Raw genomic sequence first — 144,179 nt, 5'->3', positions numbered from 1 at the left:
GATACCTTGCATGAACAGTCCTCTTCAGGACAGGCCACAGGATTTCAATTGAGCTAAAGTCTGGATTCTGACTTGGCCATTACAAAACACAAATTTTCTTCTTTTTAAACAACCGTGTTGTTGATTTACTTTTGCGTTTGGATCATGGTCTTGTTGCATCATCATTAAACTTTCAAGTGATGGTCCGCTACCCTGACAATCTCCTGTAAAATGCTTTGATAAAATTTTGAATTCATTGTTCCCTAACGATTGCAAGCTGTCCAGGCCCTGAGGCAGCAAAGCAGCCCCAAACCATGATGCTCCGTTCACCATGCTTCACAGTTGGTATGATGTTTTGGTGTTGGTGTGCATTTCTGCCATAACGTTCAACTTTTCTCTCATCTGTTCACAGAACATTGTCCCAGAGGCATTGTGGAACATTCAGGTGGTCTTTTGCAAACTTGAGACATGCAGCAATTTTTTTTTTTTTTTTTTTTTTTTTTTGAAGAGCAGTGGTTTCCTCCATGGTGTCCTTCACTGAACACCATTCTTATAGTGGACACACTAACAGAGACTTCAACAAGTTCTTGAGATTCCTACAGATCTTTTGCTGTTATCCTTGGGTTCTTTTTCACCTTCTTCAGCTTTTGGTGTGATGTTTGTGAGACATCCATTACTAGGGAGAGTAGTATCAGTACTGAATTTCCTCCGCTTGTAGACATTTTCTCTAACTGTGGACTGATGAGCACTCGGGTCTTTAGAAATGCTTTTGTAGCCTTTTCCAACTTAATGCATCTCTACAATTCTTCTTCTAAGGTCCTCTGAAAGTTTTGATTGAGGCATGGTGCACATACACAGATCTTTCTTGGGAAGAGCAGGCTCTGCCAGTAACCTGACTCTGTGCTTTTCTTATAGGGCATGGCACCTCTACGACCCACACCTCCAATCTCATCTCATGGATTGAAATACCTGACTCCAAATAACTTTTATAGAAGGCATTACCCTGGAGGTTCACATACTTTTTTGAACCTAGACTGTGATTGTTTAAATGGTATACTCAGTATTGATGAAAAGAAGTACAATTGCTTGTGTGATCTTAGTTTAGGCAGATTGTATGTCTGTTATTGTGACTTGGATGAAGATCAGATCACATTTTATGAGTAATTAATGCAGAAAGCCAGGTAATTGCAAAGGGTTCACGAGCTTTCTCTTGCAACTGTATGTAAAACAAAAATCTTTTTCTTTAAGATCAAAGTACAGATATGTCATCGTATACAACCCCAAGATTTGTTGTCTTGCTGGCATACTCAATACGTCAATAGAATTAATAACCATAACAGAATCAATCAACAATGGCACCAATTTGGGCGTTCCACCAGTATACAATAGAAATCAAACTGCAAATACAAAAATAAATAATAATAAATAAGCCATAAATATCGAGAACATGAGATGAGCTTTTGTCAAAGATGTAATTTTTAATGCTACACTTCTTGCATTTAAAAGATGGAAAAAAAAATGAAAACATCCCAATATTCTATGAACTTGCTTTTGAGGGAGAAGGCTGATGCACATCAGATAATTGAAAGAAATGGCTAAAATCTGATGTGATTTTATCAATTGTCATCATATTCTTTGATTTTTTTTTAATGTTTGGTGTTGTTCTTGCTGAAACTTCTAAATTGTATTAAATCATTTGATACTATGAGTCAAGGCTATTACAGCAATACAGTAAATTGGTGACAAGAATTGGTATAGAGTGTGGCGTCCACAGCAAAGATTAGTATATTATTTGAATAATCCTGTTAAACTTCCTATCTGCTCCTTTACCACTTTGAATGCATTTTTTTTAAATCCTATTTTTGTTTTGCTTTTGATGCAGATGTGCTTTTTGGATCACAGAGGATTGCGTAATAATAGTCCAAAAGTGCGAAGCAGGACAGCTTACCTGTTTTCCAGGTTCATTAAATCTCTAAGGTAGGTGATTCCTGCTTTATATCTCCCTTTTTGGATGCAGTGCTATTCATCCAGAGAATGTTCAGAAGTCAAGAATGAGGTCTGTATTTTGTAATTACTGCATTTTTATTAGGCTTTCATAACAATAAAAAGTAACTCACCAATTCACTCTGTAAGGGAGAGAGAAAGGAGGAGACTATAAGAAAAAAAATGAAGTCTTGATTATCTTATATACACTATAAACTAGCTCATTAGGGAGCTACAGTACCGTGCAAAAGTCTTGGGCACTTTTATATAGCTAGGGTGCACAAGACTTTTGCACAGTACTGTAGTCGTTTTATGTGTTGCACTGTATTGCTGCCACAAAAAGAAACAAATTTCATGGCATTTGTGAGTGATGATAAGCCTGATTCTGATATGGGTCTCTGTTGTGGTCTGAGAGGGGAGAGAGCAGGAAGCACCAGAGAGACGTTCTGTAAGTATCAGTAAGCCAATTGTTTGGAATCAAATGACCTTGCCTGGTGTCTCAGGGCTCGGTGTGCCTGCACCCAGGCCACCACCAACCCCCGGCCCAGCACTCCTCTGCCACCTGCACCACACTGCTCCCGTGGCGCTCCATCCTCACCATTCCCAACATCCTTTGCTCCTGCCAGATTTACAAACCTGCTCTCTGCTCCACATTGACAAATACAGTACTGTGTGAAAGTCTTAGATACCCTGGCTATATATGTGCTGAAGACCTTTGAACAGTACTGTAAAGTGGATTCCAGTGATAAGAGGGAGCCTATGAAATAGGTTCAGTAGCATGATAAGGGTTGCAGAGAAACCTCTATGGAATCAACTATACTACAATTACTGAAAATTCACTGGACTATTACACACATTAGGTGATTATATAAAATTATAAGCAAGCATGGGAAAGTTAAACTGCAAAAAACAAAAGTTTTGCACTCTAATCCAACACTTCATTTTTCTTCTGTTGTATTGATTGGAGAACATTTATTGAACAACTCACACAAGGTGCCAGAGGAACTCGGCAAGTCAGGTAGCATCTATAGAGGGGAATATACAGTTCGATGTTTTGGGTTGAGACCCTTCATCAGGACTTGTGCGACTTGACTGCTCCATCTCTCATATGTTCCCAGTACTCAGAAAGGCACAGAACTGATCTAGGATTATCTTGCTTCACTGGGTCTCAGGCTGAAATGTTCACTGTTTATTCCTCTCCATAGATGCTGCCTGACTTACTCCAGCATTTTGAGTGTTGTTCAAGATTTCCGGCATCTGCAGAATTGTTTGTGTTTGTATTTATTAAGCAAGTTAATTAAGAAGAATGCCCCTCTTTTTATTGTTCCTACTGTGTAGTAGTGCCTGGTTTGACACTAAATGCTGCTGCTTTTCATTATAACAAAAAGCTATTAAGTTATAAATTATCCTGCAAATGTGCAATTCATTGTTTCTTTTTCTTACAGCAAGCATATGAATCCTTATATCGAGGATATTCTGAACAGAATGCAAGATTTACTGGTACTTTCACCTTGTGTAAGTGTTGAATTTTCTTTGACTTAAAGTGGGTTAAGTCTCTTACTAGAACGAGAGTAGGTGTAGCCACTTTCACCAAATTACTGACTGGTGTCTAGAGATGTAAATTTGAATCCTATTGTGGCAGCTGGGAACTTAAATAAGAATCATAGAAACATGGAACATTACAAAACAGTACAGGTTCTTCAGCCCAAGATGTGTCGACCTTTTAACCTACACTAAGATCAACCTGACCCTTTCCTCCTACGTGGCCTTCCATTTTTTTCTATCATTCAGTGTCTTAAATGTCCCTAATGTATCTGCCTTTACCATCATGAAATTTCCTCTATACTTTCCTCAATTCACCTTAAAGTTTTGCCCACTTGTGGATTCATGTGGATTTTCATGTAAGTTTGTACAGATTTGGAATAGTACACTGTTAGTTTTATTGATGGTGATTGTGTCAGGGAAAGAAACAACAGCCTTAACTGGTTGGGAGAATTTTGTGGCTCCTCATTTGTAGTTTACTTTTAATGGTCTCAGTCTGAATGGACACAAAAAAGTGGCGTTAAGTACAGATCCTTAATAGCATTACAAATTGATATAATTTTGATTTTTTACTAAACAGGTGAGAAAATCTAGAGCTCAGAGTCTAGACCACAAAAATGTTGATGTCCAATGCAGAATGTTCTCAGAGCTGCAGTTCCATGCCACCAGGCTTATCCAGTTACCTATATTTGCCCCAAATCTCTGTAAATGCCTCCTATCTATGTACTTATTCAAATATCTTGGAAATGTTATGGTACATGCACAATGTAAAAATCATTGTAAGATGTAGTTTAATACAACAGTAGCGTAGTGATAAGCATAATGCTTTACAGTGCCAGCAATCTGGGCTCAATTTCCATTGTTCTCTCTAAGGAGTTTGTATGCTCTCCTCTGGACCACACGGGTTTTCTCCGGCTGCTCTGGTTTCCTCCCACATTCCAAATGTATACTGGTTAGGATTAGTGCGTTGGGTGTATGCTATGTTGGTAGTGGAAGCATGGAGACACTTGCAGACTGACACCAGCACATCCTCAGCCTGTGTTGGTCATCGGTGCAAACAACATTTCACTGTATGTTTCATTGCACACGTAACAAATAAAGCCAAACTTTTCTTTCTTTGAATCTGTGAAGCCCCTTGAGATTTTAACTTTGTTGAACAAGTAGTGAAAAAAGTTATTGTTTTAAGTTGTAAGTGTTTTGTGTACAATACAGAAAGTCAGAGGTAGCTTTTACACAGTTGTGGGTGGTTGGAAGAGGCAGATATATTCAGGACATGTAAGAGATTTTTGGGTAGGTACATGGATGATAGAAAAATGGAGGGGTATGTGGGTGGGTAGGGTTAGATTGAGCTTGGAGTAGGTTAAAAGGTCAGGACACACTGGGGACTGAAGGACCTGTGCTGTGTTGCACTGTTCTATGTTTTATGACTGCAAACTGACTCTCTCTCCCAACCCCCCTTTCCTTTCTGTACCAATAAAATGCCAACATTCATATTACAAGCATTTTCTGTAGGCAATTATTGTTATGTTAGATTGTAATGGCCTTCTTCGGTCCATTTCAGGAAAACGGATTCCAGACGTTGTTGAGCAGCGACGACCAATTGTTTATTTATGAAACAGCAGGCGTACTGATTGTGAATAGTGAATACCCAGCAGAGAGGAAGCAGACTTTGATGAGGGACTTGCTCACTCCACTGATGGAGAAATTCAAGGTATATTTAGAGAAACTCCTAACAGAGCAGGACGAAGAGAGACAAACTGTACTGGCAGACTGCCTAAATCACGCTGTGGGCTTTGCAAGGTTGGTACTCTTTTAAAAACAAGCTTGTGCCTTTATTAATGGCCTGTTTGTAGAGGCCTGTTATTTATTTTTTATTGATCCTGAACTGACTTCAATTTTGAAAGGGGCAACATGCTTGTAATACAATAGCTTTGCAAGTCTCCTTCAGCACTTTCCTCCAGGTAAAATTCAGTTTGATGACCACAAGTCATTTTGAAGAACTTGCCAAATGAGCGTGGTATTGGAAAAAGAATTTCAATGCAGATAAAGTAAAAGGCATTCAATATATTGATTAAGAATGTTATATATGTATGAGTTGGATGAAAAGAAATCTAAAAGGCCTGAAGATACAGTAATGTATAAATTACTATGTTCTTCAAAATTACAGGGCTTTGTGGTTTATTTTTAGAGAGATTGTATTGATAAGAAGAGGCAGTGGTAAACTTTTATTTAATCTGGTATTTGAAATAGTATATTATTTTTGGTTGTGTTTTTTTTTTTTTTTTTTTTTTTTAAAAGACATCCGTTAGTCTTGCGAGACCATGAATCCGTACCTGAAAAGTCTTCACTCTCCAGGGTGCAGGCCTGGGCAAAGTTGTATGGAAGACTGGCAGTTGTCCATGCTGCAAGTGTCTCCTCTCTATGACACCGATGTTGTCCAAGGGAAGGGCAAGGGGCGATACAGCTCGGAACCAGTGTCATCGCAGAGCACTGTGTGGTTAAGTGCCTTGCTCGAGGACACAATGTGCTGCCTTGGCTGGGGCTTGAACTCCCGTCCTTGAGGTCGCTAGTCGAATGCCTTAACCACTCGGCCACGTGGCCACACATTGCTATAAGCATAAAAATACATGAATGTAGAAAACATTTACAACAAAGTTGCTATCAGAAATTCAATGATTTCCTTATGGGAAAAGACATCGCCTCTCCCTTCATGTAATTTGATGATGAGAATCCTAATAGTCGTCTTCAAATTTGTGAAGTTGACGGAATAGAGGCATGGTGTATTTCCACTTGTCGGAAAGCATATGGGGACAACCAGTATGAGATTAACACAGGAAATTCCATGGGGAATGATAACAATCTACGGAGTATAAGCTTAAACTCTTACATCGGGAAGGATGTAAAAAGACTCGATTGTTGCTTTAACAGGGGTGGCAAACCTATGGCACGTAGCATGCACTGCCACCTCTTGTTTCTTTAAAACCCACCCATAGTAAGAAGGTACATAATGTTTACTGCTAAAAGAGGCAGTAAATGATTTTTTACAGCCTGAGAGTAGTGAGTTGTTTTCACAGGCACTATCTCACGCCAGCTTGACGTCAGCCAGACAGTTGCGAGAACATGTGACGTTTGAAATCCTCACGGAACTGGTGTACACATCAGTGTTTGGATAATAAACTGTTACAGTAACAACACTATTTAGAAGTGATGCTGTTTTCAATAGTCTTTTTAAAAGATTAACATAAATATTAAAACAATGAATGCACAAAAATAAGCAACAGGGTTCATCCTTTTTGCTTAAGTCCATAATTATTGTTACTAATTAAGTAATCAATGATCATCTCTGGTCAGAATTACCATGACACAAGAAAATTCTTTAGATCATTGCCAGTTTGGGCACAGGTTCTCAAAAAAGGTTTGCCACCCCTGACAATGGACTTTTAACTCATCATTCAGCCCGTCAAGCCCATGCAAGCTATCAGCAGATCAATACCAATCTCCTCCCCACACCCCCCCAGCTTCTTTATTAGCACTTCAACTCATTCTCCTGCTTGGGCCGCGTGTCCTGTTTCTGCACAGCACATGTAATTCTGTGAATTGAACTGTGGCCCCTTGGTCAGCATTAAGTCCACCTTTCTCATTTGGTTTTCAGCCGCACCAGTAAGGCCTTCAGCAACAAGCAGACTGTGAAGCAGTGTGGTTGTTCAGAAGTGTATCGCGACTGTCTGCAAACATTCCTGCCCTCTCTGAGTTGCCCTTTGCAGAAGGAGGTGCTACGGAGTGGAGTTCGGACATTTCTTCACAGAATGATCATCTGTTTAGAGGAAGAAGTTCTTCCGTTCATTCCTACTGCCTCGGAACACATGCTCAAGGACTGTGAGGCAAAGGACCTTCAAGAATTTATTCCACTTATTAATCAAATCACAGCTAAATTTAAGGTACTGATTTAACTTCTGTTTTTAAATAGTTTCAAAGTTCAGAGTAAATTTAATATAGAAGTATGTATGTGTTGCCATATACTCTACTGAAATTCATTTTCTTGCAGGCATTTATGGGGAGGGGAAACAAATGTAATAGAAAAACTATACATAGCAGGCAAAGATCCTATGTGCAAAAGTGGGAAAATAGCCTGTACAAATAAAAAATAGTCCTTGAAAGTGGTCTGTAGGTCGTAATATCAGTTTAAAGTAGTGGTGATTGAAGCTATCCACGCCAGTTCAGGGGCTTGATGGTTGAAGGGTAATAACTGTTCCTGAACCTGGTGGCGTGGGACCCAAGGCTCCTGTACCTCCTGCCTGATGGTAGTGATGAGAAGAGAGCATGGGCTGTATGGTGGAGGCTGGGGGTTTTTGATGATGGATGCATTTTGTGGTAGCAGTACATGTAAATGTGCTCAGAGGTAGGGAGGGCTTTGCCTGTCATGGACTGGCCTGTATCCACCACTTTCTTTAGCCTTTTGTTTTCCTTACTCTTGTTGCTTCCACACCAGTTCGTGATACAGCTAGTCAGGATGCTCTCCACAGTGCCTTTACAGAAACTCATCAGGGATTTTGGTGACATGCTGAATCTATGCAAACTTCTAAGAAAGTCTAGGAGCTGTTGTTCCTTCTTTGTGCTGACAATTGTGTGCTGGTCCCAGGACAGATCCTCTGATACGCTAACGCTAAGGAATTTAAAACCTATATAAGTTGGCTTTCTAACCAACCCAGTTGTCCTGGTTTAATTCTGTCCTTCAAGTGAGAAGTTTTGGTTCAAGAGGCTTGAGCACAAAGTCTAGGCAGATGCTCTCAAGAAGCAAACATGCCTTTCGTATTGGTGGAGCTGCTGCCTTTGTGGTCAGGCATTATATCACGGGTCCTGTGTAGCTGGATGCAAGGGATCGCAAAGGTCAGGCAGCTTCTCTGGAGGGGGAATCAACAGTTGACATTTCAGGCCACAACCCTTCATCAGGGCTGGGAAAGAAGGCAGGAGTCAGAATAAGAAGGTGGGGGAATGGGCCAGAGTACAAGCTTGGCAGATAATCAGTGACACCAAGTGAGGGGGAAGGTGGGGTGTGAGGGGGGGGCGGAATAAAGTAAGACACTGGGAAGTGATGGGTGAAAGAGATACAGTATTGTACAAAGGTCTTAGCACATTTGTATAGCAAGGGTATTTCTCTGAACTGATACCGCAAAACAAAGAACACATTTTATGGCATATTTGAGTGATGATAAACCTGATTCTGATATGGGTCTCTATTGTGGATTGAGAGTGAGAAGGAGGCAGGGGAATAGTGGTTGGAGAAAAAGAGAAGGGAGAGAGGAGGGAGTGGGAAGCACCCGAGACATTCTATAATGATCAATAAACCAGTTGTTTGGAGTCAAATGACCTTGCCTGGTGTCTCAGGACTGGCTGTGTCTGCACCCACACCACCCCCCATCCCGGCACTCCTCTGCCACCGGTCCCACGCCACTCTGTGGTACACCACCCTCACCATTCCCAACATCCTTTGCTCCTGCCAGATTTACAAACTCACTTTCTGCTTCACATTGACAAGTACAATACTGTGCAAAAGTCTTAGGCACCCTAGCTCTAATATAGAGAGACACACAAGTTTGTGTGTGTGTACATATGTGTATGTATATGTATATATACAGTAGCATTCAAAAATTTGGGCACCCCGGTCAAAATTTCTGTTACTGTGAATAGCTAAGCAAGTAAAAGATGAACTGAATTCCAAAAGGCATGAAGTTAAAGATGACACATTTCTTTAATACTTTAAGCAAGATTACTTTTTTTTCCATCTTTTACAGTTTCAAAATAATGAAAAAGGAAAAGGGCTTAAAGCAAAAGTTTGGGCACCCTGCATGGCAGTACTTAGTAACAACCCCTTTGGCAAGTATCACAGCTTGCAAAACGCTTTTTGCAGCCAGCTAAGAGTCTTTCAATTCTTGTTTGGGGGATTTTCGCCCAGTCTTCCTTGCAAAAGGCTTCTAGTTCTGTGAGACTCTTGGGCCATCTTGCATGCACTGCTCTTTTGAGGTCTATCCACAGATTTTCGATGATGTTTAGGTCAGGGGACTGTGAGGGCCATGGCAAAAGCTTCAGCTTGCGCCTCTTGAGGTAGTCCATTGTGGATTTTGAGGTGTGTTTAGGATCATTATCCTGTTGTAGAAGCCATCCTCTTTTCATCTTTGGCTTTTTTTTTTTACAGACAGTGTGATGTTTGCTTGGTATTTAATTGAATTCATTCTTCCCTCTACTAGTAAATGCTCCCCATGCCACTGGCTGCAACACAAGCCCAGAACATGATCGATCCACCCCTGTGCTTAACAGTTGGAGAGGGGTTCTTTTCATGAAATTCTGCAACCTTTTTTCTCCAAACGTACCTTTGCTCATTGTGGCCAAAAAGTTCGAGTTTAACCTCATCAGTCCACAGGACTTGTTTCCAAAATGCATCAGGCTCGTTTAGATGTTCCTTTGAACCTTTTGAATAGAACTTTTTGGCCGCAATGAGCAAAGGTATGTTTGGAGAAGAAAGGATGCAGAATTTCATAAAAAGAACCCCTCTCCAACTGCTCAGCACAGGGATGGATCGATCATATTTTGGGCTTGTGTTGCAGCCAGTGGCACGGGGAACATTTCACTGGTAGAGGGAAGAATGAATTCAATTAAATACCTGCAAATTCTGGAAGCAAACGTCACACCATTTGTAAAAAAAAAAAGCCGAAGATGAGAAGAGGATGGCTTCTACAAGATAATGAACCTAAGCACACCTTAAAATCCACAACAGACTACCTCAAGAGGCACAAGCTGAAGTTTTTGCCATGGCCCTCACAGTCCCCTCATCGAGAATCTGTGGATAGACCTCAAAAGAGCAGTGCATGCAAGACGGCCCAAGAATCTCACAGAACTAGAAGCCTTTTGCAAAGAAGAATGGGTGAAAATCCCACAAACAGGAATTGCAAGACTCTTAGCTGGCTACAAAAAGTATTTACAAGCTGTGATACTTGCCAAAGGGGGTGTTACTAAGTACTGTCATGCAGGGTGCCCAAACTTTTACTTCAGGCCCTTTTCCTTTTTTGTTATTTTGAAACTAAAAGATGGAAATAGAGAAGTTTTCTTGCTTAAAATATTAAATCTGTCATCTTTAACCTTATGCCTTTTGGAAATCAGTTCATCTTTTACTCGCTTAGCTATTCACAGTAACAGAAATTTTGACCAGGGGTACCCTGTGTGTGTGTGTGTGTTAAACCACTTTATCAGAACTTTATCTAGTTGTGAATATCTTCCATCTTTCATTGTTTTCCTTATGCACATCTGATTTTTTGATTCACTGTCAGCAACGGACTGCAGCTACTTTTCCTGTTGTTTCTTTATATCATGAACTGTAGAAGAGCCAGTGTTATACAAGTCACATAAACTTTTCACACCACTGTCAAGTTTTTTCAGAACTTCCACCTTGCCTTGTATAGATAACGTATGGTGTTTGCGCTTTACATCACAAGAAGCACTTCCTTTATTCAATGAAGACCTGACTGGGGCTAGATAATCACAGATTATAAAAATAAATGTAGAATAACACAGAGGAACAACTTGCTTCTTTTAAAGACTGTGTCAACAGCTATTTCTACTAATGGTGCCACCAAGATGGTGGCGACGGGTTGGCATGGCAATGCAGGAAATTTGAAATTAGGCTGGTGAAAATTATGTCCAAAGCAGCGGTGGAACCGGATTACTGATTGCTGAATGGTCAACCTGTAGTTGAAGAGAAAAACCTGTTCTTGAACTTGGTAATGTGGGACTTCAGCCTTCTATATTTCCTGCCCAATGGTAGCTGTGAGAAGATGGCATGAGGGATGTTGGTGACCTTTGGATGTGCCTCATGTAGATGCTACCACTGGTGGGCAGGATGTGCCCGTGGTGAGTGCATTACTCTGCAGTGTCTGGGCAGTTGAATTGCCGTACCAAACAATTGGTTGCAGTAAATTGCCCATATTGTGTAGGTGCGTGGGAGAATTGGACAGGAGTTGGTCAGAATGTGAAGGCAATAAGATAAGTGGCTAGTTTAGGGTTCATGTAAATGGGTGTTTGCTAGTTGGCATGGAGTGAGAGGGTCAAAGATCCTGTTGCAGTTCTGTGTATCTCTGTGAAGTGCTGACTTCACAACCAGCAGTCTTGTCAATGTTCGTGGAATTACTTTGGGCAAGCACTGTGATATTTGCCTGCATAACTCTACTGAAATCTATGCATGAAAGGGCATCAACCTTTAAGATTAATTGTTTCTGTCTCTACAAATGCTGCCTTCTCTCAGTATTTCTAGCATTTTGTTCGTTTCACTTCTTTAATTATGTCATATATTTTAGCCTACGTGGAAGGCCATTTGGGCTATCATTTTGGCTTTTTGAAATGGCTGTCCAATTAATTTCAGATCATTTTAATTAATAATTATTAGAGTTATTTGTCTCCTGTATGTCGAAATGTCCAGTTTGAGTCACTGATCAACACGGTCTGGGGATGTGTTTAGGGTGGCCCACAGCTTACTATCACGTATGTCTTTGGAAACTGGAGAGCCCAGAGGAAACCCACATGAGGAGAACATATTTGCAGATGGCATTGGGAATTGAACCCTGATCTTCTGATCGCTGGCACTGTAAAGCATTATGCAAATGTCTACACTGCAGTTTTGCTCTTGAGAGTTGATAGTATACATACTACCCTGACCCCTAGAATGTCAACAATCCTCTCTCTTCCCCCCGCTCCCCCCCCCCACACACAGATGCTGCTCGGCCCACTTGAGTTCCTATAGCAGATTTTATTGTTTTACCTGATTTATTTTTATGTTGCCCTTCAAGAACTCGGCTGTGTTTTATTACTGAACAAATGTCAAATGGGAGTACGTGTCAGACTCTGAGCTTGATATTTTGGTGTCTAGTCTAGAAGGAGTCTGTCACTCCTTGTGTAACAGTACTATTTGTACAGTTGCAAGAAAAAGTTTGGAACCCTTTGCAGTTACCTGGTTTTCTGCATTAATTACTCATAAAATGTGGTCTGATCTTTATCCAAGCCATGATAATACATTCTGCCTAAAATAATAACATGCAAACAATTGTACTTCTCATCAATACCATCAATACTGAGTACAACATAATCACAGTCTAGGTTCAAAAAAATGTGAACCTCTGGGTGTAATGCCTCATTCAAAAGCTATTTGAATGAGTTGAGATTGGAGGTGTGGGTTGCAGAGGAGCCCTGCCATATATACATATATTATAAAAAAAGACACACAAAGTCAGGTTACTGACAGAGCCTGCTCTTCTCAAGAAAGATCTGTTTATGTGCCCCATCCCTCGATCAAAACAAATTTCAGAGGACCTTAAAAAAAGAATTATAGAATGCATGAAGCTGGAAAAGGCTACAGAAGAATTTCTAAAGACCTGAGTGTTCATCAGTCCACAGTGAGAGAAATTGTCTACAAGTGGAGGAAATGCAGTACTGTTGATACTCTCCCTAGGAATGGTTGCTGAAGGAGGTATAAAAGAACCCAAGGGTAACAGAGAAAGATCTGCAGAAATCTCAGGAACTTGCTAAAGTTTCTGTTCATGTGTTCACTATAAGAAAAGCACTGAACAAGAATGGTGTTCATGCGAGGACACCACAGAGGAAACCACTGCTCTTCAAAAAAAACATTGCTGCATGTCTCAAGTTTTCAAAAGGCCACCTGGATCCCTAGAACAGAGAGATCTAGGAATAATGGTGCATCGTTCCGTGAAGGTGGAATCTCGTGTTGATAGGGTGGTGAAGAAACCTTTTGATATGCTGGCCTTTATAAATCAGAGCATTGAGTATAGGAATTGGGATGTAATGTTGAAATTGTACAAGGCATTGGTAAGGCCAAATTTGGAGTATTGTGTACAGTTCTGGTCATCCAATTATAGGAAAGATGTCAACAAAATTGAGAGAGTACAGGGAAGATTTACCAGAATGTTACCTGGGTTTCATCTAAGTTACAGAGAAAGGTTGAACAAATTGGGTCTTTATTCTTTGGAGCGTAGAAGGTTGAGGGGGGACTCGATAGAGGTATTTAAAATTATGAGGGGGATAGATAGAGTTGACGTGGATAGGCTTTTTCCATTGAGAGTGGGGGAGATTGAAACAGGACATGAGTTGAGAGTAAAAGGGCAAAAGTTTAGGGGTAACATGAGGGGGAACTTCTTTACTCAGAAAGTGGTAGCTGTGTGGAATGAGCTTTCAGCAGAAGTGGTTGATGTGTCTTTATCAATTCGTTATTCAGTCGGAGAAAACACTCAGAGGCTACGTTTTCGCTCGAGCAATTCTTTATTTAATTTGATCCGAGGAGAGGTAACCACCATACGCATCTACAGCGTCTGGCAATCAACTCTGCCTAGCACGAGTACAAGGTTACATTTATATCCAGGAAAAAAAGGTTTCAGTTAGCACCTGTTTCCCCTGTCCACGCTTGTGACGGTTTGTGGTTAGCAATTTCATCATGGTCACAATAGCTTCACGTGCAGAGGTACTGGTCAGTAAGCACCTCTGTTTTAAGAAATGAGCATGCAGTTGCAACATCCTAACCGTGCCCGGTTCTGTTGTCTAGTTCCTGCCCCTGCTATATTTTCCAGGTTACATACACCATTTAACCCTTCCTATCCCGTACTCTAATCCCCCTTTTCACTTACACAGATGCAGGTTCGATGTCATTTAAAGTTAAATTGGATAGCTCTATGGACAGGAAAGGAATGAAGGGTTATGGGCTGAATGCAGTTGGTGGGACTGGGTGAGAGTAAGAGTTTGGCATGAACTAGAAGGGCCGAGATGACTTTTTTCCATGCTGTAATTGTTATATGGGTCCACAATGCTTATGGGACAGGTTCTGTGGACAGAGAGACAAAAGTTGAACTTTCTGGCAGAAATGCACACCGTTATGAATGGGGGGGGGGGAAGGGCACTGCACACCAACACCAAAACCTTATCCCAACTGTGAAGAATGGTGGAAGAAGCATCATGATGTGGGGCCGCTTTGCTGCCTCAGGCCCTGGACACCGTGCAATCATTGAGGGGACAATGAATTCAAAATTGTATCAAGACACTTTACAGGGGAATGTCAAGGTAGCGATCTGTCACCTGAAGCTTAATAGAAGTTGGATAATGCAACAAGACAATGATCCAAAACATAAGAGTAAATCTACAACAGAATGGTTTAAAAAAAGAAGAAAATTTGTGTTTTGGAATGGCCAAGTCAGTCCATTCCAACCCTAACCCAATTGCGATACTGTGACATGTCCTGAAGAGGGCTGTTCGTGCAAAGTATCCCAGAAATAATGATGAACTGAAACAGTTTTGTATGGAGGAATGGTCAAAATTCCTCCTCACTGTTATTCAAGTGTGATCAGCAGCTACAGGAAACGTTTGGTGGAGATCATTGCTGCTAAAGGGCATTCTATCAGTTATTAAATACAAGGGTTTGCATACTTTTTCCAGCCTGGACTGTGATTGAATAAATGTGTTCAATAAAGACATGAAAAGAACAAGTGTTTGTGTGGTACAACTTGGATCTGGGCCGTACCCTCCAAATATCCGGACCCGCCTCTCGTTTTTTCTGCACTACCTTACTTTCCCTTTTCTATTTTCTATTTATGATGTATAATTTAAATTTTTACTATTTACTATTGATTTGTAATCCAGGGAGTGGGAAGCGCAGAATCAAATATCGCTGTGATGATTGTACGCTCTAGTATCAACTGTTTGGCGACAATAAAGTTAAAGTTATTAGTTTAGGCAGATTGTGTTTGTCTATTATTGTAACTTAGGTGAAGATCACATTTTATGAGTGATTAATGCAGAAGACCACATAATTGCAAGGTTCACAAAGTTTTTCTTGCAACTATATGTAGAATATCCAGCTCAGAACCAGCTGGCATCATCTTACAACAGACAGAGAAGATGTATGTGATTGTAAACATAAATGCCTTGTGTTCATAAACTCTTACAGCATTGAGATGTTGGTGTCACTAGTAAGGTCACAATTTATTGCCTGTGAAGCCATTTAAAATGTTGCAGTGCTCCGTGTGAAGAGATAGCAATATACAAACCCCATTTCCACAAAAGTTGGGAAATTTTCCAAAATGGAATAAAAACAAAAATCTATGATCTGTTAATTCACGTGAAACTTTATTTAACTGACAAAAGTACAAAGAAAAGATTTTCAATAGTTTTACTGACCAACTTAATTGTATTTTATAAATATACACAAATTTAGAATTTGATGGCTGTAACACACTCAACAAAAGTTGGGACAGAGTTAAAATAAGATTGAAAAGTGCTCAGAATATTCAAGTAACACCAGTTTGGAAGACTCCACATTAAGCAGACTAATTGGTAGCAGGTGAGGTATCATGACTGGGTATAAAAGTAGCGTCCATCAAAGGCTCAGTCTTTGCAAGCAAGGATGGGTCGTGGCTCACCCGTTTGTGCCAAAATTCGTGAGAGAATTGTTAGTCAGTTCAAAAGGAACATTTCTCAATGCAAGATTGCAGAGAATTTAGGTCTTTCAACATCTACAGTATATAATGTGAAAAGATGCAGAGAATTCAGAGGCATCTCAGTGTGTAAAGGGCAAGGTCGGAAACCACTGTTGAATGCGCGTGATCTTCGTGCCCTCAGGCGGCACTGCCTAAGAAACCGTCATGCTACTGTGACAATTATAGTCACCTGGGCTCAGGAGTACTTCGGAAAACCATCGTCACTCAACACAGTCCGTCGTTGCATCCAGAAATGCAACTTGAAACTGTATTACACAAGGAGGAAGCCATACATCAACTCTATGCAGAAACGCCGGCGAGTTCTCTGGGCCCGAGCTCATCTCAGATGGACCGAAAGACTGTGGAACCGTGTGCTGTGGTCAGATGAGTCCACATTTCAGCTAGTTTTTGGGAAAAACAAGCATTGAGTTCTCTGTGCCAAAGATGAAAAGGACCATCCAGATTGTTACCAGCGAAAGGTGCAAAAGCCAGCATCTGTGATGGTATGGGGGTGCATCAGTGCCCACGGCATGGGTGAGTTGCATGTATGTGAAGGTACCATTGACTCTGAGACATATATTAGGATTTTAGAGAGACATATCTTGCTATCAAGGTGACATCTCTTCCCAGGGCATCCATGCTTATTTCAGCAGGACAATGCCAGACCACATTCTGCACGGGCTACAACAGTGTGGCTTTGTAGACACAGAGTGCGTGTGCTTGACTGGCCTGCTGCCAGTCCAGATCTACCCCCTATTGAAAATGTATGGTGCATCATGAAGAGGAGAATCAGACAACGGAGACCACAGATTGTTGAGCAGCTGAAGTCTTATATCAAGCAAGAATGGACAAAATTTCTAATTGCAAGTCTACTACACTTAGTATCCTCAGTTCCAAAACGATTAAAAAGTGTAATTAAAAGGAAAGGTGATGTAACAAAATGGTAAACGTGCCTCTGTCCCAACTTTTGTTGAGTGTGTTGCAGCCATCAAATTCTAAATTTGTGTATATTTACAAAATACAATTATGTTGGTCAGTAAAACTATTAAAAATCTTTTCTTTGTACTTTTGTCAGTTAAATAAAGGTTCACATGAATTAACATATCACAGATTTTTGTTTTTATTGCATTTTGGAAAATATCCCAACTTTTCTGGAAATGGGGTTTGTATTTCCCTTGGAATGATGTCTGACCTGGAGGGACCTTGGAAGCTGCAGCAAGGCAAGGGTATGCTAACAGAATAGTGCAGACACTGCACAGCCTTCTCTGAGTGTGGAAGTTCAGTAAGGCAAGAGTCACAGACAGACAGTGTACAGACATAGTGCAGTCAAACAGGCTGAACACGTCCCTGGAAAGCCCCACTCTCCTTTGTACAGACTTTTGGCTTTTGAGATTATTTATTTCTTGGTGTCATTGAACTGCTGTATTTAACTGTATTTTGTGTTGAAAGGTTTTTTTCTTGTTTTGGCGAACTCTTGATAATCCTTTGGTTCTTACCATTCTCTCCACAGACACAGATTTCACCATTTTTACAGCAGGTATTTATGCCTTTGGTTCAAGCAATCTTTGAAGTATTAGCACGGCCTGCAGAAGAAAATGACCAGACTGCTGCTCTGGAAAACCAAATGCTACGCCGGAGTTACTTTGCATTCCTACAGACAGTTGCAGGCAGTGGAATGAGTGAGGTCATTGCTAATCAAGGTAAGTCAGCGTAATGTTAATCCAGGAAAGGAAGCCAACTGCTCTATTTTACAGGCCCTTTGAGATAGCCTTCCACATTGTTACCGCTGATCCTACTTTTACACTCTTACTTTACTATCTGACTGATGGATTACTATCCGTGATGCCTGCACGGATAGTAATCTTCATCAGTCATCAGAACTATAAAAAACAGTTTTTCCACTGCTCTCTATAGCCAGAAACCTTAAGTTATGTATTCTGTTGTTACCAACTCAATTTAACAGTGCATTATAAAGATAGGCTTTATTTGTCACATATCAAAACATACAAGTTCAAGTTTATTGTCATTCAGCCGTACACATCTATACCACTAAACAAAACGTTGTTCCTCTGGGGCCAATGTACAAAACACAATACATACAGTCACACACAGCACACATAGTTACAATTCATATGCAATCACAAAATAATATTAGTACAAAGCTCTGAGTGGTATGGACTGAAGATTGACAAGCTAACAAAATGCAAGGTGCAAATTTCAGTTAGTTTCATGTTACTGGCACTGTTGTAACAATAGCGAAATGTGTCAATTGTGTCAACAACCAACACAGTCTGAGGATGTCCTAGAGGCAGCCGGCAAGTGTCGCTGTGCTTCTGGTGCCAATATAGCATGTCCACAACTTGTTAACCTATATGCCTTTATGTGATAGGAAACGGGAGCAACTGGAGGAAACTCACGTGGTCACGAGGAGAACAAACTCCTTACAGACAGCGGTGGGAATTGATCACTGGCACTGTAAAGTGTTGCACCAGCCAATACGCTATCCTGCTACCCTTATTTGGATCTGGCTTATTTACTGTCACAATCCCTTCATGGTTTTGAATGCCTCCATGAAAGCTTCCTTTGCTCCCAAGTTTCTCAATAGGACTTGCAAGCATTAATGTTACCATGTGCTACCTGCGTCTGGATTATTGGGATGCTTTTGGGGTCTTGTTAACAGTCTAACCAAGTCCACTTTTAACAAGGCTTTGCAGTGCTACCCTCTTCCTTCAATAAATTTGATATATTTCATAATCTAATCAGCAGAATTATTTTCTACAGATCTTAATCTTTCTCCTAGGTGTACAGAATGTAGAACAAGTTCTGTTTACAGTCATTCAAGGGGCAGTGGAATTCCCAGATCCAATTGCCCAGAAAACTTGCTTTATTATCCTTTCAAAACTAGTAGAGCTTTGGGGTAAGAACCAATCATTTTTCATCTGGCGAGTCTAATTTTATATTAACAAACTGTTTGACTATGTTTGACTAAACATTTTTTTATTCTAGGGGGTAAAGATTGTCTGTTAGGATTTGAAGATTTCATCTACAAGCACATTGTGCCGGCTTGCTTTTTGGCACCCCTGAAACCAACTTTTGATCTGGCTGATGCTCAGACCATCTTGGTATGTGCAGTGTAGTTTAACAAAATTTTAATTTGCAAGTTATTTTCCATGGTTTTTCTTTTAATTGTCAATTGCTATCCAAATTAGAGGAAGTACATTACTGTTCAAAATTCTTAGGCACTAGTCTTGGGCACATATACAGCATCTATAAAAAGTATTCACCCACCCCCCCAGAAATTTTCATGTTCTACATAAATATTCACCCCTTCTCTCCCCCCCCCCCTTAACATAACACACCAAATCATCACTGGTGCAGCCAATTGGTTTTTGAAGTCACATAATTAGATAAATGGAGATCACCATATGCAGTCAAGGTGTTTCAATTGACTGTGGTAAAAATACATCTGTATCTGGAAGGTCCAGCTGCTGGTGAGTCAGTATCCTGGCAAAAACTACGCCATGAAGACAAAAGAACCCTCCAAGCAACTCTGCAAAAAAAGTTATTGAAAAGTGCAAGTTAGGAGATGGATGCAAGAAAGTTTTCAAGTCCCTGAGTATCCCTTGCAGTACAGTTAGTTCAATCAAGGGGACTAGTGAGCAAGGTCACCAAGAGACCTATAACAACTCTGGAGGAGTTACAAGTTTCAGTGGCTGAGGTGGGAGAGTCTGCACATACAACTGTTGCCCGGGTGCTTCACCAGTCGCAGTGGGAGAGTGGCAAAGAGAAAGCCACTGTTTGGGGGGTGGGGGGGGGAACTCATATGAAATCTCAGCTAGAGTCTACCAGAAGGCAAGTGGAAGATTCTGAAGTCAGCTGGAAGAAGGTTCTATAGTCTGAAGAAACCAAAATTGAGCTTTTTAGCCATCAGACTAAACGCTATGTTTGGCTTTTGTACACCAACCACCATACACCATCAAAAACATATCATCCCTATCATGAAGCATCATGCTGTGGGGATGCTTCATTGTAGCAGGCCCTAGAAGGCTTGTGAAGGTAGAGGGTAAAATGAATACAGCAAAATACAGGGAAATCCTGGAGTAGTCTGCAAGAGAACTATGACTTGGGAGAAGATTTGTTTTCCCTAGCATAAAACCAAAGCTACACAGGAATGGTTTAAAGACAACAAAGTTAGTGTCCTGGAGTGGCCAAGTCAGTGTCCAGACCTCAATCCAATTGAGAATTTGTGGCTGGACTTGAAAAGGGTTGTTCACTCATGATTCCCATGTAAAGAATGGGGAAAAATTGCAGTGTCCAGATGTGCAAAGCTGATAGAGACCTATCCACACAGACTCAAGGCTGTAATTGCTGCCTAATGTGCATCTACTAAATACTGACTTGAGTAATTATGCAATTAATTATTTTGTCTGTAATAATTGTAATAAATTTAGACTAATTCGTAGACATTTATTTTCACTTTGATGCAAAAGAATCTTTTCTGTTGATCAGGGTCAAATAAAGACAAATTGGGATAAAGACACTGGGATTCAATGTTGTAAAGCAATAAAACATGAATACTTCTGGGGGGGTGGGGTTAATAATTTTTATCAGCATTATGTATAGCTCGAGAGCCTAAGATTTTTGCACAGTACTGTAGTAATATTTTATGTATTGCATTGTACTGCCACCAAAAGAAAACATGATATGTGAGTGATGACAGACCTGATTCTGATATGGGTCTCTATTATGGACTGAGAGTGGGGAAAAGGGGCAGGGAGAGGGGAATCATGGCTGTGGAGAGGGGAGGGAGTGGGAAACGCCGGAGAGACATTCTGTAATGATCAATAAACCAATTGTTTGGAATCAAATGATCTTGCCTGGGGGCTGGGTGTGTCTGCACCCACGCCACCCCCACCCCTGGCACTCCTTGTCTGCCACCTGTCACACACCCCTCCCACGGGACACCACCGTCGCCATTCCCAACATCCTTCGCTCCTGCCAGATTTACAAACTGGCTTTCTGCTCCTCATTGACAAAACAGTACTGTGCAAAAATCTTAGGCACTCCTAGCTATATATATGTGCCAAAGACTTTTGCTCAGTCTCTAAAGGACTGAAGAAGAAGGAATCTGATCAGAGAGGAAACTGGACCATGGAAGAAAGGGAAGGCGGAGAGGCACCAGGAGGGGTGATAGGCAGTTGAGAAGCGAAAGAGTGAGATGGGAACCAGAAGAGACTGGATAATTGATTTAGTCAGAAGATGTACAAAAATTGCTCACTCAATTTAGTAACCAAATTAATCTCTAATAGTCCAAGTGAGGAAAGTTGTAGAAATGTCTAACCATTGCTGATGTAATTAATGGTAATTGAGTTATTGAAACCAATGGGATAATCAATTAACCTTTGATAATGTCTTGTAATGATTGGCATCAAAAACGCATTCAACAGGTTAGATGGCGACATGCTCAGATGCAGCGGCCACTCCAGATTCAATCGAGGGGAGGAGAGGGGGAAGTAAGAGAGAGACCAGTTGTGCCATTCATACAAATGTTTGTACTTAAGTTGTACTTTTGAATTTAATAATATGAAAGCTCACTATGTATGGGTGTCCTTAGGTTGGGTGTTCATAACCTAGAGAAGAATGGTAGGTCTTAATTTGCACGTAGTAATTATGCAATAGACCATAACTGAATTAAATAGTTGTGTACAACAGGCAGATTTAGGTACAGTTATTATTTCAATAGTTTAGTTACCATTAATTGTGTTTATAACACCTGCATTAGTTAAGATATTTGTGTAGCTATCAGCACTTGTGCTTCTTGAGAGTTTAGAATTTTTTTAGCATAGTACAGGCTCTTCGGCCCACAATATTGTGCCAACCCTCGCTCCAAGATCAATCTAACCCTTCCCACCCACGTATCCCTCCGTTTAAGAGTCTCTTAGTGTCTCTAACGTATCTACCTCTACCACTACCCCGGCAATGTGTTCCACGCACCTATCTCTCTGAGTAATAAATAACACCATTGACATTCCTCTATAATTTCCTCTGAACACCTTAAAGTTATGCCTCATAGTATCAGCCGTTTCTACACTCTGGCTATCCACTTTGATTTGACTTAGTCTAAGAACCAATTAAATAAAAACCTGTGGACACTGGGTTGGTTGGGGAAAAATGTGGAAGAAACTTAGGAAAGATATGATAGCTGGAGAATTCAGGGAGGGGAATGGTGATATACCAGAGCATGTTAGCATTAAGCAGGTGGATGCGCTGGGTGCCTTGAAGGACACAAAAGTGGTTAAATCGCCAGGACTGCCTTGCTGCTCCCAGGCTGCTCTGAGAGACAAGGGAGTGGATTGTTGGATCTCTGGCTGAGAGTTAAATCTTTGAGCACAAGTTGACTGGAAGACAGCAAATATGGTCACCCTTTCTCAAGAAGGCAGCAGGGAAATGCCTGGGTAAGGGTAGACATACAAGCCTAACATTCATTTTCATTTTTAAATCTTTTTTATTAATTATTATTGAAAATCAACAACAGAGAAAAATACATCAAAATAATCAAAACAACATATCCATATATAGAATAAGAGTTAAACTATCAATCAAACTGAACAGTATATCAATAATTAAAAAAAACAAAATGTTAATGCTATTTGTTTTTGGAAGAAAGGAAGAAAGAAAAAAGAGCCCCTACTAACTAAAACAAAAAAAAACCCTAATAACAAAAAAAAGGGGGGGAAACCCATTTGGAGCACAAACCCAGAGCTATACACCATACAAGCTTCCATTAAAAAAGACATCAATCCGCCAACCAAATCCATGTACCCAAGCATCAGAAAAGGACCATCTTAATTAACTCAAATCAAATGGTAATAATGGGCAAAAGGACCCCACCTTTTCTCAAAATCAAATCTAGGATCAAAAGTTCGACTTCTAATTTTTTCCCAACTAAGACATAACATCACCTGAGGGAATCATTGTATGAAAGTGGGAGCAGAGGCATCTTTCCATTTCAATAAAATAGCCCTTCTAGCCAATAATGTGACAAATGCAATTACGTGTTGGTCTGATATAGAAATACTGTGAATATATTGAGGAATTATATCAAACAAAACTGTCAATTTATTAGGTTGTAAATTGATTTTTAAAGCTTTAGAAATTGTAGAAAAAATAGATTTCCAAAACTGTTTCAATACAGAACACGACCAAAACATATGTGTCAATGTAGCTATCTCAGTTTTACATCTATCACACTGACTATTTACATTAGGAAATATTTTAGACAATTTCTCCTTTGTCAAATAATAACGATGTACAATTTTTAATTGAATTAGAGAATGACTGACACAAACTGAAGAAGAATTAACCAGCTTCAAAATTCTCTTATCAAGGTCATGTTAAGCTCTCTTTCCCAGTCTTGCTTAATCTTAAGTAAAGGATAGTTTTTCTGTTGCAATAGTAAATTATAAATTTTCCCAATGAAACCTTTCACTAAAGGGTTCATTTTTAAAATAACGTCTAACAGGTCAGAGTCTTGTGTATATGGAAAATATTCTTGTAAGAAATGTCTGACCTGAAGATATCTAACATTCATGGTAGACCACTAGAAAGGAAAAAAATTGAGGTAAAGGATTAATAACCTCTTAGAAAGGCGAGTACTAATCAGACAACCAACATGACCGAGAGCAGGTCTTTCTGACCAATCTGATTGAAGTAACAGAGTCCATCCCAACTTGAATTATATCCCTTGACACCACCTCCGTGCTTTAGTACAGACCTGTGGCAATAAGTTGTGAGGTGAGGCAGTATATCTGTGAGGTAAGTGACACTCACCTGACCCTAAATTCAGTCTTAGTTGTTGCCATCAAGACTCGAACAGTGACTTGTTGCTGTTGACATTTGCCATACAAGTGCCACCTGTGTCAGGAAAGGATGCTGACTGTTTGCCACCAATCACCTGTAAGCCCAAGAGGTGATTAGCATCGATGCATTTAAGATATAGGAGAGTCTTGGTTGGTGGGTGATGGGTAAATGAGCAGTATGGGGAAAGGAATGTATTTGGTGAGGGTAGGAGTTAATGCAGTGTAGGAGGAGATTAGTGAGATTAAACACTAGTATGAGATGTTTTAGCCAAAGGTCTGTTTCTGCCTTGTACGCAATATGTCATTACCAGGGACCAGTTACAGAGACCACGTTTTAAATATGTTGGGCAGTTTAGTAAGCATTTTCCCGTATTTCCCAATTTACAGTTCCATTGATTCATGAAAATTTATGTGTTCTACTTGTCTGCCTACAATTAAAATGTTTTTAATTGACTATGTAAATCTTTTGCTTTTATTATTCACCACGTATATTGGACAAATGTTCCCACAAGCAGCCTAGAGTGTAGGGACCAATTGTGGCAGGAATCGAAACAGCTTTTGTTAACTCTTAATGATTTAAATTTGTTTTATATGTAGGCATTATCAGAATGTGCTGTAACATTGAAAACAATTCATCTCAAAAGGGTAAGGATCTTTTGTTCTTCTAACTCCAAATTTATATTTTAAAATACACTCACTGGCCATTTTATTAGGTACAGAAGTGGAATCTCGTGTGGTTTTCTGTTGATTCCATCCACTTCAAGGTCCAACATGTGTGTTCAGAGATGCTCTCCTGCACACCACTGTTATAACACATGACTTACTGCCTTCTTCCTGTCAGCCTGAACCTGTGTGGCCATTCTCTCACTTCTCTCATTAACAAGGTGTTTCTGTCCACAGAACTGCTGCTCATTGATTCTATTTTTTTTGTTTTTCGTGCCATTCTGTGCAAACTCTAGAGACTTTTGTGCGTGAAAATCTCAGGAGGTCAGCAGTTTCTGAGATACTGTACTCAAACCAACAACTATTCTATGGTCAAAGTCACTTAGATCACATTTCTTCCCTATTCTGATGTTTGGTGTGAATAACTGAACCTCTTGACCATGTCTGCATGCTTCTACGCATTGAGTTTCTGCCACATGATTAGCTACTTAGATATTTGCATTAATCAGCCGTGTACAGGGGTACCTAATAAAGTGGCCACTGAGTGTAGAAACCATTCTTAAACATGAAAGTGAAAGCAAAATCTTGTGGGTACTGAAACTCTAAAAGGAGAAAAAAAAACAGGAAATGTTGTGAATGCTCCAGAGATGTGTGAAAGGCAGTTTTGCTTCTCATTGTTCTCTCAAGTCATCCAAGAGAATAGACTGTTTCTGTCCACAGATATTGACGAGTCTCCAGAGTATTCCCAGCATTTGTGATATTTTGTTCCATTTTTTATTTCGTTGCAAAATGAATGTCACCACGTGTTCTGTTACTCACTAAGCGTTTTGCATTTCAGGGGCCCGAATTCATTCAGTATCTTCAGCAAGAATACTTGCAGTCATTACAGGTAGCCCCCGAAATAAGTCAGGTTGGTGAGAATTTGAAATATTTTAACTTTGGAGCATCACTTTTCTTTTATCTGATTTATTGCAAATACAGATCGTCCCCAGTTTACATCACGGTTCTGTTCCATAACTGGAGCAGTTCACTAATGGAAATGCAATCACACACTAAGGTCCCAGGCTGCAGAAGATGCCTGGAGCAGCGGACAAATCTGTCCGCTGGTCTCACAAACACTGTAGGTACAGGCTATGCATAAATCAGCTGTTTGTAAGCTGGGGAGGACCTGTATGACTATCAGGTGCTGCAGTGCTTAGTGTTTTGGCTGTTTCAAAGTTCAAAGTAAATTTATTATCGAAGTCCATATATGTCACGTATGCTGACCAAGCAGCTCAATAAAGGAATTCCAAAGATGATAGGACACCATACACTACCCTGATATTCATTTTCTTGTGGGCATTCACAGTAAATACAAAGAAACACAAGAGAATCAATGTAATACTCCACACAACAAGAAAAAAAAAATGCAATAGACTGCAAATTTAAAAGAAAACAAATTAATAATTAAAATAAATAAGCAATAAATATAGAGAACATGAGTTGAAAGCAAGTGGAACTCTGAAGACACTGGGGCAGAAATTATCGGAGTAATAATTGTTAATCATGCCCTTTTGAATTTATTCTGGCCTTATATGGGCCAATTCCAGCTCCCCTCTAGTAGGGAGACCAGAACTGCTCATTGGTTTCTCAATATAAGGCTATCATTTAGAAGTTAAAATTGGGTTGTCTGACAAAAGAACAACAGAATTTGGATCAAAAGAAAAGCTGATCTAAATTCCACCTCCCCAGACTCCACACCTTACTTCCATGTGTGTAATATTTTGATGGATGCTTGACAGCCCTATTGTGGGGTAACTGAGGTTTGCTTTAACTGGGGCTCATACATTATGATGTGTGCAGGTAAGGGCCAGTCACAGAATAGCTGCACATTGAAAACTGGAATACAGGTTGTTCCTGGTTACAAGCGCCTGACTTGTGGACACTCCTACATGTACATGAGCTCCCATGATATCGAATTCAAAAGTCTGATGTATGTACTTTGTACATACATTCATCCCTATGGAACTATTTTGATGTAATTCTCCTCTTTTAGTACGAAGTTCAGAGTAAATTTATTGTTTCAGTTCATAATATCACCATATACGAATCTCATCTGTGAGGTTTATTTGCTTGCAGGCATACTCAATAAATCCATAATAGAATAATACCCTTAATAGAGTCAATGAAAGACCACGTTGGGCGTTCAAGCTGTGTGCAAAAGACACACTGTGCAAATACAAAAAGGAAGAAATAATAATAAATAAGCAATAAATGTTTAGCTCACGAGATGAAGAGTCCTTAAAAGTGAATCCATAGGTCGTGGGAACATTTCAATGATAGGGCAAGTGAAGTTCTACTCTTTCTTGTTGTAGAGTTATAGTTACACAGCACAGAAAGCAGGCCCTTCATTCCAACTTGTCTATGCTGACCAAGTTGCCTACCTCAGCTAATTCCATTTGATCCATATCCATCTAAACCTATCCTATCCGTGTACCTGTCTGAATGCTTTTTTAAACACAATTGTACCTGTTTCTACTGCCGCTTGTGCTTTTGATGCCATTCATTACAATACAGCTAAAGTTCAGAGTTCAATTGTGACGCCGTCTGTGAGAAGATTGTGGGCTTCCTCTGGTTAGTAGGTTAATTGGTCATTGTAAATTGTCCTGTGACTAGGCTAGGGTTAAATAGGTTGTTTGCTGCGAGGTGCAGCTCGATGGGCAGAATGGGCTATTCCCTGCTGTATCTGCAAATAAAAAATACAGTGGCGGTATTGCCACCGCGTTTTTAGTATTTTCCAAATTCTGGACAAAGTTGACCAAGAATACTTGTAAAAACAGAACCTGTTTTGTTATCTGGGGGCAGACAGCTGATATGGATAACATACAGTCACCATTTAGCAGCTTGGCAAATTGAGCACCTTCCAGGTGGCAACAATTGTTTTAGATGTTCAGCCCTTCATTAATACTCAGGAAATGTTGCCGTGGCTGTGGAAAAAGGGGAAAATCTCACACAAAAAAAAGTGAATAAAGTGAACTGTGACGTGTTTGAGGCAAATGATGAGACAAGGAAGAGGCTTAAAATTTGCAACTGGTTATAAGGGAAGCATGAAAAAAACTACAGAAGTCATGATTAGAAAGCAGGGGAACACTAAAACGGCTCAGGAGGAGTTACCCCCGCAATAGATTCTGCGGATGCTGGAAATCTTGAGCAACACACAAAGTGCAGGAGGAACTCAGCGGGTCAGGCAACACCTATGGAAGGACATTTCGGGGCTGGATCAGGGTTCATACCACTTGTCTACCCCAGCTCTCAATATGTTGCTGGTACATGGCAGTGCACAGGATTAATATTGGATTACTTTGCACCTTCACAGTTGCTCCCTGTTCCTTTATTTCCAAGCAGTGGGTGTGCAAAAGAGGGGTCTCCCTCACCCTGAGATTGGCTGCAAGGGGTCTTTTGCAACAACCTGGAAGTGTTGAAATCTGACAGATTTCCTGCCTGCACTCCCTTTTATTTGTAAAATAAGTTCTTTGCCTTCAAAGTTCAAACAAAAGCTTTTTTAAAAATTATCTAATGTTGGTGAAAGGCAAGAGAAATAATTCAAATGTGTTTATTTTTTTAACAGGAGTTTTGTCAAGCACTTCAACAACCTGATGGTAAAATCTTCAAAAATTATCTAAAGGTAAGTCAATGGGTGTGAGGGAGGTAAATATAAAAATTATATAATTTGGTAGCTGTAAATCTTCGTCAGCTATCTTACAACATCAGATTCTTATTCATGAGTACAACTGCTACCAGTTGCTTATCTTTCTCTGAAGCTTTTCACCAGTTACCCATTGGGATTGTTGGTATTTTTACTTCTTATCCCATTTGTAAGCCTTGGTCTTTCCCCATATTCTCCTATGTTTCTGCTCATGAAATCGATGCTGGTTCACAGTTCAATTCCCATTTCCCCCTTAATTCTCTCCCGGTAACCTAAAGATGAAAGAGGTTAGCATTTGTCACACGTACATCGAGCGTGCTGCAAAATATGTTGTTTTTGTCCACGACCAAAACAGTCCGAGGATAAGTAGCCATAAGTGTCACCATGTTTCCAACTCCAACAGAGCATGTCCACAACTTACTAACCCTAACCCGTACGTCTTTGGAATGTGGGAGGAAATCGGAGCACCCAGAGGAAACTTGCACACTTGCAGGGAGAACACAAACTCTTTACAGACAGTGACGGGCATTGAACCCCGCTGCTACTGCTGGTCATGTAAACCTGCCATGTTACCGTGCAGCCCTTATTTTCTGTATGTACTCACCAACTCTCCAGCTCAGTAGGGGCAATTGTGGGGACCGTGATTAAGGAAGGGATGTACTGACTCCTGGAGACGGTGCAGGGGATGTTCATCCCAGGAATGAAAGGCTTACCATATGAGGACTGTTTGATATGTCTGAACCTGTACTGAAGGAGTTCAGAAGGATAGGGAAGATGTCCTTGAAACTTACCAAATACTGAAGGACCCGGATAGAGTGGATGTATGGAGGATTTTTCCATCAACACGAGATTCTGGGATCTATATGGTCTCCAAACGAAGGGGTGTCCCTTTTAGAACTGAGAGGAGAAGGAATTTCTTAAACCAGATGGTGGTGAATCTATAGAATTTGATGCCACAGAGGACTATGGGTGCCAAATAATTGGATGTATTTAAGGCAGAGATTGATAGTTTCTTGATTGGTAGTGATTGGTTAAAAGTTACAGGGAAAACGGGGATGAAAAAGATCAGCCATGATTGAGGTCTTAGCTTTAGACAGTGGTAATTTTCCAGTTACCCTGATGGTGTCTATTTTCCCCCTCACTTCTACCAGGTCAACTGATCTAAAGGTCCATAATTCTCTTGTGTAGAATATCAGTTAAGCAGGAACCATTTTAACATTTAGATAACTTCGATGAAAACCAATACACCAAATATATCTGTAGCCTGCCTTTTTAAACGTTGAGTCCAAAGTATGAGATTTGTTATCTTTTAGTTTAACTTCTCTATTGCCCTTATTTTTTTTCTGCTTCCCTGAAAACTCTGGCAGAGTTTAATTTTTACATCATTTTTGTTTTGCACATAATTTTTCTTGTCTTTGCATTTTTAAGAATGAGGTTTTCTAAAGATAATAGCAGAAGTTAAAAATAAATTAAAACTCTTACAATCTGTTTTGTCCCTTGGGGTTTGCACTTGTATTGTGTTTTTCACTCCGATTTCCTGACCCACTTGTAATCATTTCTAAAGCCTTCCTGATCAGTAAAAAAGAGGTTTGGTGCTTTCCCGGTGTATATGGTGAATAAACTCTCATCTGGCTTCCTGCTGGGTAGCAGTATCAATTATAACCAATGTTTCGATGACAAACTCTGCCATCTTCATCCTGATGAAAATGGCAGAGTTTGTCATTGAAATGTCAGTTGTAATCCATACCTGTACCAGGTTGGAAGCCCAAGAAGAGTTTATCCTTCCTGATTAGGTTTGCCAGCATCGTTAAAATTCTTTCTTTAATACTATCTTCAACTGATTTCCCTCGGTTAAACTGCATTTCCTTGTAGGAGTCCGTATTTGTTGTGAATCAATTATCAATTGGATCACAGCTATGATATTCATTAAGTGGGTAAGTGGAGAAAAGGCTAGAGAAAGTGATAGATACAGCCCAGTGCAAAACTGCAAAATCCTCCTCACTATGTACATCTACAAGGAGAGGAGCAAGGATCTCCCATCACCATGATCAGAATCAGGTTTGATATCACCGGCTTATGCCGTTCACTTAGCAGCAGTACAATGCAATAGATGATAAATGGGGGGGGGGGGCAATTACAGTTAAACTAAGCAAAGTAGTGCAAAAACAGAATTTAAAAAGTAGTGAGGTAGTGTTCATGGGTTCAATGTCTATGTAGAAATCAGATGACGGGGAAAAAGCTGTTTTTGAATCGCTGAGTGTGTGCCTTCGGGCTCCTGTACCTACTTCCTGATGGTAACATTGAGAAGAGGGCATGACTTGGGTGGTGGGGGTCCTTGATGGAAGCCACACCTCTCCTTGAAGATGTCCTGGATACTACGGAGGCTAGTACCCATGATGGAGCCGACTAAGTTTACAATTCTCTGCAGCTTGCTTCAATTCCCCCCCCCCCGATACCAGATGGTGATGCCGCCAGACACAAAGTTCTCCACTGTACATCTATAGAAGTTTTTGCGTGTTTTAGGTGTCAAACCAGACCTCCTCAAATTCCTGATGAAGGCCACTGTCTTGCCTTCTTTATAGCTGCATTGATAAGTTGAGACCAGGGTTAGATCCTCAGATATTGTCACCCAGTAGCTTGAAATTGCTCACTCTTTCCACCTCTGACCCCTCTAAGGATTGGTTTGTGTTCCCTCGACTTGCCCTACCTGAAGTCCACAATCAGCTCTTTGATCTTACTGACATTGAGTGCCAGGTTGTTGCTGCGGCAACACTCAACTAACTGGTTTGTCTCACACATGTACAGCCTCTCGTCACCATCTGAGATTTTGCCAACAATTGTGGTATCATCAGCGGATTTATAGATGGATTTTGAGCTATGCCTAGCCAGATGGCCGTGCTCTCTTCTTGCTATTATCATTAAGTTGGAGGTACAGAAGCTTTAGGGCCCACACCACCAGATCGAGAACGCTATTTCTGTACAACCACCAGGCTCAACGACCTACAGACTCACTTTCAAGGACTTTATACTACTTATGTTCTCAGTATTTTTATTTGCAGTTTGTTTTCTTTTGCACGTTAGTTGTTTGTTGATCTTCATCATTGTGTGGTTTATCATAGATTCTACTGCATTTCTTTATCTTTCCAGTAACTGTCTGGAAAAATAAGGAAATGAATCTTTGAACACCTGACAATTTTCCTTTCATTTCTACCATATCAGAGACAGGAGTCCCTCATGAGTCGCAGACAGTAGGGCAGTGATGTCACAGATATTACTCATTGGAACAAGGAAAGAACAAGTAGTCCTCAAATTGTAACTTCTGTAGCTTGGCAAAAAAACTCTCCAATATTTATCAGGCAGTGGAATGTTTTTTGATCTTCAGTTTGCAGAAGCTTGCAAAATCATGCCTAATTATAAATTGATGCAGCTAGTAATTTCAAAACATCTCTTCAAAATATGTCTTAAAATAGAAAATTAATCAGCTGTTTCTGTTTTCTCTTGTAGGTATTCTTTCAGCGAGCAAAGCCCTGAGAATGAATCTGGATTTTTGATTTAGCATCCTAAGAATCTCTTCATTTTACTTAATTTATGCAGTTTGCTGGAATTGATTCTTGATGTTGGAAGAAGCCTTGTGCAATTCCCAGAAAGGCTTTGTGTTTTGTGTAGGCTGCATATTTTAGCTCATTATTTAAATTACATTGAAGTAATTTGTTAACCAATTACTTATATTTTGTCTTATTAGACATTTATTGAGAAAGTGTCAGTGCTATTGCCGAAACACTCTCATTCCTGTATAATAAACTGAATTGTGTCCTGCAATATGAGTGCAGAAGTTGGATGCCATATTACACAGTCTCATTTTCTTTTTGAAAAAAAGATATTCAGAACAGAAGAGTTCAATGTAAAATATGGAATTGTTCTTGTTAATAGTGATTAGCCATTACATTATATGTACATTTCTATGGCTTGATGAGAAAGCATTTGTTCAAGATGTCTAATAAGCTAAACATGAATTTCAGTCCCTAGCATATAATGAACTAAAATAAATTTCAGTCGGATGTCTTTGCCGAGTGTTTTTGTTTATTTTTGTGCAGTATTTTTACAATGCTGAGCTGTTCTACCTTAACCATTTAAACATTTTCCTTTTCATCTTTCTATCATCTGTGTGCCTATCTAAGAGTCTCTTAAACACAGCTAATGTATTTGCCTCTACCATTACCCCAGCAGCACATTCTATGCACTCACTGTGTTTTATATTTTTTTAAAAATCCACTGCTGGCATCTCCAAACACCTTAAAATGCCTGTTGAAGGGTCCTGGCCCAGTTATTCATTTCCATAGATTCTGCCTGACCTGAGTTCCTCCAGCATTTTGTGTGTGTTGCTTTGGATTTCCAGCATCTGCAGAATCTCTTGTGTTTAAGATTATGCCCCTTTGTATTAGCCATTTCTGCTCTGGCCATCCACTCTCTCTCTGCCTCTTGTTTACCTTGATCAAAACACTTCTCATCCTTCAAACAATGCCTGATTTCTTCAAACTGGTCTTTCATTTTGACATTTCCTGCAAACCCATGACTAGTGTCAACTACCCGTGCTTTAGTCCATCAACTGCAGGAAAGGATGAATCATCTGCCTGTTGTCCAGATTTAGAAAGAAACAATGAGAGGAAGTCATTTGCTCCACTGTTCTCTCTGGCAAAGACAGCTATCCACCCTAACTCCACTTCCCAGCTCCAGTGTCTTGTTTCTGCCACATTAGTGCTCAGGATGGAGCATGGTAGTGTAGAGGCTAGCGTAACACTCTACAGCCACGGCTGTAAGATCAGCCTTAAATTCCCATCGCTGTCTGTAAGGAGCTTGTCTGTTCTCTCATAACTGCATGGCTTTCCTCCCACACTCCAAAGACAACTACAAGGGGTGATTGATCAGTTCGTGGCCTAAGGTAGAAGGAGTCAATTTTAGAAAACCTAGCACATTTATTTTTCAACATAGTCCCCTCCTACATTTACACACTTAGTCCAGCAGTCGTGGAGCATACAGATCTTGGACCTCCAGAAAGTGTCCACAGCAGGGGTGATTGATAAGTAGAAGGAGATGACTTATGCAGGTCAACTCTGAGTGATTATGCAGAAAGTTTGAAGTTAATAACTCATCTCCTTCTACCTTAGGCCACGAACTTATCAATCACCCCTGATGCATTATTAACTTCAAACCTTCTACATAATTACCCAGAGCTGAACTGCATGTGCATGTAATGAGAGCTCCTTCAATCACCCCTGCTGTGGACACTTCCTGGAGGTTCAAGATCCACATGCTCCATGACCGCTGGACTAAGTGTGTAAATGTAGGAGAGGACTATGTTGAAAAATAAATGTGTTAGGTTTTCTAAAATTGACTCCTACCTTAGGCCATGAACTTATCAATCACCCCTTGTATAAATTTTTTGGTGGTACCTGTTTAATTGGATTCTCTATGTTTAGGACTTGCACGAAGATCTGATCACATTTTTGGTCATATTTATGCAAAAGTGAGAGAAAATTCTACAGGGTTCACAAACTTTCTAGTACCATTGTATCTCACTGTTTGTTTTTGCATACTTAATTTTTTATTTCTTACTGTAACTTGTATTTTATTATGGCACTGTACTGCTGCCACAAAACAACAAATTTCACAACATATGCCAGTGATAATAATTCTGATTCTGACAATTTCCCTAGTCTAATCCGAACTACTAAAAGAGTCCAACATGATCTGTGCACTACTTTTCATCATTGCAAGAAAGGCAAATACTCTTAACTAACTAGTGTTAGTTTATTATGGTCACGTAGTGTGATACGGCATTTGTTGTGTGTGCTACCCTGACAGGTCATAAGTATACTGAGGTATTGTGAAAGGGGAACATAACATAGGAAGTGCAAGTAGTGCTGATCTAGACAGGATTCAAGAGTTCATCTTTATAATATAAGGAGGCCTGTTCAAGTCTTACAACAGTTCCTACCTAGCCAAATATCTTCTAAAACATTGTACAGGTCCTCCCTGATGTTCAGCCTGTACTTTTGAATGTGCATTAGCTTTGCAGGCTGCTGTGTCTGCTGGGGGGAGAGAGGCCCATCACCTGCCGCACCACCCATGTGCAACACTTGGGGGCTGGGAGTGCCGAGCAGACAGACACACACACACACACACACACACACACACACACACACACACACACACACACACACACACACACACACACACACACACACACACACACACACACACACACACACACACACACACACACACACACACACACACACACGCACGCTTAGTGAGGCTGGCTGGCTGACTGCCGCTCTTCCGGCACCTGCCTGCTGTCCTCTCACAGCTATTCCAGTGATCCGGCTCACTTGTTCATTTCTGACTTACAAACAATTGAGGTTATGACTAGTTCTCAGGAACAGAACCCTGTCGTAACTTTGGTTGGACCTGTTCTAACTGCCCTTCGCGTGCAAAAACTTTCCCCTTAGATCCTTTTTAAATCCTTCCCCTCTCAAGTTCATATGTCAATGAGATATTGCATTCTTTAAAATTCTGGAGAAGGTAGGCCTGGTCAGCCAAAGCGTTGGTCACTGTAACAGTAACTGGTGGTTCTATCGTGCTTTACATACTCAGTTAGAACCATAGAAACTACACCACAGAAACAGGCCCTTTGGCCCTTCTTGGCTGTGCCGAACCATTTTCTGCCTAGTCCCACTGACCTGCACACGGACCATATCCCTCCATACACCTCCCATCCATGTATCTGTCCAATTTATTCTTAAATGTTAAAAAAGAACCCGCATTTACCACCTCGTCTGGCAGCTCATTCCATACTCCCACCACTATCTGTATGAAGAAGCCCCCCCTAATGTTCCCTTTAAACTTTTCCCCCCCTCACCCTTAACCCATGTCCTCTGGTTTTTTTCTCCCCTTGCCTCAGTGGAAAAAGCCTGCTTGCATTCACTCTATCTATACCCATCATAATTTTATATACCTCTATCAAATCTCCCCTCATTCTTCTACGCTCCAGAGAATAAAGTCCTAACCTATTCAACCTTTCTCTGTAACTGAGTTTCTCAAGTCCCGGCAACATCCTTGTAAACCTTCTCTGCACCCTTTCAACCTTATTTATATCCTTCCTGTAATTTGATGACCAAAACTGAACACAATACTCCAGATTCGGCCTCACCAATGCCTTATACAACCTCATCATAACATTCCAGCTCTTATACTCAATACTTTGATTAATAAAGGCCAATGTACCAAAAGCTCTCCTTACGACCCTATCTACCTGTGACGACACTTTTAGGGAATTTTGTATCTGTATTCCCAGATCCCTCTGTTCCACTGCACTCCTCAGTGCCTTACCATTAACCCTGTATGTTCTACGTTGGTTTGTCCTTCCAACGTGCAATATCTCACACTTGTCAGTATTAAACTCCATCTGCCATTTTTCAGCCCATTTTTCCAGCTGGTCCAAGTCCCTCTGCAGGCTCTGAAAACCTTCCTCACTGTCTACTACACCTCCAATTTTTGTATCATCAGCAAACTTGCTGATCCAATTTACCACATTATCATCCAGATCATTGATGTAGATGACAAATAACAATGGACCCAGCACTGATCCCTGTGGCACACCACTAGTCACAGGCCTCCACTCAGAGAAGCAATTCTCTACCACCACTCTCTGGCTTCTTCCATCGAGCCAATGTCTAATCCAATTTACCACCTCTCCATGTATACCTAGTGACTGAATTTTCCTAACTAACCTCCCATGCGGGACCTTGTCAAAGGCCTTACTGAAGTCCATGTAGACAATATCCACTGCCTTCCCTTCATCCACTTTCCTGGTAACCTCCTCGAAAAACTCAACAGATTGGTCAAACATGACCTACCACGCACAAAGCCATGTTGACTCTCCCTAATAAGCCCCTGTCTATCCAAATGCTTGTAGATTCTGTCTCTTAGTACTCCCTCCAATAACTTACCTACTACTGATGTTAAACTCACCGGCCTATAATTTCCCGGATTACTTTTCGATCCTTTTTTAAACAACGGAACAACATGAGCCACTCTCCAATCCTCCGGCACTTCACCCGTAGACAGCGACATTTTAAATATTTCTGCCAGGGCTCCCGCAATTTCAACACTAGTCTCCTTCAAGGTCCGAGGGAACACTCAGTCAGGTCCCAGGGATTTATCCACTTTAATTTTCCTCAAGACAGCAAGCACCTCCTCCTTTTCAATCTGTACAGTTTCCATGGTCTCACTACTTGATTCCCTCAATTCCATAGATTTCATGCCAGCTTCCTTAGTAAATACAGACGCAAAAAACCTATTTAAGATCTCCCCCATTTCCTTTGGTTCCGCACAAAGCCGACCACTCTGATCTTCAAGAGGACCAATTTTATCCCTTACAATCCTTTTGCTCTTAATATATTTGTAAAAGCTCTTTGGATTATCCTTCACTTTGACTGCCAAGGCAACCTCATGTCTTCTTTTTGCCCTCCTGATTTCTTTCTTAAGTATTTTCTTGCACTTCTTATACTCCTCAAGCACCTGATTTACCCCCTGTTTCCTATACATTTCATACAACTCCCTCTTCTTCTTTATCAGAGTTGCAATATCCCTTGAGAACCAAGGTTCCTTATTCCTATTCAATTTGCCTTTAATCCTGACGGGAACATACAAACTCTGCACTCTCAAAATTTCCACTTTGAAGGCTTCCCACCTACCAATCACATCTTTGCCAGAGAACAACCTGTCCCAATCCACGCTTTTTAGATCCTTTCTCATTTCTTCAAATTTGGCCTTCTTCCAGTTCAGAACCTCAACCCTAGGACCAGATCTATCCTTGCCCATGATCAAATTGAAACTAATGGTGTTATGATCACTGGAAACAAAGTGCTCCCCTACACAGACTTCTGTCACTTGCCCTAATTCGTTTCCTAACAGGAGATCCAATATTGCATCCCCTCTCGTTGGTCCCTCTATATATTGATTTAGAAGACTATCCTGAACACATTTTACAAACTCTAAACCATCTAGACCCCTAACAGTATGGGAGTCCCAATCAATGTATGGAAAATTAAAATCCCCTACCACCACAACTTTATGTTTCCTGCAGTTGCCTGCTATCTCTCTGCAGATTTGCTCTTCCAAGTCTCGTTGACTATTGGGTGGTCTGTAATACAATCCCAGTAATGTGGCCATATCTTTCCTGTTTCTCAGCTCCACCCATAAGGACTCAGTAGACAAGCCCTCTAATCTGTCCTGCCTGAGCACTGCTGTAATATTTTCCCTAACAAGCAATGCTACTCCCCCACCTTTCATTCCTCTGCCTCAATCACATCTGAAACATCGGAACCCTGGAATATTAAGCTGCCAGTCCTGCTCCTCCTGTAGCCAAGTTTCACTAATTGCTACAACATCATAATTCCACGTGTCAATCCACGCCCTCAACTCATCCGCCTTCCCCGCAATACTCCTAGCATTGAAATATATACACCTCAGAAGATTTTTACCACCACTCACAACCTTTCTATCAGCGGATTTGCTTAAACTTTCAATATCATTTATTTTCACCCCAGCCACACTGTCAGCTCTGGCACTTTGGTTCCCATCCCCCTGCAAATCTAGTTTAAAGCCTCCCCAATAGCACTAACAAACCTCCCTGAAAGGATATTGGTCCCCTTGTGGTTCAAGTGTAACCCGTCTCTCTTGTACAGGTCCCACCTGCCCCAGAAGAGGTCCCGATGATCCTGAAATCTGAAACCCTGACCCCTACACCAGTTCCTCAGCCACTTGTTCCTCCTCCAGAGCATCCTATTCCTAGCCTCACTGGCACCTAGCACAGGTAGCAATCCTGAGATTACCACCCTTGGTAATCCTGCTTTTCAACTTCCTACCAAGCTCTCTATACTCACTGTCCAGGATCTCTTCACTCTTCCTTGCTATGTCATTGGTACCGACGAAGTTCTGTCACAAGTTTCAGCTCATAGCAAAGGTCAAATACAAAACTTCCACAGAGCTATTTGTGTTGATGTGCTCATAAATTTATAAATCTATATTTAATCACTCCTCAGTTCCAGTGGAAGTAAACCCAAACTCCTCATATCTAAAGCCCTCCATTCCAGGGAACATCTGAGAGAATCACCACTGCACTCTTTCTATTCCCATCCCATCCTTCCTGTAGTGGCATGACCAGAACTGGGCTCAATACTCCAAATGCAGTCTAACTAATGTCTGGTACAACTGCAATGTACGTCATAATTATCACACTCAATCATCAGACTACGAAGGCAATACAATGTGTCTTTTCAATATTCTACGTGGTGAGGGGAGGAGAAATGAGGGATGAGGTAATTACTCCCCTCTATCGTACCCACATTGGTGACACTTGCCCAGCGCAATCTTTACTGATTTGACACCAACATTGCATTTCACTGAATGCATTGATGTTTTGATGTACAGTTGCAAGAAAATGTTTGTGAACCCTTTGCGATTACCTGGTTTTCTACATTAATTATTCATAAAATGGTCTGATCTTGATCTGAGTCACAGTAATAGGCGAACACAGTCTGCCTAAACTAATAACAGGAACAATTGTACTTTTTGAACACATTGTTTAATCATTCAGTCCAGGCTGGGAAAAGTATGCGAACCATAGTATTTAATAACTGATCCTTTAGCAGGAATAACCTCCACCAAGCGTTTCCTGTAGCTGCTAATCAGACTTGCACAACGGTGAGGAGGAATTTTGACCATTCCTCTATACAAAACTTGCAATTCATTGATATTTCTGGGATACCTTGTATGAACAGCCCTCTTAAGGTCATGCCATGGCATCTCAATTGGGTTAAGGTCTGGACTCTGACTTGGCCATTCCAAAGCACAAATTTTCTTATTTTTAAACCATTCTATTGTTGATTTACTGTTGTGTTTTGGATCATTATCTTGTTGCATCATTCAACTTCTATTAAGCTTCAGGTGGTGGATCACAACCCTGACATTCTCCTGTCGTGTCTTGACGTAATTTTGAATTCATTGTTCCCTCAACGATTGCAAGCAGCCCCAAACCATGATGCTCCTTCCACCATGCTTCACAGTTGGTATGATGTTTTGGTGTTGGTGTGCATTTCTGCCATAAAGTTCAACTTTTGTCTCATCTGTTCACAGAACATTGTCCCAGAGGCATTGTGGAGCGTCCAGGTGGTCTTTTGCAAACTTGAGACATGCAGCAATGTACTTTTTTTGAAGAGCAGTGTCCTTCACTGGACCACCATTCTTATAGTGGATACACTAACAGAGACTTCAGCAAGTTCTTGAGATTCCTACAGGTCTTTTTCTGGTACCCTTGGGTTCTATTCCACCTCCTTCAGCATTGCACGTTGTGCTCTTGGTGTGATCTTTGCAGGACACCCTCTCCTAGGCAGAGTAGCAACAGTACTGATTTCCTCCATTTGAAGACAATTTCTGTTACTGCGGACTGATGAAAACTCAGGTCTTTAAAAATGCTTTTGTAGCCTTTTCCGGCTTCATGCATGTCTACAATTCTAAGTTGTTTTGATTGCGGCATGGGGCACATAAGCAGATCTTTCTTGAGAAGAGCAGGCTCTGTCAGTAATCTGACTTTGTATATCTTTTTTATAGGGCAGCCGACACCTCCAATCTCAACTCATTGATTGCAACACTTGACTCCAAGTAGCTTTTGAAGAAGGCATTACGCTAGAGGTTCACAGACTTTTTCGAATCTAGACTGTGATTGTTTAAATGGTGTATTCAGCATTGACGAGAAGTACAGTTGTTTGTGTGCTATTAGTTTAGGCAAGTTGATTTTGTCTATTGGTGTGACTTAGATAAAGATCAGACCACATTTTATGAGCAGTTAATGCAGAAAAAACAGGTAATTACAAAGGGTTCACAAAATTTTTCTTGCAACTGTACAGTTGACAAAGCTGATTTTCCCCTCTGGTTTGTTATACTCTAATGGGGAAAGTCTATCACTATTCACACTATTTATACCCCTCATAATCTTTATTGAGTGATACAGCGTGGAGTAGGCCCCTCTGGCCCTTCGAGCTGTACCACCCCAGCAACCCCAACAAACCAGATTAACCCTGACCTAGTCACGGGACAATTTACAATGACCAATTAACCTTCCCGGTATGGCTTTGGACTGTGGGAGGAAACCGGAGCACCCAGGGAAAGCCCACACATTCCACAGAGAGGAAATGACGAGTCTCATCACAGAACGGCACTGGAATTGAACACCAAGGTCTGGAAAACCCCCGAGCTGTAATAGCATAGTACTAATCGCTACGCTACCATGGCTCTCAGATTTCCCTACGGCAACCTCCTTCATTCCCAGGAGACAAACCCAACTTAGCCAGCCTCTCTTTATACTCAGTACAAGATATTTTGCAGATGTTGGAAATCTTGAGCGATACACATGGAATGCTGGAGGAACTCAGTAAATCACGCAGGATCTATGGCGGGGAATAAACAGTCGATGTTTCAGGCTGAGAGCCTTCAGGACTGGAATGGAAGGGGGCAGCACCTAAATAAGACGTTGGGGGGAAGGGAAAGGAGTAAGGAGGGAGGCGGCGAAGCTGTTGGAAGTTTGAGAAATCTATGTTCATCCATGGAGGCTACCCAGCTGGAATATGAGGTGTCGCTCCTTCACCTGATTGGTGGCATCATTGTGGCGGTAGAGGAGACATGTCAGAGTAGGAATAGGAAGTCAAATTGAAATGGGTAGCCTCCGGGAGATCCTGCTTCTTGTTGCAGGCAGAGTGAAGATGCTTTATACTGAAATGCTCCATCCCAGGCATGGCAGTACTTCTTTCTTTCTTTTCAAATCTGTTTATTGTTATATTATACAAAAGAAATAACACGAGTACACTGAAGTAACAACACTTACAATGTCTCAAAAAAGACATTATCTTAAAGATTGAAAAAATATTTGTGATAACAAAAAAAACCTACTTAGCAGAAAAAGTGAGAAAAAAAAGAACCCTTTCGGTGTACAACCCCGGAGCCATGCGTCATACAAAAAGCTTCTAAAAATAAACATCAAACCGCCAGCAAGAAAAGAAAATATACCAAAAAATTTACAATTAGATCGTGGAAAAAATCGATCAATTAGCTCAAATGATAATAATGAGCAAATGAGCCCCATCTTTTCTCAAAATCGAATAAAGTTTCAAAGGTGCGACTTCTAATTTTCTCCAAACTAAGACATAGCATCACTTGAGAGAACCATTGTGACAAAGTGGGGGCAGCACTTCTACTTATGTGGAAGTTTGCATGGATCCGGCATGTCATCTAAAGCTGTGACAAACCTCTATAGATGCACAGGGGAGAGTATCCCTGACTAGGTGCATCATGGCCTGGTATGGAAACACCAGTGCTCAGAAGTAGCCCATAGGATCACTTTCAAGGACTGTTTCCAAATGATGTTCTCAATGTTACTACTACCTCACCGGTAACAATGATGTCTTCCAGGTAACAGAGACTGTCTGGGCAGCTTTGCATCACCTGGTCCATAGCTTTCTGCCAGAGTGCAGGTGCAGGTGCTACTCCAGAAATAAGCTGATTATTGTGATAAAGCCTTTTGTGAGTGTTACTGGTGAGAAACACTTTGGACACTTCTTCCATCTCCATCTGTAGGTAGGCCTCAGCTAAGTTCACTTTGCTGAAGTGATTCCCTCCAGAAAGGTTTGCAAAGATATCCTCTATCCTGGGCAGAGGGTATTGATCTTCTTTCAGTACTGGGTTGATGGTAACCTTAAAATCACCTCAGATCCTGACAGACCAATTCAGCTTAGCCACTGGGACCACTGGCATTGCCCATGGGCTCCACTCAACCTTGGAAGGAATTCCCTCAGCCTCCATGTGATTGAGCTCACTAGCTACTTTATCACAGATGGTGTAAGGAACTGGAAGGGTTTTGCAAAACTTGGGTGTAGCATTTTCATTTAACACTATTTTACCTTTGATATGTTTCAGTTTTCCAATGTCACCCCTGTACACTGCTGTGACATCATCCAATAACTTTCTGAATTTGCTTTCAGTTGACTCCATTACAGAGGACGTGGCATGTGGATCTCCCATCAAGTTGGAGTTGCCTCGGCCAAATACGCCCTCACAATGCCGGCCCTCCTGTTTTTACCACATACAAGCTCAATGTGACTTGCTGGTGGTTGTATCTCACTGTTACAAATGTCATTCCCACAGGAGTTATCTTTTATCCAGTGTAAGTTCTCAGTTGGCTATCTCACAAGATCACAAAACAAAGGAGCAGGAGAAAGCCATTCGGCCCATTGAGTATGCTCTGCCACTCCACCATGAGCTAAACCATTCTCCCATCTAGTTCCAATTTCCAGCTTTTTCCCCATATCCCTTGATACCCTGACTAACTAGATACCTGTCAATCTCCTCCTTAAACACCCTCAATGATCGGGCCTCCACAGATGTATGTGGCAACGAATTCCTTAAATCCACGACCCTCTGGCTAAAAAAATTTCTCCTCATCTCTGTTTTAAATGGGTACCCTTTAATTCTAAGACTGTGGCCTCTTGTCCTGGACTCATCCACCAAGGGAAACAGCCTTTCCACATCTACTCTGTCCAACCCTTTCAACATTCGAAATGTTTCTATGAGATCCCCTCTCATTCTTCTATACTCTAATGAATACAGTCCAAGAGCTGACAAACGCTCCTCATATGTTAGCCCCTGCATTCCAGGAATCATCCTCGTAAATCTTCTCTGAACTCTCCCCAACATCAATACATCCGTTCTCAGATAGGGGGCCCAAAACTGCACACAGTATTCCAAATGAGGTCTCACCAGTGCCCCATACAGCCTCATCAACACCTCCTTACTCTTATACACTATTCCTCTTGAAATAAATGCCAACATAGCATTCGCTTTCCTTACTGCCGATCCAACCTGGTGGTTAATCTTTAGGGTATCCTGCACAAGGACCACCAAGTCCCTTTGTACTTCCAATTTTTGAATTTTCTCCCCATCTAAATAATAATCTGCCCAATTATTTCTTCTTCTAAAATGTACAACCGTACATTTCTCAACATTGTATCTCATCTGCCATTTCTTTGCCCACTCTCCTAAACTGACCAAGTCTCTCTGCAACCTTTCCGTTTCTTCAACACTTCCTGCTCCTCCATCTATCTTGGTGTCATCCGCGAACTTGGCCACAAAACCATTTAATCCATAATCTAAATCATTGATGTACATTGTAAAAAGAAGCGGCCCCAACACCGACCCCTGCGGAACACCACTAGTAACCAGCAACCAATCAGAATAGGATCCCCTTATTCCCACCCTTTGCTTTCTGCCTATCAGCCATTGCTCCACCCATTCCAATATCTTTCCTGTAATTCTATGGGCTCTCATCTTATTAAGCAGCCTCTTATGCGGCACCTTATCGAAGACCTTTTGAAAATCCAAATACACAACATCCACAGCCTCTCCCTTGTGAATCTTATTTGAGATTACCTCAAAAAATTCCAATGGGTTGGCGAGGCAGGACCTTCCCTTCATGAAACCATGCTGGCTTGGGCCTATCTTGTCATGCATCCTGAGGTATTTCATAACCTCGTCCTTGAGGATCGACTCCAATAACTTTCCAATTACTGATATCAGACTAATAGGTCTGTAATTTTCTTTTTGTTGCCTCCCTCCTTTCTTAAACAGTGGAACTACATTTGTGACCTTCCAGTCCTCCGGAACCATATCTGCAGGCTTCAGTTTAGTGTCTCTGAAATGCCATTCAAACTCATTTTGTGGAATGACTGAAACAGCTGAGCCAGTGTCCAATTCTATTTTAATTAATTTGCTATACATTTCTAGTGTAAGCCATATTGCTTGTCTGTTGATGGTTTTCACATTGTAGATTTCAAGGCTCCTCAGTCCTGTATCACTCTCATCATTATCAATGTTTTTCATCAATAGCATGCAGATTAGTTCTCCACTTGCACATTTTATCTTTCTCTCTCCCACGTGCAGTCCATTTATTTTGTCTGCTGACATATTTTTTGTATGTATCCTACTTTTTTGCATTTTCTGCAAGTTTCACCTTTAAACCTTCATTGGTCTGATATATGTGAGCCCCTGCCACAATGGTAACACAGTTTGTTTGTCCAGGTAGGTTTCTGTTTAGACATAGCAATTTTGTTCACACTCACTTTCATTCCTGATTACAACTCAGTTGTGTCTCGGGATGCCATTTCCATTGATACAGCAATTTCAACTGCTCTTTTAAATGTGAGTTGTACCTCAGTTGGGAGTTGTTTTGAATGCTTTCTTGTAAGATTCCACAAACTGAACAATCTCTCAGTACATCAGTACGCTGATCACTGAACTGATAATGCTCAGACAATTTCTTTAGTTCAGCCATGTAAGCTGAAATGGACTCCCTTTTGATGCTGCTTATGAACCCAAAAGTGTTCTTCAAACAACAATGGTTTTGGTTCTAAAAGTTCCTGCATTATTTTCATGATATTAGCAAAGCTAATTTTGGCTGGTTTGGTTGGTGCAGTTAAACTTGTAAGCAAACTGTATCCCTTTCCACCTATTACACTCAGCAAAACTGGCACTCACCTTGCATTGGCTATTTCAATTGCTTCAAAATATGGCTCAATTCATTCAGTCTCCATCATCCAGTTATCTCTTGTGCAATTGAACGCACCTATCTTTCCAATGTAGCCAGCCAGCCTTTTTATTATTTATGATTATTATTACCTGGTACTCATTGTTAATGATCCCATGAATTTTGTTCATTTTCTGCCTTTTTTTACCGGAATGTTTTCTGCTCTAGCAAAGAAAATGTGCTGTGCTTTTAAAAAATCAAACACCTTGCTGTACTTTGACAGGTAGGTAGTCATCTCAGGTTTGTTTTAAAACTTACTCGTTGCCACTGTTATCTTTTGTAACACCAAAACTAATAGAAAGAAATATATGGGAGCCTGCGATTAGATAGGTACGTTAGCGAGGAGTGAGTATATGACACGGTGGCGTGATGACATGTGCCATTCACATACTTTTACATATAACCCGTGATGAATTATGTAAACAATGAAGAATGCTTAATCAAACAATAAATTTGGAACATTACTGAAATATTAAATACACAACAACTATTTGTCTTGTAGCCCTGGACCTGAAGTGATATCTGATTCTATTTCTAAAAGCAAATTACTTAGATCATTGCCGAATTCTTGTCTGTGGGAATTTCATGAGCACAATTTCACTGTTGTTTCTTGTGGTAATTTTGTTTACTGATGGTGCAACTGTAGAGAGACACAAGAAACTACAGGATGATAGATTCTGGGAGCAATGCACAAAGCGCTGGAAGAACCCAGCAGGTCAGGCAGTATTTGTGGTGGGAAATGGACAGTTGGTTCCTTTATCTGGACTGTAGAATGGCCCAAATGGTCTCGTATTAGAGTCATAGTGCACTAGAGCACAGAAACAGGCCCTTTGGCCCATTGAGTCCTTACCAAATTGTCACTCCGCCTAGTCACATTGACCCACACCCTGGATCATAGCCCCTCATGTTTCTCCCATCCATGTACTTATTCCAACTTATCTTAAACGTTGTAATTGAACCCCACACCCACCAATTTTACTGACAGCTCGTTCCACACTTGCACCCCCCTCTGAGTGAAGAAAGTCCTCCTCAGGTTCCCCTTAAGGAAGGAAAAATGGAAGAGCAAGTTATTATTTAAATGGTAAGATATTGCAGCATGCTGCTGTACAGAGGGACTTGTGCATGAATCACAAAAGGTTGGTTTGCAGGTGCAGCAGGCTATCAAGAAGATAAATGGAACGTTGTCCTTCGTTGCTAGAGGGATTGAATTTAAGAGCAGGGAGGTTATACTGCAACTGTACAGGGTACTGGTGAGGCCGCACCCGGAGTACTGTGAGCAGTTCTGGTCTCCTTTCTTGAGGAAGGATATACTGGCTTTGGAGGCAATGCAGAGGAGGTTCACCAGGTTGATTCCAGAAATGAGGAGTTTAGACTGTGAGGAGAGATTGAGTCACCTGGGACTGTACTCACTGGAATTCAGAAGAATGATAGGAGATCTTATAGAAACATTTAAAATTATGAAAGGGATAGATAAGATAGAGGCCAGAAAGTTGTTTCCACTGGTGGATGAGACTAGAACCAGGGGACATTGTCTCAAGATTCAGGGGAGTAGATTTAGTTTGGAGATGAGGTGGAACTGCTTTTTCCAGAGACTGGTGAATCTGTGGAATTCTCTGCCCAATGAAGCAGTGGAGGCTACCTCAGTAAATAAATTTAAAACAAGGTTGGATAGCTTTTTGCATAGTAGGGGAATTAAAGGTTATGGGGAAAAGGCAGGTAGGTGGAGATGAGTCCATGGACAGATCAGCCATGATCTTATTGAATGGCGGGGCAGATTCGACAGGTCGGATGGCCTACTCCTGCTCCTATTTCTTATGCTCTTAAATATTTTATCATTCACACTTAAGCTATGACCTATAGCTCTAGCCGCAGCCAATCTCTGCGGAAAAACAGCCAGCCGGCAGCTTCCGACCACCTGGTGTCTGCGTGGGTTCCGGAACTTCCCGCGTCGCTCCTGCCGCTGCCGGACTCTGGAGGCTGCGGCACCCGGAAGCGCGGAGGAGAGGCTGAAATTGGAAGCAAGCGGTTCGGAGCGGAGTCAGGAGGTAAAATGGTGACATCGATCCCAGATCTTGGATCCCGGTCCCCTCTGCCCTAATCCAACCCAGGGTCCCAGCCCTCGGTTTTCAGGCTCCGGCCTCGGCCACCGACTCTCCCCTGACGATTTGCATTCTGTATCATGGAGACGAACTCGATCTGTATCCTCTCCACAACCCACTCCTCCGAACAACCTCATAGAGTTCCGCAACACCCCTCACCTCCCCGCCCACCCCGTCCCTCCCTCCACCACTGTCCGTCCCTCCCTCCCCTCCCCTCCACCCCGTCCCTCCCTCCCTCCCTCCACCCCCGGTCCGTCCCTCCCTCCCTCCCTCCACCCTGTCCGTCCCTCCCTCCCTCCCTCCACCCTGTCCGTCCCTCCCTCCCTCCCCTCCACCCCGTCCGTCCCTCCCTCCCTCCCTCCCCTCCACCCCGTCCCTCCCTCCCTCCCTCCCTCCCCTCCCCCCCGTCCGTCCCTCCCTCCCTCCCTCCACCCTGTCCGTCCTCCCTCCCTCCCCCCACCCCGTCCCTCCCTCCCTCCCCTCCCCCCCACCCCGTCCCTCCCTCCCTCCCCTCCACCCCGTCCGTCCCTCCCTCCCCCCCTCCCCCCAACCCCGTCCATCCCTCCCTCCCCCCCTCCCCCCCACCCCGTCCATCCCTCCTCCCCTCCACCCCCGTCCCTCCCTCCCTCCCCCCCTCCCCCCCCACCCCGTCCCCTCCCTCCCTCCCTCCCTCCACCCTGTCCGTCCCTCCCTCCCTCCCCTCCACCCCGTCCGTCCCTCCCTCCCCCCCTCCCCCCCCACCCCGTCCCTCCCTCCCTCCCCCCCTCCCCCCCCACCCCGTCCCTCCCTCCCTCCCTCCCCCCTCCCCCCCCCACCCCGTCCCTCCCTCCCTCCCTCCCCCCTCCCCCCCCACCCCCGTCCCTCCCTCCCTCCCCCCTCCCCCCCCCACCCCGTCCCTCCCTCCCTCGCCCCTCCACCCCGTCCCTCCCTCCCTCGCCCCTCCACCCCGTCCCTCCCTCCCTCCACCCCCCCACCCCGTCCCTCCCTCCCTCGCCCCACCCCCACCCCGTCCCTCCCTCCCCCCCTCCCCCCCCACCCCGTCCCTCCCCTCCCTCCCTCCCCTCCACCCCGTCCGTCCCTCCCTCCCTCCCCTCCACCCCGTCCGTCCGTCCCTCCCTCCCCCCCGACCCCGTCCCTCCCTCCCTCGCCCCCCCAACCCCGTCCCTCCCTCCCTCCCTCCCCCTCCACCCCCTCCCTCCCTCCCCTCCACCCCGTCCCTCCCGTCCCTCCCTCCCCCCCCTCCCCCCCACCCCGTCCCTCCCCCCCTCCCCTCCACCCCGTCCGTCCCTCCCCTCCCCCCCACCCCGTCCCTCCCTCCCTCGCCCCCCCACCCCGTCCGTCCCTCCCTCCCTCGCCCCCCGCACCCCGTCCGTCCCTCCCTCCCTCCCCTCCACCCCGTCCCTCCCGTCCCTCCCTCCCCCCCTCCCCCCCCACCCCGTCCCTCCCCCCTCCCCTCCACCCCGTCCGTCCCTCCCTCCCCCCCCACCCCGTCCCTCCCTCCCTCGCCCCCCCACCCCCGTCCGTCCCTCCCTCCCTCGCCCCCCGCACCCCCGTCCGTCCCTCCCTCCTCGCCCCCCCGCACCCCGTCCGTCCCTCCCTCCCTCGCCCCCCGCACCCCGTCCGTCCCTCCCTCCCTCGCCCCCGCACCCCGTCCGTCCCTCCCTCCCTCGCCCCCGCACCCCGTCCGTCCCTCCCTCCCTCGCCCCCCGCACCCCCGTCCGTCCCTCCCTCCCCGCCACCCTGTCGGTCACTCCCTCCCCCCCTCCACCCTGTTCGTATGTCCCTCCCTCCCCCCACCCCATCTGTCCGTCCCTCCCTCACCCCCCACCCTGTCCGTCCGTCCCTCCCTTGCTCCCTCCACCCCATCTGTCCCTCCCTCTCCTCCCCTCTCATGAATTTCTGGGTCCTTCCTTTTACACCCCCAAACTCTTTCTCCCGCTGCTCCTAATCTCCAATGTTCCAGACACACTTTCCCCACCTAGGCCTTCCCGGGGTTTGGACCCTTTTCTTTCTTCAACCACCTCCCCGGGGTTTCAGGATCGTCTTCCTCTTCTCCCCTACCCACCATCCCAGGATTTGTGGGCCCTCTCTGCCCCCAGGGCTCTGCCACTACTCTTGGAGCCCAGCTGACATTAGAATGTTCTGCCTGGCTCAGATATTGACAGATCCTCTGGGGCCTAATGTTGTCTGGTCTGATTTACTGATGGAAATTAATGTGTCGTGGTAATCATTGCTATTCCACTTCTGAGCATTTCTGGACAGTGATCAGCTACAGATATTTTCTTTGGAAATTCTGTGCTAATTCAACTCTGCTTAAGATGGTTTGTTTGCTCAAGTCTTTGCCAGTATGTAAACACAAATGATTGTGCAGATACTGGACACAGAATGCTGGAGGAACTCAGCAAGTCAGGCAGCGTTGATTGAAATGAATAAACAGTCAATGTTACAGGCTGAGACCCTTCATCAGGACTGAAAAGAAGGAGGTAGAAATCAGAATAAGAAACTGGGGGAGGGGTGAGGGGATGGTGGGGGGAATGAAATAAGTAGCTGGGAGGTGAAAGGTGGAAGAAGTACTTTACTATTCTGGCTTCTTCCCCCTTCCTTTCCAGTTCTGATGAAGGGTCTCAAGTCCAAAATGTCGACTGTTTATTTTCCTCCATAGCTGCTGCCTGACCTGCTGAGTTCCTCCAGTATTTTGTGTGTGTTGTTCAAGCTTTCCAGCATCTGCAGAATTTCTTGTCTGTAGAAAGTGAGCCCATAACTTTGTGGAGGAAGTTACTGTGAGGCACTGAAAATCATAAACACGAGAGGTTCTGCAAATGCTGGAAATCCGAGCAACACACAAAGTGGTGGAGGAATTCAGCAGCCCAGGCAGTGTCTATGGAATGGATCAAGAAGAGTCTCGGACTGAAACATCGACTATTTATTAATTCCCATAGATGTTGCTTGACCTGCTGAGTTTCCCCAGCACTTGTGTGTGAAGCATTGTAAAATTTCAGTAAAAATGTAGAACGATCATGTCAGTTACTTCAACTATTTTTGATTCAAGGGGAAATATTTCAGGGGAAACAGTCTGTATCCTCAAGTTTAGCAATTTAAAGAGCAGCTCTGCAGAAGCCCTTGCCAATTCAGCTTTTGGGAAGTGGTGTTGATGCCACTGAATTGTCCTGAAACTGGGTATCGAATCTTGTCTCTGCAGCTTTCTGAAGAGAAGGGATTTCAAACGCTTCAGACATGCAGAGCACAAAGAATTACTTGTGGCTCATCTCCGATATCCTCGGCCAAGGAGCCACGGCTAACGTGTACCGTGGCCGCCACAAGGTGAGCTCTGGCAGAGTGTCATTGACCTGAGTCTCTAGTCCTATTTCCTACACCTCCTATTTATTATTCACTGCTCTGGAGAGTTAAACTGGTAGATTTAGAATGACATTTTTACTTCAATGAAACAATTAAATTTTGTTTTGAAATGTTGGGTGTTACCAGTCAGTTTATTTCGTATCTTCTCAAAGTATGTGGTGAATTAGATCCCAGTTGTACTCATACAGCACAGAAACAAGGCCCTTTGACTCAACTGGTCCACGTTGGGTCCATATTCTTCAGCCCCGCTCCTCCTGACAGCCAGGATCCCTGTACAGTCTGCCTGTCTCCCTCTCTTCTCGCTACTGCCATCAGGCAGGAGGTGCAGAAGTGTTGGGCTCCGTGCCGCCAGGTTCTGCACCTGGTCCCGCATCGACGGCTGCGCTCGCCCTCGGCAGTGCACTGACTCCGGAGCTCCTGGACTACCTTCGGGGAATCTGCGGCTCGTGTCCTCTGCAGTTTGCCCTCTTTGTTTTTTTTAAATTTATTTTTATTGAAGGAATGACACAGTACAGAATATATAATGGATTACATTTTCCTCCATTTTGCTTTAGTATCGCACCCCCAAAACAAACCTCCCCCCACCCGCCCTCCCCGAACATATCATGGTAGCTAATATATTTACAACACAACAGTTCACAAGTACAAGTACGGACATTTCACAACCATACCCCCACACTACTGCAAGATGACGGCTCACACACATCTGCAACATGTCAGATGATCCAAAATACACTCATATTTACAATTCATCAACCACCCTGTGAGGTAAATTATAAGCGTGTTAAATGGGAGGCAACTTCCCAAGTACAATCAAATGCCCTCAACTAGTAGGTAATTCCTTAAGACTCCCAAAATATGATAAGAAAGGTCCCCATTTCAAATAGAACTTTTTCACAGACCCCCTCAAAGTGAATTTAATCTTTTCTAATTTAGGAAAAAACATTACATCTTCTAACCAAGCAGCAGCAGTTGGGCGAGTGGCAGATTTCCAAACCAGCAAAATTCTCCTACGGGCCAATAGTGATGTAAATGCAATGATATCCGACTGGCTTGCATTTAAACCCAAATCATCATCTGCCACACCAAATACAGCTATAAGCGGGCAAGGTCTCAGTGTCACCCCCAAAACCTCACTGATAATTTTAAAAACCAGCCCCAAAACCTCACTGATAATTTTAAAAACCAGTGCCCAATAGTTATCAAGCCGAGGGCATGACCAAAATGCATGTACTAAACCAGCCAGAGAGAAGGAACACCTGTCACAGCCAGCGTCTGTCCCAGGGTATATGTCTGCAAGTCTGGCTTTACTTAAATGTACCCTGTGTAAAACTTTAAATTGTATGAACCCCAGTCTAGCACATGATGATGAGAAATGAACCCTATTCAATACTTTTGCCCAATATTCTTCCGCCAGATCCATACCGAGGTCGTCCTCCCACCTACTCTTAGTTTTGTTTAGATCTTGAACTCCCAAAGACATCAGCTGAGAGTATAGTTCAGAGATCAGCCCTTTATTGTTAAAGCTAAGAGTGAATTTTTCCCATAACATAGCAGGTGGTAGAACAGGAAAAGAGGGAAATTTTTCCTTGACAAAGTAGTGAATCTGCGGGTATTTTAAAAAATGATTATGCGGAAGGCCATACTTACCGTGCAGGTTATCAAAACTATCAAATATGTTATCAGTATACAAATCCTTAATGCGCATAAGACAGTTCAAACCCCATTGTCTGAAAGCTGAATCGAATGTGGAGGGAGGAAATAAATGGTTTTTATAAATGGGGCCCAAAACTGAAGCTGATATGAACTTATAGTGGCAGCGAAATTGATTAAGAATTTTGAGGGTGGAGAGCACGACCGGGTTAGATGTGTATTGAGAGGATTTCAATGGTAAGGAAGAATACACCAAAGCTGGGAGAGACGAGGAGTGGCAAGACCGTGACACCAGATTATATCTGGCTGGTGAAGCCAAAATAATACTTTTTGAATGTTCGATGTCCAGTAATAATGAATAAAGCTGGGAAGACCCATTCCACCTACGTCACGACCTCTTTGGAGAGTGTGCTTATTAATCCTTGGGACCTTATGTTCCCAAATAAAGGAGGTTATAGCTTGGTTGACTGATTTAAAAAATAACTTCGATAAGAAAACTGACAAACACTGAAACAAATAGAGAAATCTAGGAAGTATAGTCATTTTCACTGACTGAATTCTCCCAGCTATAGTAAGGGGTAAACTGTGCCATCTCTTGAAATCAGCCTTCATTTGGCTAACCTGAGGCCTGTAGTTAGCTTCGAACAGAGATGTAAAAGAACGAGTAATATGTATTCCTAGGTATACAAAACCATCTTGAGATAAAGGAAAAGGCAAGGATTCCTGTCGGATCTGTAGGGCCAAGTTATTAATGGGAAAGCATTTGCTTTTTTGAAACAACACACATCAAAGTTGCTGGTGAACGCAGCAGGCCAGGCAGCATCTCTAACATTAGTTAGTCCTGACGAAGGGTCTCGGCCTGAAACGTCGACTGCTCCTCTTCCTAGAGATGCTGCCTGGCCTGCTGCGTTCACCAGCAACTTTGATGTGTGTTGCTTGAATTTCCAGCATCTGCAGAATTCCTGTTGTTTGCTTTTTTGAAAGTTCAGTTTATAGCCAGAGAAGGCTCCAAATTGACCTAATAATGACACAATAGCAGGACTACTACCTACAGGGTCGCTAACATAAAGTAAGAGGTCATCAGCATATAGGGAAACACGGTGTTCCATGTCCCCTCTTCTAACACCTTGAAATAATGTAGTTGACTTAAGTGCAATAGAAAGAGGCTCAATTGCAATTGCAAAAAGAAGAGGGGACAGTGGGCAGCCTTGGCGAGTGCCACGTGTTAATGGGAAATAGTCAGATTGAAAATAATTTGTCTGTATACGTGCTAAAGACGAGTGGTATAATGCGTAACCCAAGCTATAAATATTCTGCCAAATCCAAATTTCTCCAAAACACTAAACAGGTATACCCATTCCACTCTATCAAACGCCTTCTCCGCGTCCAAGGAGATAACAACCTCTGGAGTTGGAGAATCACTGGGTGAATAAACCACATCAGCCAGTCGATGGATATTAAAAAAAGAATAGCGATTTTTAATAAAACCTGTTTGATCATCTGAAATTATCTTGGGAAGGGGACATTCTAAACGACATGCAAGCACTTTAGCCAAAATTTTCACATCTACATTCAAAAGTGAGATGGGGCAATATGATCCACATTGAGTCGGGTCCTTGTCCTTTTGAAGAAGTAGTGAAATAGCTGCCTGTGAAAGAGAAGGGGGTAAGGGGCCATTCTCCAAAGGTTCCTGAAACACTTCTAGAAGGACCAGTATGAGCTTATCCTTAAATTTCTTGTAAAATTCTATTGGATAACCATCAGGACCTGGGGACTTACCACTCTGCATAGCCATAATGGCATTATTAATCTCTTTCTGCCCAAGAGCCCGATCTAGGTTCTTCACCTCCTCTGGTTCAAGAGTTGGTATTTCCAAATTATCTGAAAAACGTTCCATACTTGTTTTATCTGAGGGGAACTCTGAGGCATACAGAGAGGAATAAAAAGTTGCAAAGATGTTATTAATCTCTTTTGGATTGCTTGTCAAGTTCTGGTGCGTGTCTCTTATCTGGGGAATATGTCGTGATACAGCTTGACGTTTCAACTGATGAGCCATAAGCCGGATGGCCTTGTCACCATATTCATAATAGAGGCCACGTGTCTTAAGAATTAATTGTTCTGATAAGTTTGTAGATAGAAGATTAAACTTCGCTTGTAAATCAACCCGGCTTTTATATAATTCCGCAGTGGGTGCCTCAGAGTATTTTCTATCCAGGTCCAAAATAGATTGCAATAACACTTGCATTTCCTTCCTACGCTCTTTATTGGCATGTGAAGTATAAGATATTATTTGACCCCTCAAGTAAGCTTTTAAAGTTTCCCAAAGTAAAGCGTACGATACCGACTCAGTTTTGTTAGTCTCGAAGAATGTGTCAATGTTAGCCGATATATAACTACAAAATTTCTCATTAGAAAGCAAAAGGGGGGTTAAGTCTCCACAGAGGCCATTCTCTAATGTTTAAAGGAAAACATAGGTCCATTTTCACGGGCGAGTGATCAGATATAACTATAGCAGTGTATTCAATTTGTCTAATCATTGGTATCAAGGAGTTATCTATAAAGAAATAGTCTAGCCTGGAATAGGAGTGGTGAACATGAGAGAAGAAAGAGAATTGCCTAACTGATGGATTCAAAAATCTCCAAGGATCTATATAACCATTTCGTTGCATAAACATCGAGAAGGCCTTCGCCATACCTGAAAATGTTCCCCTAGGGCAAGACCTATTAAGCAGTGGGTCAATAGCACAGTTCAAATCTCCGGAAAAGATTAGCTTATGTGTATTTAGGTTAGGTATTAATGACAAAACCTTATTTGCAAATTGGACATCGTCCCGATTAGGAGCATAAACATTTACCAAAATAACAGGTATCTGAAACAGAGAGCCAGAGACTATAATAAAGCGACCATTAGGGTCACTGATTACATCAGATGGTGTGAACTGCATTCTTTTGGTGATTAATATTGCCACCCCCCGGACCTACTATTAAATCTGGAATGAAAAACCTGACTAATCCATGCTTTAGGAAGTCTATTATGGTCCTCCACTCTTAAATGTGTCTCTTGTAGAAATAGTATATCTGCTTTTAATTGTTTCAGATGAGAGAAAACTTTAGCTCTTTTAACCGGACCATTGAGCCCCTTTACATTCCAAGAAATAAACCTCACAGGGTGGCCTCCATCAGCAGCACTCACGTTAACCATATCAAAAGCCACACAGGGCCTTCAATCCAAAACAGTGCGAGGGCATAAGTTGCACACAATAACGCACAATGAAAAGAAAGTCTGATCAATCCGTAACACACAAAAGAATAAACTGCCATGGTAATCCCCCAAAACACTCCCCTCACCCCTTTACACAAACAAAAAAACCCAATTAACCCCCGAAACCTAGGTCTACCTCCCCAATTGAGGATGATCGCAGGCAGTACCCAACCAAAAACTTCCAAGGTGTTCCCCATACAACCCAACTTTCAATCTAATCTAGGGTGGCTCCCCTCCTTAACATTTATCCTATCACTTATACTACCTTTAATATAACATATAGGCTAAAGATGACACAGGTCAAGCTAAGCATTAAAAACAAAAAAAAAAAACACTGGGCAACTTAAACACCCGAGATATAAATCCCAAATATTTACACTTTGCTGGTTGAAAGTTTTTGTTAATCAAATTTGGCAGCATAGCAGTTTGACCCGATCGCGTTCCACAAATTAAACTGGAAAAAATGAACAAAGAAGTGGATTGTGAAAATTAACAGTTTGCCTCGGCATGAGGCCCCTTCAATGCTGCACGAATAACCTAAAAAAAAAGGTCATTGCTCTTCTCGTTCTTCTTCTCCCCAGTGCAAATGGTCAAACTCTTTGGCCGCCTCTGGTGTATGGAAATAATGCTTTTTACCTTCATGCATGACCCGGAGCTGGGCAGGATACAAGAGGCCAAACCTGACCCCTTTCCCGTAAAGCAGGGATTTCACCTCCTTGAAAGCTGCTCGTTTTTTACCCAGCTCCGCACTAAAATCTTCATAAAAAAACTCGCGGTGTCCGCGGAAATACAGCTCCTGCTTCCGTCTATTGATGATGCGTTGCTTATCTTGAAAGGAGTGAAAGCAAACCAGGAACGTCCTTGGTCTCGTTTGCTTGACTCCAGAGACACCGGATGGTTTACGTCCGACTCGGTGAGCGTGCGAAAGTACGAGAGGCCTTGGGAAAAGTTCTGTCCCCAGCACTTCGTCAAAAAACTCGGTCATAAATTTAACAGGGTCTGAACCTTCCAAATTTTCAGGAATGCCGACCACTCTCAAATTGGATCTCCGCGACCGATTTTTGAGGTCATCAAGCTTTCCCTTCAGAAATGCGTTTTCGCTCTGCAACGCTGCAATGGCGGCTTCGGCGCTCACCAGTTGGTCACTGTAATCACTCAGACCGTCTTCAACCCCACGAATGCGTTCGTCATGTGTCTCGTAAGCAGACGTAATTTGTCCCATGGTAGCATTCACTGGTGATAAAGCATCTTCAAGTTCTCTTTTTAGGGCAGAATGCACCGCTTGCGTCATGTCAGCAATAAGTACTAAACGAAGCCTCTCCAAGTCATCGGGTAGCGCAGGTCCGGGTCCTGCTCCAGCAGCGTGCAACGGCGCCATTACTGTAACATCCGCCTTCTTGCTCGAGGCTTCGCTATCTTTTTCCCCAGTTTGACTTCGAAGGTACATTCTACTTGCCATTTCAATGTCCAGCTATGTCCTGCGTTGTTCACAATGGTAAATATTCAGTTATCTCGAGCATACGGCAAAGATAAACAGGTAGATTTTCAATAAAAATCAGGAGCCACACTCACACGCACCGTCTCACTCCCTACTCAACCCCGGAAGTCAGTTTGCCCTCTTTGTGCACAATGGATGCTTGCTGGCCTTTGTTAATGCGTGGTTTTTCATGGATCTATTGTGTTCCTTTCTTTTCCTGTGACTGCCTGCAAGAAGGCGAATCTCAGGCTAAATCCACACTAGACCGGATAATTTTGAAAACTCCGGTTTAGCATAAAAACGATAGGCATCCACACCAGGCGTTTTTGAAAATATCTCCGTCCACATTAAAACGGGAATTTGGGCGAATCTCCTCCTACTGGGCATGCGCAGGACACATCTACAGAAAACAAGCGAAGAGGAAACGGTATACTTGGTGCGCGTTTGTCCAGTTACAGACTAGAAAAACTTAAAAAGGAAATTGCCAAATGATGTACAGCTGTTGGCTCTCGCGCAGGAGGACTTAAAACTAAAAAAACAAATATTGGAGCGTATGGTGGCAACCGACAGGGAGTGCACAGACAGTATGACCCAGCTGACGACGAACATTGAAAAACCGACTAACTCTGTTGCAGAGGGATTTGCAATGATGAGGAATATGATGCCCCCCCCCCCCGGTACTTTTCACTGCCACAATACCAGCCTCACAGCCACTACAATAGCTACACATATGGACACACAGACCCCCGAGTGGCCCCACCAGCATCTTCCCCACTCCCACAGAGGGGTCACCCTGGAAACATTTCCTACAGCCATAGTCTGTTCACCGATGACAGGGACGACAGGTTTTTTAAAACCTCCGGTTATCCCGTACACATTACAACGCCGGTTGGGCGGTGTAGTGTGTATGGGGTAACAGGAGCTTTTTAAAAACGCTGTCATGACATTCTGGAACAGATGGTGGTGGCAATGCAGCATTTCATTGTTTTCTTGAACACAGCCTCCGACACCACAACAACAATATCTGATGATAGTTGTGTAATGGCCTAATGCAACATTGTATGGAGATACAAGATAACACTGATGCAGACATGTCTTATACATTTAACAAGGTGCTTTATTAATGTATTGCTTGTGCAAACATTCAATAGATGCCATTGTCACTACTAAAATGTCATTTTTAAGTAGTAGCTTATGTTTGGCATAGACGTGAAAATGTTAAGGCCAGAAAAGGACAATTGTAAGTTTCACTTTTACTCAGGTAAAAATAAAATCACTTTTGCCCAGTAACTCGTTTTATTGCACATGTTAAATACAGCAAAATAATACGGAAAGAGATGGCAAAAGTAAAGGCAAACAAATGAGGTAAAAGCAAATTTCATTTTTGCCCAGTAACAAGCCTTATTGCATCTAGTTGTACCTGTTGTCCCTTTCATCGGTGAAGAGACTATGCCTGTAGGAAATGTTTCCAGAGTGACCCCTCTGTGGGAGTGGGGAAGATGTCGGTGGGGCCACCTGGGGATCTGTGTGTCCATATGTGTAGCTATTGTAGTGGCTGTGAGGCTGGTATTGTGGCAGTGAAAAGTACTGGGGGGGGGTGGGCATCATATTCCTCATCATTGCAAATCCCTCTGCAGCAGAGTTAGTCAGTTTTTCAATGTTCGTCGTCAGTCAGGTCATACTGTCCGTAAACTCCCTGTCAGTTGCTCCGTACGCTCCAGTATTTGGTTTTTTTAGTTTTAAGTCCTCCTGCGTGAGAGCCAACAGCTGTCTGTCATCTGGCAATTTCCTTTTAAGTTTTTCCAGTCTGTAACTGGACAAACACGCACCAAGTCTTTCGTTTGGCAATTTCCTTTTAAGTTTTTCTAGTCTGTAACTGGACAAACGCGCACCAAGTATACCGTTTCCTCTTCGCTTGTTTTCTGTAGATGTGTCCTACACATGCCCAGTAGGAGGAGATTCGCCCAAATGCCCATTTTAATGTGGAAGGAGGTATTTTCAAAAACGTCTGATGTGGACCCCTATCGTTTTTACACGAAACCAGCGTTTTCAAAATTATCCGGTCTAGTGTGGACGTGGCCTCAGGGTTGTAAATGGTATACACACTTTGATAATAAATTTAGACCATAAGACATAGGAGCAGAATTGGGTCATTCGGCCCATCGAGTCTGCTCTGTCATTCCGTCATGGCAGATTTATTTTTCCCCTCAACCCAGTTCTCCTGCCTTTTCTCTGTAACCTTTGATGCCTTGACTGAACAGGAGCCTGAGGACCTCACTTTAAGTATACCCAGTGACTGGGCCTTCATAGCCGCCTGTGACAATGAATTCCACAGATTCGCCACTCTCTGGCTAAAGAAATCCATCATCTCTGTTGTAACACTGTGCCCTCTGGTTCTGAACTCCCCTTCTATTGGAAGCATCCTCTCCACATCCACTCTGTCTACGCTGTTCAATATTGGACGGGTTTCCATGAGACCCCCCCCTCGTTCTTCTAAACTCCAGTAAGTACAGGCCCAGAATCCTCATACATTGACCCTTTTATTCCTGGAATCGTTCTGATGAACCTCTGGACCCTCTCTGATGCCCACATCTCTTCCCTTGGATAAGGGGCCCAGATTTCCTTTGAACTTTACCCACCTGTCTACGTACCTTTTTAAACGTTCTCAGCTCTGACTCAGTCACTTTCTCTGGTGCTCATTCCATATCCAGAGCATCCTGCTCTGTATATGTGAAGAAGTTATTCCTTCAGGGCCCTTTGAAATCTTTCCCCATTCACCTTGAGCCCTATAGTTTGTTGGTTCCTGTTCCCTGGAAAAAAAGAATCACAATCAGATTTATTGTCACTGACATAAGTCATGAAATTTGTGGAACAGTAGAGTGCAGGCATATCAAATGACTGTACATCAGAATAAAAACAGTGCGAAAGAGGGATAGCGAGGTAGTGTTCACGGTATGACTCTATAAAACTTAACTGAGTTGTGAGTCTGCTTGTTCCAGAGGTTTTCCTAGTGTTTAAAGATCTGATGGGGAGTGTAGGACCAGAGGGCACAGGCTGTTGTGGAGGCCAAGTCACTGGGTATATTAAAAGCAGAGATTGACAGGTTGACAGGGCATCAAATGTTACGGGGAGAAGAGAGGAGAATGGAGTTGAGAAGGATAATAAATCAGTTGAAATGGAGTGGCAGACAGATTCAATGGGCTGAATGGCCTAATTCTGCTGCTGTGGTACTACTCAGAGGAATGTGGAGTCCTCCCCGAGTTCAGTCCAAGGATGTTCCCTCTCTTATCACCACACGGGGGAGGAAAATTCCCAGCTGATTGACTTCCAAAGTGAGTCTCCACTTGGTAGCGTATGGAGTAAGACGTTTTTTTGTCTCAGCTCCGTCTTTCACAACTTACTTTCCACTGCTAGATCCGTTTCAAGTTTGAAGATTTATTATATTTGCTGAAGGATTTTATGACTTAATTACGATGGCTGGAACTGAATTACGGAGTGGCAAAACTGTTTCTGAGCCACAACAAACAGAGAAATCAGAGGAAGTTTCTACTTCAGAAAGAATGCTTTCTTTAATAGAAGATATTAATGCGAAGATCAGTATGCCAGATACCAAAATAGATAAATTGACAAAAGCCAATGAATTGTTTGGAAAAACCATCATTGCTATTCAGAAGTCTTTGAAAAATTTGGAAGGTCGATATCAGGTGCTTAAGCAGAGTACTCACAGAATTGAAAGGGAATTTAAATTAATGGATCAATCTATTAAGGAACAGGATTTGAAGATGCCTTTTATGGAAAAGAAGATTAATGAGAATACTTTGGAATTATCAAGAATTAAGAAGAAAATGATTATTTGGAAAGCAGAAATCACAGGATGAATCTACGTATACTGGGTTTGCCTGAAAATACAGAAACCGGTGAGCTACTAAAGTTTTTTTCGAACATTTTATATTCACTTTTTAGTGACATTCTCGAAGCCTGTCCGATACTGGACAGAGCCTACCGAATTCGGCGTTTTAAACCATCAGCCGAAATTAAACCATGTCCTGTAATTCTCTGTTTACATTATTTTACAACCAAAGAAGCTATTCTTTGGAATGCAAGGAAAAGGGATAAGCTAATCTATAATGAAGTTAAGATTCGTATAGTGGAAGATTTTGCCCCAGAGATTTATGCCGAAAGAATTAAATTTCGGGAAGTGATGGCGGAATTTTTTTAAATGAGCTGTCACTTGTCACTGCATTACCCAGCACGTCTGATGATTACTCCACCCAAGTGGTTAAGGCATTCGACTAGCGATCTGAAGATCCTGAGTTTGAGCCCCACCCAAGGCAGCGTGTTGTGTCTTTGAGCAAGGCACTTAATCACACAATGCTCTGCAACGACACTGGTGCCAAGCTGTATGGGTCCTAATGCCCTTCCCTTGGACAACATCGGTGTCATGGAGAGGGGAGACTTGCAGCATGGGCAACTGCTGGTCTTCCATACAACCTTGCCCAGGCCTGCACCCTGGAGAGTGAAGACTTTCCAGGCGCAGATCCATGGTCTTACAAGACTAACGGATGCCAATGCTCATCCAAAATGGATTGACTCTCCAGAAGATGGTTGGAAATTTATAAAAGAGTTTAAGTCCACTTCATAAGCAATTTGAAAAGTTGATCCTCAGCTGGGAGTGGTTCGCAACACCATTGATGAAAGTCCGCTCCTCATTTTATGGATGTTCAGATACAGACTTGGTTAACTTACTTCGATCTGTTGTTTGCTTTAACAGTTAATGTAGTTCTGAATTTCACATATATATATTTAGTTATTTTTTCTTTGATTTGTAAGTCTTTAATAATAGTTGTAGTATATATTAGTTGATGGGATTTATCTTTTTTTGAGTATATGGCTGCGTATATTAAATGGATTTAAGATATTCATCGTTAATTCGGTCTTAACTACTGTCAGACATAATATGAAAATATTTGGAATTTGTTTACTTTATGTATTCTTTGTTGTGTCTTTTTGGTGGTGGTAACTTTTTACTTTGTAAATGGAGCTGCCAACTGGAGACGGGTTAAGGATCAATAGGTTAGCATAACAACAGGAATTCTGCAGATGCTGGAAATTCAAGCAACACACATCAAAGTTGCTGCTGAACGCAGCAGGCCAAGCAACATCTGTAGGAAGAGGTGCAGTCGACGTTTCAGGCCGAGACCCTTCGTCAGGACTAACTGAAGGAAGAGTGAGTAAGGGATTTGAAAGTTGGAGGGGGAGATCCAAAATGATAGGAGAAGACAGGAGGGGGAGGGATAGAGCCAAGAGCTGGACAGGTGATAGGCAAAAGGGGATACGAGAGGATCATGGGACAGGAGGTCCGGGAAGAAAGACAAGGGGGGGGGACCCAGAGGATGGGCAAGAGGTATATTCAGAGGGACAGAGGGAGAAAAAGGAGAGTGAGAGAAAGAATGTGTGCATAAAAATGAGTAACAGATGGGGTACGAGGGGGAGGTGGGGCCTTAGCGGAAGTTAGAGAAGTCGATGTTCATGCCATCAGGTTGGAGGCTACCCAGACGGAATATAAGGTGTTGTTCCTCCAACCTGAGTGTGGCTTCATCTTTACAGTAGAGGAGGCCGTGGATAGACATGTCAGAATGGGAATGGGATGTGGAATTAAAATGTGTGGCCACTGGGAGATCCTGCTTTCTCTGGCGGACAGAGCGTAGATGTTCAGCACCAGGCCATTGTCTCCCACACCATCACCGACTTTATCCGCTCAGGGGATCTCCCATCTACTGCTACCAACCTTATAGTTCCCACACCCCGCACTTCCGGTTTCTACCTCCTACCCAAGATCCACAAACCTGCCTGTCCTGGCCGACCTATTGTCTCGGCTTGCTCCTGCCCCACCGAACTCATTTCTGCATACCTCGACACTGTTTTATCACCCCTTGTTCAATCCCTTCCGACCTATGTTCGTGACACTTCTCATGCTCTTAAACTTTTCGATGATTTTAAGTTCCCTGGCCCCCACCGCTTTATTTTCACCATGGATGTCCAGTCCTTATATACTTCCATCCCCCATCAGGAAGGTCTCAAAGCTCTACGCTTCTTTTGGATTCCACACCTAATCAGTTCCCCTCTACCACCACTCTGCTCCGTCTAGCGGCATTAGTCCTTACTCTTAATAATTTCTCCTTTGGCTCCTCCCACTTCCTCCAAACTAAAGGTGTAGCTATGGGCACCCGTATGGGTCCTAGCTATGCCTGCCTTTTTGTTGGGTTTGTGGAACAATCTATGTTCCGTGCCTATTCTGGTATCTGTCCCCCACTTTTCCTTTGCTACATCGACGACTGCATTGGCGCTGCTTCCTGCACGCATGCAGAACTCGTTGACTTTATTAACTTTGCCTCCAACTTTCACCCTGCCCTCAAGTTTACCTGGTCCATTTCCGACACCTCCCTCCCCTTTCTAGATCTTTCTGTCTCTGTCTCTGGAGACAGCTTATCCACTGATGTCTACTATAAGCCTGCTGACTCTCACAGCTATCTGGACTATTCCTCTTCTCACCCTGTCTCTTGCAAAAATGCCATCCCCTTCTCGCAATTCCTCCGTCTCCGCCGCATCTGCTCTCAGGATGAGGCTTTTCATTCTAGGACGAGGGTGATGTCTTCCTTTTTTAAAGAAAGGGGCTTCCCTTCCTCTACTATCAACTCTGCTCTTAAATGCATCTCCCCCATCACGTACATCTGCTCTCACTCCATCCTCCCGCCACCCCACTAGGAATAGGGTTCCCCTGGTCCTCACCTACCACCCCACCAGCCTCCGGGTCCAACATATTATTCTCCGTAACTTCCGCCACCTCCAACGGGATCCCACCACTAAGCACATCTTTCCCTCCCCGCCTCTCTCTGCATTCCGCAGGGATCGCTCCCTACACAACTCCCTTGTCCATTCGTCCCCCCCATCCCTCCCCACTGATCTCCCTCCTGGCACTTATCTGTGTAAGCGGAACAAGTGCTACACATGCCCTTACACTTCCTCCCTTACCACCATTCAGGGCCCCAAACAGTCCTTCCAGGTGAGGCAACACTTCACCTGTGAGTGGACTGGGGTGATATACTGTGTCCGGTGCTCCTGATGTGGCCTTTTATATATTGGCGAGACCGGACGCAGACTGGGAGACCGCTTTGCTGAACATCTACGCTCTGTCCGCCAGAGAAAGCAGGATCTCCCAGTGGCCACACATTTTAATTCCACATCCCATTCCCATTCTGACATGTCTATCCACGGCCTCCTCTACTGTAAAGATGAAGCCACACTCAGATTGGAGGAACAACACCTTATATTCTGTCTGGGTAGCCTCCAACCTGATGGCATGAACATCGACTTCTCTAACTTCCGCTAAGGCCCCACCTCCCCCTCGTACCCCATCTGTTACTTATTTTCATACACACATTCTTTCTCTCACTCTCCTTTTTCTCCCTCTGTCCCTCTGAATATACCTCTTGCCCATCCTCTGGGTCCCCCCCCCACTTGTGTTTCTTCCCGGACCTCCTGTCCCATGATCCTCTCATATCCCTTTTTCCTATCACCTGTCCAGCTCTTGGCTCTATCCCTCCCCCTCCTGTCTTCTCCTATCATTTTGGATCTCCCCTCCCCCTCCCACTTTCAAATCCCTTACTCACTCTTCCTTCAGTTAGTCCTGACGAAGGGTCTCGGCCTGAAACGTCGACTGCACCTCTTCCTAGAGATGCCGCCTGGCCTGCTGCGTTCACCAGCAACTTTGATGTGTGTTGTTAATAGATTAGCATGTCGTTTGCCTATTGGACGATTTCTGGGCTTTTGGGGGAGGTGAGTGGGTCCATAAGATTAGTTTTTGTTTGACTGGGCAGTCCTGAGGGGGTTTTTCTTTGTCAATCATCTTGCTTTTCTTTCTGATTGAGTCAAGCTTCGCCCTTTCTTCCGATTTAGGCTGCGCCTGCACGTTAGATTACTTTATAAAATTTTTAAATTAAATCTTAAATATGGATCTTAATAAAATCAATATAATATCTTGGAATTTAAATGGTATGAACCAACCTATTAAGTGTGGAAAGATTTTTAAGAAATTAAAAACACTTCATGCAGTTATTATTTTTGCGCGGGAGACACACATCTGTAGACGATGAAAATCGCTGAATTAAATTTTGGAAGGGACCCTTATTTCATTCTTTATCAGTAAATAAAATAAGAGGACTATCTATTTTTATTAATTCTAAAATCCCTTTTGTTCATTTTAATACTGTTACTGATTTAATTGGAAGATATTTAATTGTTACCGGTTCGTTGTGTGGTCGAAAGGTGGCTTTGGTATGTGTATATACACCTAATATAGACAGCCCTGAATTTTTTAAGTAGCTATTTTCTGTATTGCTGAATTTAAATGAATGTAAGTTGATTATGGGCAGTGACTTTAACTGTTGGCTCAACCTGATTGACAGATCGTCCACCAATCTGTCATTTCCTAATAAAGCTGCGACTTGTATTAATTCTTTTTTATTAGAATGCGGTCTGGTCGATATTTGGAGATTTAAGTTTCCTAAAGAAAAAGATTTTTCTTTTTCTTTCACATGTATACCATAAATATTCAACAATTGATTATTTTTTCTTGGATACGTGATTGGTGCCCTCTGTTGTTGAGTGTACCTATGATGTGATTGCACTGTCAGATCATGCACCTATGAAACTAACCTTGGAACTCTGATAATATTCACATACCTCAGTGGAGATTTAATATTTCATTGTTGCAAGATTCAACTTTTGTAAATTTTATTAAAGAACAAATTTCTCTATTTTTTGAATTGAATACAACTGAGGGAATGTCAAATTTGGTTATTTGGGATATGATGAAATCTTTTCTTAGGGGACAGATAATTTCATATTCAGTAGGTTCAAGAAGGAAAACCAAGGCAGAACTCTTGCTGATCACTAATAACCATATAACAATTACAGCGCGGAAACAGGCCATCTCGGCCCTTCTAGTCCGTGCTGAACTCTTACTCTCACCTAGTCCCACCGACCTGCACTCAGCCCATAACCCTCCATTCCTTTCCTGCCCATATACCTATCCAATTTAACTTTAAATGACAACATCAAACCTGCCTTAACCACTTCTGCTGGAAGCTCATTCCACACAGCTACCACTCTCTGAGTAAAGAAGTTCCCCTCATGTTACACCTAAACTTTTGCCCTTTAACTCTCAACTCTGTCCTCTTGTTTGAATCTCCCCCACTCTCAATGGAAAAAGCCTATTCATGTCAACTCTATCTATCCCCCTCATAATTTTAAACACCTCTATCGAGTTCCCCCTCAACCTTCTATGCTCCAAAGAATAAAGACCCAACTTGATCAACCTTTCTCTGTGACTTAGGAGATGAAACCCAGGTAACATACTAGTAATAGGATTAAAGAAATAGATAAACTCTATTCAGTAATGCCTAATGAAGATCTCTTTAAGGAAAGGGTGGAACTCCAAGCACTGCATGATATGCTTTTGACTTTTCCCATTGAACTGCAACTTTTTAAATCCAAAAGCCAGTTTTATATACGTGGAGAAAAATCAGGCAAATTATTAGCTAGTCAGTTAAAAGCAAGTATGGCTAGAAGACAGATTCTGAAAATACGAAGACCTGATAGAACTGCAATGGTAGATCCTTATGAAATTAATAACATATTTATGGATTTCTACTCTAATCTTTATAAATCTGAATTTTCAGACAATATTACTTTTATGAATAGTTTTTTGCAAAAATTGAATACGCCTAAAATCTCTATTCAAGATATGAATACATTAGATGCACCTACTAAACAAGGGGAAATAGCAAGGGCTACATCCTCTCTCCAATCAGCTAATGGATATACAGTGGAATCTTATAAGACTGTTACTGATATACTTATACCTCACTTATCTCAAATTTTCTCTGATTCTATATCCTCTGGGACTCTTCTGAAAACTTTCTATGAAGCTTCAATATTTTTAATTCCAAAAAACGATAAAGATTTATCTGAATGTGCTTCTTATAGACCAATTTCTTTATTGAATGTGGATTCTTAAATTCTCTGTAAGATTTTAGCTAATAGACTTGAGAGTATTTTACCTACTGTTATTTCCAATGACCAAACTGGATTTATTAAAATTAGATATTCACATTTTAACATTTGAAGATTATTAAATATTATTCACACTTCTCCATCTAAAGAATCTGAATGTGTTATTTCTCTTGATGCAGAGAAAGCTTTTGATAGAGTGGAGTGGTCTTACTTATTCGAAGTTTTGGAAAGATTTAATCTTGGCCCGGGATTTATTTCCTGGGTTAACTTGATCTATCACGCTCCTATGGCTGCGGTTATCTCCCTATTTTAGATTATATAAGGGTATTCGACAGGGATATCCTCTTAGCCCTTTATTATTTACCTTGGCCTTAGAACCCCTTGCTGTTGCTTTTAGAGGTTCTAATACTGATCAGGGTATTAAGAGAGGGGACAAAATACGCAAGCTTTCGTAATATGCAGATGACCTGTTAGTTTATATTTCAGATCCTAGGAAATCTATTCCTTCTATGTTATCAATATTTTCTGAATTCAGTAGTTTCTCTGGGTATAAATTAAATTTACATAAAAGTGAGTTATTTCCTATTAATAATTACTCGGATCCAAATCATCAAGTACCTTTTACTATTGCTAAAAATTACTTTACCTGTCTTGGTATTAAAATTGCTAAAAATTCTAAGGATCTGTATACATATTTTTGCCATGAATTGGCTACACCAAACAATTGCTTTCTAAATGGTCGCCTATGACATTATCATTAATAGGTCGAATTAATGCTATTAAAATGATAGTTTTGCTGAAATTTTTATATATATTTCAGGCAGTTCCTTCTTTTGTTCCTAAAAAGTTCTTCGACAGAATAGATTCTATAATTTTATCTTATATTTGGAGCAATAAAAATCCTAGATTGAGTAAACCCTTATTGCAGAAATTAAAAAAGGATGGTGGTATGGCTTTGCCAAACTTTAGGATGTACTATTGGGCAATTAATATTCGATATACTGTATTACTTTTTGGATTCACTATTCAGATACACATGAATGTCCTTCGTGGTTGGATTTAGAGGAAAACTCGGTGAAAGGATTCTCTTTGGCCTCTTTCCTGGGAGTTTCTCTTCCCTTTTTGTTTTCTAAGATTAGCAGACAAGAATTTAATCCTATTATTAAACATACATTAAGGATTTGGTTTCAGTTTCGTAGATTTTTTGAGTTATATAATTTTATTCTTTCTAGTAATATCTATCTCAATTGTTTTTTAAACCATCAATTTTGGATAAGGCCTTTTTAATTTGGAAAACCAAGGGAATAATAACTTTTTCAGATTTGTTTTTAGGGGAATGTTTAATGTCTTTTTCTCAGTTAACGGATAAATATGATTTATCTAATGTACACTTTTTTAGATATTTACAAATTAGGAATTTTTTACGTGGTTTGTTACCAAATTACCCTTCTGCTTTTCCACCTAATATGATAGATGTTCTCTTTCAGTTTAAATCATTTCAAAAAATTGATAGCTATAATCTATAAACGGTTATTGAGTTTACGAATGATATCTAACGATAAAATTAAATGCGCTTGGGAATTGGAACTTCAGGAGTCATTTTCAGATAATCAAAGGAGTAAAATTTTTCATTCGGTTATCAACTCATCTATTTGTGCCCCTCATTCCTTGATACAGGTCAAGGTAGTGCATCGGGCCCATATGTCAAAGTATAAACTGGTGCGTATTTTTTCCAGTATTAATCCTATTTGTGACAGATGTAATACTGAGCTGGCCACTTTAACTCATATGTATTGGTCTTGTATAAAGCTAGGTAACTTTTGGAGAGATGTTTTTAAAACACTATCAAAAGTTTTGGATCTGGATCTACAACCTAATTTGCTTATGGCAATTTTTGGGATTATCCCATCGGAAGCAGGGACTCCTCTTTCCGCTCAACGTATGATAGACTTATTGACCTTACTGGCTAGGAGAGCCATCTTATTGAAGGGGAAGGATCCTAATCCACCTACGGTCTTTTATTGGCTCTCCTCCATTACGTCCTGTTTAAGTTTAGAGAAAATAAGAAGTCGGACATATGATAGATCCTTTAAATTTGAGCAAATATGGCGACCTTTTATTCAGTATTTTCACTTAATTTGATTTATTACTCTTCCAATTTTTTTTTCGAAGTTTTAGATTTGATCAGAAAGTCTTTCTTTTTTGGTTGTATCCTCAAAATGGACTGCCCAGTCCCTTTTTTTTTTGTTTTGTTTACTTATAATGTAGTGGGTTTTTTTTCTTTTCATTTAAAACCCAATATTTTTTCCTTTCTCTTCATAAACTGGTAAGAGGAGAATTGTTATTTTCATTTTTTAAAAAATTACACATGTTATGCTAGTTTAACGATATCTATGATTTTGACAATGTCTATCTTAATCTTGGTTTATATTGTTACTGATATATATATTTGAACTAATTCTCCTTTTGATTGTATTTATGCTTTTTTAAAATCAATAAAAAGATTAATAAAGAAAGAAAGACTTACAAAGTTGTCAGTAACGTTACTGTGACTGCATTTTCCTGATGTTCGACAATGGTCACACAGGCTCGTGTAAGTCACAGGACTTTGAAGGGCATACGTCTTGCTCTGACACCTTGTAACATTCAGTATCGGGTAACTTTCCACAGAAAACTGGTGACCTGTATGCCGTCAAAGTGTTTAACAACATTAGCTACCTGCGGCCAATTGAAGTCCAGATGCGGGAGTTTGAAATCCTTCGGAAGCTGAACCACGAGAACATTGTACAACTCTTTGCTGTAGAAGAGGAGGTATGGCGATCATGTAGTATTGATCAAAGGATCAACTTTAACGCTGCTCTGACTTTAAAATTCCCACCTGTAATATTTTAATTCATTTCTGTATACATTTAATAATGCTTTATGTACAGTTGACACTGGAGTTTTGTTGTGGATTTACCACATCTACATTATTCATTGCTTAAACTTTGGTTTTCTGTGGGCATCACGATCGCGTAGCGGCTAGCGCGACGCTATTACAGTATGGGGTGTTCCAGAGTTCGGAGTTCAATTCTAGCGTGAGGAGTCTCTGTACGTCCTCCCTGTGGAAGGAAGGAGTGGGTTTGTCCCTGTCTGCTGTGGTTTCCTTCCACTGTCCCACTGTCCAAAGACGTATCGGGTAGATTATTTGGTCATCGTGGTTAGGTTAGGGTTAATTGGGTTTGTTGGGGGTTGCTGGGACAGTGTGGCTTGACGGGCCATCTCCGAGCTGTGTCACTAAATAGAATAAACTCCACAGTAGTGGTCAGAAGAACTGCTATGTCCGCGAAGTTTTGCCAGAATCCTGTTTGTGCTGTACTACACTGGATCCTGCTAAAGCATCACCTCATTGTTAAAATTATTGTGCCTGTTGTGATCCCTTCCTGCCTCACCCAGTCCCTCTGAACTCCTTCGGCCCTTAGCCCAGTGCATCACCTCAGCTGTCGGCACCTGGGGACCGGGAATCTGCATGCTTTCCACAGGGTTTCCTCCCCCATCTCAGCCACGTGCTGCCATGTTCACTGGCCACTCTGTCTTGTCCTTAGTTACAACAAGAGGAAAAGAGAAAGGTGGTATCCATCACCATCCAGGACATGCCCTCTTCTCACTGCTACCATCAGGGAGGAGGTACGGGAGCCTGAAGACACACACACACAGTGTTTTGGGAACAGCCTCTTCCCCTCCACCACCAGATTTCTGAACAGACAACGAAACCATGAACACTACCTCACTAGTTTGCTCTCTTTTTGCACTGCATCATTTTTATTTACAGGTTTTTTTCTTATAATTTATAGAATATTTTATGTAATACACTAAAGAACAAATTTTGTAATGTACGCCACTGATAATATACCTGATTCTGATTCTAAAAATAATCAGAGTGGGTTGATGGGCATGTTGTGCGAGAGAGAAAATTGCAGGGAATGGGACCGATTGGATTGCGCTTTCAAAGCTAGCATATACCCACTGGGCCAAATGGCCTCCCCATGTTAAGACAGCTAAGCTGCCACTCCTCCATTGTGTACCCTTCTCATTAGTTCACTTGATTAGTAAGGGCGTCAAAGGTTACAGGGAGAAGGCAGGAGAAAATAGGGTACAGAGAGATAATAAACCAACCATGATGGAATGGCGGAGCAGACTCGATGGGCTGAATGGCCTAATTCATTTATTTATTTAGTGACACAGCATAGAGAGGCCCTTCCGGCCCTTCGAGCCATGCTGCCTCAGCAACACCCGGCAAATCCGATTAGCCCTAACCTAATCATGGGACAATTTACAATGACCGGTTAACCCACCCGGAATATCTTTGGACTGTGGGAGGAAACCAGAGCCCCCGGAGAAAACCCACGCATACCAAGGGGAGGACGTACAGAGACTCCTTACAGAGTGGTGCTGGCTACACACATCAAAGTTGCCGGTGAACGCAGCAGGCCAGGCAGCATCTGTAGGAAGAGGTGCAGTCGACGTTTCAGGCCGAGACCCTTCGTCAGGACTAACTGAAGGAAGAGTGAGTAAGGGATTTGAAAGTTGGAGGGGGAGGGGGAGATCCAAAATGATAGGAGAAGACAGGAGGGGGAGGGATAGAGCCAAGAGCTGGACAGGTGATAGGCAAAAGGGGATACGAGAGGATCATGGGACAGGAGGTCCGGGAAGAAAGACAAGGAGGGGGGACCCAGAGGATGGGCAAGAGGTATATTCAGAGGGACAGAGGGAGAAAAAGGAGAGTGAGAGAAAGAATGTGTGTATAAAATAAGTAACAGATGGGGTCCACTAAGCACATCTTTCCCTCCCCCCCCCGTCTGCATTCCGCAGGGATCGCTCCCTACACAACTCCCTTGTCCATTCATCCCCCCCCATCCCTCACCACTGATCTCCCTCCTGGCACTTATCTGTGTAAGCGGAGCAGGTGCTACACATGCCCTTACACTTCCTCCCTTACCACCATTCAGGGCCCCAAACAGTCCTTCCAGGTGAGGCAACACTTCACCTGTGAGTCGACTGGGGTGATATACTGCGTCCGGTGCTCCCGATGTGGCCTTCTATATATTGGCGAGACCCGACGCAGACTGGGAGACCGCTTTGCTGAACACCTCTGCTCTGTCCGCCAGAGAAAGCAGGATCTCCCAGTGGCCACACATTTTAATTCCACATCCCATTCCCATTCTGACATGTCTATCCACGGCCTCCTCTACTGTAAAGATGACGCCACTCTCAGGTTGGAGGAACAACACCTTATATTCCGTCTGGGTAGCCTCCAACCTGATGGCATGAACATCGACTTCTCTAACTTCCGCTAGGCCCCACCTCCCCCTCGTATCCCATCTGTTACTTATTTTTATGCACACAATCTTTCTCTCACTCTCCTTTTTCTCCCTCTGTCCCTCTGAATATACCTCTTGCCCATCCTCTGGGTCCCCCCCCCCCACCCTTGTCTTTCTTCCCAGACCTCCTGTCCCATGATCCTCTCATATCCCTTTTGCCTATGACCTGTCCAGCTCTTGGCTCCATCCCTCCCCCTCCTGTCTTCTCCTATCATTTCGGATCTCCCCCTCCCCCTCCCACTTTCAAATCCCTTACTCACTCTTCCTTCAGTTAGTCCTGACGAAGGGTCTCGGCCTGAAACGTCGACTGCACCTCTTCCTACAGATGCTGCCTGGCCTGCTGCGTTCACCAGCAACTTTGATGTGTGTTGCTTGAATTTCCAACATCTGCAGAATTCCTGTTGTTTAGAGTGGTGCTGGAGTTGAACTCTGAACTCTGAACTCTGGAACGCCCTGAGCTGTAATAGCATCGCGCTAGCCACTATGCTATCATGGTGCCTCTGCTCCTGTGTCTCTCCCATTGAGTACTCCTCTCACTGTGGCATTTTTATCATTTTGAGTTTACTTCACCAGTGGATGCACCTTCAACTTCCAATCCTCCAATCTCTGGAATTCTGTCCTTAATATCCCTCCCCTCCTCTCTCCCCCTTCCCCTCCTCTCTCCCCCTTCCCCTCTTCCTCTTCCCCCTTCCCCTCTCCCTCTTCCCCCTTCCCCTCTCCCTCTTCCCCCTTCCCCTCTCCCTCTTCCCCCTTCCCCTCTCCCTCTTCCCCCTTCCCCTCTCCCTCTTCCCCCTTCCCCTCTCCCTCTTCCCTCTCTCTCTGCCTTCCCCCTTCTGCCTCTCTCCTCCTTCCACCTTCCCCTTCTCTCCCCTCCCCTTCTTGCCTCATCTCCTCACCTGCCTATCACCCACCCCCCCCGGTGTTCGTCCTCTTTCCCTTTCTCCCATGGTCCACTCTCTTCTCCTATCAGATTCCTTCTTCCTCAGCCCTTTTCCTTTTCCACCTGAAGATGTGTCCAGAAGCATCAGTAGATGTATGTACACAGTAGCTTCTTACTTCAGTTTCCCCCCTCCCCCACTGATCTGGCTTCACCTATCACCTTCGAGCTAGCTTGTACTCCTCCCCCACCCACAGCTTCGTATTCCAACATTTTCCCCCTTCCTTTGCATCCCGCTGAAGGGTCTGAGCCTGAAATATGTTTATTAACTTCCATGGCTGCTGCCTGACCTTTTTTCCTCCAGTGTTGTATGTGTTGTTTTGTCTCTTTCTCTCTGTTTTGCATTCCTATGTTCCTTAAACCCACCTCCACCTGCTCAAATATTTTCATTATTATGATTGATTATCAGTTTTATTTTAGTGACCCTCCCATGAGTTGATACTGTTACCGCTGCCTTGTTTCTGCTCTGCACTTTGAACTGTGTGACACGTGGGATTAGCAGCTTGTATACAAGAGCTTCTGTCTTGTATGTAAGACTTCATTCCTGAATCCACGTCACAATCTGATATTGATTGCTGAGAGGTTTTGTAAGATCATAAGATATAGGAGCAGAATTAGGCAATCTGGGCCATTGAGTCTGCTCTGCTGTTTCATCACAGCCGATCCATCTCCCTCTCGGTCCCAATCTTTCTCCCTTCTCTCCATAACCTTTGACATCCTGACTAATCAATAACCTATCAACCTCTTCTTTAAATATACCCAATGGCTTGGCCTCCACAGCTACCTGTGGCATCAGATTCACCACTCTCTGGCTAAAGAAATTCCTCCTCATCTCCTTACTAAATGGAGGTCCCTCCGAGGCTGTGTCCTGTGGTCTTAGTCTCCCCTACCGTAGGAAACATCACTTTATCGAGGACTTTAAACATTCGATAGGTTTCAGTGAAATACCCCCCTTCATTCTTCTAAACTCCAATGAGTACATGCCCAGAACCATCAAATGCTCATCATGTTAACCCTTTCATTTCTGGGATAATTGTATTGTGGCCCCTTGGGGTTTTGATCCAGATGTTTAACTACCAGTGGCTATTTTCCAACGAGCTCTGAGATTCTGTTGAACGTACAAGTGTGGAAGGATTTTGTTATAGGACTAAATGGGCTAACACATTGGCTGTGAAATGTTCTTGTACTTTCTTGTGCAGAATGCCACTAGGAACAAGGTGCTTGTTATGGAGTTTTGCTCTTGTGGAAGCCTGTACACTGTTCTGGAAGAGACAGGGAATGCATTTGGTCTGCCAGAATCGGAGTTCTTGATTGTATTGCGAGATGTGGGTACGTTCTTGAAGCTTTGACTATCTATCTTAAATGAAAGCTTAAATTACTAAACTGATTCTTGCATCTGGAAAGAACATAAAAATTATCTTTGTAAAATAAGATTTGGAAGGTTATATTGGCCCTCTTTGTCTCATCCCTGACAAATGGCAATGTTTACTTTTCATTTGTCTTGGTATTTCATTACAAGTCCACTGTTAAATCCCTCTCTTTTCTGAACTGACGACTTGTGATTACTGAACCAGGTGAACTGTTGTGTATTTGTCTCGCTGTAGACTTTAACTGTCTATGCAAAATATATACCTCGTGTATTTTATATGTATCAATTTTTTTTCTGAATGTCAGACTTTAAAATAATTGCAGCACAGTGCAGGCCTTCAGCCCACAATGTCATCCTGACCTTGTATCTACACCAAGATCAATCTAACCCTCCCCGCCCCCACACACCCCTCCATTTTTCTATCAGCCGTGTGCCTATCTAAGAGTTTCTTAAATGTCCCTAATGTATCTGCCTCAACCACCACTGCTGGCAGCGTGTGGCAGTGTATTCCACACACTCACCGCTGATTTTTAAAATAAATTCTTCCTCTGACATCTCCCCTATACTTTCCTCCAATTACCTTAAAATGATTTCTCCTTGTATTAGCTATTTCTGCCCTGGGACAAAGTGCCTGTGCACTCGGTCTGTGTCTCTTATTGTTTGTTATAATTTCTTTGATAGCTTAAAAAATTTCTGCTTCCCAGAAACTTGTCAGAGTTTCACAAAGCTTTATTCCTAAAATGTGTGAAATTGTTTAATTTATTCAGGATTATAATTTACCCTGGGTTCGTATAACCTTGCTGGAGGTTAGGATTTGAGGAGAGAAGTTCTCCTTTCACTGTCTGAGGAGAAACTGTGGAGAGAGATCGGTTCTGTTTTTAAAAACTTGTAGAAGATAAGCTGAATCTCTTAGGGAGGGGAGTAACCAGTCACTGTTTCGGGCCAGGAATGATGACTGATGAAGGGTCTCTGCCCGAAACGTTGACTCTGTAATCCCCTCCCTGACCTGTTGAGTTCCTTCAGCATTTTGTGTGTTATTAACTGGGGCTCGTTTGGTAAGGTGTCCTGGTTTCGAACCAGAAGGTTCTGAGTTTAAATTCCATTCTCCTCTGAATCAAGTTTGGGATGAAGTGTGTCCGGAGGCTCTGTCCCTGATAGACCCCATCCTGCCTTTTATCACTTGCTCTCTACACATCACTGCAATTTTTTTATTTACCCTTCGCTTTTCATTCCCTCCTTACCCATCTTGCTTTCCTCGTTAACCCCCTCTCTTAACTGATTATATCCTTCACCCCCCTTAACTAAGTATATCCTCGCCCTCCCCCCCCCACTTTCTTAACTGATTATATCCTTAATTTTTGGGAAGACAAGTAGGGATATGAGATACACAGTGAGGAATGAAGATGGACCTTGGGATTCAAGGATCAATTTTATTCACTGTATACATCTGCATGTTTTAGAAATTTGCTGCAGGGTGTTGGCGCGACTAGGAACAAATAGCAGCAGCATTCAACAGTTATAAGAATAAATAATTATATAAAAAGTTATCTTGGAACTTAAATACAGATATGAAATAAAATATATAAGTAACAGTATGTATTTATAAAACAATATATATTTAACAAACAACATTGTAACAAACATTATGGTGCAGTGCAGTAACTGAGGTAATAGATAGAGTGGGTAGGGGTGGCTAACCAAATGGTTGATCAGATTAACTGTCATATTGGTTTCAAGTCCATCGTTCCCTGAAAGTAGCAGCACAGGCAGACAGTGTAGTGAGGAAGGTATATGTGTGCTTACTTTTATATGATGGGGTGTGTGGAATATAAAAATTTACAAGATTTTCAGCACTTGCAGGATCTCTGTCCTAGATGAGCCTCTTTAAACTGATGTACTGTGTTGACTGCCGGCTTCGTTCCTACTGCTTCTAACCTGGGGTCTCGATGCTCACCCGACAGTGGCCGGTATGAACCATTTGCGAGAGAATGGAATAGTGCACAGGGACATCAAGCCTGGGAACATCATGCGTGTGATTGGGGAGGATGGGCAGTCCGTGTACAAGCTCACTGACTTTGGTGCTGCCCGAGTGCTGGAGGACGATGAGCAGTTTGTCTCGCTCTATGGAACGGAGGAGTATTTGGTAAGAATCCATCACTTTTCATTTAAAAATATTTGGGCAGTAGTGTGGTGTAGAGGTTAGCGTAATGCTACTGAAACCCCATAGTTTCCTTGGCTGTGGAAATCCAGGGAAGACACTCCAGTTCCGCCAAACCCATGAGATTGAGACTGCTTGATTCCACCCCAAACCCCGGTTTGTGTGGATGCTGTGTAATTCGCTACCCTGTTACAAATTAGTGCCGCGAAATAACAGACAGTACACTGCATACGATTAAATGAATTATATTTATGAATCTTAACTTAACTAAAGGATTAGTAAAGAAAAATAAAAGGAAAAGAGTCCATTTTAATTGAACAGTCAAATGTGCGCAAGTTGGAGCTCAACGTTTCATCAATATTCACTGATCCTCAATTGATCTTGGTACCTGGCTTCACTGAATCTTGGTCCCGCACCGGGTCGAATCCTACGACCTGTTCTCTCCAGTGTCTTCTCTCTTCATCTCCCGCCGAACAAAAACCCCAAGCCCAACCTTAGTGTCCCCCACCAGAAAAAATCCCCCCCCAGTTCCACCATTCTAATTGGATGGCACACATTCCTCATCATCCCTTATCTTCAACAATGACCCAAACAGGCTGAAAGCAGAACAGACCGCTCTTACAAAACTGCTAAATGAAATGCCTACAGCATGACAGAGCATTACACTACTATGGGGTTCAATTCCTGCCGCTGTCTGTAAGGAGAATGTTCTTCCTGTGACTGCGTGGGTTTCCTCGAGTTCTTTGGTTTCCTACATGTTAGGTTGTCACTGGAAGCATGGTAACACTTGCGGGCTGTCCCCAGCATATCTTCAGGTTGGGTTAGCCATAGGTTCAAACAACACATTTGACTCTATGTTTCAACGTGTGTGACAAATAAAGCTAATCTTTACCTTTATAGTATTCATGTAAATCAAATGTTTAATATTTCTAAAGGTCAGGCATCAGAATTAGCTTTCTTATCAGGAACACCATCTCATATCCCAATGGTATAAGCACTGAGTTGTCCAATTTTGGGTAAACAACTTCCTGTAATCCTTTCCGCTTCTCACCAGTTCATCTAGGGTGTCTCTCCCTTTTCCACCCTTCACCACGCATTTTAAAGAAAGGCTCCACACTGGCACCTTACAGCCAATAACATGTTTCTTGAAATGGAATAATAAATCAGCCATGATAGAATAGCAGAGAAGATCAATGGGCAGAATGGCTTCAATGTGCTGTGTCTTATGGATCACATGTAACGCTTAAGGCTGATTTATACTTGTGTGTACTAGCTTACACTGTAGCCTACGCAAGTGGGCTACACCGTTGCGAGCATTTATACTTGTGCGTTGGTGTGTCTGCAGTTCACTGCCAAAACGCTAGTTGGCGGTGGGATTTCTATGCCACCGTGTTGAGTTTCTTCGTGTTGAATCTCAACACGAAGAAACTCAAACCTCAAACAATGGCGACTGAAACTGAAGGAGGGTGATTTTCTGTGCTTGTCCGGCCACTGAGAGACATGGACGAGGAAATGCACTTCAAATATTTTCGGATGTCGGCAGGTAAATTTGACGATTTGGTTCGTCGTCTCCAACCATTTATTTGGCATCAGTGAATGCACAGTATACTCAGAGACTGGCAATCACCATTCGGGTTTTAGCTTCAGGTGGAAGTCAACAGGCTGTAGCAGCTAGTTACAAACTGGCGTCAAGCACAGGGTCCTCCATAATTTTGCAGATCTGTAAAGCTTTATGGAAAGCATTGCAGCCAGAGTTCCTTCCCTGCCCTTCAGTCGCCCAATGGGAAGCTATTGCAGCGTAGGAGGAAATGCGATGCTTCCAAGCAGACCAATCACAGTTGTTGCGGTCTGCTACGCTGCGACGCGTAGTTACATTTTAGGAGAGGTGCGTGTTAGGCTACGGCATAGGGTTTGGCGTAGAGTACAGCGTAGGGTACACCGCACCTACGACGTACATTTGATGCACAAGTATAAATCAGCCTTGAGTCTCTTCATAACAGAATCTGAATCATATCACTGTACGTTGTGAAATTTGTTCTTTTAGTGGCAGCAGTACAGTGCAAGACAAAACAAAGTACTCTAACTTACAATAAGAAATAAAGCAAACATTGTGAAAAGAGGAAGAGTGAGGTGGTAACAAACAGAAACCGCCGGAGGAACTCATCAGGTCAGGCAGCATCTGTTGAGAGGACTAAACAGTCGATGTTTTGGCCGAGACCCTTCTTCAGGACTGGAAAGGAAGGGGGGGGGGGAGTGATGCCAGAATAAAAAGGTGTGGGGGGGGGGGAGGAGGGGAAATTCAAGTTGGCAGATGGCAGGTGAGACCAGGTGAGGGGCAAGGTGGGTGGGCGGGGACAGGGAGAAGCTGAGAGTTTGATAGGTGGAAAAGGTAAAGGGCTGAAGAAGAAGGAATCTGATTGGAGAGGAGAGTGGACCATGGGAGAAAGGGAAGGAGGAGGGGCACCAGAGGGAGATGATGGACAGGTGAGAGGGGATCCAGAATAGGGAACGGAAAAAGAGAGAAGGGTTGGTGAGGCTGTGTGCAGTGAGTAAGTTCACAGATGACATGAAACTTGATGTTGACTGTGAGGAGGGTAGTCAAAGAATTGCTAATGTGGACAGAGCAATAACAAGTGGGCTTTAATCCTGATAAATGTAAAGTGATGCATTTTGGGAGGACCAACATAGTGAAAGGTAGGATTCGAGGGAGTATTGAGGAGCAGGGCGACCTTCATATCCAAATCCAATGATCCCTGAAGGTGTCAGGACCGGTAGATAGGGGTGTGAAGAGGGCATATTGGATGTAATGTCTTCATTAATCAGGCACAGGTTATTAGAGTAGCAAGGTTTTCAAAACACAGGTCAGGCCACAGCTGGAGTATTGAGTGCATTTCTGGTCAGATCAGTCAGGTATACTAAATGTTGTGAAATTTGTTGTTTCACTGGCGTCAGTGCTGGGACCCTTGTTATTTGGTACTTACAGAAATGATTTGGATGCAAGTACACAAGGCTTGTTCAGTGAGTTAGTGGATGATACACAATTGAGGGGATGTTGCTGATAATGAAGAAGGTGGTTGTAGGTTTGATCAGTTGGGGAAATGGACCAAGGAGTGGCAAATGGGTTTCAATACAGGTAAGAGTGAGGTGATGTACTTTGGAAAGTCGAACCAGTGTGGGGTTTGTATTACGAAAGATAGGGCATGAGGGAGTGTAATGGAACAGAGGGACCCAGGAGTACTAATGCAGAGTTCATTGAAAGTGGCATCACGAGCATAGAGGATGGTGCGAAAGGTGTTTAGCATACTGGCCCTCATCAGTCAGAGTCAGGGCACTGAGTAAGGGACATTATGTTACAGTTGTACAAGTCATTGGTGAGTCTGCGCTTAGAGTACTGTGTACAGTTTTGGTCGCCCTGTTATAGGAAAGATGTGGTTAAACTGGAAAGAGTGCAGAAGATATTTCTGAGGATGTTGCCAGGGCAAGAGCAGTTATAGGACTAGACTGGCCAGGCTGGGGCTTTATTCCCAGGAACGTAGGAGAGTAAGGGGTGACTTTCTACTAATGAGGGGTCTAGCTAAGGTGGACGGTAAAAGTCTTTTCCCCAGGGTAGGGGAGTCCAAAGCTAAGAGGGCACAGGTTTAAGGTGAGGAGGGAAAGATTTAAAAGGGACCTGAGGGACAACCTTTTATGCAGAGAGTGGTGAGTACGTGGAAGAAGCTGCCTGAGAAAGCTGCAGAGGCAGGCACAATGGTATTGTTACAGAAAGCGCTTGGATAGGTACACGGAAAAGTGGGGCTAAGAGGGATATGGGACTAGCTGGGCTGCTGCGACTGCTTGCACTGCAGGGGTTTGTGCTGTACAATTCTATGTTCACCACACATCTGACCAGATCAATAAAATCTGATTAGCACCCAGATATGTATGAGCGAGCTGTACTGAGAAAGCCTCATCAGAAGACGTATGGAGCAACAGTGGACCTCTGGAGCATTGGAGTCACGTTTTACCATGCAGCCACTGGCAGCCTCCCTTTCAGACCGTTTGAAGGACCCCGCAGGAATAAGGAAGTGATGTAAGTTCCACTGTCCCTCTGAGCTTTGCCAAAGGTGGCACAGATTGATATTGAGCCAAACGATCAGTGTTTATCGCAAGATCCAGCGCATTCTCTTTCTCTCATCACGGTTACGTGCGGAGGAGCTGAGTTACGTACTGAGCGAGTGGTGCTGCAGACTAGTACAAACGAGGCTTTCAGAAGAGATTTGGGTCAGAATCTATAAGAAATTCTAATCTGGGTCAGTTTTGCCTCTGATCTGAAGTCACTTTGAGAAAGCTGATGAAGTGCCTGTCTGTCGAGATCATCTTGATCATTATCACAGATGGCGGTCGTTAAAGTAGTAACACTGGAAATGAGTACAAAGGCAAAATAACGTGGAAGTCAGTAATCTGAGGTTGTTTCTTTTCAGCAGTTAACATTTTTAAAATTTCAGTATATTTCTAAACTTAGAGAAAGAGAGATTTATTGAACATTAGACATGAATATCTCTTCGTTGTGTGTGGAGCGATGTGACCAATTTTGCTTTGAGTAATTTTGGGTACAAAGAATGTTTGAGTCATCAATAAACATCAAAGTTACTCTGATTATCTGAGGAAAAATAAATTGCTTTGCAACCCCACCCTTGGGCTGTTCACTGGAACCAAACAATTTGCAGTGAGGCTTGATGTTACAATTCAATTGCCAAGGCTGCTTAGTTCCACCTCTACTTGTGTGCAGACTCAATTCATCTGATGTTCCCTTTGCTGCCTGCTGTGCTGGATACTGCAACATCTCCCCAATTGTGTTGCTCATATCCTTATTCCAAACTGCTTTAATTCCTGATTATGTCTCTGCCTTGTGATATTCCATCCTTTTACTCCATCCTCTCTTCCCTTCCTCCCCAAGGATGTAATGCTAAAGCTTTGGTCAAGTGACACTTAAAGTATTATGAGCAGTTTTGGGGTCCTTGTATCAGAAGAGACATGCTGGCATTGGAGAGGATGGAAAGGAATTTCACGAGAATTATTCTAGGAATGAAAAGGTTAACATATGAGGAGTGCTTGGTGGCTTTGGGTTTGTACTCAGTGGAGTTTAGAAGAACGAGGGAGGATCTCATTCAAACCTATCGAATATTGAAAGGCCTAGATAGAGAGAACGTAGAGAGGATGCTTCCTGTAGTGCAAGAGTCCAGGACCAGAAGGCACAGTCTGAGAATAGAGGGATGTCCCTTTAGAACAGAGATGAGGAGGAATTTCTTTAGACAGACAGACTGTGGAATTCTTTGCTGCAGATGGCTGTGTAGGCCAAGTGCTCCTGATATCCATTTGGTTCTCCGTTTCTTTGAGTTGAAGTACCCCTCCCCTCCCTTGTGTAAAAGTTCTTCAGTAGCTCCTACTTCCTCTTTCCATGTCCCTGAAATTACTTCCAATCTAAATTCCACTGGCAAATCATTATTTTCTCTGTTCCACAATATGCCATTCTGTTGCTATGTCGTCACCGATTAAATGGACTCTGAAAACTCACACTCAATCACACCTTATTTACTTCTGCACAGAAGAACATCCTGGCTCCTTCACCAAACTATTGTGAAGTTTGAACAAAGAAATGCGATTTTTATACAGAATTGCCTAGTTGGATCCAGATATTGTTCAATTGGTAATCTTGTATATGTTCAACTTCCTTATTTGCATGGTCAGTCACCAGTCACACAATGGTAGTATAAGTATTAATAGCCAATCAAATCTACATGTTAAATGACAATAATACTTCAGAATTCGTAATGGTGTCTCCTTGGAATCCTTTGTACGTATCCTTATCTTGTCTTGGTATGCCAGTTGTTTCGGGCTTCCTGCTGTGCAAAAGGCCTCTTCATATGCTTTTCAAAGTCCTCACTTGTACTGCACACTATTTGTAAACTATACTTGCCTGGACATTACCTTAACCCTTGCCTTGCTGCAGCTTTCACTCGCCTCACCTGAACTGTGAACTGATTCCACAACCTATGGGCTCACTTTCAAGGACTCAACGACTCATGTTCTCAGTATTATGTAATTATTTGCAGTTTGTCCTCTTTTGCACATTGGTTCTTGTCAGTCTTTGTGTATAGTTTTTTATTAATTCTATTGTAACACTGTTTTAATCTGTGAATGCCTGCAAGAAAATGAACCTCAAGGTAGTATATGGTGACATATACATATTTTGATAATAAACATACTTTGAAAGATAGTCTTTGGATGTTGCCTTTTTATCACACCTTATCTGTTCCTCTAATTCTTCTCATTCCTGCTCCCAGCTCCATCTCCACTTGATCTTCCCTGTGTTAAAGGCATGGTGTAAATCCTTTGGCTCTTGGCCACTGCACAGTTAACGGCACCTGACTTTGTGACATATTCTCCTATCTGAGGAAGTAATTGTACTGTTCAATTTTAGGTACAGAATAATTACCGAGAAACCCTCTGGAACGGTATCTGGAGTTCAGAAATCAGAGAACGGACCAATAACTTGGCACCGCGAATTACCAATATCTTGCAACCTTTCTAGGTAAGTCTGCTCTTGACGCTGATTTGGTATGGTGGCTAGCCTAATGCTTTTACAGTGCCAGCGATCACAATTAGGGTTCAATTCCCACCGCTGTCTGTAAGGAGTATGTATTTTGTCTCAGTGACTGAGTGTTCCGGTTTCCTCCCACATTCCAAGGATGTACAAATTAGGGTTAGTAAGGTGAGGGTATGCTATGTTGGTGCTGAAAGTATGCCCGCATGCCCATAAAGTAGGTTCAAAGGTGAGCACAACATTGTGGGCTGAAGGGCCTGTATTGTGCTATACTGTTCTATGTTCAATTTGGATAATGTTACTGCTCTTTCTCTGCCAGAGGCCTGCAGTCTTTGCTGACACCAATCCTGGCGAATATCCTCGAGGCCGACCAGGAGAAGTGCTGGGGATTTGATCAGTTCTTCGCAGAAACCAATGACGTTCTGCACCGAATCGTGATCCACGTCTTCTCTCTGCAGCAAGTCACGTTGCACAAGATTTACATCCAAGGCTACAACACGTACGTACTTTGAAATGAGAAACCTCACAATTATCTCAGGTCTGCAAGCTTTCACGTGAGAATTCTGTTCACAACTCTTTGTGCATTTGTCTGGAAACTATATAATGGAGAAACAAAAATATTTTTGCCTCTTCTTGTTTGTTAGTAAATTAGTCAGTGACTAATTGTCTGATTAGTTAATAGATGTTGATATCAGAACAGGCAACTTTTCCTTTTGTTGTATTCCAGTTAATAACCAGTTACTTATTTATGTTCACATTAATGAAGTTATCTTTCTAAATTGTCCTTCTAAATCAATGGATGGGGGACTGCATTGTTGAGCACCTTGTTCTGTTAGCTACATATGGCAGTATCTCCCGGTGACCTGCCATTTTAATTTGGCTTCCCTTTCCCATTCCAACAAGTCAGTCCATGGCCTCCTCTACTGCCACGATGAGGCCACACTCAAGTTGGAGGAGCAACATCTCATATTCCGTCTGGGTAGCCTCCAACCTGATAGCATGAGCATTAATTTCTCAAACTTTTGGTAAACTCTCTGCCTCCTTCCTTTTCTCTTTATTTTCCTCATTCTAGTTACCCCTTGTCTTCTCTTCATCTACACTTCCTTCTTCACTTTCTTCCATGACCCGCTGTCCTTTCATATTAGATCTTCGGCCCTTTACCTCTTCCACCTATCACCTCCCAGCTCCTTACTTCAGCTCCCGTCCCCCACCTACCCACCTGGTTTCACCCATCATCTGCTACGTTGTACTCCTTCCATCTTATTCTGACTTCTGCCCCATTCCTGTCTAGCTCTGATGAAGGGTCTTGGCCAGAAACATTGACTGTTAATTCCCCTCCAGGGATGCTGTCTGATCTGCTGAGTTCCTCCAGCTTTGTTTTTGTCTACGTGTGTGTGTGTGTGTATATGTGTCAAGATGGCTGTCATCTGCAGAATCTCTTGTGTTGATGTTTAGGATGTGACTCTTACCACTTTAATAAGGTTCACAATATGAAATGCTACTGATTACACGGCCTCCGTAGGTACTGCTGAACCCCCTTATGGTTTGATTTAATTTTGAGAGAAGTACTAACTTCCTTGTTAAACTCTAATCTTTGTTGTCACATGTTTGTGTTTGCGTGTGTGTGAGTGAAAGACCTTAATGTGTTAGTTTATTCGCTGTTAGTTAAAAAATCAAGTATTATGTTCAAGTGGAGACAGTGAACAAGGGAAAGATTGGGCAGGATATTACATATAATTCTGTCTTCATTTTAATTACATATCTTAAATGATAGTTAAGTTCTCATCATTGTAATATGTTTGTGTGTGAGAGAGCTAACGTGCTAGTTTGTTAAAATCAAGTGTTTTGTCCACCACAGCCTCACACTTGTTCACACTTTATCATTTCCCGTCAGTCACTGTATTCTCCTGTACCTAATGTCACTTACGTACATGCAATCATTCTATGTATGTAAGCTAATCTTATGTATTTATATTGATTTTGTTTTTTATTGTGTTCTTTATGTTTATTGTGTTTTTTTTTGTGCTGCATTAGATCCAGAGTAACAATTATTTCATTCTCCTTTACATGTGTATATTAAAGAATGACAATAAGCCCCAATTTTGAATCTTGACTGGAAACAGTGAGCAGGAGAATGATTGGGCAGGATATTACTTTTGATTCCATCCCCATATTAATGATTTAGACAAAATTATTGATGCTATACTGTAGTTTACTGGCAATACTTGCTGAGTGTTCACCGATGATTTGTGAAGTTTCCCCACATCACAGACTGAGTGGATATAAAACTTAAAAGAAATGCAAAGCCATGTCACGACCATTAGGGGGAAGAATTGCAATTTCAACAGCAAGATCAAGTTTCAAGGTTGCTTATTGTCAGTCTTCAGTACGCTAGTGTAAAGAAGAACAAAATGATTGTTACTCTGGATCTGATGCGGCGTTTAAAAAAACACACACAATAAAAAAACAAAAAAGGTCAATAAATGTAATTATAAAAGCAATCCTATCAAACACAATGTACAAGTAATTGGAAGAGGCCATATATACAGTGGCATGCAAACGTTTGGGCACCCTGGTCAAAATTTCTGTTACTGTGAATAGCTAAGTGAGTAAAAGATGAACTGATTTCCAAAAGGCATAAAGTTAAAGATGACACATTTCTTTAATATCTTAAGCAAGAAAACTTTTTTATTTCCATCTTTTACAGTTTCAAAATAACAAAAAAGGAAAAGAGCCTGAAGCAAAAGTTTGGGCACCCTGCATGGTCAGAACTTAGTAACACCCCCCTTGGCAAGTATCACAGCCTGTAAGTGCTTTTTGTAGCCAGCTGAGAGTCTTTCAATTCTTGTTTGGGGGATTTTCGCCTGTTCTTCCTTGCAAAAACTTCTAGTTCTGCGAGATTCTTGGGCCGTCTTGCATGCACTGCTCTTTTGAGGGCTATCCACAGATTTTCGATGATATTTAGGTCAGGGGTCTGTGAAGGCCATGGCAAAACCTTCAGCTTGCACCTCTTGAGGTAGTGGATTTTGAGGTGTGTTTAGGTTCATTATCCTGTTGTAGAAGCCATCCTCTTTTCATCTTTGGCTTTTTTACAGACAGTGTGATGTTTGCTTCCAGAATTTGCAGGTACTTAATTGAATTCATTCTTCCCTCTACTAGTAAATGCTCGCCATGCCACTGGCTGCAACACAAGCCCAAAGCATGATCGATCCACCCCCGTGCTTAACAGTTGGAGAGGGGTTCTTTTCATGAAATTCTGCACCCTTTTTTCTCCAAACATACCTTTGCTCATTGCGGCCAAAAAGTTCTATTTTAACTTCATCAGTCCACCGGACTTGTTTCCAAAACGCATCAGGCTTGTTTAGATGTTCCTTTGAACCTTTTGAATAGAACTTTTTGGCCACAATGAGCAAAGGTATGTTTGGAGAAAAAGGGTTGCAGAATTTCATGAAAAGAGCACCTCTCCAACTATTAAGCACTGGGGTGGATCGATCATGCTTTGGGCTTGTGTTGCAGCCAGTGGCACGGGGAACATTTCACAGGTAGAGGGAAGAATGAATTCAATTAAATACCAGCAAATTCTGGAAGCAAACGTCACACCGTCTGTAAAAAAGCTGAAGATGAAAAGAGAATGGCTTCTACAACAGGATAATGATCCTAAACACGCCTCAAAATCCACAATGGACTACCTCAAAAGGTGCAAGCTGAAGGTTTTGCCATGGCCCTCACAGTCCCCTGATCTAAACATCACTGAGAATCTGTGGATAGACCTCAAAAGAGCAGTGCATGCAAGACAGCCCAAGAATCTCACAGAACTAGAAGCCTTTTGCAAGGAAGAATGGGCGAAAATCCCCCAAACAAGAATTGAAAGACTCTTAGCAGGCTGCGAAAAGCGTTTACAAGCTATGATACTTGCCAAAGGGGGTGTTACTAAGTACTGCCATGCAGGGTGCCCAAACTTTTGCTTCGGGCCCTTTTCCTTTTTTGTTATTTTGAAACTGTAAAAGATGGAAATAAAAAGTTTTCTTGCTTAAAGTATGAAAGAAATGTGTCATCTTTAACTTTATGCCTTTTGGAGATCAGTTCATCTTTACTCGCTGAGATATTCACAATAACAGAAATTTTGACCAGGGTGCCCAAACTTTTGCATGCCACTGTACATAAGATTAGCTTATCTACATAGACTGATAGTGTGTACATAAAGTGACGCTAGGTGCAGGGGCAATTTGTCAGCTAAGGGAGATTTCATATAGAAAAGAATGAGTTGTTTCTCTTGCAACCTGAGCGTGACCTCATCATGGCAGTAGAGGAGGCCATGGCTGGGTATGTGGTAATTGTAATGAAAAATTGTGAGATCCTGTGGGCATGTGTGCAAGTATGTCTAAATACATGGGCTATATTGTGCGTATGCATACACATCATGTCATACTGAATGAGGAAAGTATTCACTGGCTATTCTGTGAATTATGAGCAGGGTGGGCTAAACTTTCTGGCATTTAGAATATGGCATTTCATTGAAGTGTGCAAGATTTTAAGGGCGCTCTGTGAGTTTCATGTTGTGAGAGTGTTTCCACCAATGGAAGGGGCCATCATCTCAAAATGAATGGTCAGCCAGGTGAAGATTTATCTGAGATGAGTCAGAAGATACTTGGGAGCAGAGAAGCTGGGAATGTATTTGGATTTATCTTCTGGGGGTGTACGTGTGTGTAGATATAGACTTTTCTAAAGACCAATGAGGGTTTTATTCCTTTGGTGTTTTCTACCCAAAAGAGCTGTGGATGCTGAGTTATTAAATGTATCCAGAGATGGCTTAATGAGTTTATTTTTTTAATATATGTAACGACTCGAGTTTGGACTGATGGGGAATTGAACTTGACAGTTATTGGTCAGGTAAATGGAGATGAAGTCAGAAACAGGGTCAGTCATGATTGTATTGAATGGTGGTGTAGGCCTGACGAACAGTTTACCTTAGTCTGATATCGCATGTTCTTCATTCAAACAGCTTAGTGAATCAAAGTCCAAGTAAATTTATTAGCAAAGTATGTATATGTTACTTTATACTACCAAGAGATTCATTTTCTTGCAAATATTTACAGAAAAATAAAGAAGTACAATAGAATCTATAAAAACTATGAACAAAAACTGACAAGCAAAGAAGGCAAATTGTGTCAATGAGTAATACTGAGGATGTGAGTTGTAAAATCCTTAGTGATTTTATAAAGTAAATTTTATGCTGCTTATTGCCACAATTTTACAATACAACTGCTGTATATAAAGTTCTGACTTCCACCATGCAGTTAAATAATTTTCTCTCTTCCTTTACAGGGCCCATGTGTTTTCTGACTTGGTCTATAAGCAGACGGACATCGCACCCGATCTTCAGGAGCTGATGTTTGAGGGCCGATCTCTCGAGCTTGATCCTAATGTACAAGCCCAACATTTCCCCAGAACGTCTGAGGATAATCCTCTGTTTCTTACCAGCAGAGAAGCTGTGAATGTAATCGGGCTGATCTTCGAGGAACGTATGTGGAATGTTGTAAAGTACTGTGATCAGAAGTACATTTCGAGTAGCTTGTCTTTTTAGTAATGGGATTGGAAAACAATTAGTGATTTTATATATAAAATAACAAGATTCTGGATGTAGAAAATGCAAGACATTCAGTAAGTCAGGCTGCAGCTGTAAAGGGTATGATTAACTTTTCAGATCAATAACTCTGTCAACAGCATCTTTATTCAGGATTTGTACAAAAAGTGATTCACTGGAGGCATTCTGCGGATTGTGTGAGGAAAAGAATTAGAGTCTCAGAAAACTAATGCACCAAACCAGGCTATTTGCCCCATCTTCCATGTGCTGAACCATTTTTCTGCCTAGTCCCATCAGCCTGCACCTGAACCATAGCCTTCCCATCCATGTACCTATCCAATTCCTCTTACATGTTGAATTCGATGCCGCATCCACCACTTCCACTAGCCACTCATTCCACACTCTCACCACCCTCTGAGTGAAGGAGTTCTCCCTCAGGGTTCTCTTAAATATTTCACCTTTCACCCTTAATCCATGACCTTAAGTTCTAGGCTCACCCAACCTCAGTAGGGGAGTGGGGGGGGGGGGGGGCGGGGAAGAAAGCCTGCTTGCATTTACCCTATCAATACCCCTCATAATTGTTGACATTTCTGGTCAAAACCCCCTATACTTCACTAGGTTCCTCCAGCAGATTGTTTGTTGCTCTAGATTCTGTCATCGGCAGTCTCGTGTCTTCTTCAGGATCTGTGCATTGCCTACGAAACCAGCATTTCTTATCTGGCCCTTACTTCCCTTGAGCGGGTGGCAGTGAACTTCCATTGCAATCGTTTGGATTCAGGTAATCTCATAGCGCAGTTGAACAGGGAGTTGCAGAGTGTGGACCCAGTAATGAGTGATGAGATTTCCAGACAGAACAGGGTGTCCTCACGTACTTCCTGCTCTTGTCCATCTCAATGGCAATGGCTGTCAGAGAAACCTGGGCACACAAACCACGCGTTTAATTTTAATATAAGCCTGTAACTTGGAAAGAGCCTTGAACTAAATTGTTGCTCAGGGAGGTTTCAAAGCCTGGATTGACCACTGAAATGGATGGTTTCAGATTCATTTACTTACCACATGTACATCGAAGCGAGCGTGTTGTTTCTGATAACAACCAACACAATTTACAGGTAGCACGGTAGCGTGGCAGTTAGAATAGCATTATTACTGCATCACCAACCTGGGTTCAGTTCCCGCCACTTTCTGTACCAAGTTTGTACATTCTCCCTACGACCATGTGGTCTCCTCTGGGTGCTCCGGTTTCCTCCCACATCCCAAATGCTGTACCTCTAAATAAAAACAAATTAAATCAATAAAAAATAAACCTAAGCCTGTGCTGGGGGCGGCCTACCTGTGCAGCCACTCGTTCTGGTACCAGCAAAGCATGCCCATAAAGACAACAACAAAATAAGCCCCTCACGGGCCTCCAATCCAGGACAGACCACCTCTGGGCCTCTAACCTCCAGTCCTTGGCCCGGGACTCTCAGACTGGCAAACACCAGGCTTCCAGCCATTCTGCCTGTCAGCGTAGCAGGGAAAGCTGAATCCAAATCCTGTCTCCATTTATGATCTTCAGGGGAATGTAGGGGAAATCCATCTTCAGCACACCAGATCACACCCGTTCTTGTTCTTTCGTCCCTCTGTGCACAGCTGTGGGACTTTTCCAGATTCACAGGTACATCAAAACAGTGAAATGTGTGCGTTAGCAGCTAACACAATATCAGGACATCCTGGGTGAGGCTCACAAGTTTGCCACATGTGCCAGTGCCAACATGGTATACCCACGGTGTTCAGCAGAATAAGACAATCAGCAACAACAACAGAACAACAGCAACAAAACATTAACAATAACAGTGAAACTCATTCCTCCCCTCCCTCCACCTTCCTACTCTGACTTCTCTCTCTTTCCAGTCCTGATGAAGGATCTCAGCCTGAAACATCAACAGTTTACTCTTTTCTATAGATGCTACCTGGCCTGCTGAGTTCCTCCAGCATTTTGTGTGTGTTGCTTGGATTTCCAGTGTCTGCAGATCTTCTTGTGTTTGTGACAGTAAAACAAGCCCCTTTCCTCCAATCCTCCTGCCCACCCACTCACACAGAAAACCCTCCAACCCCAGCACAGGCTGCCTCTTGGCCTCCAACCACCATTCCCTTGCCTGGACTTGCAGACATCGGGCCTCTGACCCTTTCGTTCACTTCTGCTAGGTGCACATTTATTTCTGGCACAGGTAGTTTTGCTATAGCACGATAATTACATTTCTAAGAAACCTCTTATCACAGAAAGTCAGGCTGAAGTTACATTTAAAACAAATTTGAACAGGTTTTTTCTATTGCCATTCAGCAGCCCATATTATGGAAATAGCATTCGCCAATGTACCAATCACATTATAATCGATTCAGAATCGGGTTTATTATCAGTCAGATGTTGTGAAATGTTTTGTGGCAGCAGTACAGAGCAAGACACAAAAATAATTATTATAAATTACAATAAGAAATAAAATAAATAGCGTAAAAGAGGAATTACAAGGTAGTGTTCACGTGTTTATGGATCATTCAGAAATTATATGCCGGAGTGGAAGAAGCTGTTCTTAAAATGTTGAGTGTGCATCTTTAGGCTCTGTATTTCCCCCCTGTTGGTCGTAATGTGAAAAGACCATGTTTGTCTTTGCAGTATACATTATGCATTTACATTATGGATGAACATTACAGAAAACCTACTTTTATCCAAAGCAAGGTCAGATCTGCATTGGTATTCATGATTGCATCAATATGAGGTCATCTTTTCTATTGCAGCCTGCCTTCCAAGCTTGCATCCTCGTTATGATTTGGACCTCGACGCCTCCTGTACAAAGGTTAGCTTTGTCTTCATTTTACTCTAGTACTGATTTCCTGCAAGTGTCAACACTAGCACAGAATCCTTGAGAAAATGTCAAACTGAATATTGGATCTTCTGTCCTAGAACGTTAAAGGTGTTGTATGCCAAATACGAAAGCTAGCCGCCTCGCTGCTGCACTATCAGGAACTGGTGCGGAAGGGTGTCCGATGGTTAATGTGAGTAAATAGTTCAGTTTTATTCATTTCAAGATACAGTGTGGAACTGGCCCTTCCAGTCCAACGAGCTGCACCACCCAGCAACCCGAGCCTAATCACAATGGCCAATTAACCTACTAACTAGTCCTTCTTTGGACCGTGAAGGGAAATCGGAGCACCCGGAGGAAACCCATGTGTTCTTGGAGAGGGATGTGCAAACTCTGTACAAGACCACGTTAGAATTGAACTTCAAACTCTGATGTCTCGAGCTGTAATGGTGTCACAATAACCGTGGTTCTCGTGGCTACTCTGATTCTCGGTTACAAAAATATGCCGAAAATTTGCTTTTCTCAGTTTTCTTCTGCAGGCAACATAATAAACATGTGACACTCTCGGAAGCACTGTTATCTTAAATACATGTTGACACTCTGAAATGTTATTTTTAACAGTGCATTGTATATTGCCTCACATAGACAACTCCAATATTTATATTAATAGCCAACCTCCAGCATTTTAGGACCAGGCTGTATGATTGGTCTCAGCCTGAAACACCGACTCCTTATTACTCTCTATAGATGCTGTCTGACTGATTGTGTTCTTCTGGCATTTTAAATGCGTTACTCTGGATTTCCACATCTGCAGAATATCTTGTATTTATGCTTTGCTGTCTCCTGCTTTTTGGTTTCCTTATGCTATGTAAAGCAGCTGCCTTTGACCAAGGAAGCAGTAAACTGACCTTTTAATTGGGGTTAGATTTTGTCAAGGGATGTTTCTGTGAAGCCCCGTATGATTTCTAAACTGTGTAAATGGTGCTGTATTAATCCAAGTTGCCACCTCACATTCAATAGGTTTCATTTGATACATTTAATGTCAGAGAAATGTATACAATATGCAAAGGGTGATTGATAAGTTTGTGGCCTAAGGTAGAAGGAGTCAATTTTAGAAAACCTAGCACATTTATTTTTCCTACATTTACACACTTAACAGCGATCGTGGACCTCTTCTTTGTAGAGGTCGGTGTCTTGGACCTCCAGAAGTGGTCCACAGCAGGGGTGATTGATAGGTTCGTGGCCTAGGGGAGAAGGAGATGAGTTACTAACTTCAAACTTTCTGTGTTTTCACTCAAAGAGTTGAACTGCACGTGCATGTAACTAGAGCTGTATAACTCATCTCCTTCTACATTAGGCCACGAACTTATCAATCACCCCTGCTGTGGACCATTTCTACAAAGAAGGGATCTGTATGCTCCACGACCGCTGGACTAAGTGTGTACATGTAGGAGGGGACTATGTTGAAAAGTAAATGTGCTAGGTTTTCTAAAATTGACTCCTTCTACCTTAGGCCACGAACTTATCAATCACCCCTCATACATCCTGAAATTCTTTTTCTTCACAGACATCCACGAAAATAGAGGCGTGCCCCAAAGAATGAATGACAGTTAAATGTTAGAACCCCAAAGCTCCCCCTGCCACGCATAAGCAGCAGCAAAGCAACGACCCCCCCCCCCCCGACCAGCAAAAAAAGCATAAAATTCCACACCCAAATGTAAAATTGCTAAAATATAATTAAGTTTAAGTGAGGAGCATGAAGTTCAAAGTAAATGTACTATCAAAGTACGTATATGTCACCATGTACAACCCTGAGATTAATTTCCTTATGGACATAAATCCAGAATAGAATAATAACCGTAACAGAATTAGTGAACGATGACACCACCTTAGGCATTCAACCAGTATGCAAAAGACAACAAACTCTGCACATATAAAAAGAAAGGAATAATAATAAATAAATAGGCAATAAATATCGAGAACATGAGATGGAGAGTCCTTGAAAGTGAGTCCATAGGTCTTGGGAACAATCCAATAATAGGGCAAGTGAAGTTATCCCCCCTGTTTCAAGAGCCTGATAGCTGAGGGGTAATAACTGTCCTGAACCTGGTTGTGCAAGTCCTGAGGCTCCTGTACCTTCCTGGTGGCAGCAGTGAGAAGAGAGCATTCCCTGGGATAAGATTTATTTTTTGAGCATTAGCTGTTCTAATTTAATTCTGGCTGTTCATTTTTGCCTTTCAAGGCTAGAGGTTGCTTGGACACAATAAACTCTGAAGGTATTTGATATCATGATACATCAAAAAGGGCTACAATTGAATAGCTCTTTAGATGTTCCTTTTGGAGTGTCCCGAGGCACTTTGCAGCTGATGAAATATTATTGAGGTGTAAACATGATTGTAATTGGGAAATGTCACTGTTAATTTGCACAGAACAAGTTGCTAAAAATAACAATATGTCAATAACCAAACAATCTGGGTTACTGATATCTGTTGAGGGATTGTTAATAACCAGGACATTTAGGTAACTGCCCTGCTTATCTTCAAAGTAATGTCGTTGTGTCTGTCCCATCCACCTGAGAGAGTGAGGGGGTAACGATGGGTTTTGGAGCAGACATTCCCTTAGTGTTCTTGTGTAATATCCATCATCTGCTTGAGAGCTGCTGAAATGCAGTGATGGAGTTTTTTTGTAGATCAGAATTAGGTTTATAATCACTGACATATCATGTAATTTGTTGTTTTGTGGTAGCAGTACAATGCAAGACAAAAAAATCACTAAGTTACAATAAGAAACAATAAATAGTGCGAAAGAGGAATAATGAAGTAATATTTATGCACCATTAAGAAATCTGTTGGTGGAGGGGAAAAAGCTGTTCCTAAAACATTGAGTGTGCATCTTCAGACTTCTGTACCACCTCTGTGATGGTAGTAGAGCAGGCAGGTCTTAGATGGTGAGTCCTTCAAGGTGGATGCCAGGTTCTTGAGGAACCGCCTTTTGTAGATGTCCCGGATAGTAGGGAGGCTAGTGCCGGTGATGGAACTGGCTGGGTCTGCAGCCCTGTACAGCCTCTGTCGAGCCTGTGCATGGGAGCATCCACACCAGGCAGTTTGAATATTCTCCACCATCTGTAGAAGTTTGCTAGACTCTTTGCCGACATACCACATCTCCTCAAACTCCTGATGAAATATAGTCACTGGTGTACCTTCTTCATGATTCCATCACAGTTTTGGTCCCAGGATGGATCCTATGAGATGTTGGCACCCCGGAACTTGAAGCTGCTCAACGTTTCCACTACTGACCCCTCAATAAAGGTCAGGCAGCATCAACGGAACAGTAGAAGGGTTAGGCCATGAACATTCATCAGCACTGGAAAGGAAGGTGGCAGAAGTCAGAATAAAACAGCAGGTGGAGGAGTACCAGCTGGCAGGTGATGGGTGAGGGTGGGGAGGCAGGACGCTGGGGGATAGGGTGAACAATGGGGAATAATGTAAGCTGGGAGGTGATAGGTGGGGAAGGAAAACGAATCAGATGGGAGAAGACAGTAGACCATGGAATGAAGTGAACGAGTTGGGGAACCAGAGGAGGCAGGTGAAGGTGATGGGCAGAAGGACAGAAAAGAGAGGGTAGCAAAGTCAGGGATAAGGGAAAATGGTGCAGATGACCATCCTCCACCCTGTTTTTTCACAAACACTCTCCTGACCTATATTAACTACCCCCTAGATCTGCCCTTCACTTACACCCTAGGGGCAATTGACGGTAGTGAATTTACCTATCAATTTGCAGTTAATATATTCAGTCCTGGTTGTTAAGATTGAATGGAAAATACCTGCACAGGAGGGTAAAGACATTTCAGATTTAGATTAATCTATTCATCATAAGTACATTGAAACACAGTGAAAGGTAGAGTTTGCAAAAACTACCAACACACCTAAGGATGTGTTAGGTGTAGCCTGCAAGTGTTACCGCTTGTTCCTGCGCCTACTTAACATTCCCACAATGTTTGTCAGAACAGCAACAAAACACCCCCCCGTTTCCTCCCTCCCACCCACCCACTCACCCACACACATGCAGTCCTCTAACCCCAGGACAGGCTGCCTCCAGCCTCCATTGAACTTGCGGAACTGCAGATGTCGGTCCTCTGACTTCCATAATGAACTCTCATGCTCAGGGCTTCGACCGTTGGGCCTCAACCACCGGACTTCTGATCAATCTTTGGGCTTTGATTTTTGGTATTGACCCCAGGACTCGCCGATGACGCAACTGCGAACTCTAGGCCTCCAGCTCCATTCTTGCCAATTCACTTACCTAGAGGGTCATTGGCTGTTGGACTTCCTGATCGCATAGACCTGCGATCCCATGAGGGGGAGGGGGAGCTTGCTGAGAGGTGGGGGCACCAGCTCTTGTCCATAGTGCTTGCCAGCCTGACATCCATTCACAGGTGTCTTTTGCCCATGCTGTTGCTGGCCGTTAAGCACAGAGCAGAATCCTAGATTCCCCACATTCCTGTCCCTAAATGCTGACCTGACCCCTAATTCCCCTCTGTGTCCTCAAAATCATCCTCACGAATCTATAGAACAACTAAATCTGAGTCGTGACCTCAACGGAGACTGCAGCTCAACCCCACCTTGACTGGAAGCTGAGTAACGTTGAGTCTGGTGACCACCTCAGTCTGTCAAATTACCTCCATGTTCTGTGCCATCAATTCCGCACGGACAAGGAAAATGCTGCTAAATATTGTTTTACCTGTGAGGCTAGCATTTAGTGTTGAGGACCTGAATTTGTCATTAGATCGACAGTCTGCTGGGGGAACTCAGCAGGTGGACAGCATCTGTGGGGAAGGAAAAGAAATTTTGATGTTTGGGGTTGAAAACATGCAGCGTTTCTTCCTAAAGTGTTGATAATTCCTTTCCTCACACAGATTCTGCTCGACTTCCAGTAGGTGTTTGTTTCTCCTGGTTCCAACAGTCTCTTGTGCCTCCGTGGTGTCGTTAAAGCTTCAGTTCTATCTCCCAAATTTCCTGACGTGTTAACGTACTGATGAAAATTGCAAACGTATCAAACAAACTTGAAGCAACACACAAGAAACTTAAAGATTTGACCCAGCTCCTGCAGATCCACTCAGTGTATTTCTTTATTCTACTGTGAATGCCTGCAAGAACGGTGGTGTAGCGGTTAGAGTGACGCTATTACAGCTCGGGGCGTCAAAGTTCAGAGGTCAATCCTGGCATCCTCTGTAAGGAGTTTGAAATTCCTCCCAATCGAATATGTGTGTTTTCTCCAGGTGCTCCGGTTTCCTCCCACTCTCCTGTCCTACCCATATCAAGTACCTGTGCACTTCATACCAAAACGTACAGTATTCTCCCAATGGACTTGAAATGTAATTTGTAGTTTCTCCTTCTCTCTCCTAGTCGGATCATCATGGACAATTTTCGTGAGACTTTACACAAGAAGACTGAAGTGATTCTGAAGCTAAATCACTGCATCACCACTGTGGAAAGAGCCAGGAATGTGTAAGTGTTGGTCTTGCTGTCACAGCTAAATGTTTATTATTTGACAAAGATTTTGCTCTAAGCTAGCAGAAGAGACTTGTAAAGGGAGGCATTGGAGATGAGAATGGGTGTTCCTCATTGCTTCCTGTCTTCACAAGATATACTCAGTGGCCACTTTATTAGGTACACCAGTACACCTTCTCAATAATGCAGATCTCTAATCAGCCAATCATGTGGCAGCAACTCAATGTATAAAAGCTTACAGACATGGTCAAGAGGTTAAATTGTCCAGAACAAACAACAGAATGGGGAAGAATATGATCTGTGACTTTGATTGTGGAATGATTGTTGGTACTAGATGTGGTGGTTTGAGTATTTCAGAAACTGCTGATCTCCTGTGGTTTTCACACATACAGTAAGTCTTAGACTTTACAGAGAATGGTGCAAAAACAAAAAAAAAATCCAGTGAGCGGCTGCTCTGTGGGCAAAAATGCTTTGTTAATGAAAGAGGTCAGAGGCGAATGGTTCAAGCGACAATAACTCAAATAACCACATGTTACAACAGTGGCGTACAGAAGAGCTTCTCTGAATGTACAACATGTCGAATCTTGAAGTGGATGGGCCACAAACATGCGCTCAGTGACCAACATATTAGGTACAAGAGGCATTGAATAAAGTGGCTGAAGTATGTACGTGTTTTAAAAATTTTGTTGAATGATTCATTTGTCTTTAATGAGTCTAAAATGGAGTAGATGTGAGAAATCTCAAAAAAGAAAATACTTGGACGATGCAGTGACTATGCAGAGGAAAAGCAATGAAAATGTCAGTGCATGATGTTTCATCAAAAATGAGTAGGAGTTATGGACGGGATATCAAGAAGTTGCAGAAGGCACGGTGGGGGTTGAAAACACACAACCTGTGGTTGCAGGAGAAATTAGAATGTTGACTAAGTATTAAAATTACTTACTATATTATTTCCTTCAACTGCTGTTATAGGCAACTTTTGCAAACAAACTAAATTTTGTTAAGAGTAAAGGTTAGTTTCAAAGGTTCAAAGGTCAAGTTTAATGTCAGAGAAAGATATACAATATACATCCTGAAATGCTTTCTCTTCACAAAACATCCACGAAAACAGAGAAGTGCTCCAAAGAATGAACGACAGTTAAATGTTAGAACCCCAAAGTCCTCCCCCAGCTCCCTCCTCCCACGCGTATGCAGCAGCGAGCAATGATTCCCCCCCGCCACCAGCAAAAAGAAAGCGCGCATCCGTACCATCACCGAGCCCAAGCGTGTGCTAAGCAACAGCAAAGACACAGACCAAAGTTACTCCAAAAGCTTCGCATTTCATCCGAAATTTGACAACCCAAAAGTTCTCTCTCTCCCTGGCAAGGGAGAGGGAGGTGTCCCCATTTTCACATTTTATTTGTCACATGTACTTTGAAGCGTACAGTGAAATGTGTTGTTTGCGTTAGCAATCAACACAGTCCGAGGATGAGCTGGGCACATCCAGCAAGTGTGACTATGCTTCTGTGCCAACTTCACATGCCCACAGTTTACTAACCCTGACTAACCTGTGTGTCTTTGGAATGTGGGATGAAGCTGGAGCACCCAGAGGAAACCCCAGTGGTCGTCGGGAGAACGTACAGACTCCTTACGGACAGCGGTGGGAATTGAACCCTGATTGCGTATGGTGGTGGTGTGAAGTTTTAAAGTTAACCACTACATCACTGTGCAAGTAGTCATTTGTGGGTTTTATTTGCCGTTTGTTTCTTGAGATTAAACAGAAAATAAATTGGATTCCACCTCTTGCTTTCCATACAAGTATGATCCATGCAGGTTACAGACCTGATACAGGAGGGTCTCATTCCTGGGAAATGGACCGTATTTTTCAGTTATTTAATTTCATGAAAAACAAGATTCTGTTATTTTAAGATAGATTGTAAAATATTGAAAAAAAACTGCTATTGTATACATAGAATGTTGTCAGGATTGCTGTCGGTCCCTGAACCATGCATCTTTTTTGGCTGTTTTGGGGGAACACATTTCTGAGGGTCTGAATTTGCAAGTAGATCTGACTAACTCATTTCCTTGTGCAAAAGATGGTGTACCAGATGGGTTTTTAACCACAAACTGTTGGCTTCTTGGTCACCTTACCAATGTTTTTATTTCCTTCAGATCTAATTAATAAAATTTAATTTCTAGCTGTGTGTTGAGATTTGGACTGGTATCTCTGGATTTTTGTCCAGTAGCCACTGTGTAATTAATTATATCCTGTAATTGCAAGAACAAACAGAAAACTTTATAAGAGTTCCAAGCTTTGTAATTCAGACATTTAATAATTCCCCTTAAGTAGGCAATAGAATATGTTTTATTGGAATTGTCTAATTTTTTTCCAAACGGGATAGTTGGGATGTATAATGACAAAAATATATTGCATTGCCTCTATTGGATAGGTACAACAGTTTGCTGCAGACAACCATACTGCCATCAGAACTGAATGAAATTCCCGAAATTCACAACAAGCTTCTCCGTGTAAGTAATCAGCATTCATGATTCTGCTTGTAGGATGGATGGGAGAGATATGGAGTTACTCTGGTCCAGGTGCAGATCAATGGGACTTGGCAGAATAACAGTTCGGCATGGACTAGATGGGCCAAAGGGTCTGTTTCTGTGGTGGAGTACTCTGTGACTCTATAACTAGTAAAGGCCAGAACAATCCAAATAAATGTTCCATTGGCTTCCAAAGATATTTGTTGAGAATTTTGTTTCAGTATAAGCCTCTAGGCTATTTTTAAAGCCATCTATTCTTTAATTGGGATGTGGTGATCTTCGGCAAAGCCTTCATTTAATTGGCATTGCAGTGCTAACGTCTTGAACCAAGCAGTCTGTGTAATGAAGGTACTGTTACAGTGTTCTTCAGCAGAGAGTATTAGCGGTTTGAAAGATTCAGAATCAGGTTCATTATCGCTGACGTATGTTGTGAAATTTATTGTTTTGTGGCAGCAGTACAGTGTAAGACATTAAAAAAACTAAAAGTTACAATAAGTAAGTAAATACTGTAAAAGAATAGTGAGGTTGTGTTCATGGATTCATGGACCATTCAGACGGAGAAGGAGCTGTTTCCAAAGCTTTTGAGTGTGTGTCTTCAGGCTCCTATACCACCTCCTATTGGTAGTAATGACCATACTTTAACCTCTAATTTTAATTTTAATATAAATCTTTATTCTCTAAAATCGTTGAATTTTTTTTGTTGTACGTCATGCCAGCACAGCAGCAAATTCCACACACAATAGATTCTGGTTAATTGGGACACGTTGGGACCAGTACATTTTGGCCCAATTAAGTGGCTGCCCCAGTTAGCCGAAGTTTCATGGAAATATTTAAAAAGGTATAAAAAAAAAAGACAAGTACTGTTTAACTGAATAACAAATTATGTATTTAAATGAAATGCAGAACAAATGAGAACACTACCAATACCTTTACAGTACTATAAAATTGTGCATTAGTTCCTAATAGTTATTGATGGAGGAATTCATCCAGTGTATGCTGCTGTGTTCTTTTGATACTTTATAACTTTATACTTTCTGCTTTATTGTTGCCAAACAATTGGTACTAGAATGTACAATCATCACAGCGATATTTGATTTTGTGCTTCCCACTCCCTGGATTACAAATATTAAATATTAAAAATTAATAAATATTAAACATTTAAATTATAAATCATAAATAGAAAATAGAAAAATGGAAAGTAAGGTAGTGCAAAAAAACAGAGAGGCAGGTCCGGATATTTGGAGGGTACGGCCCAGATCCAGGTCAGGATCCGTTCAGCAGTCTTATCACAGTTGGAAAGAAGCTGTTCCCAAATCTGGCCGTACCAGTCATCAAGCTCCTGAGCCTTCTCCCGGAGGGAAGAGGAACGAAAAGTGTGTTGGCTGGGTGGGTCGTGTCCTTGATTATCCTGGCAGCACTGCTCCGACAGCGTGCGGTGTAAAGTGAGTCCAAGGACAGAAGATTGGTTTGTGTGATGTGCTGCACCGTGTTCACAATCTTCTGCAACTTCTTTCGGTCTTGGACAGGACAATTTCCATACCAGGTTGCAATGCACCCTTGAAGAATGCTTTCTGCGGTGCATCTATAAAAATTAGTGAGGGTTTTAGGGGACAGACCAAATTTCTTTAGTTTTCTCAGGAAGTAAAGGCGCTGGTGGGCCTTCTTGGCAGTGAACTCTGCTTGGTTGGACCAAGTCAGGTCATTTGTGATATTGACCCCGAGGAACTTAAAGCTTTTGACCTGTTCCACTTGCGCACCACCGATGTAAATTGGGTTGTGCGGTCTGCTACTCCTTCTGAAGTCAACAACCAATTCCTTCGTCTTGCTGACGTTGAGGGATAGGTTATTGTCTTTGCACCATGCCACCAGGTTCTTAATTTCTTCTCTGTATTCAAACTCATCATTACCCGAGATACGGCCTACAATTGTTGTGTCATCAGCAAACTATATATTGAATTTGATAGAAACTTGGCTACACAATCATGGGTGTACAATGAGTATAGCAGGGGGCTGAGTAGACAGCCTTGTGGGGCACCAGTGCTCAGAGTGATTGTAGAGGAGAGCTTGTCCCCTATTTTTACAGCCTGGGTCCTGTCTGTGAGGAAGTTGAAGATCCAGCTGCAGATCTGAGTGCTAAGGCCCAGGTTCTGGAGCTTAGGAATCAGTTTATTTGGCATGATGGTATTAAAGGCAGAGCTGTAGTCAATGAAAAGGAGCCTTACATATGCATCTTTATTCTCCCAGTGTTCTAAGGAGGAATGTAGGGCCAGAGAGATGGCATCTGCCGTTGACCTGTTGCTCCGGTAGGCGAATTGCAAAGCGTCATAACCAATCTCTCGAGCGTGCCATAACCAATCTCTCGAAGCACTTCATAGCAATTGATGTCAGAGCCACAGGTCGATAGTCATTCAGGCATGCCACCTTGCTCTTTGGCACTGGGATTATCGTTGCCTTCTTAAAACATGAGGGGATCTTAGACTGAAGCAAGGAACAGTTGAAGATGTCAGCAAACACTCCAGCTAGCTCGCTTGCACAGGCCGGGAGAACCCGTCCCAGGACGCCATCTGGGCCCGTCACCTTCCTTGGATTTATCTTCAGGAAGGCCCTTCTAATGTCCTCCTCGGTGACGATGAATCTCGATGCCACCATGTCTGGTTCATCCAGAGGGAGCAAAACGTTCCTCTTCTGTTCGAATCTTGCGTAGAATACGTTAAGTTTGTCAGGAAGAGAAGTGCCACAGTTATTGATATTCCCAGCCTTTTCTTTGTGCCCAGTGATCTCATTTAGACCCTGCCATAGTCTACCGGCATCCCTCTGGTTAGCCTGGGCTTCCAACTTGGCTCGATATTGCCTCTTAGTGCCCTTAATGGCTTTCTGGAGTTCACGCCTGGATTCCGTGTAGCAACTGGTATCCCTGGACCTAAAAGCCGCAGCTCTAGCCTTTAAAAGGGACTTGGCCTCATAATTCATCCAAGGTTTCCAGTTAGGGAATACCCAGATCGTCTTGCAAGGCACACAGTGCTCTGTGCATTTCCAAATAAAGTCCGTGACAGCTGAGGCATACTCATTGAGGTTAGCTGCCGAGTCCTTGAATACTAACCAGTCCACTGATTCAAAGCAGTCACGGAGGACCTCATCCGTTTCCTCCGTCCAACACGACACTACTTTTGAGACTGTGACCTCCCGCTTCAGTTTCTGTTTGTAAGCTGGGAGGAGGAGTACGGCCTGATGGTCCGATTTTCCGAAGTGAGGTCGTGGGACAGAACCGTAGGCATCCTTGACTGCTGTGTAGCAGTGGTCAAGTATATTCAGGCCTCTAGTGGGGCAGGAGACATGTTGCTATAACTTTGGCAGCGCCTTTCTGAGGTTGGCCTGGTTAAGGTCCCCGGACACCTGGTCTCAAGTTCACTGATGTTGGCATACATGATTGACTGTAAATGAACAAAATCAGTGCAGGCTCCTACTGTAGATAAAGACTGTCTTCATTGCCTTCTTGCATGAAGTAATGTCGTAATCCAACCATACATTTCCTGGCATCCTGTGTCGTCACTAGTTCAAGTTCAGATGTGTCATCTTCATCACTTCCCTCATCTTTATATTTCCTGCCTTGGTGATTTGATACAATGATTTCGACCCTTGCATCCTCAAAATCTTCATTTTCACTGTAACACCACTCAATGTTAGGCAGATGGCTTTTAATCTAGTGCGATAGGGTAATTTTTTTTTGGCTAGTGTCAAATCTTTTTGTGGCATCTTGGTAAAGGTCTAAGTGTTTTTAAAGTCAAAATAAAAAAATAAAATTATCAAAAATCACTGCTTTTTGAGTCTGTGTCCATTGGCCCAAACAGATAACATAACACAATCAGATGCACTGATGTTACTTAGAACTGCTCGTTCTAAGCACGGTGTAGTGTCTAATGGCCACACAAATGTACACGGCTGAAGCTAGTTAGAAGCTGTTCAGCAACAGTCTCCTGTCCCAATTAAGCATCATAATGTCTCAAATAAACAAAGGGAATCCCAGACATTTTCTTGATCAGATTTTGTTCTTTAAGAGTTGTCCCAAATAAACAGCTGATTAACCAATGGCCCAATTAACTGGAGTCCACTGTACACGTCAATGTATATGCTGAATAAAGTTGGTCCTTGATTAGAAGAGAGCAAGACCTTGGGTGGTGCGTGTCCTTCATGATGGATATAGTCAATGTGCCTGTGATACTGCTTCATGCCTGCTGCTGCTTTAATGAAGGTGTAAAAGTTTAATATTAATCCTGCGTTTAATGTTTACCAGGCGGCAACACTTTAGAAAACTGCTTCATACTTTGAAGTCTGCATATTTATGAGAGTGACTGGTATAGAGTTTTGTTTATGGTTCCAATATGTAGAGTATTGCTTGGACAAATTAACTTCAGGCATATTGAGTTAATATGAAAAGTAGGCATCAGTTACAGTCTTTCAGGGGAAGGTTAAAAGAGGCTGCAGTTAATAATTGTGACTTTTTCCCTTCACTCTCCACAATCGCTTGAGCTCTTTGAATTGGCAAAAAAGAGATATGGTTCGGTTCATACAGCCTCCTCTGTATTGGTGAGATCTGACACAGACTGGCGAACAGCTTTGCTCTGTCCACCACAAAAGACAGGATCTCTTATGGCTACCCATTTCTTCAATTTGATTTCCCCTGTATTGGTCTCTTTCCATTACTCTTGGACCATTAAACACTGTTGTGCAGTTGGCAGGTTCCTTGGATTCCATTAACCACAGTCTGAAGGACATTGAAGGTGCATTGTTGCCTGGTAGTCAGCTGTCGGATCACTGGACGTATCAAACAGGGACACACCCGGTGGACAAAAAGTAAGCTTTACTCTCCAAATACATTTAATAAAGTTACTCAGCAGATCAGGCAGCATCTATAGGGAGAAATGAATAGTTGACATTTCCGACTGGGACTCTACAATATTGAAAAGGGAGAGAGAAGAATTAATAAGAAGGTGGAGGGAGGGGACAGCAGGTGACAGGTGAGACCAGGTGAATGGGAATGTGGGTGGATGGGGGATGAAGTGAGAAGATTCCTTCTTCCCCTCTTTACCTTTTCCACCTGCCATCTCTCAGCTTCTCACTCCATCCCCCCCCCACCCACCCACCTTCCCTCTCAACTGTTCTCACTTATCACCTGCCAGCTTCCCCTCCCCCCATCTTCTTATTCTGGCTTCTTCCCCCTTCCTGTCCAGCCCTGAGGAAGGGTCTCGGCCCGAAACGCCGACTGTTCATTCCCCTCCATAAATGCTGCCTGATCTGCTGAGGTCCCCCAGAATTTTGCGCGCGTCGCTGTGGATTAACAGTCTTTGCAGAATCTCTTGTGTTAAATCACCACATTAATGTCTGATTTTTTCTTTTTACTTCCCAGCATTGAGAAACTTCAGGTTCTGCTGGACTTGATAACTGAAATCTATATTCAGTTCAAAAAGGATAAAGCAATGCACAGTAAGTAGCATTATGAAATACTCAGTGGCAGGGTGGTGGAAGAGTGGTCCATCTGTTACTTAAGAATTATTCATTGCATTTAGTTTTACATATACCTGAAGAAGGGTCTCAGCCCGAAACGTTGACTGTTCATTCCCCTCCATAGATGCTGCCTGACCTGCTGAGTCCCTTCTGTATTTTGTGTGTGTTACCCTGGATTTCCAGCATCTGCAGAATCTGTCTTGTTTATTACATATACCTTGGTATTCTCCAGAGAATGAGGAGTGACCTTAAAATTTAATAGAGTCATAGTTAAAGTGGTTGGTAACTTTCTTTTTCCCAGGGTTTGGGGTGGTCCAATTCTAGGGAGCATAAATTTAGGGTGAGTGGGGCAAAAGGGACCAGAGGGGTAACTTTTCCGTGCAGAGTGGTGAGAATATGGGACGAGCTGTCGGAGAAAGTGATTGAGGCAGATTCAGTAGTGTGTTGCATCTTGATGCTATTACAGTCCAAGCGTTATTCAGAAGTCAAGAATGAGTCATAAGACTGTTACTTCCAATCACTTTGAGGTGTTACAAAAACAAAAAAAGAATCACAGTGAGAGAGAAAACAAAGGAAAAGAGAGACTAAATGTTGTGTGGCCTTCACATTACCAGTCTACTGATAACGGAAAATTCCATTGGTAACAGTTAACCAATCAGATAGCCAGATTCAAGTAATATGACAACCATCACTGAAACCAAGAAGTTTCCAGAAAAATAGAGGGGCAACTGAACCATAATTACTGGAAGATTCACTGAACAATCATGTGTATGTAGGTGATTATATAACAATACAAACAACCACAGGAATGCTGAACCACAAGGTGATGTAATAATTCCACACCTTAATCCAACAAATATTATTTATCAAGAGTCTTCCCTCTACCTTTGCAGTCCTGGTGAAGAATCTCGGCCTGGAACGTCAACTAGTTATTCATTTCCGTAGATGCTGCCAGACCTGCTAAATTCCTCCAGCATTTGGTGTGTGTTGCTCTGGGTTTCCAGAATCTGCCGAACTTCCTGTCTTCAAGTATTATTTAAGAAGCATGCGTAGGATCTGGGCCAAATGCAGTAATGTAGGACTAGTGGGTGGGCATTATAGTTAGCATGGACTTGATGGGCCAATCTCTTGCTCTACGATTCTACAAAACAAGGATTATACTCAGAGTGTTGTTTCTCTTTCAGAACTGCCATACAATGAGGAACAGATTCACAAATTTGATAAGTAAGTGTTCAGTATGTGCCAAGTTTGTTTCCTGTTGCTAATGCTGTAGATGTTTAAGGGTTGATATTTTTACATACTGAGGTTTCATAAAAATGACAGTTTCCTGTCATGATAGATTTCTGTCTTTCAAGATTGTTCCAAGAATTGTGACTTTTACAAGAGGATACCCCTTGATAATTTGCATTGAACCACAGAAGCAGGCAGGATAAAATCATTCCTTTGCTTATAAATAACTTCTGTCAATCTTCATTGTGCCAGTATTTCAGATTCAAGTATATTTAACTTTCTCAGTTCCCATCACTTTTTCAGAACCAGGTTTATTATCAGTGACATATGTTGTGAAATTTGTTGTGTTTGTGGCAGCAGGACAGTGCAGTACAGTTTATAAAAATTACTGAGTCTGAGTGAGTAAGAAGTGCTGCAAAAGAGGAAGTGTTCAAGGACCATTCAGAAATCTGAGAGCAGAGGGGGAAGGGCAGTTTAAAGTTCCACCTTCAGCGTTCAGAACAACAAAGAAAAGCTTTTTTACATCCTTCAATTGGTGAACATTTCGCAAAGGTGGCCCTCTGCTCTACTGTGTCCTGTTGTCTCTTTGCCTGTTGGTCCTCAGGTCAGCAATGATCTAATTCTCTGATTCTTTCAACTACTGTATCCGCAGCCCTCTTTCCCTCGCCCACCACAACTCCTTGGGTATCTGGGTGGGGGATTGCTGATCTCTTTCAACCTATAACCCTCTGAAATTGGACTTCTTTCATTTCTTACCTCTTTCATCCTTGAATTTAGTTGCTCTGCCATTACCTTCAGCAGCCCCAACCGGTGCTGTGAAGTTCCTCTCACTGTGATTCCTTCCTCCAGATGCCTGCCTTAGACCCGACTCTTAGATCCAATCTGCCTTTGTACCTCATGTAAGACATTTTTATCTGATAATGCCTCTGAGAAAGATTGTTGTAAAGACACCATGTACTAGATGGGTTGCAGGGTCTGTTTCTGTGCTGTAGGACATTAGGATTCTATGGTGTAAAATGAAAAAAATGCTAATCTTTTTGCCCTCTAACTTTGTCAATGTACTTATTGTCAATTGAGGGAATGCAAAAGGGGATAGACGGTAGCATAGTGGTTAGCCCAATGCTTTACAATACCAGCGACACAGGTTCACTTCCCGCTGTTGCCTAAGGAGTTTGTACATTCTTACTGTGATTGTGTGAGTTTCCTCCATGTGCTCTGGTCCAGAGACATATCGGTTGGTAGGTTAATTAGTCAGTGTAAATTGTCCCGTGATCCAGCTGGAGTTCTATTGGGAGATTGCTGTGCAGTGCTGTTCAAAGGACCAGAAGGGCCTGCTCCACGCTATGTCTCAGTAAATAAAAATCAGCATTACAGAGGGAGATAGAAATACCCTGCAGCTGGTATTGTGGTAATAGAATCTGCTCTGGCTGCCTGGTTCCAGAAACACCAGCTACAGCAAAGTATCCTGCTGTGACTGAAATGATGCAATCTACCTCACTGTCCCTCTTTACGTGCACACACAGCCGTCCGTCCTTCCGGGATCTGAGAACCATATTTCAGTGTCTACAACACAACGCCACCTGTGTCCTAAACGATACCTGTTCCTTAAAATTACCTTGCGACTAAAATGCACGAGGGAGGTTAAAAATCTGGTTGAGTGGTGCCACAACAACCTCTCACTCAGCAAAAACCAAAGAGCTGATTATTGACTACAGGAGGAAGGAGCTGGAGGTCCATGAGCCACTCCTTATTAGGAGTTCAGAGATGGAGAGGGTCAGAAACTTTAAATTCCTTGGCGTTATTGTATCAGAGGATCTGTCCTGGGACCAGCAAACGAGTGTCATCACAAAGAAGATGCAGCAGTGCCTCTACTTTCTGAGAAGTGTGCATGGATTTGGCATGTCGCTAAAAACTTTGACAAACTTCTATAGATGCACAGTGGAGAGTATCCTTATTGGATGCATCACAAGCCTGGTATGGAAACACCAAAGCTCAGGAACAGAAAAGACTACATTAAGTGGTGGTGGATACAGCGGAGTCCATCACAGACAAAGCCCACCCTGCCATTAAGTACATTTATAAGGACTCCTGAAACAAGAAAGCAGCATCCATCATCAAAGACCCCCACCATCCAGGCTGGGCCCTTCTCTGGCCACTACCATCAGGAAGGAGGTCCCGCACACCAGATTCAGGAATGGTTATTACCTTTCAACCATCAGGCTCCTGAACCAGCGTGGATAACTTCAATCACCATAACTTTAAATTGATTCTGTGACATACAGACTCACTCTCAAGGACTCTTTACAACTAATTTTCTCTGTTTTTTTTATTATTTGCACATTGGAATTTGCCAGTTTTGTTTATGCATTTTTTTTGCAGATTCTATTTTTTTCCTGTAAATGCTTGGAAGCAAATGAATCTCAAGGTAGTATATGGTGACGTTTACGTACTTTGATAATAAATTTACTTTGAACTTTGTAAATGTGGTGGTTTTTCCTTTCAGGCAGAAAATGTGGCGTCACGTTGTTAAAGCCATGTCCTTGTTCAAGGATGAATGTTTTGCAAAATACCAAACTTTTCTTGACAAAGCGGACGACTGGATGAAGTGAGCAGCTTTTTTATTTTATAGTTTATAACGCAGTTGGACTTTTTACTCACTTTAAAATTGATTAGATTTGTAATTCTGAGCTTATTGATGAAGTTTCATCCTCAGGCCCAGTAGTTTACTCTGACCCCTGACAGCACATAAAACAACACAGTACAGGCCCTTTAGCCCACGATGTTGTGCTGTCCTTCGTACTCTTAAGATCAATCTAACCCTTCCCTCCCACATTGCCCTCCATTTTCCTATCATCCATCAGTCTACTTAAGAGTTTCTCCAATGCCCTTAATGTATCTGCCCTTACCACCACCCCTGGCAGGGGTCCACGCACTAACAACCTACCTCTGATATCCCCCAATACTTTCCTCCAATCACCTTAAAATTATGCCCTCTGATATTAGTCATTTCTACTTGATAGTAAGTCAAGCAACAGGGTCATGTATATAACAGCTGCAACTGGTTCATTGTACCTATCCTTGTTCTGATGGTTGAAGATCATAATTATGTTCTTCTTTCTACCTCCTGTAACCCTGACCTCCCTGTTGTGCACCTCCCTTGACAGAGGCGAAAATCATGTTAAATTAGGACCTGCAAGAGAAAAGTAAAAGAGTGCTGGTTGTTCCTCTCTTATCTCGCCCAGCCCTAAGTCGAGGAACAGTGCAGAGGTTGTATTGTTTAACCTTAGATGTCTGGACACAAAGTTTTTAATGCTGAACCACGATCACAGTAAAGCAGTTCATCTGTGCACTTCATCTATACTGACCCACTGTTAAACTGACAGAATGCTGCACGCCTGGCTTCCTGATCGTCACCCATTTCAATTTGACTTCCCATTCACATTCCCATTCCCATTCCAACATGGCCTCCTCTACTGCCATGAGGTTGCACTCAGGATGGAGGAGCAACATCTCATATTCCAGCCGGGTAACCTCCAAGCCGATGGTATCCACATCGATTTCTTTAACTCTTGTTAATTGCTCTTCTCTACCCCCCCCCCCCCCCCATTTTTCTATTCCCCATTCTGGATCCACTCTCGCCCTTATCTTCTCAGCTGTCCATCATTTCCGCAGTCCCCTCCTCCTTCCTGTCTCTATGGTCCACTGCCCTACCCTATTTGATTCTTCCTTCAGCACTTTACCTCTTCTACTTAATCACCTCCCAGCTTTTCATATCCCTCCCCCCCCCTCTATCTTCGCCCTCACCTGGTCTCATCTGTCACCTGTCAGCTTTTCATATCCTCCCCCCCCCCCCCATTCTATCTTCGAACTCACCTGGTCTCACCTATCACCTTCCAGCTTTTCATATTGCCCCCCCCCCCCAGTCTATCTTTGCCCTCACCTGGTCTCACCTATCACCTTCCAGCTTTTCATATCCCGCCCCCCAGTCTATCTTCGCCCTCACCTGGTCTCACCTGTCACCTGCCAGCTTGTACTCCTCCCAGTCCCCCCACTTCTCAATCTGGCTTTTTCACCCTTTCATTTCCAGTCCTGATGAAGGGTCTCAGCCCGAAATGTCGACTGTTTATTCCCCTCCATAGATGCTGCCAGATCTGCTGAGTTCCTCCAGCATTTTGCTCCAGATTTCCAGCACTTGCAGAATCTAACCCAGCGGCATTGTTGTTGTAGTTCTATGCCCATGTAACGTGAATTGAGTATAAAAGGTTCTGTTTCCTTCTCAGGAAGATGCATTTTCTGAGAAAGCAGATGCTGAACGTCACTAACCAGTTTGTAAACATCGAGCAGGAAGTATTCACCTATCAAGAGCACATCAAAAAGGTACCTTGGCTTTCTCTTGGGAAAGGTGACCAACAACTTACTTTGAAAATTTGCTTGTGGTTGCTGCTTACTTGAAACATTAGCTCCATTATCTCTGCAGCAGATATGGAGATGTCTGCCAAGAATAATGCCACTGATTAAAACAACAGAAGCAGCAGAGACCATCTAGTCCCATTTGCTTACATTTGACCTTTAACCCTCTAAGCCTTTGCAATCCACGTACTTACGCAATTGTGGACTGTAATTGTACCCTCTTCTACAATCCCTCTGGCAGCTCATTCGTTACACACAGCATCCTCTGTGTGAAAAAGTTGTCCCTCAGGTTCCTTGAACAGTTCTGTCCAACATGGTGGCTTAGCTGCTTGTGTGAAGCCATTACAGCTCAGAGCATTGGAGTTCAGAGTTCGATTCTAGTGTCATCTGTAAGAAAGCATGTATCTTCCCTTGAGTGCTTGGGTTTCCTTTGGGTGCTCCGCCTCTCTCCCCCAGTCCAAAGACGTACTGGCGATGAGGTGAATTGGTGATTGTAAGTTGTCCTGTGATTAGGCTAGGGTAAAATCGGTGGGTTGCTGGGCAGTGTGGCTCATTGGGCTGGAAGGGCCCGTTCTGCCCTGTACCTCTTAAATAAAATAAATAAACTGCTAATAATTACTACCAGTGGACAAAAAGAAGTTTGCTGAGTCATGAAAACGAAGGGTCTGTTGGCATTTTAATTGGTGAACTGGAGGGAAGGTACTGGAGTGTCAGGGTGAAGGCAGTAGACAGAGTTTACAATGAAACCACCAGGACTGTGCCTGACCATCGATCAGAATGGATAACCCTGGCTGCTTTCCATCCCTGCTGACTTGTATCATTATTCCTTAACTCCTGATGACCTTATTGACACTCTCTCGACCCCTGGGAATTTTGGTCCAAAAATAGTAACCATCACAGTTCAGTACCCGGTCCTAATTCATGTTATCCACAGTTCTGTGGCTGGATAAGAATGAGTTATATAAAAGTAATTGTGTTCAACTATTACTGGGGTTCTTTTTTATTCTGTCTGCCCCACGTCTCCTCGTTCTCCCCTGTCTCCCCCGCACTCGTTCTCCCTCCCTATTCCACCTCTGCCAATGTAATGCCCCTCCTCTCTCCAGCTGCAGGAGCTGCTGCCTCAGAAGTCCGTCATGGTGATGTCCGGTGACTGGAAAGCACCAGTATCGCACTTTAACCCCAGCCAGAACACGCTGATGGAAATGACCATCGGGTAAGTACTCCTCATGGTGATACAAGGTGGAATGTGTTAAAGCAAAAACTGCAGATGGTGCAAATGGAATTAATTCTCGGCATTTTGGAAATATTCACTGCGTCAGGAGGCAGCTATGGATAGTCAGTGTTTCAGGTCAATTGGAACAGGTCAAAGCTTGAAAATAACTTGTTCTATATTACAAAGAAGGCAGTAACACGAACAAAGGTTATGTCTGTGATGGGGTGGAGACAGAGAAACTGTAATGCAAATGGTGGTGAGAGAACGTGGCGAGAGTTTAACTGCGGGGTTTGTCTGTCTGGGGATGGAATTAGATCAGAACAGAGGAGAAGGGGAAGGACAGCGTTGGATCTGTGAGATGGGGAACTGGGCATGCAGAGTACTGTGACATCTGGCAGCACAGCCAGTCACGTTGTGCTAGTTGTTTGAGGGGTAACAGCATAGCCCATCCTGTTGACCGTTTTTAAACTTTCCATCAAATTACCAAAAGCAATGGCCTGCAAAAGGATTGTATTGAGTGGAAGCGGTAGAAAATGGAAAATGTAATACAGGAAAGATGTAAATAAGGTTGAAGAGTTTACAAGAATGTTGCTGGGACTGGACGACCTGAGTTGTAAGGAAAGATTGAATATATTAAAACTTTTTTCCCTAGAATATAGAAGGTTATGGGGAGATTTTATACAAAATTATGAGGGATAAATGCAAGCAGGGTTTTTCCACTGAGGTTGGGTGAAACTAGAACTAGAGGTCATGGATTAAGGGTGAAAGCTGAAAAGTTTAAGGAGAACATGAGGGGAAAGTTCAGATAATAGTGAAAGTGTGCAACAAGCTGCTATTGGAACAGGTGGATGTGATTTTGATTTCAACATTTAGAAAAAGTTAGTATAGGTACATGGATGGGAAGGGTAGGCAGGGGTATGGTCCAGGTGCAGGTCAATGACACTAAGCAGTTTGAAAGGTTCAGCATGGACTAGATGGGCCAAAGGGCCTGTTGCTGTGCTGTTGCCTTCTATCACTTTATAACTCTATAAATCTGGGGGCATTATAGACAGCAAGGAAGGCTACCAAAACTTACAGTGTGATTCTGATCAGCTTGGAAAATGGCAGGTGGAATTTAATGCCGATAACTGTGAGATGTTGCCCTTTGGGAGGACAAACGAAAACAGGACTTGCGCAGTAAATTATAGCGCTCTGAGGAGTGTGGTAGAACAAACCGCTCTGGGAATACAGGCCCATAATTCCTTGAAAGTGGTATTACAGGTAGGGAGTGTTGCAAAATGAGTTCTTGGTGCATTCACCTTCATAAATCAGAGTACAGTGGATTCTAGTTAATTGGGACACATCGGGACCAGTACACTGTGGCCCAATTAAGTGGGTGTCTCAATTAGCAGAAGTTTCATGGAAATAGGTCAGAGTATATTAAAAAAAGACAAACTACAGTTTAGCTGAGTAATGATGTATTTAAATGAAATACAGAAAAAAAAATTAGAACAGAAACAATAGTGCTGCAGTATGATAAAACTGACAGAGGAATTTATCCTGAGTACACTGCGGTGTTGTTTTAACTGACTGTAAATGAACCGCATCCTGGAATGTAGTTCTGCAACGTTTCATGGAGAGCAGAGAATATGACAAGGCACAGAAATAGTCAACACACAAAATGCTGGTGAACGCAGCAGGCCAGGCAGCATCTCTAGGAAGAGGTGCAGTCGATGTTTCGGGCCGAGACCCTTCATCAGGACTAACTGAAAGAAGGGCTAGTAAGAGATTTGAAAGGGGGAGGGGGAGATCCAAAATGATAGGAGAAGACAGGAGGGGGAGGGATGGAGCCAAGAGCTGGGAAGTTGATTGGCAAAAGGGAAACAAAGCTGGAGACACGGGAGAAAGAAAGGGGTAGGGGAGCACCAGAGGAAGATGGAGAGCAGGCAAGGAGTGACTGTGAGAGGGAAAGAGAGAGAAAAAAGGGGGGGGGGGCGGAATAATAAATGAATAAATAAATAAAATAGGACAAACACGAGGAAATCTGCAGATGCTGGAAGTTCAAGCAACACACACAAAATGCTGCTGGAACGCAGCAGGCCAGACAGCATCCATAGGAAGAAGCACAGTCGACATTTTGGATGGGGTAAGAAAGGGAGGAGGGCCACATCGGGAGCACCGGACGCAGTATATCACACCAGCCGACTCACAGGTGAAGTGTCGCCTCACCTGGAAGGACTGTCTGGGCCCTGAATGGTGGTGAGGGAGGAAGTGTAAGGGCATGTGTAGCACTTGTTCCGCTTACAAGGGTAAGTGCCAGGAGGGAGATCAGTGGGGAGGGATGGGGGGGACGAATGGACAAGGGAGTCACAAAGGGAGCGATCCCTGTGGAAAGCAGAGGCGGGGGGGAGGGAAAGATGTGCTTAGTGGTGGGATCCCGTTGGAGATGGCAGGAGTTACGGAGAATTATATGTTGGACCCGGAGGCTGGTGGGGTGGTAGGTGAGGACAAGGGGAACCCTATCCCTAGTGGGGTGGCAGGAAGATGGGGTGAGAACAGATGTACATGAAATGGGAGAGATGCATTTGAGGGCATAGTTGATGGTGGAGGTAGGGAAGCCCCTTTCTTTAAAAAAGGAAGACATCTCCTTCGTCCTGGAATGAAAAGCCTCATCCTGACAGCAGATGCAGCGGAGGTGGAGGAATTGCGAGAAAGGGATGGCATTTTTGCAAGTGACGGGGTGGGAAGAGGAATAGTCCAGGTAGCTGTGAGAGTCAGTAGGCTTAAAGTAGACATCAGTAGATAAGCGGTTTCCAGAGATAGAGACAGAGGATCAAAGAAGTGGAGGGAGGTGTCGGAAATGGACAAGGTAAATTTGAGGGCAGGGTGAAAGTTGGAGGCAAGGTTAATGAAGTCAACGAGCTCAGCATGCGTGCAGGAAGCAGCACCGATGCAGTTGTCGATGTAGCGAAGGAAAAGTGGGGGACAGATACCAGAATAGGCTTGGAACATGGACTGTTCCACAAAGCCAACAAAAAGGCAGGCATAGCTCGGACCCATGTGAGTGCCCATAGCTACACCTTTGGTTTGGAGGAAGTGGGAGGAGCCAAAGGAGAAATTATTAAGAGTAAGGACTAATTCCGCTAGATGGAGGAGAGTGGTGTTAGAGGGGAACTGATTGGGTCTGGAATCCAAAAAGAAGCGTAGAGCTTTGAGACCTTCCTGATGGGGGATGGAAGTATATAGGGACTGGACATCCATGGTGAAAATAAAGCGGTGGGGGCCAGGGAACTTAAAATCATCGAAAAATTTCAGAGTGTGAGAAGTGTCAGAAACATAGGTGGGAAGGGATTGAACAAAGGGGGGATAAAACAGTGTCAAGGTATGCAGAAATGAGTTCGGTGGGGCAGGAGCCAGCTGAGACAATGGGTCTACCTGGACAGGCAGGTTTGTGGATCTTAGGTAGGAGGTAGAAACGGGAAGTGCGAGGTGTGGGATCTATAAGGTTGGTAGCAGTGGATGGGAGATCCCCTGAGCGGATAAAGTCGGTGATGGTGTGGGAGACAATGGCTTGGTGCTCCTTAGTGGGGTCACGATCGAGGGGTAAATAAGAGGAGGTATCAGCGAGTGTTCGCTGTGCCTCGGCAAGGTAGAGGTCAGTCCGCCAAACTACAACAGCACCCCCTTTATCAGTGAGTTTTATCGTAAGGCTAGGATTGGTGCGGAGGGAGTGGAGAGCAGAGCGTTTGGAAGGAGTTACCTACCTACTCACCTACCACCCCACCAGCCTCCGGGTCCAACATAGAATTCTCCGTAATTTCCGCCATCTCCAACGGGATCCCACCATAAGCACATCTTTCCCTTCCCTCCCACTTTCTGCTTTCCGCAGGGATTGCTCTCTACGCAACTCCCTTGTCCATTCGTTCCTCCCCCCCCACCACCGATCTCCCTCCTGGCACTTATCCTTGCAAGCGGAATAGGTGCTACATCTGCCCTTACACTTCCTCCCTCGCTACCATTCAGGGCCCCAGACAGTCCTTCTGGGTGAGGCGACACTTCACCTGTGAGTTAGCTGGTGTGATATACTGCGTCCAGGGCGGCCTTCTGTATATTAGTGAGACCTGAAGCAGACTGGGAGACCATTTCGCTGAACACCTACGCTCTGTCCGCCAGAGAAAGCAGGATCTCCCAGTGGCCACACATTTTAATTCCACGTCCCATTCCATTCTGACATGTCTATCCACGGCCTCCTCTACTGTAAAGATGAAACCACACTCAGATTGCAGGAACAACACCTTATATTCCATCTGGGTAGCCTCTAACCTGGTGGCATGAACATTGACTTCTCAAACTTCTGCTAATTCCCCCCCCCCTTCTTACCCCATCCCCTATTTTATTTATTTATTCATTTATTATTCCCCCCCTTTTTTCTCTCTCTCTCTTTCCCTCTCACAGTCACTCCTTGCTTGCTCTCCATCTTCCTCTGGTGCTCCCCTTTCTTTCTCCCGTGTCTGCAGCTTTGTTTCCCTTTTGCCAATCATCTATCCAGCTCTTGGCTCCATCCCTCCCCCTCCTGTCTTCTCCTATCATTTTGGATCTCTCCCCCCCCCCCCACTTTCAAATCTCTTACTTTCAATTAGTCCTGACGAAGGGTCTCGGCCCGAAATGTCAACTGTACCTCTTCCTGGAGATGCTGCCTGGCCTGCTGCGTTCTACCAGCATTTTGTGTGTGTTGCTTGAATTTCCAGCATCTGCAGATTTCCTGGTGTTTACAGAAATAGTCAAGGTCAGCCACTGCAGCAAGGAAGACCACAGTTTTGTGATGGGTACTCGTATCACGGAACCCAGACTTCCGAGGTCAAGAGAGTGGAACTGCTCCCCTTTAAGACCTCTCCCACAGGTCTCCTGTCATTGTCGAATGCGACAAACAACTAACTAATGAACAAAATCAGCGCAGACTCCTAGAGCAGATAATTGATCCATTATGCAATCCATTGCTTTCTTTCATCCTGATTGTACTGTGTGTTTGTAGCCAAAGGAACCATTTGATATGGCACAATAATAAAAGCCTGTTTAGTTGGCTTTGTAGATATCACCTGCACAAAATCTTTGAAGCAAGTCAGGAGTTTTGTAGATTTCCATGTTTTTGCACTTGCAGCATCAGCACTACCTTTCTCACTGTGAGTTTCCTTGAATTTAATGTGGTGCCTACATTCCCATCAAGACAACCACCTGTTGCTCTAAAATCTTCATGACCCTGCTTCTTCGCTAGCTCCTCTGACTTGCTTTTTGACATTGGTCCACTGAGATGCACATCTGGTCCAGTTACAATGGAAACCCCTTGTCTGAGGGACTCTTCAACATCTGGATCCTTATCTTCATGTTTATGTTTTTGGGATGTTCCCTGCTTCCCCTCGTGCAATGCCCATTCTTCTCGCAATTTATCTTGTTGTTGTATCAAGTGTATAATCGTTGATTTTGGCACTCTAGTTGTCTCTGCCAGCTGACGACGATTGATTGATGTTTAGGCAGATGGCTTTTAATTTGGTCTAGTTGGGTAATTTTTTTCAGCTAATGTCAAATCTTTTTGAGGCATCGTGGCAAGGGTCTGAAATTTTTAAAGTCAAAATTAAAAGTAAAATGATAAAAAATCAGTGTCCATCGGCCCAAATGGATAACACGACGCAAGCACACACAACAGATACGATTTAAAAGCTGCTTTCTCTGAGCAGGGTGTAGTGTCTAATGGCTACACAAGTGCACATGACTGACACCAGTTAGAAACTGTTTGGCAATAGTCTCCTGTCCAAATTAAGAGACATAGTGTACCAAATAAACGAAGTGAATTCCAGTTATTTTCTCGGTTAGTTCTTTAAGAGATGTCCCAATTAACAGGAATCCACTGTGTTGAGTACAGGAGTCAGGAGGTTATGTTGAAGTTATAAGACATTGGTGAGGTCTGTTTTAAAGTATGTGTAGTTCTGGTTACCTACCTAAAGGAAAGATATTAGTAAGCTTGAAAGAGTGCAGAGAAAAATAAATTTATAAGGATGTTGCCTGGACTGGAGGATCTGAGTTATAGGGGAAGATTGAATAGGTTAGGATTTTATTCCTTGAAGAGCAGGAGAATGAGGGGAGATCTTTTACAAAGGTATACAAATTTATGAAGGGTATAGAGATGGTGAATGCATGTGGGCATTTTACCCTCAGGTTGTGAGAGACCAGAACTAGAGGTCATAGACACGAGGAAGTCTACAGATGCTGGATATCCACAGTAACACACACAAAATGCTGGAGGAACTCAGCAAAAGCCTTTATTCATTTCCATAGATGCTGCCTGACTAGCTGAGTTCCTCCAGCATTTTGTGTGTGTTGCAAAAGAAGTCATGGGTTTTATGTGAAGAATTTAAGGGGAATCTGAAGGGGAACTTCTTCAGAATGTAGTGTGAATGTGGAACGAGGAATGGTGACAGATGTAGGCTCAGTTGTAACATTTAAAGAGTGGTATGATAGGTGTATGGATGAGAAAGGTATGAAGGGATATGGTCTAGGTGCAAGTAGATGGGACTAGGCAGAAGACCAGGTTGGCATAGACTAGATGGGCCAAAGGGCCTGTTTCTATGCTGTAATGCCTTGACTCTTAAAAAGGACACTAATCCCATGGAATTTCCTCTTAGATATGTGAAAGTCAACTTAGAGCACATCATTTTGACCAGAAGTAAATGCTTTATAAAGGGTCTCAGCTGTGGTTTTTGATACTGAATGTAGGTTTACATAAAATTATTTGTTATCTTGAAATTGTACAAAACAAAAATAATACACTAATTTTGCTTCAAATGTTGAAAAGAATGTTTCATTTTTAACTTTATGACTTTTGGAGATCAGTTCATCTTCTACTTACTTAACTATTCACAGTAACAGAAATTTTGACCAAGAGTGCCCGAACTTTTGCATGCCCCTGTATAGTGTTAGTATATTATGGTCAGACTTAAAGAAATTACTTCTGATGAGTTTTAATATAGTGACATTGAATAGAATTTGTTCTGATGACAGTAAATCTTAAATAGAATTGATATAAACGATCCTGTTCATCCTAAAGCATTGCAACACACACACACACACACTCTCTCTACAGATGCTGCTACCCTACTGAAAACTTCTAGAGTAGCACACGCAAAATGCTGGAGGAACTCAGCAGGTCAGACAGCATCTATGGAAAGGAATAAAGTGTTGAAGTTTCAGGCAGAGACCCTCCTTCAGGATGTGTCCTGATGTAGGGTCTCGGCCCAAAATGTCGACTGTTTATTCCTTTCCATAGATGCTGCCTGACCTGCTGAGTTCCTCCAGCATTTTGTGTGTGCTGCTTTTGATTTCCAGCATCTGCATAATCTTTCGTGCTTATGAATATTTCCAGTAGTTTTTGTGGTATGTTTTGAGTGTTTTGTTTCTCTATAGCATGGTCTTCCTCTTTTAAGCATGTATGTTTTTCCACTAGGATGAAGAAGTTGAAAGAGGAGATGGAAGGTGTTGTTAGGGAGCTTGCAGAGAACAATCACATCCTGGAGAGGTAACTGGTCCAAATTCCTCAAAGAGTAGACATGTGGATTCGGGAATAATTGGAATTGAACACACAGATTGAGGAATTGAGATTCATGTGCTCTGTACTGTTTGGAATACTACCAGTAAAGATTTAGCTTTAATTGTCATTTGTACATTGAAACATACAGTGAGATGTGTCAATGACTAACACACTCATGATGTGCTGGGGCAGCCCACAAGTGTAGCCGTGGTTGGTGGGGAGGGAATCGGAAGAAACCCACGCAGTCACAGGGAGAACGCATAAACTCCTTGCAGGCAGCAGTGGGAATTGAACCCAAATCGCAGATCGCTGGCGCTGTAATAGCAGTACGCAAACTGCCACGCTACCATGCTGCCTAACTAGAGGCCACTTGGCCCTTTGGGTTTGTGCTGACTCTCTGCAAATGGAGTGCCATCTCTCCTACTTCCTGAGCTTGCGTCCCAGTCTTTTCCTTCCTTAAGTACTGATCCAATTCCTTTTTAAAATCCGCCATTAAATCTGCTTCCACTTCCCTCCTTCACTGTGATTCACTGAGACGCCTTATAACACAGGACAGTACAGCACAGCACAGGTCTTCTCCGAGGATTGTCGCCTCATTGTGGTGGAGAGGCCTGTGAGTTTCCGAGATCCTGGGATTAGCTCCTGGTGGGGTCACCCGTGGGCAGGGAAGTCAAGGGGGGAGAGTTCCAGACAAAGAGAATCTAGACAATATCTGGAGCAAGATGATGACGTATCACAACAGCAGTAAAGGGTCCCCAATCACCTTTCATTCCAGGCCACTGCACCCTGAGCCCGATTTGCCAAGGCCCGTTTTATGGCTGCCTGTGCATCAGCTGCCCCACGTTAAACAGCGTCACACACAGGCATTGCCCATCTGAGGGAATCACCCCGTAGAAGAACATTATACTCTGCCCTTCAGCCTACAGTGTCTGCGCTGAGCATAATGCCAATCCAAACTAAGCCCATCTGACTGCACAAGGTCTATATCCCTGCCTGTTCATGTGCTTCTTAAGCATTGCTCTCTTATCTGTTTCCAACACTTCTGGGAATGTGTTCCAGGCAACTACTACTATTTTTTTTAAAAATTGCCTTGCAAATCTCCTTTAAACATTCCCCCTCTCACCATGAAGGAATGCCCTCTAGGGTTTGATATTTCCCCCTTGGGGAATGCCTCTCATCATTTTATTCAAGATTCAAGATAGAAAATTAATTTATCACGTGTACATCAAAGCACACAGTGAAATGTGTTGTTTGTGTTAACAACCATCACACCATTGGATGTGCTGGGGGCAGCCCGCAAGTGTTGCCACACATTCCAGCGTCGATATTGAAATCCCACATGGTTCAGCAGAACACAGCACAGCAGGGAACAAAACAGGCTGCATTCCTCCCACCTACCCATCCACATGCACATCCAGTCTTCTAGTCTTTATAAACTTCTACCAGGTCTCTCACCAGCCTCTGATGCCCCAGAGAAAACTAGTCCAGATGGTCCAACCTCCTTATAGCTGATGCTCTCTAATCCAGGTAACATCCTGCTGAACCTCTTCTGCACTCTGGTAAAGCCAACCCATCCTCCTTGTAATAGGGGTGAGCAGAATATACACAATTCACCCAGCCACATCTCTAATTACCAATTTACAATAATTGCCAACAGCAACTCTTCCATATTTGAGAAGGTAGTGGATTATTCACTGACCCAGGGTTGAAAGACAAATGTATATCTCTACCAGGTTCTGGTTAGAAATGTGACACTTGTGCTTTGCTCCCCAGCCCCTGTAACTGGACAGTAGGATTTGCGTACACTTTTGATTGGGTTATACGTGGACTGTACCCTCTGCAATACAAGGAAGTAAATCCTGGGTTTCTTGGGGTTGGGGAAGAGTTATTTATTTTAGGAGGTTGAAAATAACAGGTAAATCACAGTGAGCAAAGTACAGACAATCCAGGGAACAGTTAAACGCTGTGACCTGAATACGCAGATCACAGGACAGGAGGCACGAGGGCTTGTAAACCCCTAGGTATGCAAGACTGGAATTTGAGGCCTAATGTTTGGGTTTCCTGGTCTTTGAGAGTTTGGGATCCTCAGCCAGGTTTTTCACTTGTCGTGGCCAGTGAATCCTGGGTCAATACCGAAGATCAAAACACAAAACTTAACTGGAAGTCCAGAAGTCTAGGCCCAATGGCGGGACCTCTAGGTCTACGAGTTTGTGAGTCTACTGGGAAAGTCCTAGTCATAATGTCTGCTGGAGGCAGGAAGCGGCCTTTCCTAGGATTGAAGTGGCTCGCTGTGTGAGTGGGTGGGTGGGGGGGAGGTGTGGAGTTTGATATGCTGTTGTTGTTGCTGTTGTCAATTGTGTTGTTTCTGCTGAGCATAGTGGGCATGTTATTTTGGTGCCAGAGTGTGTGGCCCACGTGCAGGCTGCCCCCAGCACATCCTTGGGTTGTGTTGGCTGTTAATGCAAATGACATATTTCACTGTAGGTTACAACTGATAAATAAATCTGAATAAGTACTAGGGCATCATCGAGGTAGGGTGTTAACTACATCCCACAATATGACAAAGTAGTTAGATTGAAGAAAGTGTATAATTGCTCCCACAGCTGTCAAATTGGATATTCAGAACAGCTGATCTAAATTTTATTTTCTGAAAATGAACTCTTTCAGCAAATGAAACTTCTCATAATTGTGAAAATATATATTTTAAAAAAGCTAATGGTATGACCAAAGTATTAAAGCTTTAGGTTCCATCGTACTTTCTATGATCCTGAAAATTTATTCTTAACTCAAGTGGTTGAAGCTGTTCTCATGTTTGGTCTTTAACAGGTTTGGAGCACTGACCGTGGACGGGGGAATTCAGAGTCCCGATCGGCTCTAGGTGAATCGTCTGACTGTGTATAGTCCAACTGGGTCCACCAGTGGATGCAGTGTCCAAAAACACTCCCTGCTCTCCTCAATTCCACTCTGTAAGGCTGTCTAATGAGAAATTAAATTCCACAAATGAACACAAAATCAAATACTCCGCATGGAGGCAAAAATGTGAATCTCAAAAAGAGACACAAGAGACCAGAGATGCTGAAATCTGGAACAACTCATAGAGTTGAGCAGCATCTTTGGGAGGGAAAGGATTTGTCAACATTTCAGTTGGAAACCCTGCATTAGAATCTCCAAATTTTGTCCTGGTAACATTGACTGTTTACTCCTTTCCATAGATACTGCTTCATTTGCTGAGTTCAACACTTTGTGCGTCTTGGTCTGGAGTTCCATCATCTGCAGAATCTCTTGTGCTCTGACTTCTTTTTCTTTTTGTTTTTATTTGTGACATTTTAATTCTCATTATTCCCTATACCCTGTCATTTGGACAGAGGTGAAGGTCTCCACTGTGACTACTTGCCCCCCAATGTTGTGCGGGATGTACTATCTTATTGTCACTTCAGAGGCACTCTCGTTCAGTAGGATGTCTTGTTTCCCCCAGTTTGTGACACCTGCTTACGTTTATTCAGAGTCTGCAGAAGCTGAGTTGCCCAGCCTGCGAAGTACTGAAGCCAAAGAGTAACATCTCGTACTTGAGAATGGGAATCACCCTGGGGTGTGCTGTTAAATAAAATTTAACCCTGACCCAGTTGAGGAGATACTGCCTCTACATGTTAGAGATAAGTTTCATGAAGCATAATGAAGTATCATGGTTGAGAGGTTTAGGGAAAGAATTTCTGAGCTTAGGACTTCGTCATTTTAAGCTAATACTTCAGGGTAACTCACAAAATGCTGGAGGAACTCGGTAGGTCAGGCAGCGTCTATGGAAAAAAGAACGTTGACGTTTCGGGCCAAGACCCTTCATTGGGACATTGGATAGGGAGGACTCTGAAGGAGCTTTGGCCTGAAACATCGACTGCTTATTCCCCTCCACTGACACTGCCTGGCTGCTGAGTTCCTCTAGCATTTTATGTACGTTGCTCTGGATTTCCACCTTTTGCAGAATCTCTTGTGTTGATGAAGTGTCTGAGAGGGCAGAATTGTAGGAACACAGAGACTGATTTGACGCGAGGCAGAATGAGTAAGATGACCTGAGAGGGAGATGAAAACAAGGATGAGGAGATTAAACTATGGGTGTAGCCTGACTGGATCCCAGGACTTGGAATGGTAGATGGAAATGGTGGAAAATGAGGGGAAGGTGGCAGGAGGTAGAGAGCAGTGACCAGAGCACGCACCTGATGTACCTCTGCCTCTTTCCAAGTATTCGCTTGGTGCCACTGGAAGTGACCACGTTGGATTTTCAGGATCATTTATATAGGATGCTTTCTGAATTTCCTTGGAAATATTCTGCAAATATTCGCTTTAGATAAGTTATTTGCTGCAGCTGACAAAAAGTTACATTAAACACAATATCTAAATGACATTAAATCACTGGAATTTGAAGGCTGACTGTATCTTTGTAAACAATGTAAATACAGTCCTCTTTCCTGTATATGTGCCTGTGTATATATTGTAAATACTTGTATGCGTAATGTTATGTTTATATCTACTATTGAGCAGATTCGGCTGTCTGGGCGAAAAAAGCAGAGTTTATTTTGAAGTAGGAAAACCTGATGCTATTAGCAGATTTATAGAAACGAGAATGAATTCTTCAATTCCAAAAGCTGTCTTGTCTCTTCCTTAAAATCAAGTCATACTTATAAGTGAAAGTAGAAAAGCACTTTTCCCTTTTCCGTGAAATTAAGCAATTATATTTAAATCCTAATGACCAAGAACACATTCAGTAATTTTGCTTCTGGGATTGTGTTGGTTTTGAAATAAAGCTGTGCCAAACTGGTACGTCTTCTAATACTGTCTGGATTTTGATCTTGAAATGTCTCCTTCTGACTTACAGAAGAACCACATAGTGATGGTAGTTACATTTTGCAACAAGGTAATGGAAAGAGTGTATTTTGCAATCTGTAATGTCTATTTGTTGTATACAATGTATGATGAGAAATTGTGTATAAGTATTAAAAATATCACGTGAGCATGTACTTCTGTGTGCAATTCTTTTGGTAGATTTACAAATCTCCAGCTGAAAAGCAAACTGTTGGAGGAAGTCAGCCTGGCGGCAAAGTGATGTCCATGTTGTGGGTTGAGACCCTGCATAAGGACTAGGAATCCTGGTATAACAGAGTAAATTCGTGGCCAAAGGCAATATACACCCAGTGGCTACTTTACCAGGTACACCTGTGCACCTGCTCATTAATGCAAATATCCAATCAGCCAACCATGTGGCTATAACTTAATACATAAAAGCATTCAGACATGGTCAAGAGGTTCAATTGTTGTTCAGACCAAACATCAGAATGGGGAAGAAATATGATCTAAGTGACTTTGACTGTGGAATGATTGTTGGTGCCAGATGGGGTGGTTTGAGTATCTCAGAAACTGCTAATCTCCTGGGATTTTTACACACAACAGTCTCCGGAGTTTACAGAGAATGGTGCGATAAACAAAAGATGTCCAGTGAGTGGCAGTTCGAAGGTTGAAAACTCCTTGTTAATGAGAGAGGTCAGAGGAGACTGGTTCAAGCTGATATGAAGGGGACAGTAACTCAAATAACCACACGTTACAGTAGTGGTGACGTCAAACCTTGAAGTGGATGTGCTACAGCAGTAGAAGACCACACTGCATTCCTCTCCTGCTCCTAATAAAGTGGCCACTGTGTGTACTCCCAGACACCACGAATGAATGAAACAAAACTCTGCTAATATACGTCAACGAGCTATTTCACATTAAAGACTCAAACTGGGAACTTTTCAATAGATTTTTAACTGGTTGTTATGTAATTAAAGAATCAGTTTGTGGGTCTGTAACATTCTCTCACACATTCAGGGTTACTTGAATTACTTTTGGAGGATACTCCATACTGTTATGGAAGCAGGTCTCGGGTATCCTTGAGGCATTGCATCCCCTTTGTTCCAGGGGCTAATCCCATTTCTGATCACTTTTGTCATCATTGTATGGTGTCAACACAGCCTGGTTTGGAGGCTCCAATGCACAGGATCACGAGAGGCTTCAAGCCAGTTCCATCATGGTTACAGCTCCCTGCATTATCGAGAGCAGCGATAAATCCCCTGTTCCTTGTTATGTCAGGGGTCTTTTACATAAAAGGGAAGGCTCCTAAACAGAAGCCACACCACTGTGGCTCTAAGACAAAATGCTGATGAATTAGTATTGGGTTTATTATCACTGACGTATGTCACGAATTCTGTTGTGTGGCAGCAGTACAGTACAGGCATAAAGTTACTATAAGTTGCAAAAATAAACAAACATTGCTGAAGAGGATTAGCAAGAGGTTCATAGACCGTTCAGAAATTTGACGGTGGAGAGGAAGAAGCTGCCCCTAAGCTGTTGAATGTGCATCTTCAGGCTCCTGTTCCTCCCCGGTGATAATAATGAGAAGAGCACTTGGCTTGGTGGTGAGATAACTTTAAATTTCTCAGTGAATTCATTTCAGAGGGTCTGTCCTGGGCCTGGCACATAAGTGCAATTGCAAAGAAAGCGTAGCAGTGCCTGTTTTCCTTAAAAGTTTGTGAAGATTCGGCGGAACACCTAAAACTGACACACTTCTATAGATGTGTGGTGGAGAGTATATTGACTGGTTGCATCAGGGCCTGATATGGAGACACCAATGCCACCAAATCCTACAAAAAGTAGTGGATACTATCCAGTCAATCACAGGTAAAGCCCTCCCCACCATTGAGCACATCTACACGGAGCGCTGTCGCAGGAAAGCAACATCCATCATCGGGGACCCCCACCACCCGGGTCATGCTCTGTTCTCGCTGCTGCCATCAGGTAGAAGGTATAGGAGCCTCAGGACTCACAGCACCAGGTTCGGCAACAGTTATTACCCCTCAATCATCAGGCTCTTGAACCAGTTGGGACAACTTCATTCACATTCACTGAACTGTTGGCGCAACCTATGGACACACTTCATCTTACGTTCTCAATATTTATTGCTTGTTTATTTATTTTTTTTCTTTATATTTGCACTAGTTACGGTCTTGCACTCTGGTTGTCTGCCCTGTTGGGTGCAGTCTTTCATTGATTCTATTATAGTTATTGGACTTATTGAGAATACCCACCAGAAAACAAATCTCAAGGTTGCATGTGGTGACGAATATGTACCTTGACCTTGGATTCCAACTCCTTAAGGCCCCACCATTTGAAAAACAGCCTTGATGGTGTATATGGTTACGAATTGGAAGGAATCAGGTCTATTATCACTGATATTGTGTCATGAAATTTGTTGTTTTGTGGCAGCAGTACAGTACATTAAAAAGCTGCGAAGTTACAAAAAGAAATATAAAAAATAAATAGAGCAAACTCAGTGAGGCGAAGCTCATGGGTTTACAGACTGTCAGTAATGAGTAGAGGGCATGTCCTGGATGGAGAGGGTCCTTAATGATGCATGCCACCTTCTTGAACCTTCATGTTCTCGATGGTGGGGTGTCTGAGAATGATGTAACCAGTCAGAATGCTCTCCACCGTACATCTGTAGAAATTTTGGTGACATGCTAAATCTCCTCAAACTCCTAATGAAGGATAACCACAGGCATACCTTCTTCAAGACTCCATCATGAAGGAACATTTGGGCTGAGACTGTTCATCAGGACTGGCCCAATGGAACCATCTCTTGGCCTCTACCCTGCCAGTGTATCTCCCATTGGAGTTTGTCCATTACCCTCCGTAGATGCTGCCTGACCCACTAAGTTCCTCCAGCATTTTGTATGTTTTGCCCAAGATTTCCATAAGATCTTAAGACATAGGAGCAGAATTAGGCCATTCAGTCCTTTGGATCTGCTCTGCTATTCGATCACGGCTGATTTATTCTCCCTCTCAAGATCATTCTCCTGCCTTCTCTCTTGACTAATCAAAAAATTATCAGCCTCTTCTTTAAACATACCCAATGACTTGGCCTTCACATCTGTCTGTAGTGATGAATTCTATAGATTCGGCACCCTCTGGCTAAAGAAATGCCTCCTTATTTCTTCTGAGGCTGTGGCCTCTGTTCAAAGACCCTCCCACTATAGGAAACATCCTCACCATGTTCACTCTCTAGGCCTTTCAATACTCGATAGGTTTCAAGAAGATTCTTCCCTTTCTTGGAATCGCCAATGAGTACAGGCCCAGAGCCATCAAACACTCCTCACATATTAACCCTTCCATTCTTGGGATAATTCTCGTATACCTCTTCTAGAGCCTCTCCAGTGTCAGCAGATCTATTCTTAGATTCTTAGATTTGCTGTCTAAGTTGCATGCCATCTTGGTCAATGTTTCCCATCCACTACATAATGTACTGGGTGGGCACAGGAGTACATTCAGCCAGAGACTCATTCCACTGAGATGCAGCACAAAGCGTGATAGGAAGTCATTCCTGCCTGTGGCCGTCAAACTTTACAACTCCTCCCTTGAAGGGTCAGACACCCTGAGCCAATAGGCTGGTCCTGGACTTACTTCATAATTTACTGGCATAATTTACATATTACTATTTAACTATTTATGGTTTTATTACTATTTATTATTAATGGTGCAACTGTAATGAAAACCAATTTCCCCTGGGATCAATAAAGTATGACTATGACTATGACTATTATGGGGCCCAAAGCTGCTCACAATTATCCAAAGTATGGTCTGACCAATGTCTTATGAAGCCTTAATATTATATCCTTGCTTTTAAGTTCTAGTCCTCTCGAAATGAATGCTAACATTGCATTTGCCTTCCTCACCACCAACTCAACTGGAATCTTGCAACCTGCTTTCCAGCAACTACAGAATCTCTTTATCGCCCAGTGGTCTGTCAGATTAGAACTGCTTCATTGCTGCAGTGACAAGGTTCATCTCTGGCCTCGGGTGCTGCCTGTTTGCAAATTCTCCCTGTGACTGTGGGTTTCCTCATCCCAGATATGTGCGGGTTGCTAGCTTAATGAAACTCAATTGCAGATTCTGAAAACCTGAGATAAAAGCAGAAAGCACTGGAAACACTGAAGTGTGTCAGGCAGCATCTATTAAGTGTTTCAGTCAGAGGTTGTGTCAAACGGCTATTTATCCAGAAGCTTTAACTGTTTCTCTCTCCACAGATGCTGCCTGACCTGCTGAGTGTTTGCAGCATTTTCTTCTTGTGAGGTTGCCCCTCATGCAGGTGGGTGGTAGGAGGATTTGAGGGAGAGGGAGTTGACGACAGGGAGAGGGGAACCAAACGGCGGAGCGAGGCTTGAACCCACAACCTCGGCGTGCCGTTCGAAGGTCCTATTGTCAGGCGCTTGCAGAACAAAATATTTTGGAAAAAAATGCAAATATATCCCGCGCAGAGAGACTTCCTTAAAGCGTGTGCGGGCGGTGTGTGAGTCAGGTGTGCTCCTGGCTGGGGTTGTATCACTCAGCGAGGTGCTCTGAAATCTGATCCCGGACTGCCTCACCGATCCACCGCCCATCTCTGCCCTGTCCTCCGAAGTAGGAAGAGGCTTCAGGGGGGCGAAGCACGGGCCGGCAGGAGGGGACATGAAAGGGGGGAAGGTGTCCAAGGAAGGTGCGCCTTCCCCGGCTCCACTGCCTCTCGCCAACGGCGGGGGAGAGCCGAGGGAGGCGAAACCCTGGAAGGCGGCGGACGATGTCGGTGCCCTGGGCAAGGGGCGCAGGAGGTACCGACCTCCAGACGTGAGGACAATCTTCACCGAGGACGGAGGGAAGCGAGGGGAAGGACACCACTTCGAGCCGTCGCGGGCTGCAAACGCTTGGTGTGACCTTTGCTGTCTCTTCATCTGGCATCTATCCCTCCAATGCACAGGTCAGTTCCATGTCTTTACATGCCTGCCCCGCAGTCTCTGTAGCGACATCACCACCCCCAGCAACAGCCCGGTTAGAATCAGCCAGATCTCCTGTATTCCTTAAGAAGATTTATAAATTGTGGTGAGGCAAATTTCCGCCCCAAAACGGAAAGGAATCGTAAGTATGGGAGGGTTTGTCATCAATTGCCTATCCCTTACTGCCCGCAGGAGGGTGAGTTATTATTTCAGAGAGAGCTACAGCAGGAAATCGGGCCTCTTCCTTGTGTCTTTTCTTGGATAATTTTTGCTGTTAATGTTTCTCTTGTGAGTGTTATGTATCTGATCAGTGACGCCGTCTTCAGAAAAGTTTTTCATTCCACCTGTGCACGCATGTACTTGTGCAGATGTGCGAATTCCATGCAGAGTGCTCTCGAAAATCAGGATTGAACCCCAGTCTATTTTTTTTAATTTTTAAATTCTGTTTCTCTTTTTATTTTTTTTTAAATCTGGGTGTCTGGAACAGATTTTTAAACCCGGGTCTCTGCTGCAGATTTTTAAACCTGGGTCTCTGGTACGGATTTTAAACCTGGGTCTCTGGTATGGATTTCAAACCCGGGTCTCTGGTACGGATTTTAAAATCTGGATCTACCAGATCTATCAGTGGCTCTACCAGCTTTGCCACTAGAACACCAGTGGTGAGCTGTCTTCTTGAATCACTGACGTCCTTCTGGTGCGGATGAGCACCACACAGTGTTACTGGGGATGGAGCTCTTGGATTTTGTTTTGCAATGAGGAAGGGCCGGTGATAGATTTCCAAGTCAACACGGAGCGGGACTGAGAGTGTCCCGTGTATCTAAAGCTCTCGTCCTTGGCCGGGTTTGAGAATGTTGTTATAGCAATACCCTTCCCCAGTAAATCATTAGTGGGAGGTCAGTCAGATATCCTTGTCCCATTTGTGGGTCATGAATAAGAATCAGATTTATTACCACTGACATACGTCGTGAAATTTGTTGTTTTACGGCAGCAATACAGTCCAAGACATAAAAAAAATACTTCGGGTTACAAAAAAAAGTGTGAAAAGGAATATTCGGGTAGAGGTCATGGGTTCATGGACCATTCAGAAATCTGATGAGCTAAGTTCAGGTCTGAGCAACATCCTCAGGATCTTCTAAGATCATAGGAGCAGAATTAGGCCATTTGGCCCGTCTAGTCTGCACTGCCATTCCATCATGACTGATTTGTTATCCTTCTCAACTCCATTCTCCTGCCCTGACTAATCAAGAGCCTGACAACCTTTGTTTTAAATATACCCAGTGACTTGTCCCCCACAGCTGTTCGTGGCAATGTATTCCACAGATTCACCACCCTCTGGCTAAAAAAAAATCCTCCTCCTATCTGTTCTAAAGGATATCCTTCGATTTTGAGACTGATCCCTCTGGTCCTAGAGTCTCCCACTGTTGGGAACATCCTCTCCATGTCCACTGTGTCTAGGCCTTTCAATGTACAGAAGATTACTGATCATAAGTGGTACCAGTGTGTCTTATGGTTTGAGACAATATCCGTCTAATCCCACACCACCACGGTTCAGGAGTACTTACTTTGTAGTTGCTGGCAGTCGATCGTTAATCCTCCCTGTGGTCCATCTGTGATTCCACAATTGTCCATTAGTAATGGTGTAGATAGTACATTTCAGATAATGCCCACTGCTTCTGTGCTGTGACTCTATTGCAGACAAATGGGACCGGCCATCTTGGTTACCATGGAGAAGTTAGGCCGAAGGGCTTGTTTCCATGTTGTATAACTCTATTACTCTATGACACTGGGAACCTTAGACCATAAAACCATAAGACATAGGAAAAGTCTGCTCTGTCGTTCCACCATGGCTGATCTATTTACTCTCTCAACCCCATTCTCCTGCCTTTTGTCTGTAACCTTTGACGCATTTATCAATCAAGAACCTATCGACCTCTGCTTTAAACATGACCAATGACTTGGCCTCCTCAGATGTCTGTGCAGTTCATCCAATCACAGGAGCTTGCACTCGGGGAGGAGGCCATTCAGCCCATCACACCTATGCAGGCCATGTTTCTTCTTTCATGACAACACACAAAAAATGCCAGAGGAATGCAGCAGGTCTGGCAGCATCTATGGAGAGGAATAAACAGTATTTGTTCCGGGTTGAGGCCCTTCATCTTGGACTGAAAAGGAAGGGGGCAGAAGCCAGAAAAGAAGGTGGGACGAGGGGAAGGAGAATAAGATGGCAGCTGTTTCTGCCCCCTACCTTTCCAGCCCCAGAAGTCTCTTCCATAGATGTTGCCTGATCTGCTGATTTCCTCCAACATTTAAGGTAATTTTGTTTGTCACATGTACATTGAAACATTGACACATCCAGTGAAACGCATCATTTTGTGTCAACAGCCAATACAGTCTGAGGATGTGCAGGTGTCCCCCAGCTTCTGGCACCAACATAGCACCCACAACCCACTAACGTCTTTGGAATGTGGGAGCATCACTACCACGGGGAAACCTGGTGGGAATTGAGCCCTGATCACAGTCACTGTAAAGCATTACACTGACTGCTATCGTACCGTGTTGCTCACCACGTTGTGTGCGCCGCTCTGGATTTCCATCATCTGCAATGTCTGCTGTGTTTATCGGTTTATCACCTGCACGTTCTAGTCTGGAGTTGCATTAGGTTCTTTCCCAACCAACTTCCTTTAAAGATTGTTGGTGGAATCTCCTCCCTCTGCCTTCCTGAAGAACGTGGACGGTCCCAGCAGTGCCCTGGAGCAAAATATTTTGCCACAGCGCAAACCATTTCACCTGTGGTCATCTCTTAACTCTCTGCTCTGTTTTGGGACAGGTGCAGAGGGACAATAAGTGGCGTATTTGCTGCTGCTGTCTGGTGTGGTTCTGCGCAGATGGGGGTTGCAGTGACTGGTGTTCAACGTTCACGCCCTCTCTAATCTTACAACACAGAATGAGGCCATTTGGCCCATCCAGTCACTGTCACCTCTCATCAGTCCCAACTCCCCCCACTTACTTCCACAAGTTCTTGATTAATCGAGGTGTCAAAGGTTACGGGGAGAAGACAGGATGATAAATCAGCCTGGGTGGAGTGGCAGAGCAGACTTGATGGGCTGAATGGCCTGATTTTGCTGCTATGACTCTTGCCCTCACAATCCACTTCATTATGATCTTGCACTTTATCATTTACCTGCAAGGCACTCTTTCAGTGGCTGTTACACTTCGTTCTGCTTTGTTATTGCTCTCTCTCCATGCACTGGGTAATGGTCTGATCTGTATGAACAGTCGCAAGACAGACTTTTCACTGTACCTTGGCACATGTGACAAAATCAGGTTTAATACTATCGACACACCTTGTGAACTGTATTGTTCTGCAGCAGCAGTACAGTACAATATGTAATAAATTACAGTAAGAAATATATTGTAACTGACTGGCTTTAGGGCAGTAACCCTCCTTTGCCCCTTCTCCTGTCAGTAGAAATGTTTCCGCCGGGTTTAGTAACTAAGGCACACATGAAGGCCAGGAGCTGGACTTGGGTGTCAGCGGCTATTTGAGACGTATGCCCTGGGAAAATCTAATAGGTAGTGGCAGCTTATTCCCACCCCAACCTTATGTATAAAAATTAAATTAACTAGTGCAAAAATAACAAGGTAGTGTTCATGGGTTCATTGTCCATTCAGAAGTCTGATGGCAGAAGGGAAGAAGCTGTTTCTAAAACGTTGTGTCTTCAGGCTCCTGTACCTCCCCCAATGATAGTGATGAGGAGAAAGAACGTCCCAGGTGCCAAGTGCCCTTAATGATGGATGCCGCCTTTTGAAGACAATAGTAAAGGAACCGACCAAACAAGCAACCCTTTCGTGACACAGCCGTTAACTGACCTCTTGAGAGTGATATTCACTCAAGATATTTTTCTGTATAATCCATTGCAATTAGTCCTTTGCGACAACTATCTCTGCTTTTAAAGTCACAGAGACTCTTCTATCAATAGTGGCGTCAATGCTATCCTTCTGGAGAAATGGCCGATGTTGAGCATTGTATTCTCTTCAATAAATGTCAAACTACCCGTGTTGGGAGTTTCCACCCGCAGGTGAATGGCTGAGTATACCATCATCTCCAACAAGTTGATGGTAGGTTTGCGTTATGACAACTGGAATTTCTGGAATGTAGGTGACACGGTGACATTTCTCCCTGGGTTATTACAACATCTTCCAGAATCAGGTTTAATATTACTGCCCTTATGTCATGAAACTTGTTTTGTTTTAACAGTACATTGCAACGTATAATAATTTTTTAAAAAGCTATAAATTACAATAAGAAATATACTTCAAAAAATTAAATTAATCCAGTGTGCAAAAAGAGAGCAGTAAAAGAAAAAGATAGAGAGGTAGTATTTGTGGGTTTATTGTCTGTTCAGAAGTCTGATTGTGGTGGGGAAGTAGCTGTTCCCAAAATGTTGAGTGTGTGTCTTCAGGCTCCTGTACCTCCTCCTTGGTGACAGCAATGAGAAAGGCATGTCCTCGGTGATGGGGCCCTTCATGATGGATGCTGCCTTTCTGAGGATTGCCTTTTGAAGATGTCAAAAGACTTCTAACGTCAAGAGCCCCATATGAACAATGAGGTGCTCCTCCACTCCTGGTCTTTGCACTGACTTGTTTGTATTGCTTTACCCGTGAGTTCCTGGGCACAGTGATTGCAACTGCATCTACGACATGCCAAGCTTCTCTCTGTCCCCGGCGTGGCGAAGGATGGGTCTGGCCCCATTGCTGCACAATGCCCCAGACCAACAGCTTTGACCACAAGTCCATCGGGCAGTGAACGGCTTGGAATGACCTGCAGACACTGCAGGAGAAGGGCTCGACTGAGACAGTGGGTGGTTTCCGGAGCATCGATGGGGTGGTTCCCCGGGTAGACAATCCAGACCACCTCATTGCCAGGCCTCACCAACAGGGACCAAGACCTTGTCTGGCTGACGACGTGAGGGGCCCCTCCTGCATGCCCATAGCGTCACTCCCACTGTGGGACAACTGTAGTGGGGAAGAGAGAGTAGCTCATCTCTTTGTGGACTGTTGTCTTGAGGAGAGGGTGTGGAGAAAGATGAAAGGGCCTCTGTCACATTTCATCCCACACGCTCTGATCTCCAGGCTGTTCCCAGGGACGCTCATGGAGACAAATATCCGATGCTGCTGGCAGATCATCAGCTTGGTGAGAGATTCCCTTGGTCAGCCCAGCACGCCAAGGTGTCCGGGAGGAACACTGCCCACTGGCACATTCCAGCCGGTTGAATTATGTGCTGAGGGAAGCACAAAAGCCTGGTGGGCCACCACAAGGGCTCAGACCTTCCCCTCTGGGCCCTTGTATTGGCCGCACCAAGCTTCAGTGTGGGGTTCTTCTGCTACTGGAGAGGGAGGAACTGGGTGAGGGGGGGAGCCCCTCAATTATGGTAGTAGTGTAGCACTGAACAAGGGTGGCAGCAGAGTCGTGGATGTGTAGGAATGTAAAAGCTCTAACTTTGAGTGTAAACAATGAAAAGGTATGGACTGGTTTCTTGTAAATAACTTTATTATGAATAAAGATTATTTTGATATATAAAAGAATCTGTTCCTGATATCACTGCCAACTACCTGATGGCCACTTCCTCAAATTTGGGTCATTTTGGAGTGCTGTCCGTTATAGGGGTGATGTTTAGCCACATTTGCAAAACTGACCCTCACCGTGTTCAACACACACAAAATGTGGAGTTCAACAGGTTGGGTACCATCCATGGACGGAAATGAACAGTCCATGTTTCAGCCTGAGACCCTCCGTCAGGACCCTTCATTGCGTCTCGGCCCAAAATGCCGATATTCATTACCCTCCATAGATGCTGGACCAGAGGTCTATTAAGGTACAGAGTAGTTCTTGACTCTTGCACTCAAAGCCAGAATAAAATTTATTATCAAAGTATGTATATGTTACCTTGAGATTCATCTTTTTGCAGGCATTCACAGAAAAATAAAGAAATACAATGGAATTTACAAAAGAGCTGTATATAAACAAGGACTGATATACAGCTATTGTGCAAAAGAAGACAAACTGGAAATATACAAATAATACTGAGAACTTGAGTTGTAAAGAGTGAGTCTGTAGGCTGTAGAATCAGTTCGAAGTTGTGGTGAGTAAATGTCAGGAACCTGGTGATTGTAGGGTAGTAACTGTTCCTGATCCTGGTGGTTCAGGCTTCTGAAAGCTCGTACCTGACGACAGCAGCGAGAAGAGAGCGTGGCCTGGATGATGGATGCTGCTTTGTTGTGGCTGCATTGCGGAAGGCTTTGCCTGTGATAGACTGGATTACATACTGTTGTCTTGTCTGTTCCTGGGCATTGGTGTTTCCATACCAGGCTGTGGTGCAACCAGTCAGAATACTCTCCACAGTGAACTTATAAAAGTTTGTCAAAGTTTTTGGTAGTTCAGTGCCTCGACAAATGAAGGCAAGCACGCCTTCAGTGAACAACAGGGAAGAAATGTCGCATCTTGTCCCTGAGTCCCTGGTGGTAGGTGCTGGTATATAACAGTGAATGGTGACCTTAGGCTGTGACTCGTGAATTGATGCATGTTTTCCATTCAGGAGAGGAAATTATGAAATCTATGGTGTTAATCACTCAGCGACATCATGCATTCCTTTTGTAGTGCTGGACAAAATCAGTCAGCTCCATCATGGGTATGAGTGTACATTGTATCCAAGACATCTTCAAGGAGTGGTGCCTCTGGAAGGCGGGTCCATCATTAAGGACCCTCATCACTCAGGACATTACCTCTTCTCATTGCTACCATCAGGAAGGAGGTACAGAAGCCTGGAGGCACATGCTCAGCAATTCAGAAACAGCTTCTTCCCCTCTGCAATCAATTTCTAAACGTTAAACCCATGAACACTACCTCAGCACTACTTTTAAATTTTTGTTTTTGCAGTACTTATTTTAATTTAACTATTTAATATACATCTATATACTTACTGCAGTTCAGTTTTTTTTCTATATTTATCATATATTGCCTTGTACTGCTGACAGAGGGTTAACATCTTTCACACCCAATGCCAGTGATATTAAACTGGATTCTGGTTCTGCACGAAGTGTGTCTACATGAAGTACAATATTGTGCAGGCACAGAGCGTACGGTTACTGGTGTTTGGTTTATTATTGTCACGTGGACCAAGATACAGTGAAAAACTTTTGTTTACATGCCATCCTGACAGTGTCACTTCAAACTTAGCTTCACTGAGGAAGTACAAAAGAAAAAAAGAACAAAACGCAGAATCTAGTGTTATAGTTACAGGGAAAGTGCAGTATTTGCAGACAAATAATTTAAGGGTCGGCACAACATTGTGGGCCGAAGGGCCTGTACTGTGCTGTACTGTTCTATGTTCTATAATTTCCTCACTTGCAGACCCCAGTCAGTTCAGATTGGCAACACCTCCTCCGCAATCTGCGTTAGCACAGGTGCACCACAAGGCTGGGTGCTTAACCCCCTGTTCCACTCACTTTACACTTAAGATTGCGTGACTAAGCACAACTCCAATGCAGTATCCAAGTTTGCTGATGACACCACTATCGTAGGCTGAATCAAAGGTGGTGACAGGTCAGCATATAGGAGGCAGACTGAATATCTTCCTGCGTGGTGTCACAGCAACAACAGCTTTTTACTCAATGTTAGCAGAGCCAAGGAGTTGATTACTGACTTCAGGTGGATGAAACCAGATGTCCAAGAGCCAGTCCTCATCAGGGGATCAGAGGTGGAGAGGGTCAGCAAGTTAAATTCCTTGGTGTTGTCATTTCAGCACTGTACTTCCTTAGGAGTTTACAAAGATTCCGCATGACATCTGAAACTTTGTCAAACCGCTGTAGATGTGTGATGGAGAGTATTTTGACTGGCTGCATCACCGCTTGGTTTGCAAAAACCAATGCCGTTGAATGGAAAATCCTACAAAAAGTAGTGGGTACGGTCAGTGTACCCTCTAATTTGTAATGACCAGTGTATGCCAAAATCTTGTGCTGTGCAATTTATTTGCTCGGTGACAACATGTGCGCACTGAATTTTATATATAGAGATATTCATTTTAACAGCTGACAAAACACTGTCAATAAGAACTTTGATCACCTCTGGGTTTGATCATTTTCGCTCTTGTTCGTCCGCACTCTCTTAAAACATACATAACAGGCCTGTAGCAGGTAATGGAGGATAATCTTGCTGGAGCTTTTGCACACCGTTCATATGTGATTTGCTTGCTAAATGGTGCTTTAAAAAGTCAAGTTTCCAAATATCACTCAGAATCAGAATCAGAATCAGGTTTATTATCATCAGAATGTGATGTGAAATTTGTTAACTTAGCAGCAGCAGTTCAATGCAATACATAATCTTGCAGCAAGAAAAAATAGATGAATAAAATAAAACATACTAATAATAAATAAACAAGTAAATCAATTACGTATATTGAATAGATTTTTTTAAATGTGCAAAAAACAGAAATACTGTATATTAAAAAAAGTGAGGTAGTGTCAAAAGCTTCAATGTCTATTTAGGAATCGGATGGCAGAGGGGAAGAAGCTGTTCCTGAATCGCTGAGTGTGTGCCTTCAGGCTTCTGTACCTCCTACCTGATGGTAACAGTGAGAAAAGGGCATGCCCTGGGTGCTGCAGGTCCTTAATAATGGATGCTGCCTTTCTGAGACACCGCCCCCTAAAGATGTCCTGGGTACTTTGTAGGCTAGTAACCAAGATGGAGCTGACTAGATTTACAACCTTCTGCAGCTTCTTTCGGTCCTGTGCAGTAGCCCCTCCATACCAGACAGCAATGCAGCCTGTCAGAATGCTCTCCACGGTACAACTATAGAAGTTTTTGAATGTATTTGTTGACATGCCAAATCTCTTCAAACTCCTAATAAAGTATAGCCTCTGTCTTGCCTTCTTTATAACTGCATCGATATGCTGGGACCTGGTTAGGTCCTCAGAGATCTTGACACCCAGGAACTGGAAATTGCTCACTCTCTCCACTTCTGATCCCTCTATGAGGATTGGTATGTGTTCCTTCGTCTTACCCTTCCTGAAGTCCACAATCAGCTCTTTCGTCTTAGTGACGTTGAGTGCCAGGTTGTTGCTGCGACACCACTCCACTAGTTGGTATATCTCACTCCTGTACGCCCTCTCGTCACCACCTGAGATTCTACCAACAATGGCTGTATCATCAGCAAATTTATAGATGGTATTTGAGCTATGCCTAGCCACACAGTCATGTGTATATAGAGAGTAGAGCAGTGGGCTAAGCACACACCCCTGAGGTGCACCAGTGTTGATTGTCAGTGAGGAGGAGATGTTATCACCAATCCGCACAGACTGTGGTCTTCCAGTTATAAATCAAGAATCCAATTGCAGAGGGAGGTACAGAGGCCCAGGTTCTGCAACTTCTCAATCAGGATTGTGGGAATGGTGGTATTAAATGCTGCGCTATAGTCGATGAACAACATCCTTCTTCCCACTTGCAAGTTCTCCAGCAACTTTTGCATTGCGACAATACACGAAGGTGTTTCTGTATTGTACTTAAATATTCCTCACAGCTTCACATTCCTGACCTCATGAGCTCTCGGTGTAGCGGTTTCTACTGTTTCGTTAAGCCATTCCACTTTAAATGAAGTGGCAGTTCTTTTGTGCTTCACACTGTTTGGCATTTGACAGTGAATCAGCAAGTTCTTCAATAAAAACAGTATAAATAAACCGGTTCTAAAATCTGCAACAAATCATCACAAACTCAACGTTGTCAACACCGTCTGCATCAGAAACTGGAAAAGGAAATGTGATTGTGTACAGTTGTGAAATATACTCAACATGCCAATGAAGTAGAAGGTGACAGCCTTTTCCGCACAGTTTAAATTCCCTCGTGCGCTAGTAGCAAAAGAAGGAACATTAGATATGGTCCAGTTCGTCACGGGTAAAGCCCACCCAGCACTGAGCACATCTACATGAAACACTGTTGCAGGAAAGCAGCATCCAGTGTCAAGGGGCCTCAGGATTCACACCACCAGGTTCAGCAACAGTTATTAACAATCAGGCTCCTGAACCAGAAGGGATAATTTTACTCACCTTCACTTGCCCCATCACTGAAGTGTTCCCACAAACTATGGACTCACTTTCAAGGACTCTTCATTTCGTGTTCTTGACATATATTGCTCATTTATTATCATCATCACTTGTTTTCTTTCTTTTTGTATTTGCACACTGGTTGACTTGGCCTGTTGGGTGCGATCTTTCATTGATTCCATTATTGGATTTATTGAGTATTTATTGATCTTTCATTGGACTTATTGAGTATCCCTGCAAGAAAATAAATCCCAGGGTTGTATATGTGACGTATAGGCACTTTGATAATAAATATACTTTGAACTTTTAAACATTAAAGTGCACCATCCATGACAAGGTAGATTGAGAGATCAACAATTCATCTTTTTTGAGCAAGAGGTCTTGATTAGTCAGGGCGTCAAATGTTACGGAGGGAAAGCAGGAGAATGGGGTTGAGAGGAAGTATCAATCAGCCACGGTCGATGGCAGAGCAGATTCGATGGACCAAATGGCTTAATGCTGCTCCTTTGACTTATGGTCTTAAGGTCTTATTCGGGAGTCTAATTACAACAGGATAGGAGCTGTCCCTGAGCCTGGTTGTATGTGCTTTCGAGCTTTTGTATCTTCTGCCCAGTGGCATGAGTAAGAAGAGAGAATGGCCAAATTAGAACAGGATAGAAGCTATCCTTGAACCTTGTGGTCATGTTTTTAAACTTTGGCATCTTCTGCCCAGTGGCTTGAGTGAGAAGAGAGAATGAGCGAGGTGGGAGGGAGTCTTGATTATGTTGGCTGCTTTCCTGAGGCAGGGGGAACATGTACTGAGATACGGAGAAAAGCTTTTGTTTGCTTGCCATCCAGATCGTTCCACACATAAGTACGCCAAGGAGGTACCAGAAAAACAGAGTGCAGAATATATTGTTCCATTTGCTGAGACAGTGCAGTCAGCCGCGTGGGCCACGGTGCGGTAGACTGGGAGCTCCAGAGTTCACCTTCATCGTACGTTCTAGAGTCTTATAACAATGGGATCACAGCTGTCCATGAAACTGCTGGTCATGTTTCCAAACTTCTGCCCAATGGGAGGGGAGGGAGGAAAAGAGAATGACCAACATGGGAGGGGTCCTTGATTATGCTAGCTGCTTTTCTTGGCCTGACCGCTGAGTTCCTCCAACATATCGTATGCGTTGGTCCTAGTAAGTCTTTGCACCTCTCCAAACCCTCCACATCCTTCCAATAACAGGGCAACCGGAATTGGATGCAATACTCCAGATGTGGCCTGTCCAGAGTTCTATAAAGCTGCAGTATAACCTCCTGACTCTTGCACTCAAGGTCAGAATAAAATTTATTATCAAAGTACGTATTTGTTACTGTATGTTACCTTGAGATTCATCTTCTTGCAGGCATTCACAGAAAAATAAAGGAACACAGCAGAATTTACAAGAAGCTGTACATAAACAAGGACTGATATACAGCTATTGTGCAAAAGAAGACGAACTGGAAATATACAAATAATACTGAGAACCTGAGTTGTAGAGAGTGAGTCCGTAGGTTGTAGAATCAATTTGAAGTTGTGGTGAGTGAATGTTATCCACACTGGTTCAGGAACCTGATGATTGTACGGTAGTAACTGTTCCTGAACCTCGTGGTTCAGGCTTCTGTACCTCATACCTGATGATAGCAGCGAGAGGAGAGCATGGCCTGGACGGAGGGGTCCTCTACGATGGATCCTGTTTTCTTCTGGCAGCGCTCCTTGTAGATGTGCTCAATGGTGGGGAGGACTTTGCCTGTGACGGACTGGGCCACATCCACTACTTTTTGTAGGATTTTCCATTTAAGGGCATTGGTGTTTCCGTACCTGACTGTGATGCAACCAGTAGGGATACTCTCCACTGTGCATTTATAAAAGTTTGTCAAAAGTTTTGGTAACTCAGTGCTTTGGCTAATAAGGAGAAGCATGCCTTCAGTTAAATAATAGAGGAAATGTTTCATCTTGTCGCTGGTGGTGGCCTTTGGCTGTGACTCATGAATTGATGCATTTTTTTCTGTTCAGGAGAGAAGACTATGAAGTCTATGGTGTTATTTACTGGGTGGCGTAGTGCATTCCATTTGTACTTGTGCACGATGTGTGTCTACATGAAGTACAATATTGTGCAGGCACAGAGCGTATGATTACTGGTGATTGATTTATCATTGTCACATGGATCAGGATACAGTGAAAAACTTTTGTTTACATGCCATCCTAATAGATAACTTCAAACTGAGGAAGTATAAAAGAAAAAAGAACAAAATGCAGAATCTAGTGTTATGGTTACAGAAAAAGTACAGTGTTTGTAGACAAATAATTTCCTCACTTGCAGACCCCAGTCAGTTCAGATTGACAGCATCTCCTCCACAATCTCCATCAGCACAGGTGCACCACAAGGCTGTGTGCTTAGCCCCTTATTTCACACTCATGACTGTGAGGCAAAGCACAACTCCAAAGCAATATTCAAGTTTGCTGATGACACCAGTGTCATGGGCCAAATCAAAGGTGGTGACGGATCAGCATATAGGAGGGAGAGTGAAAATCTGGCCGAGTGGTGTCACAACAGCAACCTCTTCTTACTCAATGTCAGCACGACCAAGGAGCTGATTATTGACTTCAGGAGGAGGAAATCGGAGGTTCATGAGCCAGTCACTGGGGGCTCAGAGGTGGCGAGAACCAGCCACTTTAAATTCCTTGGTGTTATCACTTCAGTGCCTCCACTCCTCAGGAGTTTGCAAAGATTTGGCATGACTTCTGAAACTTTGTCAAACTTCTATAGATGTGCAGTGGAGAGTATATTGACTGGCCGCATCACAGCCTGATATGGAAAATCCTACAGGAAAGAAGTGGATATGGTCCAGTCCATCATGGGATAAGCCCTCTCCACCATTGAGCACATCTACACGAAGCGAGAGCAACATCCATTGTCAGAGATCCCACCACCCAGGACATGCCCTCTTCTTACTGCTACCATCAGGAAACAGGTACAGGAGGCTTAGGTCCCACACCACCAGGTTCAGGAACAGTTATTACCCTTCAACTATCAGGCTAACCTCACTCACCTCAACTCTAAACTGATTCCACAACCTATGGACTCTAACTCCACTGTGGATGACCCCAAACTCAGCTGCGAAAGGAGGAGGGTTGAGCATGGGACCAGACACCCCATCCTACAAAAATGCAGAGCTACAAACACACTCACAGAAGCTCCAAAGACCTGGTTCCTGGGAGATCAAGGATCTTCAAAGATGGGCTTTCCCTGGGGACAAGAAAGAGTGGCCCGGGACAGATGACTCTGCTGAGCTGCTGTCGACGGCCTGTGTCCCACTAGGGATGATGGGCTTAACGAATAAACAATGGACCCATTTTCAAGGACTCTGGAACTCATGTTCTCAATATTATTTATTACTTTTTTTTGTATTTGCTCAGTTTGTCTTCTTTTGCACACTAGTTGTTTGTCAGCCTTTGTGTGTAAGTTTACATTGAACCATTGTGTTGCTTTCTATCTATTGTGATTATCTTCAAGAAAACTGTATGGGGACATTTGGTATACAGTATGTACTTAGAAAATAAATTTACTTTGAACTTTGAAGTATAAGTCAGAACACCAAGGAAGACCCCTACTTTAAAATAGCTCTGTGGGATCTTTACATGCTCCTGGTGGACAGAACCACAAGTTGGATAACTGATCCATTGCCAGTATCCCCAACAGTGATGCACCCCTCAGGACTGCACGAGAGCACCACTGAGAGCTTTGAGCTCTGTCTGCGCATCTGGAGTAGTGTGAGCAGTTGTGGGTCATTTATCTAAAAAAGGATAAGCTGGCATTGGAGAGGGTCCAAAGGAGGTTTATGAGAATGGTCTCGGCAATGAAAGGGTTAATGTATGAGTTGTATTTGTTGGCTCTCGGCCTGTACTCACTGGAGTTCAGAAGAACTCAATGAAACCTACTGAATATTGAAAGGCCTAGATAGAGTGGACGTGGAGAGAATGTTTCCTACTGTGGGGGACTCTAGGATCAGAGGGCACAGCCTCAGAATAGAGAGATGTCCATTTAGAATAGAGATGAGGAGGAATTTCTTTAGCCTAGGTCAAGGGCCAAGGACTGGATGTCCACAGGCAGCCTATGCTGGAGCTGGAGGTGTGGATGGGTGGGTGGGAGGATGGGAAAAGGACTTGGTTTACTGTTGTTGTTTAGTTTTGTTGTGAACACAGTAAGTGATGCTTGGTTTAAAGAGTTCACACTTGTATCATGCTCTGAGCCTGTAATCTAATAATCTTTTTAACACTGTCTTGAAATGTTGGAGATGTTCCTTGTCATCCTCACCAGTAACTATGATGCCATCCAGGTAACACTGAGTGTCTGGACAGTGTTGCAGTACCTGGTCCTTAGCTTTCTGCCAAGAGTGCAGGTACAGATGCTACTCCGAAAATAAGCTTTTTAAAGCGATAAAGTTCTTTCTGAGTGTTTGTAGTGGGAAACACTTTGGACTCTTCTTCTATCTCCATCTGTATGTAGTTCTCAGCTGAGTCCACTTTACTGAACTGTTCCCCTCTAGAAAGGTTTGCAAAGATATCTATCCTGGGCAGATGATATTACAGTAATCTACTTTCAGTGCTAGGTTGATGGCG

At 43.0% G+C, this 144,179-nt stretch overlaps 2 protein-coding genes across 4 annotated transcripts in view; both read left to right on the top strand.

Moving 5' to 3' along the window:
- Positions 1 to 32,286, top strand: part of xpot (exportin, tRNA (nuclear export receptor for tRNAs)) — an 85,223-nt gene extending 52,937 nt beyond the window's left edge. For all 3 annotated transcript variants that reach the window (XM_072268189.1, XM_072268190.1, XM_072268188.1), the window contains exons 15-25: positions 1,862 to 1,956; positions 3,408 to 3,477; positions 5,066 to 5,304; positions 7,157 to 7,442; positions 17,536 to 17,725; positions 18,826 to 18,942; positions 19,032 to 19,147; positions 24,482 to 24,529; positions 25,386 to 25,457; positions 28,155 to 28,211; positions 31,737 to 32,286. In XM_072268189.1, the coding sequence (XP_072124290.1) occupies positions 1,862 to 1,956; positions 3,408 to 3,477; positions 5,066 to 5,304; positions 7,157 to 7,442; positions 17,536 to 17,725; positions 18,826 to 18,942; positions 19,032 to 19,147; positions 24,482 to 24,529; positions 25,386 to 25,457; positions 28,155 to 28,211; positions 31,737 to 31,763 (1,317 nt within the window). In that variant the 3' untranslated portion in view covers positions 31,764 to 32,286. The remainder of the gene's footprint in view (positions 1 to 1,861; positions 1,957 to 3,407; positions 3,478 to 5,065; positions 5,305 to 7,156; positions 7,443 to 17,535; positions 17,726 to 18,825; positions 18,943 to 19,031; positions 19,148 to 24,481; positions 24,530 to 25,385; positions 25,458 to 28,154; positions 28,212 to 31,736) is intronic.
- A 14,579-nt stretch (positions 32,287 to 46,865) lies between these two features.
- Positions 46,866 to 124,633, top strand: tbk1 (TANK-binding kinase 1). The gene is made up of 21 exons (XM_072268187.1): positions 46,866 to 46,970; positions 50,224 to 50,345; positions 69,518 to 69,658; positions 74,344 to 74,473; positions 76,475 to 76,656; positions 80,580 to 80,740; positions 83,132 to 83,242; positions 83,574 to 83,753; positions 88,580 to 88,776; positions 91,611 to 91,669; positions 91,777 to 91,868; positions 97,081 to 97,182; positions 99,615 to 99,693; positions 104,441 to 104,562; positions 105,116 to 105,192; positions 106,398 to 106,437; positions 108,947 to 109,048; positions 110,724 to 110,820; positions 111,957 to 112,066; positions 119,541 to 119,612; positions 122,451 to 124,633. The coding sequence occupies exons 2-21, from the start codon at positions 50,259 to 50,261 to the stop codon at positions 122,500 to 122,502; spliced, it is 2,193 nt and encodes a 730-aa protein (XP_072124288.1). The 5' UTR covers positions 46,866 to 46,970; positions 50,224 to 50,258; the 3' UTR covers positions 122,503 to 124,633.
- The last annotated feature ends 19,546 nt before the right edge of the window (positions 124,634 to 144,179 follow it).

The sequence above is a fragment of the Mobula birostris genome, chromosome 9 (assembly GCF_030028105.1).
Source record: "Mobula birostris isolate sMobBir1 chromosome 9, sMobBir1.hap1, whole genome shotgun sequence".
NCBI classification, from domain to species: Eukaryota; Metazoa; Chordata; class Chondrichthyes; order Myliobatiformes; family Myliobatidae; genus Mobula; species Mobula birostris.
The sequence above is the reverse complement of the archived record's forward strand: the minus strand, read 5'-3'. Positions and strand labels throughout refer to the sequence as shown.

What these genes read in the sequence shown, in the direction of transcription:
- tbk1 (XM_072268187.1), top strand. Translation starts at nt 50,259, where the DNA reads ATGCAGAGCACAAAGAATTACTTGTGGCTCATCTCCGATATCCTCGGC. An exon ending in GATTGTATTGCGAGATGTGG is followed by an intron (nt 74,474 to 76,474) that starts GTACGTTCTTGA and finishes CTCACCCGACAG; the next exon opens with TGGCCGGTATGAACCATTTG. An exon ending in AAGGGTGTCCGATGGTTAAT is followed by an intron (nt 91,869 to 97,080) that starts GTGAGTAAATAG and finishes TCTCTCTCCTAG; the next exon opens with TCGGATCATCATGGACAATT.